The sequence below is a fragment of the Candoia aspera genome, chromosome 3, assembly GCF_035149785.1.
Source record: "Candoia aspera isolate rCanAsp1 chromosome 3, rCanAsp1.hap2, whole genome shotgun sequence".
In the NCBI taxonomy this organism is placed as follows: Eukaryota; Metazoa; Chordata; class Lepidosauria; order Squamata; family Boidae; genus Candoia; species Candoia aspera.
Window position 1 is genome coordinate 118,479,352 of NC_086155.1, and position 144,179 is coordinate 118,623,530.

General features: G+C 39.5%; 1 protein-coding gene across 1 annotated transcript; it reads right to left on the reverse strand.

Moving 5' to 3' along the window:
- Positions 1 to 22,182: 22,182 nt before the first annotated feature.
- On the reverse strand, positions 22,183 to 107,970 carry ADAMTS16 (ADAM metallopeptidase with thrombospondin type 1 motif 16). The gene is made up of 23 exons (XM_063299929.1): positions 107,911 to 107,970; positions 107,545 to 107,632; positions 99,363 to 99,688; positions 89,337 to 89,610; positions 87,866 to 88,065; positions 86,797 to 86,880; positions 81,712 to 81,871; positions 80,882 to 80,987; positions 79,705 to 79,842; positions 78,452 to 78,605; positions 77,534 to 77,629; positions 69,390 to 69,538; positions 66,802 to 66,974; positions 65,510 to 65,640; positions 62,779 to 62,902; positions 60,048 to 60,292; positions 56,233 to 56,371; positions 42,270 to 42,396; positions 35,240 to 35,441; positions 33,773 to 33,967; positions 32,244 to 32,462; positions 25,102 to 25,249; positions 22,183 to 23,909 (listed from the first exon to the last, which is right to left on the reverse strand). The coding sequence occupies exons 1-23, from the start codon at positions 107,968 to 107,970 to the stop codon at positions 23,794 to 23,796; spliced, it is 3,654 nt and encodes a 1,217-aa protein (XP_063155999.1). The 3' UTR covers positions 22,183 to 23,793.
- Positions 107,971 to 144,179: the final 36,209 nt, after the last annotated feature.

Consider the following 144,179-nt stretch of genomic DNA (forward strand, 5'->3'; position numbering starts at 1 on the left):
TTCCCATCTGGACAAAATGAGAGTTTTGTCCATTCTACTTGCATTAAAAATCCCAGTCCATGAAATATCCTTGTTTCCAAGTCCTTGTTTAATGTCCACTTGTTCAGTAACCATTCAAAGTTACAACAGTGCTGAACAAGGTCTTAGTAGTTGTGGCCATCATGGCATCCCCACGGTTATGTGATCCCAATTTAGGTGTTTGGCAACCAGCTCGCAATTACAATGGTTACAGTCACATGATCACCATTTGTGACTTTCACTACTGGCTTCTGACAAGCAAAGACAATAGAGAAGCTGGGAGGAGGTGACGTGATTACGGGATGCTGTGATCACGGATTCTCCTAACGATGGCAACTGGGACTGCTGCAACTGCGTTGTAAGTTGGTGTGGTCATGTGATGTGCCTTGCAACCACATTGCTTAGCGATGGAATTCTTGGTCCTAATTACCATCAGTAAGTGTGAGGTTTGAGTCTGACCTGGACTCTGAAAATGAAACTTATCTTGAGCCAGAAGGGGAAAACGAAACTTATCGGGAAAGAGCTGGGGAAATAGAAACTAGTAATGACTCAGCGAAGCGGGAGAATTTGGAGATGCGGATTGGGCAGAATCTGGAGGAAGGTTTGAATCCTCCAATTAGTGCATGAGATAGGAGAGTGGAGAAGTGAGCAAAGCAAAAGGCAGCCTGATTGGCTACAGAAGAAAGATGGCGCAAAAAGGATTGCATAAAAAGGCACCAGAGCCAGGAGCAAACTGCCGGAGACAACCCTTCTCCTGCGCTTACAGCTTCTACCGGAGAATCCTCACCAGGAAACAGAGCCTTGCCTGTAGCTGACACAGAATCTGTGCCAGCTACCTCCACCAATGCGGACCTACCTCCATCGCACCTGGATCCAGTCAAGCCCAGCCTCGCATCCAGTTCAGCATCTCGCCTTGCCGCTCCAGCCGAGCCCAGCCTCGCATCCAGTTCAGCGTCTCGCCTTGCCGCTCCAGCCGAGCCCAGCCTCGCATCCAGTTCGGCGTCTCGCCTTGCCGCTCCAGCCGAGCCCAGCCTCGCATCCAGTTCGGCGTCTCGCCTTGCCGCTCCAGCCGAGCCCAGCCTCGCATCCAGTTCGGCGTCTCGCCTTGCCGCTCCAGCCGAGCCCAGCCTCGCATCCAGTTCGGCGTCTCGCCTTGCCGCTCCAGCCGAGCCCAGCCTCGCATCCAGTTCGGCGTCTCGCCTTGCCGCTCCAGCCGAGCCCAGCCTCGCATCCAGTTCGGCGTCTCGCCTTGCCGCTCCAGCCGAGCCCAGCCTCGCATCCAGTTCGGCGTCTCGCCTTGCCGCTCCAGCCGAGCCCAGCCTCGCATCCAGTTCGGCGTCTCGCCTTGCCGCTCCAGCCGAGCCCAGCCTCGCATCCAGTTCGGCGTCTCGCCTTGCCGCTCCAGCCGAGCCCAGCCTCGCATCCAGTTCGGCGTCTCGCCTTGCCGCTCCAGCCGAGCCCAGCCTCGCATCCAGTTCGGCGTCTCGCCTTGCCGCTCCAGCCGAGCCCAGCCTCGCATCCAGTTCGGCGTCTCGCCTTGCCGCTCCAGCCGAGCCCAGCCTCGCATCCAGTTCGGCGTCTCGCCTTGCCGCTCCAGCCGAGCCCAGCCTCGCATCCAGTTCGGCGTCTCGCCTTGCCGCTCCAGCCGAGCCCAGCCTCGCATCCAGTTCGGCGTCTCGCCTTGCCGCTCCAGCCGAGCCCAGCCTCGCATCCAGTTCGGCGTCTCGCCTTGCCGCTCCAGCCGAGCCCAGCCTCGCATCCAGTTCGGCGTCTCGCCTTGCCGCTCCAGCCGAGCCCAGCCTCGCATCCAGTTCGGCGTCTCGCCTTGCCGCTCCAGCCGAGCCCAGCCTCGCATCCAGTTCGGCGTCTCGCCTTGCCGCTCCAGCCGAGCCCAGCCTCGCATCCAGTTCGGCGTCTCGCCTTGCCGCTCCAGCCGAGCCCAGCCTCGCATCCAGTTCGGCGTCTCGCCTTGCCGCTCCAGCCGAGCCCAGCCTCGCATCCAGTTCGGCGTCTCGCCTTGCCGCTCCAGCCGAGCCCAGCCTCGCATCCAGTTTGGCGTCTCGCCTTGCCGCTCCAGCCAGGTCTAGCCTTGCTTCCAGTTCCACACCTCGCCTTCCAGATCCAGCCAAGTCTAGCCTTGCTTCCAGTTCCACACCTCGCCTTCCAGATCCAGCCAAGTCTAGCCTTGCTTCCAGTTCCACACCTCGCCTTCCAGATCCAGCCAGGTCTAGCCTTGCTTCCAGTTCCACACCTCGCCTTCCAGATCCAGCCAGGTCTAGCCTTGCTTCCAGTTCCACACCTCGCCTTCCAGATCCAGCCAAGTCTAGCCTTGCTTCCAGTTCCACACCTCGCCTTCCAGATCCAGCCAAGTCTAGCCTTGCTTCCAGTTCCACACCTCGCCTTCCAGATCCAGCCAAGTCTAGCCTTGCTTCCAGTTCCACACCTCGCCTTCCAGATCCAGCCAGGTCTAGCCTTGCTTCCAGTTCCACACCTCGCCTTCCAGATCCAGCCAAGTCTAGCCTTGCTTCCAGTTCCACACCTCGCCTTCCAGATCCAGCCAGGTCTAGCCTTGCTTCCAGTTCCACACCTCGCCTTCCAGATCCAGCCAGGTCTAGCCTTGCTTCCAGTTCCACACCTCGCCTTCCAGATCCAGCCAAGTCTAGCCTTGCTTCCAGTTCCACACCTCGCCTTCCAGATCCAGCCAGGTCTAGCCTTGCTTCCAGTTCCACACCTCGCCTTCCAGATCCAGCCAAGTCTAGCCTTGCTTCCAGTTCCACACCTCGCCTTCCAGATCCAGCCAAGTCTAGCCTTGCTTCCAGTTCCACACCTCGCCTTCCAGATCCAGCCAGGTCTAGCCTTGCTTCCAGTTCCACACCTCGCCTTCCAGATCCAGCCAGGTCTAGCCTTGCTTTCAGTTCCACACCTCACCTTCCAGATCCAGCCAAGTCTAGCCTTGCTTCCAGTTCCACACCTCGCCTTCCAGATCCAGCCAGGTCTAGCCTTGCTTTCAGTTCCACACCTTGCCTTCCAGATCCAGCGAAGTCTGGCCTTGCTTCCATCTCCAAGCCTTGTCTTGCCAATCTAGCAGAGTTCAGCCTTGTCTCCAGATCCAAGCCTTTTCTTTCCAGCAGAGTCTTGCCTAGCTTCCGTGGTCAAGCCTAGCCTCGCCTCCATGCTGCGTCCTGCAGTCAGACCTCAAGCTACCTCCTTGCCACGCATTCTAGCCATGCCTGGTCTTGCTGATTCATTGAGGCAGCCAAGTTGGAATTGATTGAATTATATTGCTGATTAATAAAGACTGTTCTCTGTTGTAAATAGTTGGTTGTAAATAAAGATTTCATTTTATACTCGTGTGTGGCCGTCTCATAGTCTGAACAGGACAGTAAGTGAGGACTACCTGTATATGTTAATCAAAACAAATTATCAGTTTTTTCTGGAATGACAAAATATTAATTTTCAATAAATTAAAACATAACAAACAAATGGATCATTGAACAAATACAACCCAGTATTCTAGCTCAAGGCACAAATGACCAGGCTGAAATTACCCTACTTTGGACACATTATGCAACTAGCTCTCTAGAGAAGGCTCTACTGCTGGAAAAGGTAGAAGAAAAGAGGAGAAGACAAGAACCAGCAGCAAGGTGGATGGACTCAATTACAGTGGTGATATATGCACCGTTGGAAGACCTGAAAGGTTAGGGACAGATCATCATGGAGAAAATCTATCTTTGTGGTTGCTAAGAGTCAACACTAACTTGATGGCACATAATCAATCAAAGATCAATTATGATATAAACAGATATGAAAGAATAAAAACATACTTTTTGAAATATTATGTCATATAAATAATAATGTAAAGGACACAGTGCTGTTGGCAGTTCATAGAACTCTTGTGCCTTGGTTAAAAAAAAGGGAAGCAGATGGAAAACCAATTCATAAGCTTAATAATACCCAACAGTATGAACTGAAGTCCCCTCGTTGAGGCAATATTTTTCTTTTTTAATGTCACGTCTGTCTTAAGTTACTAGTGACTACTAGTGATAATGACTTACAATTTGAGAATCCCTGGCTTAGTGTGTCTAGGCATTCAGGCTTGTATGATATGTTCTTAATGCCATGAAAGGGACAGAGGGAACCCCATTTCCCACAGCCTTTTAGAAGGTGTGTTTTAAGTGGAAATTCATAGTCTAATAAGTTGCTATTGACATGTCCATTAGATCAATCTTTTGCAAACTCTGTTCTGCAGAAGTCTAATCTTTGGAGAATAGCCAAGTGCCAAACACACACCTCAAGCAGCACCCTTCAGTCCCTCTTTATCTGTTTGTTGTGTCCTTTAAATCTACCTGGGAGTTGTAACATACGACAGCAAGAAGAACAGCATCAGGACTGTGCCTCTGCTCAGCACTTCTCCAATCTAATCTAGGGCCCCAACCTGTGGTTGCTATCTACAGAAGTCCATTGCAGGCAGGGGACACACTTTGCATCTGGGTTCCAACAGAGTGTGGCAGTGCAGTGGCACTATGGGCAAGAGCTGAAGTTGTGTTGTTGATATTAATACAGATATCAAATATCTGTAAAACTGCAGTGGGGATATTAGGAAGATTAAATCCCTAAAGACATAGACAGTGGCTATACTTTTAACTTTCATGTGTGGTTTGGGTCACCTGCCAGGGAAAGATGTTTCTACAGGTGAAAGCTATCTAGTATCTTATTACAGCTCAGGGGCCTTGACAAATGATAACTTAGTCATATTATTTTTCCATTATTGTTACGTTATATTAAAACATCAATCTGGTGTTGACAGTAAAATGTTACATGCTCAGGATGCTTATTAAAATACGTTTAAATGTAAATAACAGTATTAAAATATGCTTTATTTCAATTACTCCTTTTTCACTTTTTAAAAGTAATAGGGCTGTGGTATAGAATATCCAAATTATAGTAAGCATATAGAGATGTATCATGTGGCATGGCTTTTAATAGCAGGTTTTTTTTTAAAAAATGTTCATTCATGTCCGATTCTCAGACGCTGCCTGGACAAGCCCCTGCAGTTTTCCTGGCAAGGTTTTTCAGAAGTGATCTGCCATTGCCTGCTTCCTAGGCCTGAGAGCAAGTGACTGGCCACCCAGCTGGCTTCATGCCTAAGGAGGGACTAGAACTCAGTCTCCCAGTTTTCTAGCCTGGTGCCTTAACCACTACATCAAATTGGCTCTTCTAGTAGCAGTGAAAAAAAAAGGGGAAAGGTCCCCTGTGCAAGAGTCATGTCTGACCCTTTGGGAGGATGCCACCTTTGTGACGTTTTCTTGGCAGACTGTAGCGGGGTGGTTTGCCATTGTCTTCCCCAGTTGTTGCCTTCCCTAGCAAGCTGGGTGCTCATTAGTACCCAGTACTTAGTAGCAGTACTGTAGTGTAAATGCATAACCTAACACCCAGTGCTGAGACCCTGGAGTGGAGATGGTTAGTAGGACCCAGACACTTGCCCTTACACTCCTAGATTTAGGAAATAGGAGAATGCCAATAAACACCACTGTTTATAGTACATGTTGATACCATCAGGAAGGATACTACAAGTGTGAAAAATAGCAGTAAGGGCAATTGAATAGCTTATCAAAGCATCCCGGAGGAAAGGCACTGGGTGATTACATTACCCCCTTTTTATCTTTCTGTTATCTGTCTGTTACAGTGTTATTGCCAACATATATAATGTGGGTTGTGGGCTCGCTCGGAGCTCTTTCCTGCAGTCTGCGGACAGGGAACCCAGTGAGTCACTGTAAGTATCTCCAATAAAGTGTACTTTGTTATTTCTATCTCCAAATGCTTTGGTTTTACTTATGGTGAGTGTTTTCCTCATAACAATAATCATGAGATTTCCATATTAAAAATGTTTGGTGACTTATGGTCTTCAATAAGCAATGCACTAGACTTTCATTAGCTGGGGATGATCTTCTCAAATAAAAGGCAGTGTTGTCAGTCACCAACTGAGGCATCTACCTATGAGTATTTATTTATTATAAAAATACGTTATAAATAGAAGGGATATTTTAGAAACAGAAGGAAAAATATTGTATAAACAGAAGGAATGCCATTATTTTGCTAGATATCAGTCAAAATTCATATTAAAGTCAGAATGTTCAGAAGATGAATAAACTATTTTGTGAAAAATTCACTCTATTTCCATGAAAGAGATTCCCCTTTATTTCTTTCAAAATATCCCTCCCTTCTGGCCAGTTTATATATGAATGTTTATCATTCCAGTAATGATTTGGGACATTTCCACACTAGCCATTTGTTCATGATGATTTCTGGGTATTTTGTTTTTGCTGTTATTATTTCAATGCCTGATTTACTATATTTTTCTTTTATTAATGTAATGTACCCTGCAACTGACACCCGGTCTATTTGGGGATGAACTGGCAGAAGTGCCAGTCTCATTCATCAGAGGCTGGAGGGATGATCATTACATGAGGAATGTGTGTGATCCCAACTCAATAGCCCCAGCAAAATCTCCCATCTTTGGCTGCTGATTGAATGATAGAAGATAACTGACCTAGCTTTTCCAGCACAACATTAGTACAGTCTCATTTGAATCCAGTTTGACTCATGGTTGCTTCATGGACACACACATGTAGTTTTCTTGGCAACAAAATGAAAGTGATTTGTCATTGCCTTCTTCTGGATTTTTGTTTAATAACCCAATCTAGTCTACAGTCCTGGGATTTCCTTGTGATATTAATAAGGTCAGGTCTTGCTTCTTTCTTTTTCTCCAGGCAGACTAGCTTTTCATTAGTATAAGGACTCAACTATCTAACAAATATGTGGAAAGAAATTATGAGTTTTATACGTCTAGCCATTGAAGAGGTCTAATTTTGATGATGATGCCTTCTCTTTTGAAGAATTTTACTTCTTCAAATTAAAATTTGAATTTAAAAAAGTTTTCTTCTAAGAAAGGAGTAAGTAATGCTTAGTCTGGCTCCCTGTCAGTAATGCCAGGGAGCTTCTTACGCAGTTTAGACCAAAAGCATAGAGCAGGTGTAATGTAGAAGGATACCTGTGCTTCAAGCAACTAAGCCAAGATACACCCAGCAGAAAGCAAGAAATGCTACTTTTGTTGCATGCTAATGAGAATTCTGTAGGACTAAATATTACTGTTTCATTTGCCTTCATTTCATTTCATTTGCAGTCCATTGTATGCTGAACATCAGTCATCTATTGTCTTATCAAAAGTTCCCAAGCCCAGAGGTGGGGTCAATAAATTTTGACCATACAAACGAAAGAACCATATTATATTGACACTTATTATCAAGGGTTCAGCAAGAGAAGTAGAGCAACCTTCCCTTCCAGGCCAAATCTGACCCTGCATGGAGGATGTCACTGAATCAACAACTCATGTTCTGCTAAGCTGCCCATTGATCCATTCATGGTGCTCTGAATTAATATTACCCTGTTGGAATTATCAGGGGTCAACTCAGCATTGTCTCATAAGCATAAGGGGGTGGCTCTAGTAAACGCGTCTCTATTGTGCTTGTGGGATGTCACATGGGTCACCTGATTTCCACTTCCTCCTCCTCCTTGAGTTTGGGGATTAACAGTCTCCATTACCCTTCTGGCAGACCTGCAAGCAGGGGTGCTTCAGGAATGCAGTCCTCCTGCTACCATCTCGCTTGCACACAGACTTTCTATTCCACATAGAAAGTGTCTACCAAGAACCAGTGATGATTAAGTGCTTTATACTATCAACCTACCTGTATCCAGATCTACCGAATAAAAGTAAGCTATCTCTATTTTTCTTCATCTAACTACAGTGTGAAGACTGAATTTATTTCTGAACATAATTAAGCTTAATGTGCAAGTTCCCTTTTCTTGGTCCACGCTTCTACTCTGCAAGATTGCTGTTAGCTGCTTGGAGTTCTTTTACCTAACCTTTAAAAACTCCATCATACCCCTCCTTGTAAATTGATATAGCTGTTCTATGGAAAAGAATAGATTTACCTGCCAGAGAAAGGAAATGAAATCATGACTCGTGTTCTGAAAAACATCTGGAAGGTGTACTCCCTTCTCCACTATGCAGCTGTCCACACATTATCAGAAAGAATAGCACTAAGAAGCAGTTGGTTCATAGTTTAGCTCCTATAGCAACATAGTACGTGAAGTTAACCTAACAAAAGATATGCCTGGTCATATACAGATGATGAGGTTCTACATTAATTCACTCTTCTCTAGTCTTCCTCAACCAGTTTTACAAAATGTGAAAGTTTATGCCACTCAGAATTTATGGTGTCACGTGATTTTGCTTTATGTTCATGCTTTCTGTCTTCCTTGTTACCCAACCTTTCTCAACCTGGTGCACTCCAGATGTGTTCATTGTCTGTTCTAGCAAAGGACTAAGGATGTCCTGGCTTGGAAATTATAGATGAAGTCCAAGACATCTGGAAGGCCCTAGATTGGGGAAGCCAGAGCCTGCATTACTGTCTTGCTTTCACAGAGTCTATTCTAGTGCTTAAAAGATTTATGATATTTGAAAATGCATGATCATATAGTTTTTATTAAATATCTTGAATTAGCTTTTAAGAACCCACAGTATTTTACTCCTGCTGAGAAACGGAATGCCTACCACTGAATTTATGAGTCTGACTTTATGATAAAAGGCCTCAATTGAAATAAATTACAGGACATTGCATTTATTGCTAGGCAAAGAATAACATCAGAATGCTGGGTCTGAAAGTTTATTCTCTCTTCATGGCCAAAGCTCAAAAGTTAAGAGGTGATAGATGCAAGTCATATATATAATTCTGCTGAAATAAGAGGGGGTTCTTTCCCTATGAAGCAGAGTATGTTGTAATAAAAATAAAACCATGTCCTATCCAAAAGAAATAGAAAACTGGCAATAGCTTAATTTTTGTATGAATGGTTTTTGCAGCAAAGCCAGTATCCTTCTAATGGATATGCAGTGTATCAGTTTATGCAGAGAAAGTATGTCTTTTGGACAACGTATTTCAATGGTTTAAGGCACAGTGTTTTTGTTTTATCATTTATAATGTTTTAAGATTGTTTTATAGTTATAGTTATAGACTATCTAACCTGTAAGGGAAGAAGGAGAAGCTCTCTCCAGTCAACAGAAACTGATTGCAGCCCTGATCACATCACAAACTTTATCTTGCAAAATTAAAATTGAAATGAAAGTAAACAAATAAGATCATCAGGTCAACAAGACACAACCTCAGCAATATTCTGTATGATTATATGGGGAAGGTAAAGTATAGATTTAATAAAGAGAATGCCTGAAACACTTTGGGCTGAAATTCCTGAAACCATTAAAAACAAAGCAAACAAAAATACTTTGAAAGAAAAACAGCAAAACAAGGTGAAATGGCTGCTTCACGATACCCAGAAAATAGCTGAAGAAAGGCAGAAATTAAAAGGCAACACAGAAAAAATTGCAGGTAGGCCCTCTCTTATCCAGATATTTGCAGCCTGTGCCTAAATAAAAAGAACAGTTGAAAACACTGGGTAACGATGAATGGTCTCTTTCTCTTAAATTGATGGGGAAACTGTATTTAAAAAGTTTAGAATTCTTAAAGTATTGAATATACTTTCTTATAGAAAATACACTTAAAAAAGGCTTCTAAACATTTATTCCACTCATCAGTTTTGAAAAACAATTTCATCTTACAGAATGATTAGAAGCAGCTAACAGAGAGAGAGCAGCTCCTATGAGAAGGATCTAAAAATACTACTGCAACCCTGAAGGTATGTCTTGCTTTAAGGTTTGTTGGGAAACAGAAAAATGACTCAGGATTCATTTTATTTTTCCAGTAAGGTACATTATGAATTTATACAGATTTATGTGGTCAAACTAGAAAGATATCAAGAAGGCAAAATAATGCTTATGAAGAATTCCAAAATTATGCTGGCCAAATAAAAACCATAAAACATGAGAGATTATATGGCACATTAGTGTCTTCCTTTGTTCTCATGGATGAATAGATCCATGGTAGTTCAACAAGCCATATTAAGAGACTTCTCATCCATTTCTTCAGACTTGGTGCCCATTCTACTTCCCCTTAATTCTATATTACTGCTTTTGTAGAGCATCTCTTAATGATCTAAATAAATATCACACTTTTAATCAGTTGATAAAATTTGGGATTTATAGTATCGGAGTTTTGTTTTGTTTTGTTTTAATAAGGAGAGGCTGCTTTCTATTTAATAGTTGAATGAACAACAAGGATCCAGACAAGTATGTGGCTTCAAACAACAGGGATACCTGTTTTTGCCCAAAGGATCCATCAGGATCAAATTTTACAGAGTACGGTCTATCTTAAAAGCTCCCTGCCTGCCTGCCTACCTGCCAAAGCCCAGGCATCTGCATGGTAAAAATGGATGCCTGAAATTTAGTATGTTAGAAATGGATGCCTGAAACTTAGTATACTACTAAGTATACTTAGTAGTATATTAAAAGTGAAAACAGCATGGGAGATGAATTTTAAGATCTGAATTTTGTTTTGAACCCAGGAGAGTTTATAATCCCCTCCTGTTATAAATCCAAATCTACAAATATGAAAGAACCTAAATCAAATGATTTATTAATGGTATTAAAATCTGATGACACCTTTTGAGTCATTGTCAAAGAAGCTACAGCAAAAAAAGACTTATATTCATGACTGTGCTGGCATAAAATGTGGCAATTGTAAGTTCAGGGCACTGCAGCATTATTTAAACTTTGATAGAGTTAATGATGCAGGAACATGCAGGGACTTGGTAAATCCATGTAAGCAGCAGCACACATGGGGACTGCAGGGCTGGAAACAGGATATGAATCTTGCAGTTAGGAGCTGGACTGAGCAAATGCGGCATATCACGTTAACTGCAAAACTGACAGCTCCGTTCAATAAAACTAAAACTCCAAAGAAACAGTACATGGTACTTATTTTATGTAATGAAATAGAACATTTATTAGTACAATTGGTGGGGTAACATTTTGGAAATACACCTGAAATGTTCCTAGACTTGCTTTGAGATAGCTGGTGATGAGCTACAGGGATGGATGGAGCCTTAGACTGGTATCTATATGAAGTATAAAATTGCCTGCATAGGATAACTGATGACTCTGTGGTTTATTGTTTTAAGGACATGTTATGTTTTAGATATGGAAATAGAAGCAAACAAATATGAACTTTTAAAAGAGTAAACCCTGCCCCATCTATTACATTTAAATGAATGCAGTTATGATAGAATAGTTACAGATACGGGGGGGAGGAGAGGGGGGACTCCTGCATCTTCTACTGTTGTACAGGAGGAGATATTTCAACTCCTACCCCTTTGCTGATAATATACATTTGCAGAGATCCTAATTTTGTACAGGTATTAAATACCTAGTTTCTATTTCCTCCTTGGTGTGTGTATGTGTATGTGTGTATATCTCTCTATCTCTGTCTCTATGAGGTACAGACTGTGCAGAGAGGCCTCAGAGACTTTCCAACACATAGTGGCATGGTAAAAGATGCAGGCAGGAGCAGCATACACTGAATGGCACAACCAAGTAGCTGGCATTGTGTACAGGAACACCTGCACAGTGTATGGGCTAGACCCTCCCAAGTCCAGATGGGAGATTCCACAGAAGGTTGCAGAGAATGACAGGGCTAAGATCCTGTGGGACTTCCAGATGGACAGGCAGATGCTGGCCAATCAACCAGCCATCATGGTCATAGACAAGGACCAGAAGACAGCGGTGGTGATAGATGTAGCGGTACCAAGTGACAGCAACATCAGGGACAGAAGGAGTATGAGAAGCTAGAGAAGTACCAGGGCGTGAAGGAGGAGCTAGAGCTGCCCTTGAAGAGCATTGGGAAGCTTCAGCTGGTACAGAATGCAGCTGCCTGGGTTGTAAATAGTGTCGGCTACTCGGCACACGTAACACCACTGCTTTGGGAGCAGCACTGGTTACCGGTGTGTTTCCGGGTACAATTCAAGGTGCTGGTTGTCACCTTTAAAGCCCTTCACAGCTTGGGGCCGAGTTACCTGTGGGATCATCTTTTCCCAGTTTTTCTACCTGTCCAATCTGGTCCGGCAGGATGGGCATGCTCTGGGTCCCGTCAGGCAAGGAATGTCAGCTGGCGGGGACCAGGAAGTGTGCCTTTTCTGCTGTGGCTCCTGCCCTCTGGAAAATCCTCCCTCCTGAGATTAGGAGGGCCCCAACCCTTTTGGCTTTTTGGAAGGCTTGAAGACCTGGCTTTGTGCCCGGGCCTGGGGCCCCGAGTGTGTGAAGGGCCCCATTTCATGATTGTGCTGACACCAATGGTTTTTAAGATCTCTTGGCTGTATTTATATTTAATTTTCTGTATTGTTTTAATTGTTTGATTTTTTAAAAAATATTGTTAGCCACCCAGAGTCACTGGTCTGAGATGGGCAGCTAAATAAATTGAATGAATGAATGAATGAATGAATGAATGAATGAATGAATGAATGAATGAGGATGTGGAAAGTAAAGGCCAAAATGGTCCCAGTGGTGGGAGGAGCACTTGGGGCTGTGACCCCCAAGCTGGGAGAGCGGCTCCAACAGATCCCAGGAACAACATCAGAGCTCTCTGTCCATAAGAGCGCAGTGTAGGAACAGCTAAGATACTGCGCAGAACCCTCAAACTCCCAGGCCTCTGGTAGAGAAAGACACATACCACCCATGGGGGTGAGAAGGGATTTTTTTTTTTACGAAAAAGCTATTTGGGATGAGAAAGTATGCATTAGATTCAGGATCCCTTGTGTTGGCCTATGTTGTGCTTTAGTCCGTTCTTCCTTTTCAAGGAATCACATCAAAGGTCACCTTAACACCACTATTTTTTTTGGTCACAATATACATACTTCCTTTAATTCAATATTGGTTTGGAAGGATGATCGCTGTTGCCATGTAGGATTTATTTATGAGATTTATGATGTCCCTGAGAGCCTTGTGTGGTGCAGAGTGGTAGGCGGCAGTATTGCAACCAAAATTCTCCCCATGACTCGAGTTTGATCCCAGCAGAAGCTGGATTCTCTCTAGGGTAGCCGGCTCAGGTCGACTCAGCCTTCCATCCTTCCGAGGCCGGTAAAATGAGTACCCAGCTTGCTGGGGAAGGTGAGCACTGGGGAAGGCAATGGCAAACCACCCCGCTATAGTCTGCCAAGAAAATGTCACAAAAGCGGTGTCCCCCCAAAGGGTCAGTCATGACTCGGTGCTTGCACAGGGGACCTTTCACCTTTCATATTTTTTTCATGATGTCCCTAGACATGGCACAGAATTTTTCCATGCATTTCCATGCAAAGTCCTGTAAGGAAAACAAAGAATTCAGCAGTAGGATATCCTTTGAATGCCTAAAATTCCTCAGTATCTTCTACACATTTTTATTTATTTATTTATTAAATTTATGTCACTGCCCATCTCCCCCAATGGGGGACTCTGGGTGGTTTACACATAGGAGATTAGGGGCTCATCCTCACTTCCCACTTACCACAGCACCCAGACACGTTTTTAACAACTCTTAAATGTTAAATTATCATCATGTCCTTGTGATGGTGCCTCCCTTCCATCCCCAGCCTGTTGTGTGGGTTGTCTTTAGTTGTTCCAGTGTGAATGTGGCATTTTCCTTCTTTTCATCACAAACATCTTTCCGTACAGATAGTCTTGGTGATGCTGCTAGCAATAACACAGTCAGACACAGGGATCTGCCCAATTATGGCTAGCTACTTAAGGCTGTTAAGGACTTATGGGAACCAGTGGGTATGGGTACACTAATCCAGAGTCAGTGAAATTTTAAAAGCACATCATGGTGCCAATACTCACTTCAATCACTCACTTCAATCATGACCTTAAATGAAGATTTTAATAGGATTTGATCACAGGTTTCTGAAGAGGAAAGAGGATTAAGAGCTCCCAGCCAGGTCCTAGAGATGACCAATTTGGCCCCACTTTACCAATCTGTCCAAGTTGTTCTGTTCCTGGTTTGCTCTTTTGTGCACTGCCCACTGTCAGTAGTATAATTTTTTTTTCAACAAGGGGATAGTAAGGTTGATGCAGCACATCAAGGATCATACTTCCAAAGTGGGTAAGGCCAAAATCCATCTTGAGGATATGGGGCAAATTTGGGAGCGACACTGGTGTCTAAAGCCTCAGCAAAGATCAAGCTTCTCATCCTTCTAATTATCCCAAAATGCCTATTATCTGGCTGCACTGTTCTAGGAGGCTCTGGGGGCTGCAAAAGGGATTCAGGCAGGGAGGATGCAGCTTTTAGCAGATCTGTGTATAAGCCAGTGTGTAGATCAGACCCACAAGGTCATTTTCTTCAGAAGGACATGACAGCAGGTTGAGTTGCAATGTTCTGTTCCGGGTCAGAAAAGCTGTTTCTTCCACATCATGCCCACTTCCTTTTCCTCCTTTTCCTCCATCTTGTTTTGCAAGAATCCATCTGCAGTGATAATCTAGGCCATGTGTGGGGTTTGTGGGGGTGTGGTTGTGCATGTGTGCAAGACTGCTATTGAATTGAGCCCTTCAGTTCATTAAGCAGGCCTTGCCCCTAGGCTGCACTTTATGCTACTCTGCACCAGAACCAACCCTTGACACTTTGCTGAACTATTAAGGTAATTCTTTCTACTGTCATTTCTATACCTTGTCCCTAATGGAGTTAGTTGGAAGGTCTGCATGGAAGGGCTGTCTCTAATTTCAAAGCTTGCTAAAAGTTACCTCTGGAACTCAAAACTAGTTTCTGTGTGTGTCCTGACTACTGCAAAATATTTTCATTCTTCAAATGCAAGCAAGTTTTAAATTCTTAGTAATAGATATTTATCTGCATTTGGAGAGAAGTGGAAACATTTATTCAGTGCAGACAATGGGATGAGTAAATCTATGCTTTCCACTTTCCCCTCCTGACCCCAGCCATCATTTAGCTATTGCAGGATTCCAACATTTCCAAAAGAGAATAACTAGGGACAGGACCTGAAATGACCACAAAATGATGAGAACAGCAGAATTCCTCAACTACAGAAAAGTATTCACTGCCAAGTCCTACACTTGGGGTGGATGAGTCAGATGTTTACATAGGAATGGATTCAGAATCATGAAGACGCCTGACTCTTCAGCTAGCTGGATGTCAGCTAGCCTGGATTAAGACTACTTTTCGTTCAACTTGAACATCATAAATACTCTAAAAATGTACTACTGCTGCAGCTGTCGCTGTGTCTGACATGTTCAACAGGCAATGTTCCTTGCATCCCAAAGGACACTAGGGGATGCGAATTCTGTTAAGCTTGGCTTAAATGGTTTGCTCAAAAATCAACAGAAGGGAACCCAATGGTACAGGAATTAGTACTTATTTAAAAAGCAGAAATTGTAAAAGCAAAAATGATTTCCTCTTAGCGACATATATTCTTGGCAGTTGTTTGGCAGTCCTGTAATTGCTCTCTAGCTACTGCCATTTCCCTATAACTATAACAAATTTAAACTCATGATCACTGCTGAACAAAGATGAGAACCTAATATGCATGAAGTAGGGGCTAGTAACTGATGGATTAGTGTGGTAAGGGACAAAGTTGTCATGGATTTACTACTGAAGGAGTAAAACAAATACCTGAACCAAGATCTGCAAACTACCAAGGCCCCTGAACTCAAGTTAGCCTCTCTAATAGCTTGCTCAGGCGTTTATAGAGGCTAGCTCATGACTTATTTCAAAACAGCATTTGTATTTTTTGATAGGAAAATAGAAGTAACTAATCATAAAAGCTGACTCTTGCAGACCTTTGCTTCACTAACTGTGCATTCTCCCTGTAAGCATAAAATCTAACACTTGCCATCAAAAATTAAGATGATTGACATATCAACATATATTACTAGTCAGCATTTATTATTCTCCTGTATAAAGGTTGTTTGTACCTTCCTTAAGTGGGCAGAACCTTGTGGTCTGTCCATTGCATAGTTCAATGAACTTGGTTCAAATAGATCATGTAGTCTCCACTTGTCAATAGGGCCATGGGGAATTTTCCCCTTCACTACCTATTGGGCAATGTTGGGCATCAGGGTTTTCTGACGTCTCACTGGCAACTAAGGCACCAGGCTAGAAACCAGGAGTCTGTGACTTCTAGTCCCGCCTTAGGCATGAAAATCGCTGCGTGACCTTCGGCCAGTCACTCTCTCTCAGCCAAACTCACCTGACAGGGTTGTTGTCTCACCGGCAACTAAGGTACCAAGCTAGAAACCAGGAGTCTGTGACTTCTAGTTCCGCCTTAGGCCTGAAAGTCGCTGCGTGACCTTCGGCCAGTCACTCTCTCTCAGCCAAACTCACCTGACAGGGTTGTTGTTGTGGGGAAAATAGGAGGAAGAAGGAGTATTAGGTATGTTCGCCGCCTTATTTATAAAACTAATAAAGGCGGGATAGAAAATAAAAAATATATATATTGTGGCTGGCATCTTCAGAGGCAAGGTGATCTGTGTACCACAGGCAACTGAGCAGGTATGACCTGGAGATCATACTGTATATGCCAACAAAATACTAGCTTGTAGGCACTCACCAAAGAGGGATTCAATCTTCCCAGATCATCTTCAGGTTGTGACTGGAGATACCCTCCATGGCAACAATTTTGTGAGGGTGCCCATATTATGTTCTGAAAATTCAAATGGCCCCCACTGGCTCAAAGGGGCTGGTGTCCCCTTTTGTAAAACAAAGATCTGGGTGAAACAGGAGGAGGGGGATGATATGGATGTATTGCAGATCACTGGGGAAAGATGCCTGAAACATAGGGAGAGGAGATGAGAGATTTTCCTACCTGGAGTTAAGTTGCTGCAAAAGGAAGTGAATGGCATTTCAGGGTGTGGGAATGAGTTTGAACTATTAGTTTTTCACACAAGAAATAGCAAAGAATCCCAGGAGGGAGTGATGGACACTTCCTTAGTTTGATGAAGATTCAGAAAAGACAAGAGCTGAGGATAGGCTTTTGCCACCAGAAGTAATGGGCTTTAACTTAAAAGATTCCCTGGATGTATTCAAGTAATTGGAGTAGGCGAACTAAAAAAGTACCCTAAGAAGCACACTTGTGGCAATGTAAATGTGTTTTATCAAGGTACAGTAAACTATATTTGCTGGCAGGGAGTCAGAGAAAGTATATGTGTATATATGTATGTACGTGTGTGTGTATGTGTGTTTATGTATACACAAAAATACACACACATACTTTTTAAAGTGAAGATGGAGACCTTTCATCTGGCTGGGAACCCCATTTTTTCTTTCTTGAAGGACTGTGGGGTGGTGATGGTGGTAGTGATCCCTTTGGAAAGCCAGATCTACATTTTTCATCTTTAGGACATTGTTTTTGATTCAAAAGAGATGCATGACACCTCCCCCAAAGATAATCTGTTTTGAAGGTTTATTCGGTTTTACAAAAAAATGAAATTCATGCTGCCAATTTGTCCTGAAGTTCAGTGTATGCTCTTGAGATGCCAAAAGGGGGGTTGAGATCATGTATAGTCCATAAGCTATGGGTTCTCTCCTTTAGAGTAAAGCAGGCAAGGGCACTTTGGCTTTGATTTAGAGAAGCAAGATCAAGGCAGTGTCTTAGCCCTTTTCCCAGATCCATGTAACCCTCCTCTAATAGGCTACTGGCTTCATAGTATGGAAAAATTAAGAAATCTGGATTCTGTCTGTAATGTTTATGCCAACGTGACTTTACAGTAACTTCAGGGTACAAGCACATGCCTATGTGGTATAGTTTTGGAAAAACACTATGGCTGGAAAAGAATTAAGTGTTCTTTCCCACACTGTATTGTTTATCTAATAAAAACTGAAGCCCCTTCTCATGGCTGGGTAGCTTAGCATGAATAAGGGATATTACATAATAGAGTTTCAGAAGTGTGAAATGTTGAGCAGTAGAAAACTTCCAGCAAATAATGCTAGGAGACAGTTGCTAGGCGGAATAGAATAGACTGGGACAGGGAATTAGAACAGAGGGCAGAGAAAGGAAAGGGAAAAACTTGGGAGAGGAAAATATAGGACTTCTTCTGACACCAAAGGGGAATTATAATCTCAGTTGAAAAATTTGTCATGAGATAAATGAGAAGACTGGGTGGCCTCCTACATGGAAAAGCATAACAGCAAATAGCTGCAAGCAAATACCAGTTTCCACCATGCAGAAACATGGGGCAGGTACAGCAGCATAAATTAAGAACAATAAAGAAGAAACAAAATGGGTGATACATTTATTAAAGAAATGGGAAGTGGGAACTTTCTTCTTAGCATCTGAAAAATATAAAGCTGTTATAAACCTCTCTTTCTTGTTATAAAGCTGCTATATAAAAAATATACTATGAATGGGGTCTCTTAGCCCGTCTCAGATATCCAATTATATGAATCATGGTTCCCATCTGCTATGGATCTTTTACAATAGAAAAAGTTGTTTTGTTTTAACATTATTCCTGCATTGCCTCTGTTCTATCCTTCCTATTGATCAAGAACAGGAATGGCCTCTGAATCAATGATGGAAAACCTGGCTGAATTTGGGTAGTGTGTTTTTTCACTAAGAAGCAATAAAACAAGAATGGCAATATGATTGTAATTTAGCAATTCAGATATACCATGGACTGAATAACTATCTGCAGAGGTAACCTTGCTTGCATATGAAAATTACTGAATGTTTTATTATGTGTTAGATTTGATTAATTATACTGGATTTCTGGTCAATGGCTGTAATATAGTCTTAATGGATGGATGGAAATATGATTCCTGTACCTTCCATTGTTTAATAGACTTACTGCCACATTTTGCATCTATGTGCCACCGAAAGCCAAATTCATTGTTATATTCAGCTGAATGTAACTTTAGTATTCATAATCCTACTTATGAATAGTATATGAATTATGCATTCTCTATTTGTTAGGTTCATCAGTTTTGTCTGCTTTTTCTGGCTGCTTCACATGATTTATTCTGTTTCAGAGGAAAAGCAAGGTGCTGAAACGTAACCTAACTGGGGTATGGGCAACCCAAGTTCTCTCTGCAGCCTTCTAAATCTCCTCTGGTCATGTTTACTGAAAGTTTCCTATCTTTTGAGGCTGGATATTGATGAAAACTGAAATGCCTTAAAGTAGGCATATCATAGTTAAAAAGCAACAATGACAAGATACCTTGCCAAATTGCTTGCAGATTCCACCTCTCCTATGGCCCCATCCACTCTGAGGTCCTTAGCCCATTGACAAGTATTACGTTTGCCTCTGAAAATCTTCAGCAGCTCTGTGGCCTCTGAATATCTTTGCAACTGTAAGGGCTAGAATTTTCTCAGTTGAAAAGGAAGCTCGAGATTCTCAGCTACTTTTATAAAATTTTATTACGTTTCAAGACAAAGATAAAAACTCTAAAAAAAAACCCCAAAACCCTACAACCCCCCACCCCCAAATGGTGTGAAAACACAAGAGAAGTTATTTTTTTCAAAATTACAAAAAGATGTGGCTTCCAACTTTTAACAGCAAGGATATACAAAAATTTCCATAATCAATCTCTTACTCTATATTAAACCATCTATAATTCATTCCATTTTAGCACATAATAAAAATCTTAAGTACAGTTACTCCTCCCCCTTATATTAAAAAAAGTCATATAGACCTCCTAAACAACTCCCCCCCAAAAGATAACACATACTTAATTATTCCCTTCTTGTGACTATTCTATACATTTCTGTCTACTATAATAAGAATCAAATTGAAAAGCACATAAATTGTGTGCCATTATACTTAATAGTCAACATCAGTCAAACCCTTAAAGCAAACCAGATAAACATTCTTTAAACCTTTAAACTGTATCCCACTTCAAAATAAACCAGAGCATTTACATATCCCCACAATGTGCACAAAGCTTTTCTCTTGGAAAAATCAAACAGCCCAACTGCCCCACTCAAAAATTCCAGCTTCTTTTCATGGCATTCCACCAGAAAGTCAATTTCACTTGTAGCTTGCAGATCTCTCCCTTAAATTTCTCCAACTCCACTATCCAATTTTCATCCAGCAATATAGATGATAGATGAAGATTCAATGGAAATCCCAATCTCACTCTTAAAAGAAACATTTCTATCAGTGTTGAATTCCTCAGTTCATCCACCACATCCCCAACCTGATGGCACATTTTAAATCTCATGTTTTCCATGATGTCCTGAACATCTTGCATAAAAGCTTGGTAGAAGTCAGAAGAAATCTGTTTAAAATCTTGGTGGAAGTCAGAAAGACTCTGTCTGAAATCCTCCCTGTCTCACACAGTAGATTATGGCGCCCTCTAGGAGCTTAACTAGGGAAAGTCGAAGATATGGAAGAGTTCTGAAATGTATTTACACAAGCGAAAGTGAGATAAGCAGACAGTTCCCAGGGGAACGTAGAAACAGAAACCTGAAGGTTCAAATAAGCTGATTCAACGTGTAGGAAAATGCTAATATCTTCTAATTTAATACAAAAGCAATAACAGGAAGACAATTGTTACTCTCAATCCTTTTATATTTGGAAGGAAAACAGAGTCCAAAACTTAAAAAAGAATTTTTAAAAAGTAATCCCAAAAATAACGATAAGCACCAAGAGAGCCAGCTTCTCCTCGCTGTAGGGTGCATATATTATATACTGTGTGTGTGTTTGTGTGTGATTGTGTGTGTGTGTGTGATTTAGAAATGGGGTGGCCGGTCTTAGTGTCCCTTTAAGGCTACAGCGTAGCTTGGAAAATTATGATGCCCCGTCTCCCAGCTAAAAGCTCTTACCAATCAAATGAGAAACGCTGTTTGCGATCTTCTGGCTACAAGCAGCCATCAGGAAGACAAATGGGATGATTCCAGGTGTTCTCCTTTATCTGGGGAATGTTTCTGGGCTTCAGGAAAACCTGCTTGAGCCCAGAAAAAGTTGCCATGTTGTCAGCTCTGCCCGCTTAGCCCACGGGCACAGCTGTTCAGTCTGCCATTCCCCGTCGGAAGCCCCTGAGATTCTCAGCTACACTGTGTTGCTTTACTACTTCATTCTTTTAACTTTAAGCAAAAGATGCTGGAAGCAGCTGCAAATCCTGCTCATTAAAAAGAAACCTAAACCAAACCCTCAGCAAAAAAGCTTCTATAATATGGATAAAGTAAAAAAATAAATGAACTGCAGTATATATACACATTCCAGTCTCTGTCCAAACCCTTGCCACATATTTGATGTAATATGTAGTAATGCTCAGGAGATAGATGAGTTTTAATATAGATTTTCACATACCTTCTTTAAATGCTTGGCAAGCTTTTTCATATATGTATGTTGTTCCAGATGGCGGTGATCCCACAACATTGACTCAAATACTCTCAGTATTTGAGAGTTAGGCTGATTTATTTCTGTCTCAGTTGCAGTATATTTGAAACCAGAATAAAGCTAATATTAGTTTTTCCTAAGGCTGAGGCAAATCTGTTTCTTCATTTGCTGTAATTTCTAATTCAACATGTCCTGGGGGTCCTGGACTTCAGGTCTTTCAAGTGGAAGGGTGGCCTGAGGTCTTTACAGCAATTCCTCACAGGAAGCACTAGGATTTTATGGCATAACAAGACAAATGAACACAATATGAAGTAAATGTGTGGATGGGCTGGGAAGCTACAAGTAATTTATTTTAGCTCCCTTTTGTGTGGGGTTCAGGGTAAGGGATATTTGTTCTCCTAACATGTATCAATTTGAGTGGGATGGTGCTTCTTCCTGGATTGCAGTGCACAACATCCAAGACAGCAGATAGTCTTCAAACCACTTTTGAGGAACTGGGAGTAGAAACAGTGAATTTTTTAGGAGCAAATGTATTCATATACTGTATACTTATTAAAGAAAATGAGTCTATATGAATTTACACCTACCTACATACATAGTTGCCATTAGGTGTAGGATAAACATTCCCTATGACTTCAGTTTATTTTGCCCCATGATATTTACTGAGCAACATGTTTCAATTTGCCTCTATGTCTGAATAATTCTGCCATGGATTCTGAAAGTAGGACTGTGTTATGTAAATATCCAATATTCTGATGGGATTTGGTGTTCAGATGTACTATATGTGGCAAGAAAATGAATACAATAATGCAGCAATAATATCAGAAATCAAATGATTAGATATATACTTCCAAATGAATCTTTCAATATGATCAATGAAATAAGTAATGAGATAATACAGAAATATTTTTTATTAAATATCAGGTAATACATATTTTCAAATTCCCATTTTCATTGGCAGCACCAAAAAGAAAAAAGAAAAAAAGAAAGCAGATCTGAGGACAGCACCCATGCCATATCTGCAGTGTATATTTTAGTTAGGACTAGAGCTTCAGAAAACAATAATTCTGGACAAAGAAAAATTAATTTTGCCTATGTTATTGTAAATAGTCCACATTTGTATTTTATTCAGCTTTTGCTAATTTCTGTAACAGTGTGGAACTAAAGGCACATTTTATTCAATCCTACCAGCAATTGCTCAGGTGCCTGAGACTGCAAATGGATTGCACACATGCATTTGAATATTTCTTTGCAGTCATGAGGACTAGAAACTTGCTTTGTTTAATGAAAACTAAAGTTCTTAGTAACTAGTATTCTGTCTGTTTGTTTTTTTCTTTCAAGCTGCAAGACACCTGCTTCTAATGTTAACATTCTGTGCAGCTTCCAAATTTGCAAATACTTTCCAGTTATCCTGAACAGCTATTACAATCAGAAAAGAAAAGAGAAAAAAAACATTTCATGGGTTTATTATGCTACTCTGGTGCTGAAATCTAACATGACAGTACCTTGTGTTTAAATACAAACAACATACTTTTGGTATAATCAGCCATTTAAGTAACACTGATAGCAGAACACTCTTTTTATACTTAAGAGTGAAGCATAAAATAAGGACATTTAAATATGATTGCTCATTTGAAAGTGACGAATATAAAAGATCTTATTATCCAACACACACTGAAAAAGTTAAAGGAATCCTTAGCCTTTCCCCCCTTTCCCTCTGCATCTTGCATATTCATCAAAAGCTTCAGATCTCTTTAAATCAGTTAACTTCTATTTATTGGCAATAGTGCCTCAAGTATGTTTTAATTGCTGTGATCTGTTACTGTATTTACTCTCCTAGGGTCTTTGCAAGCAGGAACCTGCAGGTGAACAATGCCACCCACCCCTAATACCTCATTCACAAGGTTCCAATGAAATGGCTGGGAGAGAAACAAGGTCACTAACTTCAGGGGCTTCTGTGAGATCCCACAGATGTGCTCCCATACAAGAGCGTAGTTGAACAGCTCTTGCTAATTTCAACAGGACTCATGTCAGAAAACTTCCTGGTGGATGGTGCACCAAGTATTTATTTAGCAGGAGAAACTGAGGCATAAAGAAACCTCAACCCTCAGTCTCTACCAATAGCTCTGTTGCTGGTTCACAGATGTTCTTCTTTCATCAGCTTCTCAAAATATAGGCTATTTCTGCAAGGATCAACTTCCTTCCTGTAATATTCAGACTTGGGGGGAATAAACTGTGCCCTCTTTACATTAAAAGCCCCTTCTTTCTGTTTGTCTTGAGAACAAGGTACCCACTCGAGTCACATCAGAATACTGAAAAGGATTTGGGATATGACCTCCTCCATCCATGTCCTTCTTGGCTATACTTTTTTACTTGGAGTCGTTGCTTACTGAGAAGGATGCTTCAGAGCAAGTTCCAGTCACTCTTGAGATTCTTTGTTTATTCAGCTCAGATCCAGATAAGAGGTGAATCTCATTTTGCATTCAGAGCTATGCCTTATATTTTACAGTCAATGCTCACAAATTGGAATTGATACAAGACCTGCAGCATTGCTTCCCATAGAAACTATGACTACAAACACCATGTTGGGGAACCAAGTGGCACCAGTTAAAATAATCCTTACAGAAGACATCTAGAAATATGAAAAAATGATTAAAAGACAGTTGAAAGACAGAAAGCAAATGTAGTCAAATACATTTAATGAAGAGTTGGCTGCTATCTATAGCCCTTTTTCCCTTTAAAGTCTTTCACTATATACTGAATAAATGTAAATGCAGGATTTAAAATGAAAAGGACCTGATTTACTTGAAGCACGGAAGACTGGACATTTTAATTCACTGACCAGTGCATTATTAAATGGGCTATGAAGGTAAGAAAGCAGAAGGATAATCCTGATGTGCATGTATGCCCATATACACTCATACAACATTACTGAAATAGTTGAGCTGTTGCTAGAGAACTGTTGGAAAAGGAAAAAGTGTACATTTAGACAACAGTTCGTAAGATCACTCAGCTTCATGGCCTGTGGTATAGTTGAAGGAGTAGTCATGTATAACTCACAGCATGTATTTGTGGGTATTTATGTATGTGTGTATATGTGAGTATTTATATATGTACTGTATAAGTCTGTGTGTGTGTGTGTGCATGTATGCTCCAGTTCACATGATACTTGTCCATCTGTTGATGGGAAAGGATTAAACCATTCACACACATGAATCTCTCTCTCTCTCTCTCTCTCTTTCCCCCCCACCCCTTACCCCGTATGCTTCGGATCCTACTGCTTTGTTCTGTGCAAAAGCTTGTCCATTTGACAAATGTAATATCTAAACTGACCTTCAGAGTTTGAAATACGTTCTTGAAGAAAGGAGGATTTCCTAATTTTTTTCCTTTCAGGAGCTCATCTCAAAATCATCTCCATCTTTCTTCAAATAATAGTTGAAAGATGCTCTCCAGTTCCCTCTGAACCATTCTGAATTAAATAGTTCTGCAGCTGATTATGTATATATCTACTCTCTCCAAGTTTTTTCCCCCATACAAGATATTTCTGGTTTGGGATTTGCACTTGAAGGTTATGATTGTACCTGAAGTCTCTAAATGCTCTTTGCCAAGCAGTCCTGGTTGGATACTCACAAATCTTTAATCTTGGTTCAGCAAGATCTCTAAAGCCCAAATTTAAAGCAGCCCTCCTCAATCTGATGCTTTTTAAATGTGTTGGGATTGCACATCTCAGGATTCCCAGACAGCATCCAGAGGATGTCATGTTGAAGAAGGGCTTCTTTAAAGACAAAAATGGAAGTCTAGAAGAGAAAACAGTTTGAATATACCTTTTGTTTCCAGAAGAGGACAGAAGTTTATATTACAGACTTGTGATGCAATGGGCTTCTGATGCAAGAGGCATCCAGTAGCTGATCTCCCATTTGCTAGGCACTGAACGGACCTCACTTGCATGCCACCTCCACAGGTCGCTGTGCACTGGGGGATAAAATGGAGTTAATCAATGTGGCTAACTGCAATTGGAACAGAAAGTCTTTTGAAAATCTCCATATGTAAGTGGAACAACCAGTACAAGACCATACAGTAAATTTCTGCTGACTTCAACAATGCATTTTCAGTAAGACATCCTATGCACTAGTCAACTGTTTATTCTCACAATAAAACATTTTCATAGGAAGCCCAACTGTATGTTATCACAGAGATAGACTTTAATCTCAGGTCCTATGTACGCAACTGCTGGTTGAACTGCCGGCTGTCTTTCTTCATAAATACCTATGAGGTTTAATTTCAGATATTAATATTTATAAACCTATTAAGCTGTCACTTAATAAAACAAATATTGAACAACTAATCAAATGGGTTTTAATCAATTAAATCTCCACAAATTAGCACATGATAAAGAATCCTTCTGAAGGAAAAAAATAATGCTGGCTGAAACAAATACATCCACCTTAGAAAAAGCACTCCTTGTTGTGTTAAAAGAAAAAGATGCCTCTTCTAGAATCTCTAACTTGTCAATCAATGACAACTGTGTAAAAGTGTATTTACATGGGAATATATGACTAAACTCAGCAGAACCTCCTTCCTTCCAAGTTAACATTAAATTGCTTTTTCTTGATATTACTCTTAGTTAAGGTAATGCTACTTTTCTTTCATATGCTTACCTATCATGTCCTTCCAAGCAAATATTTCATGGAACCTCAACATGTACACTGCAGGGATCCTAAGAAATTGAATCTCCTTTCTCCTGTGAAATCTGAGTGGTTGAGATTGAGAGAAACATGGTTTTCCTGTAACTATCCTACCCCTCCACACAATAACCACAAGCACAGTGCTCTGCTTTACACAGGTGCTTCCTCTTCTTCTAGTACTACCAATCCAGCTATTCCATCTCTTCCTCCTGCTGTATCACAGTATTATTTTACCACATGCACACACACACGCACACACACAAGATGTAGGACACAATGGGAAAACATGGGAAGGATACAACAGTGCCTGAACCTCTTGTGAAATTCTGTACTGAATCAGGAACATTGCACAATAAATGTCTAGTCTGGAATCACCATCTTCATGGGAATAAATGAGAAGAGAATAATGCATTGGCAGAAAGTGAGAGAGAGAAGTCAGGAGTGTTTTTAAGTTATATCAGTTGCACAGATGTTGCCCTCCCCAAACAGATACAAACTGACTCATGTATTTCCACACGAGGACCTTCAATTCTGCTTAATTCCATTGTTTTTCTTTAATCAGTGGAAGTGAAATGAAAATGGGGAATCTGCACAGCATTTAATAGAGTGTTAAATTAACCTGTATGCTCTTCTCCATGGCAGGATTATTTTGTAATGCCTACTCATGTAAATTCATTCCTGGGCAATAAAAGTGTAGTGTTTGCATCCTCAGCCAGATTTATGGTTTCCTACTGATCCAGTCTAGAGGAACAGTAATTTCTATGTGAACAGTATCTGGGAGAGTTCTTTAGACCAGATAAGCTTTTATTTCACAGAGAAGGGGAATTATTTAATTTTAACTTTGCTCATTCCATAACAACAACTTTCAAGGTAACATGCAGTAAAAGCATGGAGTACGTGGATTCCTCTGAGTCTTGAATAACAAGACAAAAGTCAGCAGTTTGGAGCCAACCCTGTCATTGTATGAGGTGAGGCCGAATCTCATATCAGCCCAAAATCAAGAGGTTGGGGAATGATTCAGTTCTTCAGAAAGCCATATGTTGAGTAGATAAACAGCCAACTGTTTTTTTAAAAAATAACTTTAAGGTTGAGAAGTGAAGGAAAGGAGAAAGATAGAATCAGATGATTGGCAGGTCTTATTTTTTAATAATGGAAAGTTGTTCAACAGGCGCTTTCCAATTAGAGTTCTTTAAATGAATCAATTGCTAAAAAGAACACTAGATACATTATCTCCTAATTAATGGCCATACAGAATTGCTGGAAGATTTAGGAACCATGTCTAAATCCAAAGGCTCACCATAGGTAATCCACCCTCCCAGCAATTCTGCTTCATCCACATTCCTTTCAGGGATCCTAAGCAAGATGACTCCAGGAAGAAACAATTTTTTATCTCTACTTCCAGTGACTCTCAATTGAAGAATCCAGTGTTTTTTGGTATAGTCCCTGAAATGGGGTGAGAATTCTGTCTGTCTCCTCTCTCTAATCCATCAATAGTACCCACTTACAGTAAGTAAGGAAATGTGACGGTTCTTTCATTCTGAAATCTATGAAATTTTCCTTTGCATAATGTCTCCTCAATTTATCTGCTCAAAATGTTGTAAGGTTTAATAATACTAGAGACAACTACAACTGTAAATGCCATATAATTCTGGACAAAATTACCAATGTTGCAGACATAAACAAAACAAAACATATAACCAAAACATAATTAAAAAGAATCTGGTTTTAATATTGCTGCACCTATTGCCCTGATATCCCTGCCCTTTATCCTTCAGAATTTTCTATAGTTCCTACAAATGTGATCCTATTCTATGGCCCCTCCCAAAGATTAGAATAATTTGTGGTTGTCTCAGACTGAGCTTTAATTGAAGTAATTACCTTAATTCAGTCCTAGTTAAAGTGGGTTATTTTCCAAAGTGCAAATGAATCCCAAACTGAATCTCGGAATCTGAACTTACTCCTAAAACAAAGCTAAGAACAACAAAACAAATGTAACTAACTTCTGCTCATTGTTCTTAATTTTTCTTTTAAGGAATACTGCAATAAAACTCAGGATTCTTTAAGACGTGGCAGATATCTCACAGATATGACTAGGCTACACAAGTACCTTTATTGCAAACAAGAATGAAGCCAAAAGAAACAGTTTGCCTATTGAGACAAAGGTAAGGTTGCAATCTCCCTCTTATATTCCACAGTAGTCTGAACATTTGAGCATCCTTTCTATGAATGAAATGACTCTTTCCTTGATGCTTGGCGGCTTTGAAGCCCAACAATTTAAATGACCGCCAATTTTAGCTTGAAAGTAGGTAACTCTTGCCTTAACTTACAAAGATAAATGTTATAGATCATAATGTTGAGGGAAAAAAATCTGATTTGGGCTAATAGATTTGGAAACTATTCAAAGAAAAATTATTCACTAATCCCATAATGAGATCCATGCAAAATAACGAAACTAGCTGAACTGCCAAGAGGAAAAGTTTCATTGAAAAGCACAAGATACCCCAGAAGCCTTAACAGCATTTTGCCTACACCGGAAAGGAAAGGGTTGCTATTGCATCTTATTCCATCTCACATAAAAAAAAACCCACATCTGGAAAAAAAAAGGGAATGAAAGTGATGACAGTTCTAGAGGAAAGAGGCATTTATCAGAGTTTGATCTCCACTCCAGCACTGAAGGTCTGTGGCTGAACGGATTAGAATGAGCTCCCTCCAGTGGACAACAGCCATCACCAGCCTATGCCTTCCTCTCCATGCCCACCTGCCCCTCAGGCAGCCTGAAGCTAAATCAAAGGGATCCAGCAGGAAAGTGGTGTTAGAAAACACAATGCAACCTCCTACACAAACACTGTGATTTGCATGGAGGAACCCGAGGTAGGTTGGTGACTGGCACGGTTCCAATTGGCTTGTGGGAGGACTGCCCCATCCATCTGCCCAGGGGCCATTTCTGGTTGGGCTGCTGGAGATAACAAAATCTCCCCAGAAACTACCCCACTCCCACTTTTAGGCCCAAGTAGTGATTGTAGCCTCCTGGAATACCAGTTGCTATTTCTACCAGTAACCTCTTTTGCTTAGTTTTCCTCCTCACCACTAGGCAGGGAGAAAAGTCTAGGGCAGTGTTTCTCAATCTTGACAACATTAAGTTGTGTGGACTTCAACTCCCAGAATTCCCCAGCCAGCAGTGTGACCAGTCCAAACAAAGAGTGCTTCCCCTCATTCTCCTGAAGAGATTGAGACTGCCCACCCATGGGAAAGAGAAAAGAAAATAGAAAGTAGAATGGATGTGTGTATTTTGATAGAGAAAACCAATTACTCTTGTCTCCCAAGTTTACAAAGAAGAAAGATGCAGTATGTAGGGCATCTATTTCTTATTGGATAAATCAGGCAAAAACCAACAGACAGTCCACGAAGGATTGGAATTCATATGGATTGGGGCAGCCTATAAATACCATTAACAAATAAAAATATCCCAGAAGCATTATTAGGTTGCACTGCAGTAGGGCTCTAAGCAGCTACTAGTATCTCAATCATAGCCTGCTCATCACACAATGTGTCTGGATGCAGAATTACATTTAAATGCAGTTGCATGTAGAGTTGCTGATGAAAATGCACTGGCTGACTAAACTGCTGGATGGGCTGTGTTGCGGATGGGAGATTTTTTTTCTTCCTAGCATTTTTCCATGGGTGCAGGGTCTGCTTTTCAGATCCACCAAATGTTGATTCATTGGTCATGACAGGAATTGACTGATCGGCTTGTTGCCCAAGCCTGACGTCGTGGGCTGAGAGAGAGAGACTGGCCCAAGGCCACCCAGCTGGCTTTCATGCCTAAGGCAGGACTACAACTCACACTCTCCTGGTTTCTAGCCTGGCGCCTGAACCACTAAGCCAAACTGGCTCTCCAAATGTGACCTCTTTTTTGCATCATTTTTTCTCTCCCTAATGTCTGTCCTGACCTCAGAGGATCAGGAGATATTTGGACAGATAATTTGCTGGGATAACTGGAGTGAATCCAGTCTGGGCAAATTTCAGGGTTTTTTTTTAAGCCTGTTTCTTCTCTATACATACCCCCTATAGTTCAGTGAGAAAGGAGATGCTACACATAACATAATTAACGATATCTTTACAACAGCATTGTTATACATTGGACTCCAATGTTTTATGTTTAAGATAATTCTTCAAATAAGAGTGATAAATTTATGCTGCTAGCCTGGATTAGATGGTCAAGTCTTGCATAAATCCAGGAATAAACCTATTCAAGCATCATGCCACTGTATTTCAAATGGCGTGGCTCATGTCATGAAAATGCTTGCAAATGACTGAATGCTAACCACACATTAGTATGTAATCTAAAACTGTGTCAAGTGCAGGGAACTTGTTGATTGCTGTGTCAAGAACTCAAAGAAGCTTCTCAGATACTTGCTGGGTGCTGAATGATCTGCAACCATATTTCCACAAGAAAAGGACTGGGTCATGTTAACATGAATAAAGGTTTCTTCTTCCTTTTTTTTCTCCTGGAAACTTCACTAAATCTCTAAATAACTCAATAAACTATTGAGCAAAAAGACCTCAAGAATTGTTCATAAAATAAATAACAAACAGAAGTGCTTTAAACACCATTTTGCAAATGCTTCCTATATCATCATCATCATCATCATCATCTTTCAACTCTGGGCTTCATGCTGTCCACATAAGAATATAATGTTCATATTTAATAGCAATTATTCAAAACTTTTCTTATACATATCAGCAATCCTTACTGCAAGTGAGTTCATGTCAGAAGAGAAATTTGAGGCAGGGAGTTGTAGGATAAATTTTATGAATCAGAGCTAGGGATCCATTAAATAAATGTAATTCTCAGAGTTCCCCAGGTGGGTGGTACTGAAAGGTTTTGTATTTTTTTTCAGCATTCGGGGTGTTTAAGGAGCAAAACAGGTCTCTTCCAGAAGCTTAAGAGAGCTCTTTCATCACTCAAAACTAAGGTATTCTTCTGGGTAGTTCCATGAAATCAGAGATGGAGCATACTGTATGCTTAATTGGAAAAAGCAACAGTCTTTCTCAAATATAGCAGCAGGACAGAATTGCCTAACAGCACCCAAACTAGAGGCCTATATGTTCCCTCTTCAACTATTTTTTCTGCAGGGCATTTGGAACATACACTGAAATCCAAGTTTCTCTGCAAGGAAATAGCAAGTAGCTAATTCAGTTAGACTGCCTATATTGATTTTATTTGGAATTCTGTTTGTATGATTGTTGCTTTACTGTATTTTTATTATATGCCCTCTTTCTCAGTAATCCCTTTTATACAGGTTGATTTGGTTGAAGAGGAAAATTCTAACGAAAAAATTCCCCACAAATTTCCCCACATGCAAAACTGCCTAAGTTTAACATTAAATCTTGTGTTTCAGGAATAGCACAAGATTTCTTCAGTTTGTTACTTCTCACACACCTCCCTTTTTCTAGGACTGGGCTGAAGAGAGAAATCCTTCACAGAAGGGCAAAGAATTCTGCAGCCAGGCAAGTGTACTGTATGTCAGAAGGTTTAGTCTGATGGGACAGCCTCCCATAAATATCTTAGAACGGTGTTTCTCAACCTTGGCAACTTTAGCTCATGCTGGCTGGAGAATTCTGGGAGTTGAAGTCCACACATCTTAAAGTTGCCAGGATGAGAAACACTGCCTTAGAAGAATCCTTGCCAGTGAGATTTCAAGTCAACCCTTCCAGTTCTTTTCTCTATTCTCTCTGGTAACATATTGAGACATCAGCATGCCCCTTGAGCCTTGCAGCAGGGCTTGCCTCCAGCAGTCTCCAGGCTGAAAAAGCTCACCTGTTTATGTACCATATCATCCTGACCAGGGATGGTAGAAGCTGTAATCCAATTCAGCTGAAAGGTAACAGGTTGAAGAAAATATCTCCTGCTCCCCAAATGGTCAACCAGATGTCTTATGGCATTAGTCATATTTACAGGGAGCAGCCTTAACCTATATTAAATCTCTATTCTCTCGTATTCAAACTAGAATCTGAATTTGGAAATTATACAGTGTTACCATAGCCAATGGTTTTTAGTACACTTCTACTTCATGAATTGTAGAGGTTGTGGCCTTCTGCCTACTTCTGCATAGTCCATAATCCAATTAGTTTCATTTGAACTATAGTGTTATATGAAGGAACTAAAACATTCCAGCTCAGAGCCTCACTTAATGTATTTGCACTACTGATATAAATTCAGGACAATACCATTGAAGGAAAAAAATGATAGATATTTCAGAGTTACCTATGCCCTTTACCTGAGACCAAGAGGAGGAAAACCAGCTGCCTTGATTTATTGATAAATATGCAGAGTGCTTGTAACAAGGATGTAGGATGCAACCTTTTTCCGTCTCTATGTTTGGTTTCTGTAGATGGGAACATTTTTTAGGGGCAAGTTCTCGATACTTTCCTGAAAGATATTTTTCAGCACAGTTCAGTGTTCTCTTCTGTATTCCCTTCCCACAAGTCACAGAGCACTGAAAAGAGAATTTAATAACAATAATTAGTGCAAAGCAAGGCAGTCCCATTCAATTTGAAGTCTTTTATCTTTTCTAGTCAATATAAATTTGGCTTAATTTTGATTTTGATCAGACATGTGGGCACTGTCAGAGTGATTCCAAACTCAATAGCTCACATTTCACTTCACTTAACAGGAGTTCCATGTTCCAAGTAGCACATCCTCTTCTAATATACTCCATTCCAGCTGTTCATCCATTTTTCTTTTCAAATGGATACCCAAACATTCCACAACCATTATGTGTGGCTCATAGATACTGGCACTTATTGTTTCCTATTTAGAAGAGGGGACTCAGAGTCAATGTATCTCTGCATATTATTTTCCAAATGGAGAAGGGCAATAGGCATTCAACAAGGAATACAGAGCAAGGTTCTTAAAGCTTTTGACTGTATTGTTTCCAGAGTTGTTTAACTCTTTTTAGAGGGAGAGTTGTGCTCCATATAACAGGAGGCTCAGCACTTGGCAGCAGCTGGAAGCAAACTATTGCTATTACATCTGCTGAAACTTATCATAGTATTTGAAGACTTCTGGACATGGATTGAATGGTCACAGGCTTAATATCTTCATGCAGTGGGCAACTGAAAATAGATTCCCAAGTATTTAAATAGCTTAGTCTGTTCCATTTACATGCCATTGATGTTCCACTTATAATGGCAGTTTGCATGATGCTTGGTATGTAGGACAGGAATGGTTTGGAATATTGATTTTCTGTTTTTCATCGCAACAAATGTTGCAATGGCAAGCAAGCTTCACTGAAAGTTAATCTAGCTTAATGAAAACATTCCAGCAATATTGGCACATAGTGAGATCGAAATAGGGCTGTTGCCTAGCACTGATGGGTAAAACTCTCCCTTGGACAGGGTTTTATGATGCAAATCTTAAACAGATATGGGACAAAAATGCATTCTTGTTCCAATAGACAAGAATATACATAGGGTTGAACTGTGGAGTCCTTGGTGCTCTCTGAGCTTGGTTATTTGCTTGCAGATGTTTCATTACCCAGCTAGTACTGACTTGCACCAACGATGATTTCCTTACTGATTCACACTGATGATGTTACGTAATTGGGTAATGAAACGTCTGCAAGCAAACAACCAAGCTCAGAGAGCACCAAGGACTCCATACTTTCTTGTGTAATACCCTTCAGGGTAGGAATTGGGTCAGAGAGCCCTCCAGGAGCAGCACATCTTACCTGCAATGGTATCTTCTCATGAATGGAAGAGCTTGCATATTTAGTAGCGTACACATTAAAAAAACCTGTTTTCTCACCTCGGTCCATGTGGACACAAACCACTGAAGTTTCTTATTTTTATAACATCGTTTCAGGAGGCAGATTTCTTGCATCTTTGGTTTCAGTTCTGCAGCACAGGCAGCATCGGACAGAATTCGAGCCCAGGGAGAGGAAGAGAAGCTTTTGCACAGAACAGTTCTTTTCCTCCAGCCTTTCCCACATGTTCGAGAGCACTGGGAGTGTAGAATGGACAACCAACATGATAGCAAAATGTTTCTCAAAAATAAGAGAAAAGAATTTGAAGTAAATAAAATACGTAGCAGTTAGGTGTGTTTTGTATACTTTGCTTTTCCAGCAGAATATTCTTACATCCTCATAATATTCAGAATAGAATTTAAGAAGAGTCAAATGCCCATTTAGTCCAGCATCCTACGGTCAGGGAAGTGTACAAACATGGCATCAGGACAACTGTCCTTTCCACATTATTTTGACCTTACCTTAATTGTAATGGAGAGGTGTATTGCCTTAATATGCAAATAGATTATAGCACATAAATGCATAGGGTACTAATTCTTGCTGATGAGTCCGATTTCTTTTAAATTGAAAAATGCTTAGTTTAAAAAGAGAATTCTAAAAGCAAAACTGGAAATAAATCCACTCTACTGATTATAGGAGTGTAAGGATGCATTGCCATCTAAAGTTTATACTGTAATTGCTCTTAAAAGTTACAGGTGGCTTACAGGTAGTCCTCGCTTAGTGACCACAATTGGGACCAGAATTTCAGTTGCTAAGTGAAGGGGTCATTAAGCAAATCTGCCCCAATTTTATGACTTTTTTGCTGCAGTCGTTAAGCGGATCACCATGGTCATTAAGTGAACCACATGGTTGTTAAGTGAATCACGCGGTTCCCCATTAGTTTTGCTTGCCAGAAGCCACCCAGGAAGGTCAAAAATGGTGATCACATGAGCGTGGGATGCTGCAATGGTCATAAATATGAATGGGTTGCCAAGAGCCCAAATCATGATCTGCGGGGATGCTGCAATGGTCTTAAGTGTGAGGACTGGTTGTAAGTCATTTTTTTCAGCACCATCTTAAGTCTGAACCATCACCAAACAAATGGTTGTTAAGTGATGACTACCTATATATCTATGTAATAACTGACAACAAACTACATGTTCAGAAATGATTTGTGAGGTAACTTTTCCTGAACTGTATCACTCACACTGGAGGGGAAAAAAAATCCTCTTTACCCATTTCCAGTAGACTAGTATTCAACTCTATCAAAGTGTGACAGATTATCCATTATGACAAAATGAATTTCAGAATGTCTACAGCAAATTTCATCCAAGAAGTCACAGTTACCCTGAGGTACCTGTCGATGTTTATTCATCTGTTGGACATACTTCTGTGGAGACAGTTTCTAAGTGAAATGTCAAAACCTGTTGGTAGCAAGTCTGGTTTTTTGGCTAAAAGGGTTGAAGTGTACAAGTGTGAATCTGATGTACCTCAGACCATGGCCCGGTGCTCCATGTAGGTGGACATCTTTGGGGGTTACATAGCTCCCTGGTGACTGGGGCAGGAATTTGGCAAAGGGTGTCTGATACCCATTCTGGCTCATGCTGAATTCTCTGCGTGCAGTGAGCCTCCCGAAACCGCTCTCCTCCTCCACAAGTCAAGCTGCACCCACTCCAGTTCCCAACGGACCAGCTAGAAAAAGATAAAAAAAAAAAAAAGTTCACACTTGCAGATCTGACTATCTCGTCTGACCCAAGGTAAGGAGAATCTGATTTATTTGTGGGGATCCCATCTGTAGCACAGCTTTTCTCCAAACGTTTAAGAGCTGCCTTGTTTTCTCGTTACGATAAGAGAGTAGGCAAAAGACACCAACTTGTAGTACATCCCACGGGTTCATGAAATCTGAAACCTGAGATGCAGTTTCCGATTCTTTTTAAAGTTCCACTGTCTAACACTCACTCATAGGTCATGGAGAGTGGGGAAAAAGAAGAAAAGAAAGTGCAGCACAAATAGATGATTACTCTTTAATGATGGAAATATATCATTTTCCTATACATTAATAATTCTGACATTCTGAAGTGTATTTTTTAAATTAAGATTTGACAATGGATTCTATACGTTTAACATAGACACAGTGAAATCAATAGAATTTGATTTAAGTCACGGCTCATTTATTTTGTCCCTACCCATTTTCTGATTTAGACTTTTTGGACTAGCGGGGAAATTGTGACAATAATTATAGCACAATTGTGATCACAGTCGGCTCAGAGACTTTACCACAGTGCATGATAGCGTGCACACAATCAAGAGCCTGAGCTAAGAACCAGACATCCCTGAGTCAGTTTCTTCTTATATATGAACTCACTGGATGACTATATGCAATCCAGTGCTGCAGGTGGCAGCATATGGCTAACGTTGCCTGGTTTGAAAGCTAAGCTGGTTCGGACCTGGTAAGCATGTGAGTGGAAGGCTACCAGGAAATGCAAGGGCTGTAGGTTACACTGGGAGTCTGAAAATGCAGTTCCAGAAAAAGGCAATAGCAAAGCCCCTCCTGTATTGTTTCCAGGAAAACCAGAAGAACCTGTCCATAAAGTCATCCAGAGTCAGGCTTGACTTGAAGGAGATTGCACTTCTTAACTGAAAGAACCAAGGCATTCCTTTTCCCCATATGTATAATATTCCTTAAAAATATGAGATGTTGTTGCTTTTCCATTAGACATTTCAAATACAAGCACAGAAATCAAATATAGGTTGCATTGTTTATGCCTCATCCTAATCTTGCTACAGGAAAAATAATTCAGTGTTGACAGGGCTTTCAATTAATCCTTCATCACATATTGGTAAGTAGACTTACCAGGGCTTAGATTTGTTTTGCTGCCTATAATAGTCTCATCCATATTCTGCTTCTGCTGCTGTAATAAAGGAATGAATATGGAATTGCAGAAAAAAAATTGAAGATATACTTCTGTCACAATTTCCCCAGTTCTTCTGTTTGAGCAGATGTTCAACTTACTGACCTTAGTGGCTGGTTTCAGGCTCCCCCAGGGATCTGCTTATGCTTTTTTCTCTTTTCCCAAGTTACTGCCCAAGATCAAACCTTGGCATGGAAAAGACGGGGGGATGATGACAGGTGATTGGCAAAGAGCATGGAAAGACAGAATCCTGGAACAGTAACCCAAGCCCTCAGCTAGTGATCTAAAACATTCCCGTCAACAATTCTGGATTCTTCACAGTTCCTTTTTAGTTTTAGCTTGCAACAGTTTATGAATATACTAAAGTGAAATCAAAATATTAGCATCAGCTATCAGAAGCATTGTAATAACATTCAGTTACATACAGATTGCTATTCAAGCTATCAGACACCTGCATAGAGAAAAAAAGGCACACTATCTAACAGATTTTAGGATCTATATTAATAAGACCTCAGTTTCAGAAAATTATACTGTGCTTTAAGCTAAGGCTAAATCCATATGCATATTTACAAAAAAATAATTGAAATTAATAGGATCTACATAATTTTGTTTTTTAATGAAATCCTAAGATTAGCCTGGGGATAGATCTACATGGTGGAAGAAATATGGAGCAGTCAGGAAAAAGGTACCATGCGGTGTCTGTGCCTGTAGAATGCAATGGAACGCTTATGGACGTTCCTTCCTTCTATGCGGTCACGGTATCAATAAGTTACGAAATTATGTTTATTTTGGCTTAGAGCCAAACAAGCTGATAAATCAGATGTCTTTAGAAAATCTCTGTGTTTGTGTGTGTGTATATGTTCTGAAAAGCACAATAATAGATATTTAGCTAGTATACAACAGGAAAGATATTACAGTACTAAGTTCAAGAGAGACATCAGCTTCAAGGAAATGATTAGAGAAAAGCTCCTCCATAGTTGTACAAAAGAAATGCAAGGTTACAATAAGGGATGCAGAAAAAGGGCTCTGAAATACATATGCTAATACCATTTTAAGACCAGAGATTAAAAAAAAAAATTCTAATTAACAAAATTACAGAATGAAGAAAGTGGCTGAATTACTAGATGATAAAGCAGGCAAAGGATAAGGACATTGAAGAGAAGCTGAGAAAATTATTTGCACCTTTTTTCTAAATCAGATGAGTTGATTGTTGGGGCTCCACCAGTGTCTAGATTTAGTAATGGTCTAAATTTAGACAATAAATGAAGGTTGAATCCTGACAAAAGTTGTCTGAATGAGAGATTCTTATATCTAGATTTGGACTTCAGCCTATTCTAGATGGAGATGCATTTTCCCGGAATTCCTTGGGGATCTTCCTTGACTTAGTCTTGCCATTTGAGACCTGGGTGGCCTTGGTGGCTAGGAGTACCTTCCTAGCTTAGTCTGCTAAAGAAGTGATATAGCTGGACCACAATTACTTATGATCTCACAACATTCTAATTGTATTACTCATTAGCTAGAGTTGAACACATATGCATAGTACCTCTTCTCAATGAAGAGCAGTGGCCTCTTCACTTCTGAGCCCAATTCAAGGATTCAATTCAATGACTTAAATAGCTTGGGTTCCACGTTTCTGAAGGAACACTTCTCTTTCAGCCTGCCTTGGATTTAAAATAATCAGGGAAAGCTTTTCTCCAAAGATGAGAGAACACTAGGACAGCAGGATAGACTAAACTGGGTATGCCAAACACCCTAGAAGGTACAACGGCAAACCACCACCACCACCAAGAAATCAGAACAGGCATGTCTTTGAATTTACCAGGAATCAAGCTCACCCAACAGTACCAGCTAGGGGTGGAGGGTGGGCAAAAGAGGCAAAATGGTGGTTGTGGCATTGTGATTAAAGCCTGCCACTTTGATGCAGCGATACAGCGTCTGATGCCAATGCACATACAGTAAGGGTAAAGTTTTGATTGCAAACTGTGATTGCCATCTTGCCTTTCTTTCTTTTTCTTTTTGCACTCGCTCCCTGTACCATCATGGACACTGCTGAGCTCAATTCACAGGAGACTTACGTTTTGTTAAAGGAGATCACTTACTGTTTGTGACACTCCAATCATGGAACATCCTTTCTGGGGTACAACTAGCACTGACATTTTATTGCTTTTTGGGGGGTTGGAGCTTCAACTATTTGTTGGCCTAAGCATTTGAAAAGCCTTAATTATCAAAGTATTTATATTTGCCTTTTATTGGTGCATCTTAATATGGATTTATTAGGTTTATTTTTTATACATTTTTAAATCAATTTAACATTTTAATTTTCTCCTGATATGAGATGAAGAGCAATATGAAAATGTTTTCTAAAAGATTAACAATATATTATGATGCATGCATTCAGAACAAGGTTTTCCCATCCTTTTCTACTACAATCCCTCATGTAATAGAAATGGAGGAGTTCCTCAACTGAAGCCAGGTCCAGTTATGACAATGATGTCAGGATCTAGGTTCCTCTTCCTCTGATGGCCTCTGTGTTGATAATTGTCGGTGAGATAGGAAAGGAGTTCTCAGGAAGAATTAGGCATGATGAAATGTTGCCTCAACCTGTAGAGTAGGGTGCAGGAGAAAGTGGAGCTTTTTAAGCAAACATAGTTAAAATTAGGCTACAAAATTGTATACTGGGCAACAAAGAATGACTGAAGAAAGCTCTTTCTTTTCTTTTTTAGAATATTAGACACATGTGAAATGAAGGCATGTTTTTGGAGCTGTCAATCATGCAGCAGCAGCAGCAGTAATGGATTTAACTGGAACTCTATCTTCAGCTTGTCGTATTATATGAGGAGGACATAGCATAAATGTTTATGGTAGACATTTTTGGGACATGCTCAACAACTAAATAACTAGCTTAAGCCTAGCTAGTGTAAATCTAATATTTATAAATTTAATGTGCTAGCTCAGTTAGTTTAAATGCTCAAAACTGGGATAACAGCCAACTTTTTTTGGAGCTTGTGGCCATGAACTCTAAAATATCTCATGTACAACAGAGAAATGATGTCTGGAGGTTCCAGACAGTATAGCAATGTCTTTTTTAACTTGACAGAGGGCATATTAATGAGGTAACTCACTATATCTGCATAAGGAGCCATAAAATAACCGCTTGTGCATTTTTAGTATATGCTGCAACTCAATAGCTATTTTACTATGGTGATTCAGGTTCAATGAAATTGGAAGGGTCTTCACAAGTACGCTTAAGCATCCGAGTGCTTAAAAGGGCACATCTTGCTTAAACAGGAGCTCTAATAGCTCTGAGTAGAAATTGTTTCAGTCATTTATTTATTTCCCTGGGGTTATATGCTGCTCCTATCATTGAGCAGATTACATACTTGTCATCTGCAAATGAGGTTAAAACAATAAAATAAAAATAATAAGCAAGAATAAAATAGCAATTCTTCTTATGCACCAAGGACTTCATTAAACAAGCACCCCACTACCAGAGGGAACAGTCTCATAATATATCAGCTCCGAAGGTTAAACCAGGTTTTAATAGCTTCCCTTAATCCCAGCACTGTTGGAGCTAAGTCGTATCTCAGAGAAAATGCTATACCAAAGCATTTAACCTTGACTATGCTGTTTTTCTTACAGGAGCTCATATTATAACTTGTCATGTATGTTATAAAGGTAAAGTCCCCTTAAAGTTGTGTTGCTTTTTTGCAAACAGTACTAATATAGCTTGCCTTTGCCTTCTTTCTGGATTATTTTTCTTTCAATTTCCCAATCTAGTCTACACCCCTAGAATTTCTGGATGGATCCTCCATTCATGGTTCAACTTCCCTTTTTTTTTTTCTGGTGATCCGCAAAAACTGGCTAGGAATTGCCATTTGCTGTGTCTTGGTAAATAACAAAAAACTTGAATGTGTGCATTTATAATTATATATGTCTCAATACCCAGCAGGCAACATTTTCTTTCTCTCCACCTCACTCTAACAAAGATCCTTGTTTCAGGTGAAATTTGACCAGATCTAAGTCCTGGAGTACCAACTGACTCTACTGTTGTCCTCACCACCACCCATGGATTGCTACTATTGTGGTACAGCCAAGATACAGCCAAGGACGGAAGGCTGCTGATGCACCAAACCTGGTGTCAGTCCTAATTACTATTATAAATATTATTTCCTTATTCTAGGTAGCACCTTGGAGAGAAGGATAAGGCTTAGAAAAAATAGCTTTATAGATTTCTCAGCAAAATGCCAAGATTAACACGAGTTTTGAACTGGGGACTCCACAGATGTCAGTTCATTGGCTGGAATTCTATGGCATCTCTTGGTTTACACAGAGTTTATGTGGGAGACAATTCTTATAAGAGGAGAAGAAAACAACCTACACCCAGACTAGTCCATTTCCAAAGGAAGGGACAAGTGGAAACCATCCCTCCTGCTCAAAAGAGAGTGGTTTCAAACTTATCACACCGTATGGGCAGGAGAATTATGCACAAGACGTTAATCTTTGATTTCACTGAAAACAGTATTTGCATTTGATACGTAGCACTTACTGGAATTCTTCCATAAAACATTCATCTGCTTCTCTGAAATACACCTTTCTAAGTAGTATGTCCCTGAATGCCCCAGGACCTGCTTCCAGCCTAGTGTTGTCAAGAGAAGTCTGCCAGTTTATGATGTGACTGGGGTCAATTATACCTAGATTTAGTCTACTCAGATTATAGGTAGACAGCATTAACTGAAAACATATACATTAATCAGTACAATAAATATCAAACTCAAATTGCAATGCAAAGCCATAATAAACCATACCAATAAAGGAGTTAAAAGAGCTAAATGAAACTTAAAATGGGGTGAACCTCATTTGTTATCTACAGCATGGCTAAATGCCAACAGTGAGGGCAAATGGGGCTTCTAGGGAAGGGGTGACCTAAGTTATCGCTCACAGTTTGGGTGACATAAGTGAAAAGGTTCTGTCCTATGTCCAGACAATCAGCTGATTGACGGTGAGAAGAAGATGGAGAACCAGAAGCTGAACTGGGGGTCAGAGCCAAGGGACAAACTGTTAAGTGTCAAGGAACAAGCAGTAGTCAGAACCAAAGTAATGGAAGATGGAACTACAGAACAAGCAGGAGGAAGACAGAAAGAACACACAGCACCACAGCAGAATCAGGAACAATTTGTTCTTCAGAAAAGGTTCCAGCCTAAGCAGGAAGCCTTTCATGGTCCAGGAAAGCAAATGGCCAGCTTTGGCATGAAGGTCCAGTCCAGAGACTTAGGGAGTATTTGGCTGTTGGAAATATCTTCCAGCCTAGAATTCCAAAGGCTTACCACACCAAGAAGTGCATATATTCCTTCATTTGTGAAAGCCGTATAAGTAATGACCGGGACTTGAACCATGCCTGGAAACAAACTGGAAATCAATGCATATTACAAATACATTCCAATGTATTTGTATCCAGTGAACACTGAAGTGAACACTGAAGATGTTGCCTAGTCTGCCAATGAAACATCTGCAAGAAAACAACAAGGCTCAGGGAGCACCAGGGACTCCACAATACATGCAATGCCACGTAAATTTGAGGAAACATACACTTAGCCATGCATTTTATTACCTGGGAGGGCAAGCTGGCATTTTGCAGGGAATGGCTCCAGTAGCTGGTCGACTCTTGGGGTCACATAAAGAAGTATCCACTTGTACTTGAAAATCTTTGTAGCAGCTTTCTTTTGTCACCATTTGACCTGCACACAACACAGTACAGATGGCAAACACAAATTCATGAACCACTGTTTACATTTGAAACTCCATCACTTGATTATCTAAAGCTACTTTGTCCATCTTAGATAACCCTATGCAAACAGTAAGCACATTTATCTGATTACCTCCTGTGGTTTGGCTCCTCGGGTCAAAGGCATGAAGATCTTTTTCCTTAAGTATTAACTAAGTGCATGACTAATTGATAAGCAATTCTGGGAACTATGATATACCATTTGCCCCTAATTGCTGCTCCACAGTTGTCTTTTCTTTTGCAGTCTTTCCTTGTTTCCATCCATGACTCTTCACTAAAATACATGTGAACCCAGTTGTGACTACACAAGCTAGTTTGTTGTTGGATCTGTGTTAGCAGAGGGGAGATATTCACCAAATACACTTTTCCTTTTCAGTCACAGGGATGTGTAAGTGTGTCAAATTTCTTCAGAAAAAGAAAGCAAGGTTCTCCCAATTCAAATGTATTCCTGGAGTTTTGATTGTATTTCTGGATTATCCCTTATTAATCCTGTATTCTATTTTTAAATTTTATTTTCAGACAACGTGTACAGTTTGTTACAACTCTCAGTTTACATCTGTCACCCTATCCTTATGCATCAATATATAGGACTACATACAAGCACCGATTAAATCATAGCACAAAGCAATATTTTATTATGTGATAATGCCTGATGTTCTATCTATGATTCTAGTAACTATAAAGGAAAAAAATGAACTGAAAACTGTGATAAACTGAGCATATACCAGTCTTCAAATATATCAGGAGGTAACGACAAAGGATGAAAAGGCAAACAAACTCACAAAAAGGCAATAAAATGAAACAGCATTGTCTTTGTCATAAATCAATTCACTATCAAAAAATGTAGGATGCAGAGTTCAAGAACACCTATATAGGTCTTATATCATGAGAACAGTTTTGTCAACTATATTTGGATTAGATAAAGTTTAGACTATCTGATTTGAAGGTTTGCAAAAAGGGATTATCTATTTTATTCCTTTTGGACTCAAATAGACCAAATTTTGCATTGTTTTAATTCAGACAGATTGTGCATTTAGCTCAGTGGGGGCAACTGTTTTATTTTTCTGCATAACTGTGATTCCAATTAAGAGTTTGTTCTTTGCAAATCTGTGTACATTTTTATGCCAACTAAACTCTTTAGAATACATGGGGAGGTTACATAGTCATCAACCCTCATAAAACTTGTAAAAGCAAAATGCAGTTTGGCCTGACACACACTGCTGGTCTAAAGGAATGTCTGACCCATTTTATTTAATGTGTTTAAACTTACATCCTGCTATATATAGTTAGACAAGACTTATGTAAACAGCCTCAGGGTGAGATAGATGATGGTGGGCAGAATATGTACCACTCTACTTCCCCATCTTATACAGCTCCTACAGCTCAAACTTGTCTTTAGTCTCCCAAGGATTCCTACTGCAAGGAATTATCAGTATGGCTTTACAGTTACAGAATCTGTACATTTGCTCTATGAAAAAGAAAGGAAGGATGGGATGGAGCAGGCCTCAACCTACATTGACCTCAGCTGGAAGAAACACAGTTGTCATATTCAGTGTCTTCTCCACAGAGTTCAGGTCCTCTCTAAACAAGAGCACTCACAGTGTCCCCTTTTTTATCCTTCAGATATAAGCCTCCAAACCTGCCTCGATCTTACAAAGGCCTTTAGAAGATGGCTACTAGGGAGGCTTTGCCTGAAGGGAACCATCTCAGACTACCAGGGTGGGTATGGAGACCCATGTGGCAGGCTTACTCTTTCCTCAGTTATTCTCTTTAGCCCTTATCCTCTGCCTTTTCTCCTGCTATCATGGATTCTCTATTTCTTCAATGACTGTCTTCATTTCTTCTTCTATACAAGCTCTTTTCCTAGTATAAGTTTATTTTCTCCTTTACAGGTTTCTTTCTATGTATACTTTTATTGCTTCATACCACTTTGCATGATTTCTCCTGACTGGTGTGAATTTATATCAAGCTACTAATACAAAGTAGTGTGTGAGGGCAATGATGGTTATTTAACATTCAGAGATGGAAGGAGTCTATTCTACAATTTATTCCTATTCTCTTTGCCCTCTTTGCCCATGTAGTCTGCCCATGCAGACTCTGCTATTTTTGATAGTTACACAACGTATGGCTTGCCAGATGTCCAGACGAGTTGGTCATGCATTTTATTGACCTGCCCATCACATGCTGTCTGTGCAATGACTAACAAGAAGCTCAGAAAATAGCTGGCAACACATGATCTTTCCTGCAAGGTGAGTGACTCTGAATTGCCTTGAGAAGCAAGCATTTGGGAAGAAGGCAACAGCAGCCTTTTAGCTTGTCAAATAAATCAGACCTCAGCTCACATTGGCTGTACCCATTAGTCTTCCAGGATGAGAAGGCAAATAACATATTTAACATTAATATAAATAACTGCTGCTATTCAAAGAGTTTCCAATAATTATTTTTATTTATCTTATAGCAGCTCTGTGAAACTTAGCAGTAGTCTAGTGCTTTGCCAGTGTCTCTGTACTTTATTGTACTTCATTGCTTCATAACTGACAGTTCCTCACTAATAACAACAATAGCTGCATACAGAACACAAGCATGTTAGATTTATTGCAGGTAGGGATGCATCACAGAGTTATGCTGTTAATTACTACATAAAGTAACTGTTCAAATGTTACTGAAGATGACCAGATACAAAAGAGGATAGTTGAATAGGGGGCAGAATTTCAGCACAGGTGAATTCAACGTATCTATTAAAGGTACCTGAGTTCTTAACTCTTTGGCATTAAGGTGTAAAGAGAAGTCAAAAAAGGTTTGATTAAATGAGAGAAATGTCTCGGGAGGGGGAGCTGCTGTCCCATTTTATGTCTGATCTATGATTGTAATGAAAGTATTTGATTTAATGTCTTCTCAGCTGTCTGATTTTTAGCTGCAATGGTAAAATTATTTAAAATATGGCTGGTATGTTAAAACCACAATTTTGCTTTCCCATAGCTACAACGAAGCCCCCTAATATTTAGAATTATTTTTGGAAGCTGGTAAGTGATACATTTTGCAATTAAAAAACAACAACACCTCCTTTGATTTAGTCTGGGGTGGCACTGCCAGGTTAGTTACACATTTCTTTTAAGGTCGCATTTAAGTGGCAATTCTCCACAGTGGTTCAAATCACACAGGATGGAGAAACGGAAGGAAATAACACTGTGAGGAAACCTTGGGGTTTCTGCTTCTCACTTTCTTGTTCCCTCTCCATGGTGGTTTTAATTATACCTCCTTTTCTCTTTCACCCCTTTCATTCAGAATGTATGTACAAACATTCAGGGGAAGAAAAAGCTGACTTGCTCCTGAAATCATAAAAAACGGATCATCAACGTTAAAATGTGATATAGGAGAAGAGTATGTTCAAATGAAGCTCCATATCATGGGTGGTAACTCATTAGTGCATCTGGACCCTAGAGCTGTTTCCATGACTACTTTTAAATCCAGTGGAGTAATTATCAGGCCATTGTGTGACCTGTAACTTTTCCTCCTTAAAGTTACATGCAAGGCTTGTTTAGGTACATCAGAGACACTGTTTTGATTCTGAATGATTCTTAGATTTGTAAAAAAAGTTCTGCATAATTGCCCGGTCTTTTGGGCATCTTGTGTCCACCCAATGTGTCACTGAAGCCATCAACTGGGAAAACAGGTAATCCTTGGCCAGGGAAGCAGCATTAAGTGTGGCCCTCAGACAGCAAAAGGTTATCCATCTCTGTTCTATCTGAGGTGTTGACCAAAACACCATACAATTGCTGAGATGAACAAACAATCTAAAAATGATTAGGACTGAGTTATGCATATCACTGCAATTTAGAAAGGTCAGAATTGCATAAACGAACCTACATTTTATTGAAATGAGTAGAGCTCTGGAAACTAAAATGGACAGAGAAGAAACAAACTGATAAACACTTGGAACAATAAACAATCCAGCTGCTAGTGTGTCCAGCTGTGCTTCTTCACTGAAGAAGTGTGTGTGTGTGTGTGTGTGTGTGTTTAACTCATCCCATTCCATTGTTTGTCTACTGCAACTTCCTTCTTTCGTGGTGGTGGGGGGAAAGGGATGTTTATTACATCCAAAAACAAATTGGGCTCAGGGTTAAGGAACACCCTTTGTTGTTTCCTTTTTGCCATTCATTTTCCTTTTTATCCTTGCAGTAGGAGAGGACCTAACCCATTTTCTGCAAGAATGCTGCCTACTAAGCATCTAATTCCAGCCTTAGCAATATGTAATTTAATAATGGGTAAGTAATAAATCCATCCAGGTGATACTAACATATACATATAAATAAAAAGTTAAAACAAGATTAAAGGAAAGATTGAGGAAGGGCAAAGGATCACTGTAAAATCCTGCTGCAGTTTGACAAGCATAACCCTCTTAGATCAAAGGCAGAAGTATCTGTATTAAAGTGGCTGAGACAAGGATCAGCTTCAGTTTTTAAGGATCAGTCATTCTGACCTTTACCTTTTATATGACATCAACTCTTATTTCCCCAGGTGGCAGATGTTTACGGAGAACAAGCAATAGGGGATTATCACCCCATAAACAGACTGCTCAGGTGCAGATTCTGGCCTCTTACAATGTACGTTTCATCTTGTCAATCCTTGGTAGCTACCTAGACTAGTTTAGGTGACAGCATCGCAAATGCATAAAGTAGGTATGTGTCTTCCTGGGGTCCTCTTACAGCAGCTTTCCCCACCCTGTTTTCAGGTTAAGTTGAACTTTAACTCCCATCATCTCAGTCAACCAAGCAGATAAAAAGAGTTGTAAACTAATACACCTGAAAGGCACTAGTTTGGGGAAGATTACTCTGGAACAGAGGAAAGCAGCTAAGTATTTCAGGGCTCATTTGGATCCTCTGGTTTTACCATCTGGTTCTTAGCCTGGTCCAAGCACCTCTCCTCTTGCATTATTATATACCTTAAACAGAACAGAGTCTCTTAATCTCCTTCTTCTGTAGCATAAAACAATGCCAAAAAAGCAAATTACTGTCTTTTGAAGAATAACAAAGGTCTAGTTTTGGGCCTGAATCCAAGAATTAAAATTTTGCTCCAATTAGATAGATCTATAGGTAAACAGAGGCACTTTCACTTGCATAGGAAGCATTTCAGAGTATTGTCATCCCTAGACTGACTAGACTGGCTCTTTGAAATCTCTCGGGACAAGGAGAGGACGTGAGATCACCCACTAGTGCTCCAGATAGCTGTCTCAGCAGGTTTAGAGCTCTGGGAGATGAGGGAATAGCTATCTTGCTCAAACCGCAGTTGGTGCCTTTGAAAGGACACTAAGTTCATGTACTTACAAAAATTGCTTGTTACAGGAAACTCCTTATGGACTTTTTGTGTGAAGCATAAAAAAATGAACATATGTTTTATGGTTTTGATGATTAGACAGGATAGATTATAGAAAGAAGAGAGTCATGAAGAAACTTTAGAGAAAGAGATAAGTTTATTGTACTTATAACTGCTATAAAGAAGATCAGAAGCCACTTTTTAATCTTTTTTCCTTTTCTATTTTTCTTTTACTTTCCCCCCCTTTCTTGCACTTCTGGCTTTCTCCCTCCCTCCCTCCCTCCCTCCCTTCCTATTAGTTTGTATTAGTTTTTATCTTCATTTTAAAAACTTTTAATTTTATATATACACACACACACTATGTGTATATGTGTGTGTATGTGTGTGTGTGTATGTGTGTATATATATATACGCACACACACACACACACACACACAGTATATATATGGAAATTGCTTGTTAACTGCTTTTCAGCTATTAGAAACCTTTGGATTAACAAGTTTGACAGTACCAGGTCAGTTTCCTTCAATCTAGCAAAAGAAAGTTTCAACTACAAGTTTAAGAACTTAAAAAAAATTTTTTTTTGAATAAACATCAAAAGGGTGATTAAAACTGATTTTAGAAAGGTACTAATGGACTAAGGGTCCAGATAAACTTGAAGTAAGATTTTGGAATTAATTATAAAGAATCCTTCCTGTGGGAAATGCTTTTGTTTTGAATAATAAAAAAAAAACCATAATAAGATTTTAAAAATTGAACACTAGAGGGAACTAAAGATTACAGTAAAGGAGAAGAACACATAATCTCAATTTACAATTACAGAATGAAACAAAATAATGGGGATATTTTTGAAAAAATGGACTCAAAAATTAATTTTATTAGTGTCAACAGAGACATCTGCCTCTATGGAGAGCCTGTGTCTAAAAGATGTAATGGAAGGGGAATGAGTTTTACCTGACAAGATCGAGACTGAATTGAAAGTGGATTTACTCCTCACTCAATTCCATCGGTGGTTCCAGTGCCTTGTCTCTTCAGGCCAGCGCGGTTGCAGCCGCTCCTTTGCACTTGGTGGGAGGGGTTTTGGTGGGCTTCCATTCCTCCATGGGGACACTCAACCCTTGAAATAGTCTATCTTGGTGGTCTCAGACCAATCTATGACTTTGGTGGGAGGGGTTTTGGTGGTCTCAGACCAATCTATGATTTTGGTGGGAGGGGTTTTGGTGGGCTTCCATTCCTCCATGGGGACACTCATCCCTTGAAATAGTCTATCTTGGTGGTCTCAGACCAATCTATGACTTTGGTGGGAGGGGTTTTGGTGGGCTTCCATTCCTCCATGGGGACACTCACCCCTTGAAATAGTCTATCTTGGTGGTCTCAGACCAATCTATGACTTTGGTGGGAGGGGTTTTGGTGGGCGGGGTTTTGGTGGGCTTGGTGGGAGGGGTTTTGGTGGGCGGGGTTTTGGTGGGCTTGGTGGGAGGGGTTTTGGTGGGCTTCCATTCCTCCATGGGGACACTCACCCCTTGAAATAGTCTATCTTGGTGGTCTCAGATCAATCTATGACTTTGGTGGGAGGGGTTTTGGTCGGCTTGGTGGGAGGGGTTTTGGTGGACCTCCATTCCTCCATGGGGACACTCTGCCGCCTGATGGGAGTCTTTGCCGCATTTGAAACTCCCACCTCTCTTCCAGGTTCTGTCCTTGGTTTCCTCCCTTTTTCAGAACAGCCTCCATTGGGCGAACAGGAACTGACCCATTGGCTCCAGTGTTTCTTCCTGCAGCTTGCACTCTCAGTTGCCTCTGGAACTGGTACTGGGTGTTTTCGACCTCCCCTGCCACGCAGATCCACTCTTTTAATGTGGGGGGGGGTCTCCTCTGCAGAGTGCCCATCTTTGGATCTCTGGTTGCAATCCCCCCTTGAAATAGTCTATCTTGGTGGTCTCAGGCCAGTCTATGACTTTTCCTGCCAGGGCTTTAAACTCCACAGCGTACTCAGCCATGCTCTTTCCCCCTTGCCTGAGTTTCTGGATGGCTGATTTAGCCCTCATCTTGTCTAAAGGGTCTTTGAACCTCTCCCTCAGGGCTTTCAAGAATTCTTTTCAGTTGTTCAGCTCAGGAGCCATAGCATCGTGTAGTTGTACATACCAATCGGCTGCGGCTCCCCAAAGCCTCACCCTGACCTGGCTCACCGTCTTGTATTCCGTAGGAAAGCAAGTCCCAAACTCACATATAAATGGACATGTTGGTTAAGAAAAAGGCCACCGTTAAACTTGACTTGTATCTCTTTTGGGGTCCCCATGTGCGCTGCCTCTGCTGTGGGAGCCACTGTCGATACATCTTGGCTCTCCGCGTGGCCACTGCTCCTCCATCGCCGGGTAGGGGAGTTGAACCCCTCGACAGGCACCACAGTGAGGTGGCGACTGCATCGATCAGGCAAGGCCCCTCTGGAAAGCTGGGTTGAGAGCTCACCTGGCGGGTACACAAGTGTATTGATAGCTTCCAACATGTGCTGCATCATCACCTCCATGGCTGACATCCTTGCTTCCAGCCCTCGGATCGCTTGCGGGGTCCCATCCACCTCTGATGCTGTTCCATGGGACCCCGGGCTCAGCACTCGTACTTGGGCTTCCATGGGTTGGGGGGCTCTCCCGTCCACCCCCTTCATGCTTGATGTCGATGGACCCATCTGTTGGTCCCTCACTCTCACATCTGGGCTTTGGGGGTCTACCACAAAATTGAGGGAGAGGAGTGCACTCTCCAGTTCTGTTGTGCTCAGCCTGGGTTCAGCTTCTCCATCACTTTCCCCACTTCCGGAGCTCTCCACTGACTCTATCCTTTCTTCTTCCACTTTGGCAAACAGCACGGTCTGGTCCATGTTGGATGAGGGCGATGGGTCCTTTGCCTTGGATTTTCCATGTTTCGGCATTTTTTGTTAACTCTCAACTGGTTAGGATACCCAGGAAGAGTTACTGAAACTTGCAGCTTAATGTAAGCACTGGCACATTCAAGTGTTCACACAATAACAGTCTAGAGTCCAAGCTCCTTTTACTATTTTAATGAAGTGAAATGACCAGCACAAGAGCAAAGCTGCGAATGGAAAGTTCCCATGCAAACCTACATAATTACTTTTCCCCCCACTTCCCATTAAAGTATGTCACCCCCCTCCTTCTCAACCCAGGTGGCTCTCTGGTGTATCTCCTCTCTCTGGCCTTGATGTGTGAACACCATAAATTCCTAGCCATAATAATCCACTTCACACTCCAATTCAGTGCCCCCTTCCATCTGGCGACACGGAGTCTGTTCCCAGTGATAAGAGACCAAAGGAAGATGCTCCAATAAGGGCTTCTGTGAACCTTTTCATCAGAGGGATCTGACAGACTGGCTACAAGAATGACATGGAAAAAGATGCTACACTTGAGATAAAAAAGAAACCAGCTGATGTTTTAATAATTAAAAGGGATATACAAACAATAAACTAAGAGAGTGACCTGGATAATTTTCCTATATTGGATTTACAAAAAAGATTTATTAAAATTTTGAAGAATCTTTTGAGAAGGGACAAAGAAAAATGAAAAGAAATCAAGTTCTAAGGCATTATTTGAATGGGCTAAAGATTAAGATTGTTAGAAATAAAAGGAAGGAATATAAAGTTGGTTTATTTGATCAAGGTTAAAATAGATATGTTGTTATTTCTGGTGACTCTTAATGGATTTTGCTGACACCAGGACTGAAATGATGATAATTTATGAATTTGTTTATAGATAAGAGATGGGATATGAGAAGAAGAGATCATCTGTTGTATTTTAAGAGGAGATGATAAGTTACTAAAATAGTGTTTATTGTTGTGATGGAGGGAAATCACTTATTTATATATTTCTTTTCTTTTTCTTTACTGTATTCTTCCTTTCCTTTCCTTTCCTTTCCTTTCCTTTCTCTTTATCATTTTTCCTTTATTTTCTGTACCTTCTACACTTTATTTTTACTCTTTTATCTTTGTTTAGTTTGGATTCATTTTTACTGTTGTAATTATTATTATTATTTTAATCCATTCAATCATGTCTGATTCTTGGAGACTGCCTGGACAAATCCCTGCAGTTTTCTTGGTTTTTCAGAAGTGGTTTGCCATTGCCTCCTTCCTAGGGCTAAGAGAAAGTGACTGGCCGAAAGTCACCCCACTGACTCTGTGCCTAAGGTGGAACTAGAACTCACAGTCTCCTGGTTTCTAGCCTGATGCCTTAACCACTACATCAATCTGCCTCTTGTTGTAATTATAATTTTTAAATATATGTATATGTATATATGTGTATGTATGTATGTGTGTGTGTGTGTGTGTGTGTATGTATGTATGTGTATATAGATAGATAGATAGATAGATAGATAGATAGATAGATAGATAGATGATAGATAGATAGATAGATAGATAGATAGATAGATAGATAGATAGATAGATAGATAGGCTGGATAGCGTAGTGGTTAGAACGCTGCCTTTGGAGCGGGAGACCGGGATTCAAATCCCAGCTGTACCTACCTTACCAGTAGGGGTCCTTGGGCAAAGACGCCCTAACACTTCACCTGCCTTCCTCAAATATGAGAGTGACACAAACTAAGAGTCATGCTGGCTCGGACATCGCCCGGATTAACAAGGTCCGCATCAGATGTTGGGCAACCAGGACAATCTGACAATAAGTGGGCTACTGGAACAAACCATACATGGATGAGACAAGAGAACTTGGAATTGATGGAATGCTACTGCAACAGCAGACCTAATGACAGGGGATATATGAAACTCATGAGGGAACTACGTATGGGCAGAAGACCTGCATCCACAGTAAATGAGAAACAGCTAGTTACCCAATGCTTCAACATAGTGAAGAGGAAGCTGCTCTCACAACTTGCGATTGACCAACTACACATTATATCCCAGACTCAAGAAGACCCAGAAGAACAACTGGAGGTGCAGCCAATACCTGAAGCTGGAATGTCACTGCCACCCCCTCCATTACAGACCACAGCAGCTGATATGAGGCAAAAGATCATGGATAAACTAGCTACAGTCAACTCTCGAGACCGATTACCAAGGCTCAGTGGAGAAGTACCATCAGATAGTATGCTAGAAGATGCCAATAGAGCCCTCGTGACTATCCCTACTACCACCATAACTCAAACCAATGAACCAGTATATGCTACAGCTGTTGTAATCCTGGAGATGCTTGGCTACATGATCAAGAAGAACAGCAGTACATACCCCCCCCCCCCCCCGGAAAATGAGGTTGGAGGCAACCTCAAGGCAACTCAGAGAGAAGTTAGCCAGCTGGTAGAACTACAGAAGGGTGTGGAGATTAAGGATAAGACTCGGCTACTGAAAAAATACAAGGGCCTGACTCCACCTGAAGCCCTAGACACTGCTAAACAAAGGCTCACAGCACTGGCTACCAGGCTAAGGAGATACATTAGAGAAGCAGAGGCCAAGAAGATAAATGCCCTGTTCGCCAAAGAACCATCCAAGGTGTACTCCCAACTGCAGTGCAACAACACAGTAACAGCAGAGCCACCAACAGCAGAAACTGAACAGTACTGGAAGAACATATGGGAGAAAGAGAAGACACATAACACCAGTGCAAAGTGGCTGCAGGACCTGAGAACAGACTACAGAAATCTCCCAGAGCAGGAACCAGTCACCACCACAGTAGCAGACATCCAACAGCGAGTCAAGAACATGAATTGCTGGACAGTACCTGGCCCGGACATGATCCACACCTACTGGCTGAAGAAACTGACAGCAGTGCATGAACGCCTAGCAGCACAGATGAACCAGGTGTTAGCAGCAGGCTCCCACCCAGACTGGCTAACACAAGGTAGGACAGTGCTGATCACAAAAGATTCCAACAAGGGAACAACACCATCCAACTACCGGCCAATATCCTGCCTCCCCACAACATGGAAAGTCCTATCAGGCATCATAGCCACCAAGCTGCAGGACCAATAGGCCAGTACACGATCACAGCTTAGAAGGGCATTGGGAACAACACCAGAGACTCCAAACACCAGTTGCTCATAGATAGAGCAGTCGCCCGAGACTCAAGACAGACTAATCTGAGCATGGCCTGGATTGACTATAGGAAAGCCTATGACTCAATGCCACATACATGGATCTGTGAATGCCTGGCACTATACAAAGTCAACAGGACATTCAGGACCTTCCTCAAGAACTCAATGGGACTGTGGAAGACAACACTGGCAGTCAACTCAAGGCAACTTGCACAAGTGGCCATCAAGTGTGGCATATACCCAGGTGATGCACTGTCCCCACTGCTATTCTACATGGGCTAGAACCCCCTCAGCCAGATTATGACAAGAAGTGGATATGGATACAAGTTCAAGAGTGGAACTACTATCAGCCACCTCCTCTAGATGGATGACATCAAGCTGTATGCTAAGACTGAACAAGACATCAACTCACTGATCCACCTGCCGTGGATCTACAGTGAGGACATTGGGATGTCATTCGGACTGGAGAAGTGTGGCTGGATGTTAGTAAAGAGAGGGAAGGTAGTTAAGACTGATGGGGTGGGACTACCAGCAGGCCAACTAGCAGACATACAGACCAGCTACAAGTACCTTGGTATCCCACAGTCACATGGGAACCACAGTGAGGAGGCAAGGAAGACAGCAACAACCAAGTACCACCAAAGGATAAGCCAGGTCCTAAAGAGCCAGCTCAATGGGAAGAACAAGATCCACACCATCAACATGTATGCCCTGCCAGTCATCAGATACCCTGCCGGTATAGTGAGCTGGTCAAAGGAGGACATGGAGGCTGCTGATGTGAAGACCCGGAAGCTCCTCACAATGTACGGAGACTTCCACCCCAAGTCCAACACCCAGAGACTGCATACCAGGCAGAAAGAGGGAGGGCGGGGTCTGGTGAGTGTCCAAGCCACTGTCCTGGATGAGACTCAGAGCATCCAGGAGTACATCAGTAAGATGACACCTAAAGATGAGCTGTTGAGAGAATGCCTGAGGCAGCAGCAGACATGGAAGGAAGATCAAACAGAGGAAATGCCATGGCAAGACAAGACCCTGTATGGGATGTACCATCAACAGATAGTTGAGGTGGCTGACACTGGGAAATTGCTGACATTTAGTCCAGCCCTTTCCATTGGCTGGAAAGGGCTGGACTAAAAGACAGCACCGAGGCACTGATCATAGCAGCACAAGAACAGGCACTAAGCACCGGATCCATAGAAGCAGGGGTCTACCACACTGGACAGGACCCGAGGTGCAGACTGTGCAGAGAGGCCTCAGAGACAGTCCAACACCTAGTGGCAAGGTGTAAGGCAGGAACAGCATACACTGAACGGCAGAACCAAGTAGGTGGCATCACGTACAGGAACATCTGCACAGTGTATGGGCTAGACCCTCCCAAGTCCAGATGGGAGATTCCACAGAAGGTTGTGGAGAATGACAGGGCTAAGATCCTGTGGGACTTCCAGATCCAGACAGACAGGTAGGTACTGGCCAATCAACCGGACATCATAGTAATAGACAAGGACCAGAAGACAGCGGTGGTGATAGATGTAGCAGTGCCAAGTGACAGCAACATCAGGGACAGAAGGAGTATGAGAAGCTGGAGAAGTACCAGGGCCTGAAGGAGGAACTAGAGAAGATGTGGAAAGTGAAGGCCAAAGTAGTCCCAGTGGTGGTAAGGGCACTTGGGGCTGTGACTCCCAAGCTGGGAGAGTGGCTCCAACAAATCCCAGGAACAACATCAGAGCTCTCTGTCCAGAAGAGGGCAGTGCTGGGAACAGCTAAGATACTGCGCAGAACCCTCAAACTCCCAGGCCTCTGGTAGAGGACCCGAGGTTAAGGAAGACACATACCACCCATAGGGGTGAGAAGGGAATTTTTTTACACACACACACACACACATATGAAGTACTCTTTAATTTTGTCATTTTTATATCAGACTTTATTAAAGTTTCAAAATACAGATAAAATACAGAGTATAGAAAAGCTCGAAGAAAGAACTAAAAGAAAAAAGACGAACTAAAAAAGTGCAGAAATGCTGAGAAATACAAAGAAAGAAAGTGACTTCTGACCTTCAACACAACTAAACCTTATTAAACATTATTTCTATAAACGATAACAGCTTAATCATCAAAACCCAAAATCAAAACTTCATTTTTTTCAGATACAAACAAATAGTTCAGAAGCAGTTAGAAGCATGGTTCATTGGTATTATCTTTTTGGCTGGTTAACACAAAAGTGATCAGCATAACAAAATACCAGGTCTCTTCCCCTATGCCTCTAATATTTAAGATAAAACTTCTGAGGTAGCTTAAATATACCGTATAGCCCAATAAGAAGATTTCTATCCACTTCAGAACTGATTGAATGTTCCTAGGCGGTCTGATTTTTGGTCAGGGAACATGTAGTTTGCAATAAAACTATATTTTAAAACATTTCAGATATACCTTACCTCCTCCACATGAGACGGAGCATTTAGAATGGATGATGGCCCATGTATAGTTATGTTTTAATATATTTGTTCTTTCGGTTGCTCCTTTAGGAAGAGAATATTCCCACGCAATTCCTAGATTTTTACCTTGTGAGAGAAGCTAGTAAAAGGAAACAAAAGAAGTTATCAGTGCATGCTCAGTACTTGCTAAAATAAAAAACCTTCCAGAATTAGGAATTCCTGGCCAAACAAACAAACACAACATGTAATTATGCTTTGAAAGATATGCCTTTCATAATCTGAAAGGACACAGCTAGAGTTATCCAAAGCAAAATCTGAGGGGAATCTAGAGAATTACAATATTGCAGTGGGTACAAATAGCATACATCTCTAGAATAGGTCCCAATTTTGCCTCCTGTCATTCTTTAAGAAAAATAGATTTACTTAGCAAAGGAGGGCAAGTGTGTCTCAGTGACTAGATCTGGTCCATCAACACAAACTAGTAAATAAATCCCATTGAGATCAACAGATCTTATACTTAAGTATGTGTTTGTAAAATTAAACCACTTTATCATCCTCTGGCTAATCAGAAAAGTTGTGGAAGATCCATAAATGCTGTTTTCTGTGCTCTTGGGAGGATGGAACAATTTAAATTGGCACCAATATTCTGGGGAAGAGGGGCTGATTATGGTGTGGTGGAGGACGGAAGTCTAACACATCAGGTTGGAGAAAGTACAGCTTATTAGCCAATAAATGCTTGTTAGGACTTGAGACCACTGGCTGATCCAAAGGATATTAAGCAGAAATTTAGGTTCCACACCAGCTGGCCCTGACATTTCTATTCCTCTGGCAGCAACCCTTGGCTTAGATCACACCATGATATGGACAATGACTTGAGCTGCTGCATTAGTATGATGCCTCCATGATAGTCTTGGAAGGGTGCTGGCCATCTGGTTATTCCCATTAAATTCCCCAGAAAGTGATGGGCACATTAAAACAGGTTTAAATATCAGAACATGTAAAAAAAATTGAAACAGCTAGAACAGTGTTTCTCAACCTTGGCAGCTTGAAGATGTGTGGACCTTCACTCCCAGAATTCCCCAGCCAGCATGGCTGGCTGGGGAATTCTGGGAGTTGAAGTCCACACATCTTCAAGTTGCCAAGGCTGAGAAACACTGAGAGAGTTAAGATCTATATATTTTTAACTACTTTCTTTTTACAAATAAAATCTTATGTCATTGGAATCTGGTCCTGTCTGTTCACAACTTTAGATATGACTAATGATGAAGACAGTCATGAAATCTTTGCTTCTATTACAGTTCCTCAGTTCATGGAAACACATTGAATATCCATTCGGCGGTGCCTGAATGAGGGCTTTCCCCACAAGGACAGCTTGCTGAGTAACTCCCAGTTCTTCAGCAGTGAACAAGAAGTGGAGGGAACTGGTATGCAGATTAATTTTAGAGGCCCTGTTTTAGGAATGAGGTAAATGTATGGTCTGCCATTCCAATAAAGGCTATGACAAGTTAATTTTGATATTTAGTTTTAAAGCAGTATGGACAACGAAAGTAAATAAGCCAGTTTGGTCTAGTGGTTAAGGTGCTGGGCTAGAAACCAGGAGTCTGTGAGTTCTAGTCCTGCCTTAGGCATGAAAGCCAGCTGGGTGACCATGGGCCAGTCACTCTCTCTCAGCCCAACTCACCTCACAGGGTTGTTGTTGTGGGGAAAATAGGAGGAGGAAGGAGTATTTGGTATGTTCGCTGCCTTAAGTTATTTGTAAAAATAATAAAGGGATAGAAAATAATAAATAAATAAAAAATAAAAATAAAATAAGTTAACAGCAACCACCTTCCAAATATTTGTAGTCTTTAATGAACGCAAGCTATGTGGGAATTAGATCGATGCAGGCTGTTGAAGACATGCAAGTTCCAGGGTGACTCAGGACCATTGAAGAGGACTTGGTATGGGGGTTGCTATACCAGGAAGACAACATGATATGGAATTTGTGGATCCTGCACAAATATCCAGAGGGAGGATCCAAAAACACAAGGAAGAAGGCCTGCGTTTTGCTAGCTGTGAGAGCTTCCCAGCTAAGTTTTATCTACAGCCCTTGATTCACTGGTTAGGGAATCTAATAGAAGTTACATTATAAGATAGGCACATGGTCAATTTAGCAGAAGGAATACTCTGCTGGCAGAGAGACAGCTGATCTCTGAATTGTAGAGCAGTTACTGTAGGTCATAAATGAATGAAGGTGGATACAGGAGCAAGGGAGAATTGTTCATGTACCCCCCCCCAAATAAAAACTGTTTACAAGAAAGACCTAACCACTCCTGAAAATTCATGATACAGAATTTAACAGTCTATTTCATTAATTACTGCAAAAGGAAATGTACTCTGCCATTTTTATGGGGTATGTTTTATTTTGCATTTTTTCTATATAAGCCGCTGGGAATAATGTTGATTATGGTAGCATAGAAATATGTTTAATAAATAAACACATTTGCAGCAGAAACAATTGTGTGGACATCCTAGCCCCCATATTGCATTCTCCATAGTTATCTAAGCTTATTGCTATTCAAAGGCACAGCAGGAAGAAATCTGCAACCCCTCACCAACTCTGAAGGTATAGAAAATTGGATAATTTTGTTGTTGCTGTTGTTTGGAGGGTGAGAAAAAAATAATCCCAAAATTTTACTCAGAAATGTGGTTTGGAAAATTACAGCCCTGCTCTGCTTCAATGTCCTTTGTTCCCTTGGAATAATCTAAGCTGTCCCCTGCTTTGGAGGATTTCAGGGTAATCTGTTTGTATGTCTGTCTTTCCCTCCCTCCCTCCCTCCCTCTTTCCATATTTTACTTGAACGCACTGGTTTTAATTTGGTTTTTGTTTGTTTTGAGATTTTGTCCACAGATACCCCAGTCCTTTCATGTCAAGCTAATGATGTAAATATATCCTATACTACTAATTGAAACTGAAACTGAAGTTCCCAAAGCAGGGGACAACTTAGATCATTCCAAGATTAATTACCACTCATTAATTGTACCCCAACAACATGTAAAGGTGTACAAAGCAATCAGATTCATTTTCTATTCCCTGTGATCTCATTCTGTCCACTCACTGAGATTTGGTCTAGCAACAGCAGGAAAGGAAGAAAGCAGTTAAGTTCTTCTCTAGGTCTATATAAAATCTCTCCTCATATTTATAAGAGAACATTAGGAGTTGCTGAAGTTTGTATTTTGACTACAGTGCAGATTCATAGACAAAGTAATAATGTCAGTGGTAAGATAAGATCAACTTTTATTGTCATTTCACTATACACCAAAGTGTACATTAAAATGAAATTTCACTGCATTGGCTCAAGCAATAAAGTAAGAATACCATAATTACTACAATATGTAATATACCTTCTTTACCAATTCCACTGCTCTAATCTTTATCCTAATATCAGTCCTATACCCAGCATGTGTTCCCATGGAGTGAGAAGGGATTATTAAGAGTTCAGGAGTCTAAATATCACATGGCTTGCGATACTAACAGGTTAAACTGCAATAGGTCCTCATTTCAGGAAGATGGAACAGAGTTATAAATCCCAATAAAATTATGTTCCTTATTCAATATGTTCTGTTCCTCTATTGAATTATGGCTGTTCCAGGATGAATTACAATGGAGAGGCTATCAACAAAGCTCAGGTTTTCTTGACCTGTGTTCTCCATATATTGGACTTCAGCTCCCAAAATTCTCAGTCAACATGGTCAAATAATATGACTCCTTCCAAAATCAGGACTCCTACTTACTTTTTTACAGTGAACTCATATTCCATGACAATATCACCTACCTCTATTACCACACTTTCATTTGTAGGCCCAGAAGCACTTAATATCTCTGGTTGGTTATATGGTCTTTGATAGTCAAACACAGAGCCAGCAAATTTGTATTTCCCAGGCCAGTCAACAATCCAATAGCCATTGAGGTGGTATTTTTTGCTGGAAGTGCGAACAGCAATATAGGAGTTGGATACATTCATCTCATACACATTAATGCTTCTTGCTCCAGCAGGGATTGTGACTAATGTGTAGTACTCTAGATGAAGGAGGAAGAGGAATACTCTGTAATGTAATAACCAGGCCCAGAGGTAGCTGTGGACTTTAAGAAATAAGTAAATAAACATCTACTACCTCCAATTTAGCTTTCTGCTAGGAATTTAGGGGCTTAAAGTAGAGACATCATGATGCCATTATTCTTTTATATTAAATTCTATACTCACTGAGAGATATACCCTCAGAATTGCAGCTTTAGGCATGCAGAGAGCCAACAGTATTGACCTTGGAGAAACTATGTTATGACAGTTACAAAAACAAGGTTTAAGATGGTCACTATAGCCTATATCGATAAAGTAGAATTATTCTTTGCCTTACCTCAAAGAGCTAACATCTGTATCTTTAAAGTCTCCTTGTTTTCCCTTCCCTCTCTCTTATATCCCAAGGACTTAGGGCAGAGCCAGTTTGAATTTCTTTCTAAGGCTTTCTTCATTTCTCAGTCTTGAAGCAGTTTTGTAACTGTCGCTGCATAGCTTCTCCAAAGTCATCTCTGTGGCTCTCTACAAGGGAGCTACCTCAAACTGTATAAATCCAGACTTCAAAGACATCTTCAGGCATAGAACATTGACTCTTGTGACTAATGGTCACAGTCTCCCCCCAGATAAGTCCCTTTCCAAGGAGATGCACAGCCTGCCTGAGGATAAAGAATCCAATGAAATCAATCCTGAGAAGTCAAAGTCTAGCTCTGAGGTCTTGGCCAAATTTCCTTTCACCCTGATCCTGCCATCCTGAAGTCAGGCTGTGAAACAAGGACATAGACGTATTTATTAAATCATCTTTTTTTCTGAGTTAAGCACCAGAAAACAGAGCTAGACGAGTGCCATATTTCTGGGAAGAGTATCTTGTAAGCCTACTTGAAAACAGGCTGTTACTCCCAAGTAGACAAGCAATGATAATGGAATATAAGCCACACCAATTATGCTCTAGTAGGATAAAAGCCTTTCTTTTGGTTCCTTCAACACTGAAACATAGTCGATGCTTGCCTGACCTAGATTGCTCTGTGCTTTGAAACTGTGATATTCTGAGCGGGATAATACACCATCTATCCCCAAAGTTTCAAACAGAAGTAGACTCACCAGCTTGCTGGGCACATAAACTAACAGATGCAACATTGGGAAGAATTTCTGTATTGTTTCTATGCCTGAAGGATGCAGCCTTTTTCAAAAGTGCTGAGTCTTGGACATACTTGAAAAATAACATTTTTTCCTACTATCTTTGAGACTGAAACCAACAAATATAACCTCATAGTCCACTTTCACCTAAGAAGTAGAATGACACCAAGCAATGATTTTGGGCCTTGAACATAGTGTTACATCAAACATGTTCTTGCCTCTCGTCCTGCAGGGAAGAGGAATAAGATTATGATAACAAATATACATTTAACTGACTACTGAGGGCACTATCATGTCATCTGAACATGAATTATCTGGGAATAAAGGGAATTTGGAGGCAAGATGGGAAATACAGAAGGGAGATCACAGCCTCATCTGGGGGGTCCACAACCTCTTAGAGTGGTGGATTCATTTAATATTTTTGAAAGCACATTGTGGAATCTCAGAGAAAATGGCTGCACCATTCATAAATCGGCTCCCACAGGGGTGTGATCAGTAACAGACCAATTTACAAGGAAGTAATCTGAAAAAGTTGTGCCCCATCATCTCTACTCCTCAGTAGACTCATTATCTACCCCAGCTTGTCTTTATCCAGTTGGGCAGTGGGCAGATGAACACATTTACAAACAAAACATTTATAGATTTATATGGCATCCAAGAGCATTCTGGCAAGAAAGATTAATCCGGACTCAACGTTGCATTATAGTATGTCTGCTCTTTTAAATTTTTTAAAATTGAAATGTTATTTTAAAATATCCTCTGATCTGCCCGCTCCTTTTCCCTCTTGCACTTCATTTCTTTCCTCTTCATTTTCACCAGCCACCCCATATCTCCGACCTCTGCCTTCACGCCTGAGAGCTCTTGATTTTAGTTCATTGGAGAATTTTCCCTCAACTCCTGATTCCCATTATAACAATTTTTTATAACTACGTAACGAGTCAAATTCTCCTGCCCTGCCCTGCCTACTCTCTGAGGACTGTGTAGGTGTGTGAATACCAGGCAGGGAAGGGAAATATGAAAATACAAAAAATGTATGTTCCTCTGCTGAGATCTTTTACAGTCATTACTTCAGTCACACACACCGCATTTAACGTAGTTTTCTAGTACTCCCAGAGCAAACGTGCCTTCAGAGAACAGAGGCCAAAAATGTTTAGAAAGCAGCTTTATTGTCAGGTGTATGCAAGTCAGTCATATTTGGTGGGTCTTCATAAAACTGCTCATTTAATTTGTTTTCACCATTTAAGTAGACACATATGCCTTTTTCTGTAAATAAGCATGGGAATATTTTTCCTCTAATAATTGCCCACAGGGAATTTTTTAATGACTTATTGTACTGAAAACATTTTAAAACGCTTACGATTTGCAGAGTGTTGTTTTGTGTACTGCCCTTTAAAAATTCTGCAGCTTGAGTTATCTCCTTTGCATACTCCACAAGCATCTTCTACAGCACTGGAGCCTAAGACCTGATCACAGCCAACCACCTGCAGAAGAAGGACTTCCTTAATGTATCTAAATTTAGGTAACATACAGTAGTTTAATCCAAAGGTTTCCAAGTAAGAATCAAACCATTTCATTTTGCTGGACATTTTGGTGCATAAGAAGCCTGACGGAGGAAAAAATCCTGCATCTTTGGTTTACATATAATTGAACATCTGTATGTTTATGCATTGTACCCATTGTTTACATATTTGTTTATATTTTAATACAAAACTATTTTCATTTGTGTCAAATCTAAAACCCTGCTTCTCCCTCTTGCATACATTCTGATTCTTTTCAAATTGTTTACCTGCCCCTTCTTGCCACTTTAGGCTTTCCAAATGGGAAGGAAAAATGGAAATTATAACACAGTGCACAGCATTTTATTGTTGGTTTAATAGAGAAATAGCTAATATCTTAACTGTTCTTTGCTCATCCCCAAAGACCTTCCACTACATGAAACTTTTCCCTTGAGTGTTTTTTCTCCTAAGCTTAATTCATATCTAAACTGGAGAAAAATATTTGAGGAAAAGGGTTTGCAGAGATGATATTGACAGAAGGAACAGAGGCTTCACACTTGCATTTCTGATTTTTATCCTCTTTTCTATGTAATTGTTTGGAGCAATATCACTGTTCAGACACAGTCCCTTGACATTATTGCATCTAGCTTAAATCCATTTAAGCAAAGTATATGCAATGCTTGTAAACATTTTGGACATTTAGGAAAGAGCTTAGCTACTTCCTAAATAGCCCCTAGTATTACAAATTTGGTAGTTTGATGGTTGACTGTTGACTGTTTCTATGTAGCATTTTATGTTATGGTAGGTGTTCTGAAATTCTTTGAAATGAATTACTTGTACATGCTGCAGTTTTTGTAAAATAAATAGGAATAACCATTAATTTGAAAGAGTGAGGTGATGAATTCTTTGTTCATGGAACTGTAGAGTTGGCTTTTTACATGCCCAGAGAATCATAGCGCTGAAAAGGCTCATTTAAATCCAACCCCCTGCCAATGCAGGAATCCATTTTTAATTGTTTTAAAATTATGCTAAACTAATTAACAACAACAAAAATATAAATACGCATAGCAGCATTAAAGGATCAACACAACTTTAAAATGGATAAACAAAGCAATTAAAAACTAGATAAATAAAAAAGCTTGGAAATTAAATCCAATTAAAGCATCCCAGACAGATGGCTGTCTAGATTTTCCTTGAACTCCTTGAATCCAGTGAAGGAAAACTCATCAGCGCTCTGTTAATTGGTTCAACAATTGAACGGCTCTTGCTGTTAAGAAATGTTTCCTAACATTCAATTGCAATTTGCTTTCATGTACCTCAAATCCATTATTCTGAGTCCTGCACACTGAATGAGAGAGAATAGGCCTCTGTGACATCTTTTCAGGTATTTGAAGAGTGCTATTATATGTCCTTGGCCATCTCTCTATATACCCTGCTCCTTCAATCTTTCTTCACAGGACTTAGTTCACAGACCCCTGAGTATCATTGTTGCCCTTCTCTGAGCCTGTTCCCATGTGTTAGACTTGTTCTTGAGTTGTGGTGCCCAAAACTCAAAGCAGAATAAAGTGGAATGGTTACTTCTCAGGAACTGAAAATTAGAATTCTGTTGATGCAACCTAAAATTGCATTTGCCTTTTCTGCACCATATCACACTACTGGCTCATATTCTCTTTGCAGTCAATTACTATTCCAAGAACTTTTTCCTAAGCATCCCCCATGTATTTGATTTTGTTTTTTAACTGAAAAACTTCACCTGATCATGGAGATATAAACTTTTTCAAAGTAAAAATATATTGCCTGACCATATTTCTATCCATCTTAAGCTTCACTCTGGCTCTTTCATCCTGCTCTTCCCAATTTCCTGCTGGAAGACATACTTTCTTCTTGGACACAACTGAACCACAATAGAAGGTGAGGAACTTTGCCTTTTCTGGGTAATCAGTTAGCATTTTGTCTTCTTCGCTAAGCAGCTGGTATACTGATTCTTGCCTTTTCCTTTTATTTTGAATATATCTACGGAAACCATTTTTGTTATTCTCAGTGTCCTTCACTAACTTCAGTTCGTTTTGAGTTTTTGCTTTCCTGGTTCCAGCTTTACAGTTCTGGGCTCCCTGTTTCCTTTGTGACTAGGGTCTATTTCTGTTTTGTAATGTTATACTTAGAACCTGAGAGAGACTTCAGGCCAGGAAGGAGGCAACGGCAAACCACTTTGGAAAATGTATCCCAGAAAACTTCATGGACTTGTTCAGGCAGTCACCAGGAGTTGAATGAGTGTGTGTGTGTGTGCATATACTAACTGTGTATGTGTCTTCAAGTCAGTGTTGACTCCTGGTGACTGCCTGGACAAGTCCCTGCTATTTTCTTGGCAATGTTTTCAGAAGTGGTTTGCCATTGCCTCCTTCCTGGGGTTGAGGGAGGGTACCTGGACCAAGGTCACCCAGCTGGCTTTGTGCCTAAGGCAGGACTAGAACTCATGGTCTCTCAGTTTCTAGCCTGGTGCCAAACCACTACACCAAACTGGCTCTCTCTATACTAATTAGAGATATTACATGCAGATTAACAGCAAAGAAAAGTACCTGATTTCATCATTACCTCACAAATACCATCAATACAAACATTGCGGCTATCCTCCGAACAGGGTGTCCCATCTTTTACTTTGTTTGATAAGGAAAAAAAGAAATCAAAGCCTTCTGCAATACAGTATAGCTTGCACAAATATTGATCTGAAATGCAAAGAGAACAAGAGGGCTTTTATTTTTTCTACTTTGCTAGAGCTGGAGTTAGAATAAGATGACCCCAAAGTCACCTTAAGTCTTCAAGTGGTCCAAGGGGGCAATTTTCATGAGACTTTTATTTATTAGAAATTGTAAACCTGGTAACTGAAATAAATTGTATACAGTATGTCTGCTTTATTGTTTACATTTGTGATTTTTAATAATTAAAATATAACACTAAACATAAGAAAATGTATAAATCAGTCCTGATGCAATTAAACTGAGTGTTTATTAGTTTAAAAGAGAGAGATTTTACCACATGCAAATTCTCCGAATGAAATAAGTTTGCTAAAGAAATGCTTACATTTGGGTGGATTAAGTCCTATATGAATGAATAAATGCTTTTATCTTGCTTTGAGTGCTATTTAAATGGAATAATTAAACATATTAAAATAAATACATTTAAATAAGTATGCATTGAAGTGTTGATTTTTAAACTGATCTGTAATTTTAAAGCTGTTGAGAAAAGGGCAACCCATTACAATGGCAATAACTAGGAAAATTATGCAAATTTGTACCATGTGCTTTCCAGGGAAGAATTAAAGCATGTTTTTCATTTATGCTTTCTTTTACTCTTTTTCTTTTCTCCCTGTGTTATTGTTCTATTCTTTTTCACTTTGTTCTCTTTTAGTAAATAAATAAAGCAGTTAAAAAATGAAAGAGAGAGAGAGAACATGTGCAAATGCACATATACTTCCCCTGTTGAAATTCCTGGAACACAATTTTAACTCCCCTAGGTTGTGATCTCCCTTCTATGGTGTATCCCTAGCCATCCAAAGCACCCTGTACTGTATATAGCAGGGTTCCTCAACCTGCAAAGCTGGCTGGGGAATTCTGGGAGTTGAAGTCTGCACAGCTTAGAGTTGCCGAGGTTGAGGAACCCTGCTATACAGGGTGCTTAATATTAGAGGCCTTCTTTATATAATACATTCTCTTTGTGTCTAACATTTACATTTGCAAAATGAACCATTTCACCACTTAAAGCAGAGATGTGTACAATCTGAAGCCCCATGGCTGAATGCAGCTGGCCTGATTTCTTGAGGGAGGTGGCCTGTCCTGTCACACATGCAATTTCATTCTTCTCACACTTTCAAACATATTTAAATTCACCTTCTACTTGAGTGTATGGTTTCCACTTATAGTGCCATCCTCTGAACCGCTTGCTGTTGAATTCTGCACACTGAGCAGCTCTAAAACTAATGCTGTTTCGGGGGCACTTCTGACTGTTACAAAGTTTCAACATCCGAGAGGAACCTTCACAGAATTTCCCTCGATGGGAAGGTCTACAATATTAATGGAAGAACTACTTCAAATCAGTTGTTAATTAAAAAAGAAAGAACATATATTTAAATAACCCAATAAGCAGGGGAAAACACATGAGGCATTCACACAGAACAAGCTTGTGACTGAAATGCCCAAATCCCATTACCCTAATAGACATATAATTATGATAAAAATAGGTATTACAAAGTTATTGCTATCTGCATAAAAGCTACGAGTTTCATTGTTGAAGAGAGATATGGGGCAGTTCTCCATTTATTCTCATTCTGCTCACTGTTTTCCTTATGAGCATGCTGAATCTAGAAATAGGCCGAAACAATTGCCCCTAATTTGTCACCCAATTCACAGGCTGCTGACAGTTGGGAAATTAGCACCTTCAAGTGGTGCAATGGCAGAATTCTTGCTACCATCATTTTTCCTTGCCAGAAAACCTCTGAGAAGGACAGTCCTGCATTTTATTAAAACATAATGGTAATCTTTCAAGTGACAAATATTCATTTTTTTAAAAAAGAAAACTGTCAGTATTTTTTTTTTGGAGAGGTGATGATGGTGTTGCACTATATTGAGAATTTCATTCTTCACTCTCCAGAAAGGCTTGTTATCATGAATAACAAGAGAGTTGATCTTTTCCATGGAATGAAGAGCCATAAAATGCATATTTGGCAAGCTATATGCAAAATTCTATTCCTGAACTTTGATTGTGACATTAACTCATCTATTTCCACTCCAGCAAGCTCTACTATCCCCACAGCATTTTTACTAAAGTGTGTAATGCTCTCTTGGAAACCTGGAAAGCCCTGAAACATTATTTTTGAAGTTAAGACTATGTATAATCTCCAGCTAAATATGTGTCATGATGTGATGGAGAACGTGCTAAATATTCTTCAACTATTGCTCCTTGTGCCAAGGAAAGTCAACTGATAAGCTTGGGGAAGTGGATTACATATACCTAAGCTCACCTCCTTCAACTCTAATGCAAGCACTTTCCCCTTCCTATTATCAAGCATATCCTTAGCACTATCACTTCACCTTGGTGAAACTGGTCAAAGGATGTTGAGAAAAATACCCTTTCATGACAGTCAGATGGAGAATGTAATAGTAATATAACTTTATTGATTAGTCAATTGACCATATCAAAACAGATGGAGAATGTGGACAAAGATCTGCCAGTTTCAGTACATCTACCCTTTTCAAAACTGACTGACCTGATCTGAGAATGTGGAGATAGGAGATTGAGGTGGCAGAATCCTTCTACCCAAGGGATGCTCAACTAAATAAAAGCAATATTGCTAAATCTGCCAAACAGATCAAAAGAAATGAAGTTGTCACTGAACCTCTGAATTGCACATATCTGAAGTGCAATTCACTTGACTTTAAAAATATTATTTTTAATGATGCATAGTATCATTAAATTAAACAAAGCAGAATCCTGAAATGATGGATTGGAATGCATCCTTTCCAAATGCAGGTAGAAATGCATGTTTTTTCACAACTGCTGCATAGGGAACATCCTCTGTAAGTTAAAGAATTATCATTTCAGAGATCGTTTGGAGCCTATCTCTATTAATTCTGAATATGCTTGAGTGCCTTTTTATTTGACATACATCTCTGAATCTAATCCTTGTTCATGGTAACAATTAATGCATGTGCAGAACAATAGGTAGTGCTGGACACATAACTAAGGAGAGGTTGATTAACTGGCCTAGTCATTGTTCTACTTCACAAACTATCAGTAAAAATAAAAGGGGAAGCTGTTATGCTCCCCTGGAGAATAGAGATGGGCAAATCTCAGGACTGCAGTGGGATCTAGTTTCTTACTGGAACCTCAAGCTCCATCCCAAAGGAAGGTACAAAAATAGTAGCTCAGAAGCTGGGGTGAGGGATGGGTGGAGAAACTTATATTTAAAATTAAGGAACAAGGATGCTTTTGAATAAATTTTCAACTCAAGAATTTAATTGCAAGCACCAAAAATGAATTCATATCCTGTCACACAAAATGCATTTATTTTTCTCCTGTCCAATCGTTGTCCCATCTTACAGTAACAGGGAGATTAGTGGGCAGATGACTTGCATGCCCGTTTAGTCTATTTCCCAGATGCTAACTTCAAGACCCTCAGTTTCCCCTACTGCTTTTTATTTTTAAACAAAACAGGCCTCCTTCAAATTAAAGATTCTCCCCTTACAAGCCTTCAAATAGGACACTCTCTTCTGTACAGTGGGATCCATGGCCACCTGAATAAGCTATTAGTCCAGACAAGGAACTAGATCCAGTGCATCATTTGAAAGTCCAGCATTGTGTCCTAATCCTGGGCCACTTTTAAAATAATTGTTCATAACCATAAGTACTTATGATTAGCTTTAACAATTTATATTGCATCTCAAATGCTTAGACCTGAAAGAAGGAAATTCTCAGTCACCTTGGATTAGTACAGTTTCGTTCTCGATGAGATATACCTCCTCCACAGGTTCTAGAACATGACGACCAGCTGGACCACTCAGACCAATGTCCGTGGATTGGTTTGGGTCCTTCATCACCATACTTCACACACTGGCCACCACGGCACCACTGTAACATGCAACATGTTCGTTCATACGAGAACAAGCAATTACTAGTTTACTTTGAGTTCAAACAATATAGGGCTTTCCGGTGCTTTGCATTATCTTGGAATAATGGGAGCCTCTGAGACTGAACAGTAATGGAATAATAACATACATGCTGTAAGCACCTGACAGCAGACTAGTTACCACATTCAGGAGTAACTGCAGATTTTGGACATTTTTTTGAGGTGGTCCTACTTATAGCACATTATATTTGTCAATTTTAGTAGTTTTGGCTATGTAATACACTCTATGTAATAGTGCAAACACCACAATAAACCCAGTTTACTACCAATGTTACAATCATCAGGTAGAAGCATCCAGCCAACTTTATTTGGACTCAGAAGCTAAGCAAGGTTGGGTCTGGTGAGTTCTGCCAGGAAGTCTTAGGGCTGTAAGGCTAGATTGGCAAATAACTTCCAGACTCCTACCAAGAATATCAATGAACATGTCCATGAAATTATCAGGAGCTAAGCTTGACTTGAGGAAGACTTTACTTTTAAGTTACAATCAACATGCAAGTAGGGTAATCCCACATCTCTAATGAACATACAGATAGGATGCACTTGTTTTCATATATAATTTCCCCACTCATTGGATTTTTGTGATAAGGTAGGCCTTTCAAAGAACAAAGGTCTTAAAAGTAAATCAATCAATCTTATTTGGATACTCAAGCTTTGATTAAGTCTAATCTAGGCTGGTTTCACAGCATTTGGGTTGCTAATATTATCTGTGTACAGTCATAAACCAACCCACCCCCCACCCCCCATTAAAATACAAAGCATCCAACATTAAAAACAGCAACAGTTCAGAGCAAAAACAAAGCATAACTTGATTTTGTTTAGATCCAAGCAATTGCTATAGTACAAAATTTGACTCTTTTCTACAAATTTTGGACTACTGATAATTTAGTAAGAACTAAATGAGTTTATGGAGATATCACAGTTAGAGGGGATATGAGCTCTGATCTCCAAGAATATGCAGCATTCAAGAGTATAAGTGCTACTAATTCAATTTCAATATCTGAAGTTATAAATAAACAACCTTGGCAGGGGATATTATTAAAATTCCCCGGCCAGTAATCAAGTATTGATTACTCCTGAGGGCAAAGCATCAATGTATGCCAGTGTAAGCACCCTTCTATGTGAGGGCACACAAATGTGGTAAAATAATTTGGGGGTGTTAAGGGACAGATACATGAACTCATTATAGCAAATAGAATATTAGCTCTATCCCTATGCATATCACAATCTAAAGTTCTGTGCTCTATGACTGTTCTTCCCTTCATGAATTTGTGAAAGAACATGAAAGAAGACTTCTATGTAAATACAAGAAATAGCAAATATTAATACAATGCAATTAATACAAAATATTAATGTTGGCTGCTAAAATGGAGTCCTAACATATGTATTGTGCTTGGTGATATGTGTGTGTTGGGAAAGTCGATTTTTTCTAATCGACATTCAAAAAAATTAAAAGTTCTATACCCAATTTCTAATTTTAAAAGTTTAAAAGGCTAGAGTTCATTTAGACTGATTTATTACAATTCAGAATTCCTGCTACAGCTGAGCTATAACTAAAAACATGAGATGCTTGGGGTTTAGTTGAGTTCATTTTTGTGAGAAGATTTATGTTTTCCTCTGAGACACCTGGTCTTTGTGATAAACTACAGCATGTCCAAGGTCACACAGCTTGTCCAGGAGACAAAACAATTAAAATTTCATTTCTTTTCACTATATCCCCACCTTCATTTGAGATGTTACTGCAATTCTCTCAACTTTTGTCATGTTTGGTATAAAAATGGAAGATGACTACAGTGGTGAATGTTGATTTTAATTTCTATATGCTTTATTGTTATTCCTAAACTTAGTGCCCAGAATGTCAATGCTGATTGGGAAGTGAGAACTGAGAAGTAATACACCTCTATATTTTACTAGTACTGAAATGAAACCACTGTTGGTGCACATTATTTTCCTTGAAGACAAATACCTTGGCATGTGGCAAATGCACACCTAAACTACTTCACCTTACTGCATATTATCTATCTTTACCATATGCTGGGAATAATATGAAAAGATGAACATTTTTGAAAAGGCAATAAATGCATCAAAAGAAGGAAAACAACAACAAAAACAACTGGGAAAACACTCCAAATGTACATTCATTTTTCTTTATTGGTCTTTGCCTGTTCAGTGCTTTTGTTAGCTATTTGAAGAGTTATTTCAGTTAAAATATTTCAGGCTTTAGATCATTGTCTAAAAAAGGATTGATATGTTGATATCTATACTTCATTTTCCTTTTAGAAAGAAAGCTTAGTCAGCAATGATAAATGAGAGTTAAATCTTAGGAATTATGTATGTCTTCTACAGCTGGTTGGGAATTTGGGGAGTTAAAGACTCAACACATCTGGAGATTACCAGATGGGAAAGGCTGGATTAGTCCATTCCAGTCAGATGTTGACTGCAGTTGATTGCCATTCAACTAGTACTTAATTTGCCTTGCCACCTGCAACTTTGTCACATTAATGAATGAATGCTTAGTTCATTAAGATGTTATCTTGAATTATATGGTTCCTACCATCCTATGGCTTCTCTCATGCTGTTTCTTGAAGCTTCTAGCACATGTAAACTTTTGTAACATACTGGCAGGGCAAACACTGCAATATGCATAAGTATGTAATCCAATTAATAATGTGACAGAAAAATCTGGGACTATTGCTGGAACAATCCTAGCTTAACTGTAAACCTAATTCAAACAAATGTAAAAAGAGGACCTGATCATCAGTGGACACGATGAGATAACTACTAAGATGTGGAACAGGTGAAGATAGCTATAACCTGATTTGGATTTGGATTTGGGGAAAACATCCAAAAGGCAAGCTGCTTTCACTAATAATTTATTACAATATTTATTCATATTTTATCAAGTTATATTGAAAAAATACATATGACTTTCATATGTTTAGCTAGAAACACATTACTAATTTATCTCTCTCTAATTCTTGCAAGATATATCACAAGATATTTATTTATTTAATTTTTTTTCAAATTTTGCCACCACCTATGTCCCCCAGAAGAGGGACTCTTCAGCACCTCATAATCCATTCATCAATCTGTGACAGGTGGTAGATCCCAATATCTTTATTGTTCAGTCATAGCTATCCATGCTTGAAGTCACTTCTTCAGTCCGATCCCCTGATATTATCAGGATGAGTAAAAAGTAACACTGAGGCTACAACCCTTTTATATTGGGGACCCCCAAGATTTTTTACTCTTTTTTTTGGTGTGAGGTTAATTCAGAATAGGTATATTAAATCTACCAAAGGCATAGTGCTCCTATTTTAGACTTATTTTGAAAAACAGAACATGAAAAATCATGGTGATGAAAATATGTGATTTACTACAAATTTCAACAATGCCGTTCTGGGGAGTTCCCCGGCCTACAAAAATTAACCCAGAATAAGTCTCACTGAATTCAATAAATTCTGCATATTTATATACAGAACTTTTCTATAAGAGATCTACAGACAATTCACATAGCAGTATTCTATGAATAGTTTCATTCCAAAATTATACAGAAGCCTTGGTAGATATTAGACCAAAGGCCCATATAATCCAGCATTCTGTTGTTCATGGAGATTAACTAGATGCACCTGGAAAGACCACAAGCTAGACTTGATGACAATAGCCCACTCTGGTTATTATTTCCCAGCACGTGGAATTCATATCTGATCCTAGAAGTGATATGCTGCTAATAAAACTAATTGTTATTGATGTTCTTATTTTCCATGAATGTACCTAACCATCTAAGCTAGTGGGCATCACCCAAGGCATATATTACTATAGAGACCTGCATTGGATTTCTTTTCAAATGAAATGCTATGATCTACAAAATAGAATTCACTGCATCAGGGAAAGTCATATAATTCAGAGACCGTTAGTGGCACTGTTGAAATATTTATTCCCTCAAGAATTGTATAGAAAAATAGAGTACATTTTAAAAAGTTGTGTATAAAAAAAGAACATACACTTAGGAAAGGGTATATAAAATTGTGTACTTTTGTAATAATATGTATATTTGGAATATAAAATATCAGGGAAATTTTCTTTACAGTAACAATTGCTGGATAATGTTCTGTCTCTTGACATGTAACTCACATTGATATTGATGGATTATATTGATACAACCGCCTAAACCAGATTTGGACCAACCCATGTGTTTGTATCTTCATCCATTACTTGTAGTAATAATTCATAGGCACTGAATAATATCATAGATCTGTTATCTCCAGATGTACAGTGGGTGTGGACTGCATGATTTCTGCCTCTCATCCATGAAACAAAGTAGGTTATATGGGAAATGAAAAATGGCTGTCCCTTAAAAGTCACAAAAGGAAAGAGAGAATATGAACAAGCCCACCTACTGCCTTATACTGTATATGTTGATAGCTTTAGAAAGGCAAGGTGTTAAACTTCCACTAGAAATTAATGGTTTATCTGCTGAGAGTGTTTCACATTTCTTAGCCATTCACTTTGACTTCCATTTGAAGCTCGCTATCAAGCACTTAGGCCTGAAGCATCTCCATATCTCAAATTCTATCCGATAAGCTTTACAGTACAAGTCTGAGATTTTTCCATGCTTCAGACAAAGTGGATTACATCAACACACATCAGCTAAATCAGGAGGGTTTTTTTTATACGCTTAGGCATCAGACAATGTACATATATATGAGATAATTTAACAGGGGAAGGAGGTGGAGGTGGACCATGAGTCTGTTTTATTCACTTTGCGTGAAAAAGCTCTTTTCATACACAAAAATAAGTCATTTAATTTACTCTGTATTTTTAATTTTTAAAATACAGTATTAACCGTTGTTAGGAATATTTCTGATGAATCTTTCATCCTGAAGAGAGATCACAAACCATGCAGAGAAGCAGGATTTTGCATATGTATCAGAATGAATTTGAAACGGATGCTCACTGGAAGGGGTGCTGTTTCTTACTTTCAATGTGTGTTTTATTACACATTCGAAAGGGATGCCTTCCGAAAGGAATATAGTTCTGAGAGGGAACTTCTGTACTTGGGTGTGCATTTAGGTGCAGGGAGCAGCTTGCTTCCATATTAGACTCCTGGCTTTTTTTTTCCTGGACCAGGGGACTGTGTTTAGAATCTTATATTTCAAAGAGACTATCTACAGTCATCTTGTCAGATTTTATGTTATTATTCTAGATTGTATCCCCTTATATTTACGAGAATGATTTATGGCAAGCGACATGTTAAAAATAGTAAATGTGCACATAGTAAAGAAAGCAAAGAGATTGTGCATGCTATCTGATTTATAAATGAAGTCATTTGTTTGGGATTAATTGTTCCTGTCTGTTATTCTTGGACAAACATACACACTCACACACTCACTTCTCTTGGGACTGTCAGTCAGGATTACACCCCATTTAACCTAAAAGCACACACTGGCTTTGATGTGAAAGCTTAAACTGCGTCTGTCTGCATTCATCTTGACATGTGCCTTGTTTATGATATATCCTTGAAATCTTGTCTGGAGTCAAATGACTCCATAGTTTGGTTTGGAAAAAGAGCACGATATGATATTTCTTTTTCTAAGAACTGAAGCTAAAAATAATCCTAATGAAAGTGATTGGCTGCTTTGAGATAGGCAACCTGTTATTCTCCATATGATAATGAACTACAGCTTGTATTGCTGCTGCTCATTGACCATGCTAGCTGCAGTTGATGGTACTGGAATCCAACAACATCTGGAGGGCAAAAGATCTCCTATCCCACTATTTGTAGCAACATTTATGCCTCACAAATTTAATTTTTTTCTCTGTGCATTCAGAGAGGTGATAAGAGTTGGTGGCAGTGTTTGCAGCTTCTTGCAGTTACACAAGCATGGTTCTGCCTATCTTTGAGGCTCCGACTCAATATTATTTAATTCACACAAATAATAATTCTGCAAATGGTTTTATAACTGCCATGATGGGAAGGAGTTTTTAATTCTTTGTTCTCTGCTGTAATCTTGGTACAGATCAACTCCCCACACTTGCTACTTGTATTAGAAAGAAAAATTCCATGCATGCAAACAGAAGCTTCTTCTGGAATAAACTGAAGGTTTAAAACTCCCCCAACCCCCTGCCACATCTCCTTATCAGGGTCAGATCTGGGTTGGAATACTTACATCTGAGATTCGATGCTGAATCACTGAGAATTACTGGGATAATGATAATTTTGTGTGCACTTATTCCTAAATTTAATTAGGGCTAGAAGAAGCAGTTTGAGATAGCCACCCAGAAAGAAAGAAAGAAAGAAAGAAAGAAAGAAAGAAAGAAAGAAAGAAAGAAAGAAAGAAAGAAAGAAAGAAAAAGAAAGAAAGAAAGAAAGAAAGAAATAAAATAAAAGAAAGAAGGAAGAAAATGGGAAGATCTGAGAGATGGGATTTCAGAGGGGTCTCTGTGCTAAAGCAACAGCAGGAGGGTGTGGAGTTTGTGGGATATGGGGTTCTGTGAAACAGAAGGAGGACATGGGGTGCAAAAAGAGATGCAAGATGAAAAGGTAGGGTGAATTAATAGCTAAATAACTTCAGCAAGACCTGTAATGGTGCAAAAAAAAGCCAAAACATGTTAAATAAAATGTAGAGGAAAAGGTATATGTGGAGTTGAAGGACTGGGTATTAATAATGAATGGACTAAAGAGAGGGGAGTTCCATTATTAAATGGAAAGCAAAATACCTTTTCACCGATATAATTGTGACATAACCCTCTTGAATAGGCAAAATATAAAAAAGGGTCTTCAGTGATCTGATTTGAACAGAAAAGTTCAACAGGAATCTTTTTGTAAATAAACGTGGGGATAGAAGGAAAGTAAGGCAGCAGAAATAATGACAACAGAAACAGGACATAGCAAGGAAGTAAAGAAAATGAGTCCAATATAACCATAAGAAAAAATTGTGGCCAATTGCTGCATTCATGTATACAGTAGATCACACACAGACAGGTGAAAGCTGTTTCAGCAGCATTACTTTTCCACTGCAGGTGCTATGCTGGTTGCTAGCAAGTACAACTCAAAGTACTGGTTTTGACCTCATTGACCCATGAGTCTTGGGTCTCTGTTATCTACAGAATGGTCTTCTCCATCTAGTGCCTGCCCACCCTTGCAATCGGCTAGGAAGCCATTTATAATTCTGTGTGAACCACCTGAAGCCTGTTGGACTGGGCAGGATATAATATGTATAAATAAAAACAAATGTTTATCACTTGATCATTCAAGACTTCTTCTCATGCAGCTTCTCTGTGAAAAACTATTCTTTGAGCCACAAGGCCTGGGATTAATCAGTGATATGGCATTCATAGGTACGCCTTTCCTGGTACAGCTGTCACCAAAAATGGCAGGAGCCCAACTAGACTTTATGGGGTTAAGAGGATATTTAAACTTTCTTCTGACTCTCAAGAAAGATCACATGGGGACACTCAGCACCACAACCTGATCCCAAGGGTGCAGTGATGCTAATAAAATGATTTCCCACACAACCTAATGTACCCTTTGGGGAAAACCAAACTTTCTAACAGCTGTGGGAAAGCCTGACTAGCATCTTCCATTTTTAATGGTGGCAACACTGAGGAAGGAGGATTTCAATGTTGAACAATCCTTGAGTTATGAACATGCAAGTCTGACTCTTAAATACATCAAATCATCAAAAGAATGCTTACTATTCATATGAAAATATGAAATGCTCTCAGTAAAGAATGAACAAACCTATCAAATTCAAATTATTTAGATGTATTAAAAGTGACTAAGAGGTATTGAATGCTATTTTCTTTCTTAAAATTTATTTTGATGAAATTAAAATAGAGATGCAATGCATTTTATTTCCCATTTCAACTCACTTTCTTCATCGGCCCCACTTGTACCCCGCCACTTATATAATAACATCTATCAAATATTTTCTTACCATATCATAACCACAGATTGTACCTTCTGCAGCTGGCATAAATTTGGTTTCACATTTTCTGCCAACTCGATGGCACCACAATGCTTTACAGATATCCTGATTGAGTGAAAGGGTGGATGAAGAAACAGCAACAAAATGAAGTGCAGCATTAAGAAAGGTTTATTTCCAAATGTATCTATAGTTAGAACAGAACATGGCTTATAGAAGGAAAGCAAATTCATGTTCTTAGTATGTAGGTACCATACTACATCTACATACAGAGTTGGCTTTTCTCCTTGTCTATCTTAAAACAAAGAAGAATCACACTGAGGGTCAACAATGGCAGTAACAGGACTTCAGCATGTATAGGTTCCATGGAATTGTACTTTCCAGATGACAAGAAATTTTACTGAAATGATTGGGTTTTCTGTCCAAATATTGTATTTAGGATCAATACAAATCAAGAGATTCTTTTCTGGATTTCTATCCCACAAGGCTATCAGGAAAGGGGTTCCCTCAGGGATGACAACCCAACTTTAGACTGCTCTTCCCAGGACACTGCTCATTCCAAGGTCTTTTCCAACAGAAATGAAGACTTTAAAAAAATTCAGGCTATTAGCTAGCTTTTATTTTATCTATCAGCCCTTTTATTACACTATACTACACTGTTCTGATAACTAGTTTGAATGGGGAAGTCATATGAAAATAAATATAAGAAAATAAGAAAGTAAGTAAGCAAGTAATTTCAATCAAAAGCAGTTTATTAACTTCTAGTCTAGACGGAATAGTAGTTCATGAGAATTAGGAGATTCACTATTTTCAAACTAATGCATCTCACACTTTTTGTGGGAATAAACTGAGGAAGAAGATGGAATAATTCATGTACATTATTCTAAGCTCCTTGATTAAGACTAGATTAAATAAAATATTTTTTCTAACCTTCTTAAAGTCCATCATGCACAGCTTGGCTTTCTCTCCAAACTGCCATTTGCACTGAATAGTTGCATCGTATAGCTCCCCTGGAAGCTTCTCTGGATACTTGTATTCATTCACAGGCTTAGGTTGATCAGCAAGACACAAGGACTGAGGAGAGCTAGAAGAGATCCAAACAAGACATCTTTGGTTATATCAAATTCAGATGTAAAAGTGACCTTTACTATGGCTAGTCATTTCTGAAAGAGGACAGCTTTAGTTCACAATCCTCACACAAGTTCTGCATAACATGATATCAGCCTTCCAAGGTAGACCAGACTAGGAAACTAATGCCATATAGGTCAGTACTACTTTTATTGTAAAACTAGAATATTGCAAGTCTGAGTGTGCTTTTCCCTCCCACTCTTTATCTTCATGAGAACCAGGGAGGGGCTTGTCTGAGACATTTACTCATGTTACTTTCTTGGCCTGGGCTCAAGCCCCTCTTATCTGACCATTGCCTTGGTAGTGGTTCTTCCTCCGGTCCTTCAAGGCCATTCCCTCTTCCCTCTACATATGTACATTAAAATTAAAGAAAGCAGGAATATGAGGCAACTAAGTTTGGAAGAGGCACATATAGTAGGCATATGTTTTTCTGCTGACCCAGATCAATGATGGGATTTTCCAGGTTGGAGAAAGAGAAGTTAGACTTCTGGTTTAGACTTCTTAGTTGTTTTGTAATTAATACAAAACTAGTATTTATAGTTGCCGCTACCATGCAGCTAAAAATATCTTTATTTATACATAACATAACATAACATAACATAACATAACATAACATAACATAACATAACATAACATAACATAACATACTGTATATCAGTCTTCCATATCTGTAAAGGACTACAATTCCCATGTTAGGTGACTGAGGACAATTATACTTGTAATTCAACTCATTTGAAGGATTCCAGGGACAGATTGGTTGTGTGCAGTCTCCTCTCTCATATGTTTCTTGAACACATTAACCAAATTCCTGTAGTAAGCTCTTTTCTCCCAAAACATGAACTGAGGAAATTTGATCCATCAACAGCTATTTTATGGACCACATAGAACCATACCTAGATTTACCACCATGTGTAATCTGGTACGTTGAGTCTCACTGCATGTACACTGGTACATGCAGCTTTAAATAATGAGACTTTACTATTTTTAGGGACAAAAGCAACTTTCTCAGAGCTTATGCTTTTTCCTCAGTAGAATCACTAACTTAACACATGTACCTTAGAAATGTGTAGAGATATTGACGACTACAAGCTGACCAGGAGAAGACTCCATTGTGTCCTGCTAGTGTGGGTGACATAATGTTACCTTCAGACTTTTTGCAAATATTTCCTTCTCCATCATGGACCATGCCAAAGCTGTAAGAGGCAAAATGTTAATTTTATGATACCTTTACAAATACTTTCTCATAATGCCAGGACTCTAAATTGGGCAGAAGAAGAATCTCAACTATTGTTTTCACTTTTGTGCACAATCTTAATCTGGATATGCTTTTGAAACACAATTGATTTTCCAATACATTTCAAGGGGCTCTTTAAACATTCCATCTAAATAATGTTATTCAACATAGAGTTAGAGTAACTTATATATGATTATCAGCGTGTGTGGTTTTGCATAGGCTGTAAATAATTTTAGGCAGGAAAGATTTTACGAAGACATTCAGATTGATAAGAACAAATTTGCTTCTATGCAGCTGCAACCTGCATCAAACTGGGCTGGCCGAATTTGTTTAACAATATGTATCTGGTCATAAAACTTGCTAACCTATGGTGTGTTTAACCAGGGTTAACTGTTTGTAATCACAAAACACATTAAGCCACAATCAAACAGACCAGATTTTGGCTTAATGCAAAGTATGAACACTTTCCATAAGTTAGCACAAATACCTTGGCACAGGAATTGTGCATACAATTATACATTGCCATACTTTTTTAAAGTGTTGTGCAATATATCTGTGGGTGTAAGAGAGAGACAGATTTTACATAGTAATACAAGAATAGAATGAAATACATATTTTTTTAAAAATTCAGAATACATTTTCAAGATATGTTACCAAGGTGGTTATAACAGATGTCACTGGCAAATTATAACCAGCCAGAAACTAGAGTTTAAATGTGATTTTTAACATTCCTATTATTATAGCCACTGCTACCACTCCAAAGGACAACCCCTAGAGCTCAAATGCTAAGAAGATGGAACATGGGGCAGGCCAGCAGCCGCAGTTATGTTTCCCATTATACTTGAAGGTCAAAATGTGATAAAACTGTAACCAGTAACCACAGTTAGTAGAAATCATAGCTTGATCTGATATCTAAAAGAACCATGCATCAGTCATTTTTTGGCAGGAAGGATTTTGAGATTAAAATTCTTTTTCCAAAGACAGGCTGACAAACTTACTTATGTCCAGACTCATGAGCAATAGTAAAAGCAAGTCCAAGCCCAGTATCTTCATTAATAGTACAGCTGCGGTATTTACTGCACATGCCACTTATTGGTGCAAATCCTGGGAAGTTTAAGTGAAAGAAGAAGATAAATAGCATACCTTAGGAAAAAAGAATGGGATTAGACCAGTGTTTCTCAACCTTGGCAACTTTTAGATGTGTGGACGTCAACTCCCAGAATTCCCCAGCCAGCCATGGTTGGCTGGGGAATTCTGGGAGTTGACGTCCACACATCTAAAAGTTGCCAAGGTTGAGAAACACTGGATTAGACAATCAAAATAAGGTAGGACGGGAAGTCTTTTTTTTTAAGCACAAAAAAGTGGTAAAATTTGATAGCATATAGCTGTTGTGTTTGATTCACGTATTTATTTCCTGCTGTCCCTAGAAGCTCCAATTGAGATATATTAGGAGTCCCTGTGATGCATTAGATACAGGATTAATCTTTGAGGAGGAAGATGCTGGCACAGAATATTCCTGTTCATTAATAAGATTGCTGTCCTTCCCGGTCAGATGTCGCTACTCCAAGTAGCATTAGAAGGAGAAAATGGAGAAATCTCTATGTACTTGATATATTTAGTCTCTCTTTGGAACTGCAACCACCAGATTGTTGTCATGATTCAAAGCTATAAAAATATTTTAAATAATGGGACTATTGCTTTTTTTTCCCCACCATCTGAGTATCAGGACAGAAGCTGGATTGCAGATATTTCGCACCTGCAGTTTAAGACGTTAGTTCTGCCAAAGGCTCCTTGGTGCATTCATGCTGCAGTGCAAGCAAGCACTTACCTAAGGTATCACAAGGCTCATTCTTCCAGGAACAGATGTCAAAGCCAGTCAGTAAAATTGCATGGTCGTGGCGGCTGCCATCCTTTCCCATCAGCCCAGACTGCCACTGACAAAAGCTACTCAGGGTATGGTCAGCATGGTGATTAATCACAAGGCCTGGCTGCAGACAAGTCAAACAAAGGAGCACCTCCCCTCAGTTTTTTATTGGCAAGTAAAAATGAGCAGGGATTTTTAAAAAAAATATACAGTTCGCAACTGAATAAAAACAGACCAGCAATTTGGGGCAAGATTGAGAAACAACAGAACACCAATATTTTTCTTCTACATAAGTAGAGATGAAAACAGCTTAGACAAAATAAATTGATGTCCCATGCTTTGGCCTACTTTGCAGAATCAACTTGACATTTTTTAGGAACTTCAAAGACCTATTGGTAAAGTAAACTTGTTAGAAAGGCTTTTATTGCCTAACGCAACTCACCAGCCAAGCCTAGGCCTTCCATCAGGGCCTTGATATAGGAGTTCTTCCTAGGACTGGAAAACCAATATATTTGTCAAGCACTTAGCAGAGTACCAGACTTGGCTAATACAAGTATTTGGCTTGGATGGACCCATATTTGTAGGCCTGGCTTGCATCCTGCCAAGTGGTCAGTGAATAATAAGCATTGATTATTACTGCACAAACTGTCTTCAGTTTATTCATTCACTCTCTCTTGTAGCTTTATCAAATGTGTTGATATGGCATCTTGGAACACAGAATACTGTATTCGATATTTTCTCTCTCTGAAATTGCAGTTTGCAACTGTGCTCCCACTGGAACCAGTGAGACAAGGGTATAGAGCAATGGTTTTTAAATCACAGCCATTTGCTTCACCAAATAATGTAGTGCTAAAAAAAGGTTATGGAAAATATAATAACAAGAGATACTAGAGATGGAGGAATTCTAGAATCTTTATTATTTTTTACAAGATTGGTGGCACATCTTTACTTTCCTCAGTAAAAAAAAATAGTTTCCCCATTTTCAGATATTTTTTAAAAACTTCCTCCAGAATACATCTTGACTTTCAAAAGTTATAATTTCATCCTTAGTGTTACCAGATTCCTGCAGACTCTAATTCTTCCAGTGATCTTTAGCAAGTGTGCATGCACCAGTGAGGTTTACGATAGTTACAGTTTACCTGGATCACAATGGACTACTTGCTGTGTCCTTGGAAACCTAAGTAATACATTTTTGATAAATAAGGTAATTCACCTATAACTTTTATAGTAGCGAACTAGGGACCATACTACAGAAGTAGAGTATCTCAATGTCCTGGGTATAGCTGGGTGGCATGGAAATGTTGAGATTAGGACTGCCAGACAGGGCTGTGCTAATTCCTCCATGCTTGCTTGTACTCATGGCTGGGCTTTGTGAAATAGTTCTCAAAAGCAAAGCTAAGAAATCAGGTACCTCCATTTCTTTAGGACACCACCCTTCACAGCTGATGATTGACTATGATAACTAAAGCTATTCTAGATTTAGTCCAAAAAATCTGGAGGGCAAACATACTGGGTTGAATATTGTCTCCTCTCCTCTACCTTCTCTGCTCTTCTGTATGCTGAAATATCTGATAAGGAGAGAAGAGTATTAAATGCAGAGAGGATATATGAAGCCATCTTCAAAGCCCCTCTTCCCTGATACCGAAGCAAGATGAGTGGCTAAGTGGAGAAGAAGTGAAGTGAACCTTCTTTCATCTAGGGATTTTGTTCAAATATTTTGGAAAGCATTATTGCATAAATGGGGTTAATGTCTTCACTTATGAGTAAGTAAGACTTTAGGAAGAATTAATTAACCTTAAAGGCTAGAATTTCAATAAGACAGATTGTCATGTCTGAGCAGTTTATTGAGATTTTTGTACCCATTCAAACCCTTGATACTTATCAGATAAGCCTTTTGAGGAACATGAGTATATATATCTATATCAGTCACCATGAGCTTCTAACAAGTTGGCCACAACTACAGCTGGATCTGGTCCACAATATTGGCATATTGTAATTTAAAAGGTAAAATCAGTTGCTTCTCAGATGTGTCAACCACCAAAGCATCAAGCCCAAAATGTATGGTTTATGAGCATTAGCTTTAAGCATGGACAGTGAATAATGAATTAATCCAGAAGATACACTCCACTTTAACAAAAGAATACCAGAAAATAACATGATTAAGTTGTCTTCATAGGGAGGGAGGGAGGGAGGGAGATAGACAAATCAACAGAATCTCTGAAGAGATTAATATATTATGTCTGTCCAATATTTCTTTCTCTGGCCTTGGAATAAAGCATAGGGAGAAAAATTAAGGAAAAACAATGAGAAAGGTCTGCCTTTTCTTTCAACAGAGTTTACATTTCATTAAAATTATTAGAGAAGCCATACAAAGGCATTTTCCTATGTACAACTCCAAGTGATTAATCAATTCAAAGCTGCAGCTGTAGAATATAGTTGGCGTTAAACTGTAGGTTTTTCCCATTTGCTAGCTAATTAATTTTTTTTTTAGCTCCCTCTGCTCTGTTTATATGATCAATAGCACACATGTATTGTTATGGGTAGACTCAAAAGCAACAGAACAGCAAGCAAAAGATTTAGAGGAGTAGCACTTCCAAGCCAGAGATATAAAGGAAAATTATGTCACAGGTGTAAGATCAAAAGATTATTCTTCCTACTCTTTTCAGGTTGGACATGGGCCAAGCATGAAAAGCTAAACATTCAGTGTAATTAAGCTGTCACATCAGGAGCCCTGATCGCTCAGCACATAAAATGAAGCATTACATTGCTAGCAGAGTTTTCTACTGCACAGGAGTTTGGAGTCAATTCAAAAGCAAAAAAAGGAAGGAGGGAAATAAATGATGGGAAAATAGACTTTAATGTACCATCAACATAGTTGTAACAGCTGGAGTGATGATAATCTGGAGTTTTTCTTTCGTGGCTTAACAGGGAAAGGATGATACCTCAAACCACCACGTTTAAGTGCCTTCAAGTATTTCATTGGATACTCCAGAAATGTGCTCAGAATAAAAATGTGCCTGTTAGCACCCTGTTCATTAAAGACAATGGAAGAAGATAAAAAGTTCTGGCTTTTCTTTTACCATAAAACATATCTCCTGGTGGGGCTATGCATATATAATTCTTCAATCACAGTTAAGCGATAGACATAGACTTCTTCTTTCCTCAATGATACGCAGATTTTCCCCTCATGTTTGTGATGTTACTATGGTTAATCATGTTTCATGACAACTATGAAACATGGTTAACAATTCTGGCTCAAACCTGTCCAGAAGTGGCAAACTCTCTCAGTCATAACTGAGAATGAGAGGGGCCAGAATGGTACTTGAAATGAGGAGGAACTATGAGGGGAACTGAGCTAGAATCATGCAGCATTTCTTCCAGATGGCCCATCAGTCTGAACTACTCTGTCAACCAATTCTAAATCATACAACCTCCACAATATTCCAGCCTAAATATGCATCTTTTTGGTCTCACCAAAGAAACAGTCTTACCTGGTTAAATGCACATTCCCTTTCTCCAGACTGTCACTCCCTTTGGAACTTGACCCCTGCCCTGGCATCTTCTGCTTCCCTCTAGCTATGTTGAATTTCAGTTGCAGCTTTTGACACTTGATACCTTGCTTGCCTGTTATTGCTTACACAAATTAACTCTTCTTGCTGCTGTGGGCTGCCCTATTCACCTCTGGCTTCACTGGACTGAATCTAGTTTCCTTTGAACTTTGGCTACATAGAATCTGACCTTGGTTAACCCCTGGGAGAATGGCTCTTCATACAAGACACAAAACCATGCTGAGGTTTGTTTGCTTTTAGCTTTACTGGATGTGCAAATATCACACATTGTAGCTTAGCCAGAGGTGTCAATCAGTCCATAATTATTTGTTGACCTGTGGTTAGAAATATTCTGGCTAAACATTACAGTGAAGCTGCCAATATGTGATGTTGTGGTCTGGCCCAGATCCTTTGAACACCACTGAGCAATTGTGCTTACAGATGTGGACTGCTATGAGAGAAAAGCCAAGCAGCTCCATTTGATCTGTCATAATGGCACTCTCTTGCCCTCAAGGCACTTAAAAATTACTTTTCCACAGCCCTGACAAGCATAGTGCTCCAGGATTCAGGCCCCTTCCTTCCCAGTTGTCCATCACTCAGAGGAATGATCTAGTGTAGCCAAGGCGATGGGAGCTCTGCCCCACCAGGCCTCTGATCAGAGAAGAAGATTAAGTTCAGCATCAAGAGGGACAGAGGATGAGGGATAGAGCTTGCAGTTTCTCTGAGAACTGGGGCCAGGTTTCAGTACCAAATGCTCAGGATGGGCATTTGTAAAAAAACAAGGCAAGTTATTATGTTGGGAATGAGTGATTGAAACATAAAGCAAATTTAAAAAAACAATAATTGGGGAATTAAAATCCCACTATAGATGCCATGTAGGCAAAACAAAAATGCATGGATGAAATGGATGAATTGGAGTGGGAGGGAGGGGCATGATTACACCTGTGGACTGGTCTTCACTCTAATGCCCACATGTGATTTTCTCCACTTATGCATGTAAGTGTGTGTGTGTGTATGTGTGTGTGTGGGTATGTGTGTGTATATATATACAAACACACACACACACACACACAAATGCTGTCCTAGTGTACCCAAGGATAGCTTATTTACATATACAGTACACACACACACACACACACACACACACTGTACAGAAGTGCTCATCGCACTGGGTCTGCACACAAAACCAACAAGCACAATCCTGAACATTCCATTTCATATGTTTATTCCCTTTAAACTTACATTTGCATAAAAATAGAGGAATACAAGATTGTATGAATACCGTTAAGATAAAAGGTAGTTTCTCTGAAGCTGCCTTATGGCATGCATTTCTAGAAATTGTGATTCAACGCACCTGGCAGGCATCAAGCTAGTGAAAGACTGGTCTGGCCTTATAATGCTACTAAGATGCTTCTGCACTGAGATGTCAGAAACTGAACCCAAGATCAACTTTAAAAACCAAGTTTAATTATTCTACTTTAAAATGCTGAATATACTATACCTGCTCTTCTTCCAAAAGTATCAAGCCAACAACCGCAATGTTGATATTACCTCCAATTGTTCCATCTCTGAACAAAGCAGAAACCTGAAACACATTTTTAAGAAATCATCAAGCTATTAGAGTTTGTTAGATCAGTGCCATCAGTGAACTATAATGAGAATACAACCTCTGATCTCATCCATAGCTATGCTGCAGTCTCCTATCTTTGCCTTTATTTATTTAAACAGCACAGAAAAAGAAATAGAAACAAGAAAAAAGTTATGTGTGTGTGTGTATTGTATGTTATTATTTGCTTCTCATTCATGTATTCACATAAAGTTTTACATAGCAGTTTCAATGAAAGATGACCCTATTTCATGGCAATTGTCTATACATAATCTATATTGGTGTGCAACTTGTTCATTCATCATTCATTGAAAGATACTTCAAAATATGCCTGCATGTACATGTGCTTGTGTCCATACATATATACCTACAAATATACAGGCATACAGATGGATACCTACAGAGAAGCACATGTGCACTGAGGTCAGCAATGGGAAACAAGATGTGCCTTTCCAGCTGCATGATAGCAAGAGATGAAAAACCTGAGTTCCTTCCTCCCTTTTTCTGATAGTCATTCCTACCCATTAATGTTATGAAGGTCCTGAAGAATCACCACTTTAGGACACCAGTAGTGCGACTGTCTTCTTTTGGTCAAGGTGGCCCTGCAGGTTCTGCTTCAAGGACTTCCAGTGGTTTGAAGTGGCAAGTGACTATGCTCATCCCTTGCTTTTCTCAAAGGGAAAAGTAGGAGGACAGCCGAGGTGATACCTTTAAGATGTGGTATGTTAACATACTTGCTAAATGTCACTCATATCCAAGAAGAAGTGAAGGTTGCTGTACACCAGGGATGAGCAACTGACTCCTATTAAAGGCAGCATGGAAATTAAATGTTCTCAGTATCACAACACAAAGAATCCTTTGGCTGGGGGCAAGGGGAGGCACCTTCTTGTTTGAGGAGGCTTAGAAAATTATAATACGTATTCTGTATAAATGTTCAGTAACCAACTTAAAGGAACATCCGTACCATATTAAGTATAGTTAGAACATAAGTAGTAATATTGTCATAGCCGTGGTATTGCATCATCTTTTTGTCAACTACCACCAAAGTCTCAACATTGAACTCTTTGGTCTTATGAGCTTTCAGAAGAGATCGCTTGTTTCTTAGCAGAGGTTTATATTCATCTGGTAAGATATAGGTGTCTCCACCTGGAGGCTGAGGCATATCTGCAAGAAACAAGGCAAAGAATGTTCAGATAACACTCAGAGTTATGTAGGTTCATGTGAATGACAAAATCAAACCAAACCAACAAGCTGCCCATATAAGCAAGAATACAACTAAAGGATATGATACATTTCCAGGATCACAATATGGAGATCTACATGTACTCCCAAGTCCATGGCTGAACTACCTTATAATTTTTAACGTGATAACTTCCTCCCACTAAACCTTGTTTCCAGTGCTTTATATACTAAGTATACAGAAAATCACAGAGTGTTCCAATATATCCTGAATAATATGGCAAGGAAGCTATGGGAAAAAAATCACAACATTCTATAATATAAGAATGAGTCCTATGGTGTATGGTGTATTCTTAAGAATGGTGTATTCTTAAGTTATGTGCATAGGGACTGGTTTGAGCATTTGCAATCCCTCTGACTTTGTAGAGTTGTGAAAAAAAGTTTGCAAACAGTGATAGAAATTGTAAAGTAAATTAATATACTGAATCCCCCCCATTAAAAATATGAAATGAGTGAAAACAAAACACAATCCAGGCAAAAGTAAAGTATTTTCATACTTTATGGATCAGTTGAACTTAAACATTATTAATATAATCCAACCAAAGTTTAGCATATTACAATGCCATTGATTTAAATAGTGCATAAATTTCCCCTGGTTAAATCAATGATGCTTAAGAATGCTTCATTTTGACTGGGTTGGGCCAAAGATGCTTAGACAGAGCATGAGTTGGCAGCCTGATTTTTCTAAGGTGATTTGAACTGTATCTTCTGTCCCACTGGCTGGGGGCTGATGGGATTTGAAACCCAAAACACGATACCAGGTTATTTACTCCTGAGATTAAAAATGGGGAAATATGCAGATGTACTCAAAAGCCAATTTAATTTTTAGAGCCCTAATAATAGTGGAAAATATAGGAGAAAGCATTAGATGCAACACATCACTGATTGTTCACAGTTAAGGAGTACCAGCTTTAGGAAAAGAGGCTTTTGACCAGTGAAGTCCAAACATGACAACAAGTTTACACTACAAACACATGAATTGGCTCGTACAGTTGATATGGAATTACATTAGAGCAAACACCTCCCACATCACATTGTGCAAAGCAGTAGCAAATGTTCGGTTTAACTTCATTTCTAGATCACATCTTATCTGCGAAGACATTTGTTTACTGGAAAAAGCAGAACTGAATGTCAGATTGGCAATCTTAAGATACATAGATCAAATCATAAACAGAGGAAGAGACATTTTTACATACATTTTTTACGCCTTCCACAAAAGTGCTGTTTTTGGCGCCACTCAGAATTGCGAGATTGTTGGTTATCTTGGAAAGCATGATTGTGAGCCTCTTGCTGACTCTCATCAGTCCCAATTACCTCATTATTATTAATTACCAGTTTAGGTTCAGTCGATCTCTTATACAGTACATGAGAATGGTGACCACCAGGAGCAGAAATGTTATGTTTAAGTGCAATATTTGGAGGTAGTGGTTTTAAAAAGTAATCAGCTTCCTGCGTCCTGATCAAGCCTGACTAGAAAAAGAAAAGACAGTTAAGAACAAGGCCAGTGCTTCCAATCTTCCATGAAAAAGTTTCTTTCAGTTCTCTTCCCATGCTCAGCTTTCAGTTGCCCCTTTTACAACATGCCTAAACTTAAGGTTGGCTCTAGGCAAGCCAAGTTTTTCAAAGCAGAAATTAGCCCAGGAATGAATTTTGCCTCCTCTCTAAGCTAATTTTTCCCATTATCTTGTCACTTGTAACAATGACCTAGTATCTTTATTCCATTGCTAACCACAATTAACACCAGCTCAGGTTTCAGTAGCTCTGTACAGGTGTTATAATTGAACAAAGTATACCAGTGCATGTGCAATATCTGGGGCATCATTTGTAGCCCCAAATTTCAGCTCAGCCACTGATCTTCCCACTTTGAGGAAACGGATCTGGAGAGAACTCTATCTGCATTCACTTGAATAATTCTTGAATAATCCATGGGAGAGGAAGCCCAACTTGTACCAAACAAATGTAAGCATTCTTCAGGCCATCTCTTTGAATAAGTGAAGATCAGAGACAAAGAGGGCAGGGATGGCAATGGGAGTGAGACAAATATGCATAGCCTCTCATCCCTTACCTGCAATAATGTACCTTATTCAGGCTATAAGAGGCAAGCATGAAACAAGCCAAGGGGTAACTTAAGAGAAAATGTTAGAAGTCTGCAGAGAAAAGATAGAATTTCACTATGGTTGTAACTGCAATAAGGACAAGACCAGGGTGTAGTCTGTGCTCAGACTGATTTGTTTTATTGTTATAACTATAGGTCATAATGATGCAAAATAGCATAAAACACAATAAAGCAACATAAGAATGGAATGGAATGGAATGGAATGAATAAAAGAGTGTTACACACAAAGAGGTCAAAACAAGATAAAGCCAGGGCTAAGATTACAAACTTAAAAAATATTTCTGAGTTTAAATGATGACAGGCAAAAGTAGCAACCATACTACAATAAGTTGGAAATAGATCTGCAAGAAGATTATTCAACTGTTTGAGGTTCTGTATTCACCTACCGTGAATAATTTGGACCTAATCTTAATGTAAACGGGGCAGAAGAGGTGGTGAATTGTGTCTTCCACTTGACTGGCACCACAGGGACACAGACACTATTCATCAGGGCACTTACAAAATCTCCCTTCAAGGCATGCTGAAGACTTGGTCAGATACTGGGAGAAACTTCCATGTTTTTTAAAGTGATAAAACCAAGGTGAAGTTTTATTGTAGTAGCATCTTTACTGGTTGTTGTTGTTTATTCGTTTAGTCGCTTCCGACTCTTCGTGACTTCATGGACCAGCCCACGCCAGAACTTCCTGTCGGTCGTCAACACCCCCAGCTCCCCCAGGGACGAGTCCGTCACCTCTAGAATATCATCCATCCATCTTGCCCTTGGTCGGCCCCTCTTCCTTTTGCCTTCCACTCTCCCTAGCATCAGCATCTTCTCCAGGGTGTCCTGTCTTCTCATTATGTGGCCAAAGTATTTCAGTTTTGCCTTTAATATCATTCCCTCAAGTGAGCAGTCTGGCTTGATTTCCTGGAGGATGGACTGGTTTGATCTTCTTGCAGCCCAAGGCACTCTCAGAATTTTCCTCCAACACCACAGTTCAAAAGCATCGATCTTCCTTCGCTCAGCCTTCCTTATGGTCCAGCTCTCGCAGCCATATGTTACTACAGGGAACACCATTGCTTTCACTATGCGGGCCTTTGTTGTCAGTGTGATGTCTCTGCTCTTAACTATTTTATCGAGATTTGTCATTGCTCTTCTTCCAAGGATTAAGCGTCTTCTGATTTCCTGACTGCAGTCAGCATCTGCAGTAATCTTTGCACCTAGGAATACAAAGTCTTTCACTGCTTCTACATTTTCTCCCTCTATTTGCCAGTTATCAATCAAGCTGGTTGCCATAATCTTGGTTTTTTTGAGGGTTAGCTGCAAACCAGCTTTTGCACTTCCTTCTTTCACCTTCATCATAAGGCTCCTCAGTTCCTCTTCGCTTTCAGCCATCAAAGTGGTATCATCTGCATATCTGAGATTGTTAATGTTTCTTCCAGAAATTTTAACTCCAGCCTTGGATTCCTCAAGGCCAGCTTGTCACATGATGTGTTCTGCATACAAGTTGAATAGGTAGGGTGAGAGTATACAGCCCTGCCGTACTCCTTTCCCAATCTTAAACCAGTCCGTTGTTCCGTGGTCTGTTCTTACTGTTGCTACTTGGTCGTTATACAGATTCTTCAGGAGGCATACAAGATGACTTGGTATCCCCATACCACTAAGAACTTGCCACAATTTGTTATGGTCCACACAGTCAAAGGCTTTAGAATAGTCAATAAAACAGAAATAGATGTTTTTCTGAAACTCCCTGGCTTTTTCCATTATCCAGCGGATATTGGCAATTTGGTCTCTAGTTCCTCTGCCTTTTCTAAACCCAGCTTGTACATCTGGCAATTCTCGCTCCATGAACTGCTGAAGTCTACCTTGCAGGATCTTGAGCATTACCTTACTGGCGTGTGAAATGAGTGCCACTGTTCGATAGTTTGAACATTCTTTAGTGTTTCCCTTTTTTGGTATGGGGATATAAGTTGATTTTTTCCAATCCGATGGCCATTCTTGTGTTTTCCAAATTTGCTGGCATATAGCATGCATTACCTTGACAGCATCATCTTGCAAGATTTTGAACAGTTCAGCTGGGATGCCGTCGTCTCCTGCTGCCTTGTTATTAGCAATGCTTCTTAAGGCCCACTCAACCTCACTCTTCAGGATGTCTGGTTCTAGCTCACTGACCACACCGTCAAAGCTATCCCCGATATTGTTATCCTTCCTATACAGGTATATTCTTGCCACCTTTTCTTGATCTCTTCTTCTTCTGTTAGGTCCTTGCCATCTTTGTTTTTGATCATACCCATTTTGGCCTGGAATTTACCTCCAATGTTTCTAATTTTCTGGAAGAGGTCTCTTGTCCTTCCTATTCTATTGTCTTCTTCCACTTCCACGCATTGCTTGTTTAAAAATAATTCCTTATCTCTTCTGGCTAACCTCTGGGATTTTGCATTTAATTGGGCATATCTCCCCCTATCACTGTTGCCTTTTGCTTTCCTTCTTTCTTGGGCTACTTCTGGTGTCTCAGCAGACAGCCATTTTGCCTTCTTGGTTTTCTCTTTCTTTGGGATGTATTTTGTTGCCGCCTCATGAACAATGCTGCCAACTTCTGTCCAGAGTTCTTCCGGGACCCTATCTACTAAGTCCAGTCCCTTAAATCTATTCTTCACCTCCACTGCATATTCCTTAGGAATATTAGTGAGCTCATATCTAGCTGATCTGTGGGTCTTCCCTAATCTCTTTAGTCTGATCCTAAATTGTGCAAGAAGAAGTTCGTGATCTGAACTACAGTCAGCTCCAGGCCTTGTTTTTACCGACTGTACAGATGTCCGCCACCTTTGGCTGCAAAGGATGTAATCAATCTGATTTCGGTGTTGTCCATCTGGTGAAGTCCATGTATAAAGGTTGTTGGAATCTTTACTGGTATCACTTTCAAAAAGCTTATCTCTGATATGTTCTGTTCCAAGGGCTAAGTTCCTCTATGGGGGGGGGGGGATATATTTATAGGATAGGTGACAAAAGTCTGGTCCATTAATTTCCAGCTGTGGAAGAAAAGTTTGGCAAGGTGGAATTCTTGAAGGCTTTCTAGTTTCTTATAGTGTATCAGAAATGCAAGATGTTCTCTGACGGTGATGGAAGGTAACCCTACCTCCATCCCCAGCTAAGCAGCGGGAGTGCCCTGGTGGAGGCCCAAGACTATCTCCCAGCACCTATACTCCTGCTGCAGTGTGGCACACTAGATTGCAAAGGAACTGAAATGCAGCTTCAGAAATTGTAGAGGGGAAGGAGAAAACATCCCTATAGCAAGTACAGGGAAAGGCCATAAATATATTTTTATGAATTTGTTAGAAGAGTGGGAAAGAGCATATGTTTAGGACCAAAGTGTAGGTATGGTACAGCAAGAGCTGATTGATTAATGGTGCCTAAGTATAATCATGTCTGTTCTCATTGTGTCCTGATTTGTGAAAATATCACAAAATCTGAGAACAACCAGAGCAGTATTTCCTGGGTTTCAACCTGAAATCAGAACAGTTTCAGGACAAAAGCCTCATTGTATAGAACTAACCAATTGTTACATATTGACAAGGACTATAAAATTCTCTCCATAATTATGAGTTTTCTCTATCTTCACTCCATATCAGTGCCTGTTGCTAGTGGGGAAGAAGGAACACTAATCATAGCATTCAGGCATGGGTTCAGTTCATACTTACATTAACAAGCCCAGGAGAGCAACATAGTTTTAGTCAGGTCTGTGTCACCTGGGGCAAACATGGATTCCGCACCCATTTTGGCACCCCCTGAGCACTCATTTTGGTGCGCCCCCAGCGCGGCACCTGGAGCACATACCCCACTTGCCCCCCCCCAGTTGCAGCCCTGGTTTTAGTGACATATCTGTGCTCCTCTTAAATCACAGGAAGAGGTAACATTTACTCCAAAATGTTACTTAATTTTTCCAAAAACTGTAATGGCAGGAATGCTTCCTAATATTATGTAGGCACCCACCTATCTAATGTTAGGGCTATGCAGCCACTCAGATTTGACTGCCAAGAAGCCCTTCAGAATGAGTGGAGGCCCAAATGTACCACCTGTCTGTAACTCTTAAAAGCAGCCATGCACTGCCACATGGTCCAGAAAAAAAAATGCAGCTGCTTTAAAGCACAGCGGACAAATGCTATGGTTCTGCCCCTGTACATTGCAAAGGATTGTTTAGGAATCAAATCAGAAGCACTGCACAGGGCTATTTAATACTAAACACTGGAAAAAGTGTAGAAACCTAGCCATTTGGAGTTTCCAAGATGGCATTGGTCACAGCATTAGGAACCTAACAAAGGAAAATCTGGCAAATAAAGAGACTGAATGAGCTAATAGGTCTTTTGTACCACTGACCACTATGAATTTATATTCCATAATAAGAAGGTCAAGTGTTCTTTTGTCTTCTGGGTCAAACCTGTAGCAGTTTTTGGAGTTTCCAAGCTCTGTCAGGAAAGATGCCTACTTGTTATTGTGTTGCCATATCAACTTACAAAACACACTATCATGGATCTCAATATGCTGCATTATTAGTATATACCTGATGATGGTGTGGGAAAATCAAGTGAAAGTTCTATATCCAGGGAAACATATGATTAGGGAGAAAAAGAAGATTGAACCCAAAATCCAGATTCCAGTTAGGACAAAATTTCTTTCAGATTGAACCAAAGACCATTTGGCTTTCAAGGAGTACTGGACTAGTTCTGGCAATAAGATATGAGCTATCTGGGATATTCCTATGCTGAAATAGTCATCCTCAGCTTATATGCCATATACATAAATACATGCCCAAAATTTGAGGAATTCACTTTTAATAGCATCAAAAGTAATAATGACAAGATGGGACTGTATGTATGTATGTCTATAAATCTGTAGTAAATTAACCCAGGAACAAGATTCCCTGGACACAGGATTGGTTCATGTGAATCATAGATATAGTTTGTTTTTTTAGTACAAAAAGGTGCCACATTTACCAAGGAATTTATATTCTGATAGTGCTAGAGAAGATCCAAATAATTTTGAGGCAGATTCATTGCTTCTTTGCTACAATCAGTCTTTTTTTGTAAAACACAAATGGTTAGTCTTGAAAGCAGGTCCTTCATGCCCTTTTCTCTTCTTCCTCCTGTTTTTGTTCATTGCTCATCTTAAGGAAGAAGAGTTCTATGGAACTCAGAAGCTTTTTCTGCTGTATGATATTTTTCAGTTGGTCCTGATAATGACATGATGTTACAGTCATTGTTTAGTTGTTTTTTCACTTTAATTGATGTACTTTTCTATCTATATTTTTGATACACTGCAAAATACTTAACTAAAATACTAATTACTACCTTCCTTATGTGGATGTTTCTTACATAGATTTTTCTCCTACCCATAATGGAGAAACTCATTTACTGAGTTGTGAAAGGATGTGCAACTAAGTATAAGTCAGTTTTCTAATTAATACAATTTGAGATGTCATAAGTAGTCAAACTGAGAATATAATCTGAGAATATAAACCCTCTAAGCAAGAAATTCTTTTGCTGTTTTATAGTCACCAGAGAATTCGAAACACTTGTCAAACAAATCTTCTCCAAGAGTATGCAGGGATGTTGGTTAATTAACTGATTTGCGTCTTTGTGTCATCAGTACTTTTATAGTACGAAAGTGGAAAAAGCCCCAAATCACCTTGAAAGTTACTTCTGATTAAACCCAATGTTTCAATAAGTAATCAGATGAAACTTAAACCCTTCTGAATGTAAAGCAAACTTTCTTTCCTGGGTGGAACCTAGTATGGGTGGGAGTAAGGGATTTTGGTCAAACAAATAACATAATCCTGGCATTCTAATAGATAAACATCATGTTATCCCATGACAAAATATATTTGTAATTAAGTGAAGTCATCTCTCTATAGAGAATTAAAGCCAGCTTCACAAGTTTTCAATATTAATATACAGATACTTACTGAAGTTCATTAATACACTTCCCATATGAAGAAACAATGAATGTGTGTTTATAACAGCATGAATATTTACACTGTTGTACAGCCAATAATAGCTTTCTAGTTTGCCTATCTGATGAATAGGTCCACAGAAATTTAACTTACCAAATGGAATATATATGATTGGATAGAGACTAACACTCTTCCAGTAATCTTGGCTCTACCCAGTTTTGTCCATTTGCATAAGGGAAATATCAAAAGAAATCATTCCCAAATTTTCATTTAAAGCTTGGGAGGGTTAGTTTTTTACATAATGTGGGTATTGTCAGAATCTCTTCTCATCTATGCTTCTTACACTGCCATTTTATGATGCCATTCCTTCAGCATTCCAAAAGTAAGATGACTTAACAAAGAAGAAAATGTTTAATGTTTAAAAAGGAACTTTTTTAATTAAAAAAAAAGAGAGGTAAATTTCAGAGCACCAACTTGCTTCCTAGACTGCCATGGGGTCAGTTGATACTATATTTTCCACCAGAATTCCAAGAAACTCATGCAGTGCAAGGAGACTGAAAGGGCACAAAATTTCTGGTTTTAAAATTAACTCATAACTTATTATAATATAAATTATTAAGGAACATGCACATTTTCCCAACCCACATATTTTTTCTGAAATTTTCCCATCTCCACAGAAGAATGTGAATATTACATTTATGAAAGTAAAGCATTTCAATTACATTTCAAATAGGTTGAAAAACGCATTAACAGAAGCACACCAATGCCCCAATAAGCTTCTTGTATTTGCTGGCAACTTGTACTTTTTTTAAAAAAAAAAAGTGATTGAAGCACCTGGCAGGCCATATTACAAGGCTGGATGTCTGCATTCAATTCATTGGTTACACATAAGTAGTGCAATCCTGGTATACACAGTGTAAAAATGTATGTACACAAATGCTTTAGCCAGCATCTTCAATCACCATACTGTATATCAAAGTGTCGAATAAAATATAAACACAATATACAAAACATTAAATCATCCACTTCATTTCTCATGACTTGCTGGTGAAATATATGAGCTGAGTCCCCAGTAAGATGCATTATTTACTTAGTCTATGATATTTCATCATATATGTTTGATGCTCTAGTTATCATCTGCATCTGAGAGCCTTTTCATGGAATTTTCTTGGCAAAATTTTTTACAAGGTAGGTTGCCAAGTCTTTCCTTAACCAAAATATAAAGCAACTGAAAGAAGCCATACAAGATCGGAAATCATGGAGAGAGCTGGCTTATGGAATCGCCAAGGGTCGGATACGACTGAATGGATAATTCGATTTGATTCATCATCTGCATGGGAGCTCAAAAAAGACAGGATGGTGGTCATGACTGCATGTTCAAAAACCCACCCCTTTTTATGCTTTTGAGGCTTCAGGAATTAGCTCCATTAAGGATCAGTCTACTGAGATCAAGAATGTAGCCATGATCTCCAATCAGAATATCAGTATATAGAATATCAGATGCTATGAGGAAAAAAGCAAAAGAAGAGCTTTTGCATTCATGGCTTATAGGAACCTCTTAGCATACTAGTCATTATAGGACTTCATCTAAGTGTATGCAATGACTAACAAATCTATACTGTGGGCCAGTTCTGGCCCAGCTCATGCTAGAGATATTCCAATCTATAACTCAGTACTTGATACAGAGTGGGAGCTAGAAAAATTAAGCGTTGTTTCCTCATAGTCTAGCATTGGAAAAGCCCACCACAATGCCTCTATTGACCCCACCTTTTTGAGGGGGGCAAACATTAGGGACCCCCCCCACCCCGATTTCTTCCCCTTTTTTCACCAGCTTAAACAGATCCATTGCCAGCATAGCAGCACCCTCTGCATACTTAAATGGGAATAGGGGCCACTGAAGTCAATATACTTACCACAGAGTAAGCATACATGAGAGCCAGTTTGGTGTAGTGGTTAAGGCATCAGGCTAGAAACTGGGAGACTGTGAGTTCTAGTCCCACCTTGGGCACAAAGCCAGCTGGCTGACCTTGGGCCATTCACTTACTATCAGCCCTAGGAAGGAGGTAATGGCAGAGCACTTCTGAAAAACCTTGCCAAAAACTGCAGGGACTTGTCCAGGCAGTCTCCGAGAATTGAATACAATTGAATCTTAACTGATAGTCATTAATACAATTCATAGTAATTTAATCTTCAAACTGCCCCTATGGTTTGGGGAGCACAGGTTCTGGCAAGTACATATGTATACATAGGCATAGCTCAATACAAGTATGTCACATGCACACATTAATTGGAGGAATAAGATCAGCAACACACAATGGCTCAGGATGGGAGACTGGGTTACAGTAAGATGGAATAACTGGTAAAACTGAGGACTTCTTTCAGCCTCCATGATCTCTGTTCTCATTCCCACATAAGATGTTGTGATTGAGGCAACTGATGGTGGCCTGATCACAAGGAATACTCTGATCCAAGTCACCACTGAGCACCAACTTCAATACTCTCCCTTCTTCTACTTCCTAGTATGGTATTATACCTAACTAAAGGCCCCCTGCCCCCAATGTTTTGGCATGGTTACCACAGGGCCATTCTTACAGCATGACAGAGCTCTTGTGAGTTACTTCTCACAATGTCAGTAAAAGCAAGATATGAACAAATCTGATTATTGTCAAAACACAGGTCAAATGGAAATAAGCTGGCCTGCTCAAAAGAGGGGACCAAGTAGTCCACTAGTTAGAATGGGCAACTACCTATAAGAAGGTTTGAAACATGACTTTATAAATAGAGTTAATCTTCAATTGATATTCAATTGATCAATTCTTGAATTTTTTATTTTTTGGGGCGGGGTGAGCTTATCTAAGTGGTTCCAGTCTTGCTTCCAGCTGAAGCCTGAGAACTCTGAAGAGGAGAGCTTCATGGAGTTTTCATTACCATTCCTGGTAAATGAAGGTCTATTCAAAATTACCCCATTCCATGTCATGATCTGAATCCAGGCTTTGTCCAAGCAGATGCACACCCATATTAGACAGCAGAGTTCTTAATTTATCACAAATAAATGGTTACTTGTGTGACTTGCTACTGAAATTCTCACAAGTATTTTACCTAAACAGGATTTTTTTCTATCCAATTTGAATTTCCACAATATACATACCTTAAATTGCAGCATTTGCCACATCTTTACTTACCAAGCCTCCGCATGTTGAAAGTGCTACAGATGAGTTTTTGTGCAATCGCAAAATGCCTTGATAAAAACAAAAGTCTTCAGATGGGAATGTCTGTATTGACTTGGTTCTCCCCTTGCCCAGTGTTTGTATTGTAAATCCAGGTGCCACAAGAAAGTTGGAAGTCTTAAGATCAAGTTGGAAGTCATGGCCAAATCCTTGGAGATGGAGATGTAATGAGTCAGTTGTTCCCCCTGAAGCTGATCGCTTCCTTCTTTCATGGTGTGCAATTGCATGGCTGACATAATCCCCATTTTGGTCTACTTCATATGCTGTCACAATATCATATTCTGTAATCAGTCAAGACAAAGAATCAGAATGTAAATGGCAGGCACGGAATGCAGGCACAGTTCCAAGCATCCACAAATATATTTCAATTTGCAACTTAGCTACTTAAACAATGTTAGCTAAATTAAGATTCCAGTTAACTATCATCGATATATCAATGAAAAGACAGAGGTAGTGAGAGGTGAGGGCTAAAGATGGAAGAGTGACTTGTTTAAGGCTGTGATGCCAACCTGAACTGAGAACTTCAGGCAACTCTATCATTCAGCTGCAGTCAGCGATGCAGGTTTTCAAGAAAATTTTCATTTGCAATGTACCATACCTTTGTCATGAACACTGATGGTGAGCAGGCGGGGGCCCCTATCCAGGGGGGAAAACACATGCGTAGTAGTGAGGAGTTGAGCAGCCATTCAAAGAGACACAGAACAGACCCGCCTTGACTTTTGGGTTTATCTGTCTGGGTTTTTCCCACGCTTCTTCAGTTTGTTAGGATTTTCTATCTAATGTAGCAGTAATAAAACACTAGAGACCTATTCCTTGTCTCAGCGTGGTTCCTGGCTGTTAGGACACATTGCAGAATATAGGATAAAAAAAAATGAAAGCATAACAAGTAGGTTTAAATAATGTTACATTCTGTAGATATTTTACTGTGAATATTTAAAGGCAATAGGATCTTGCTTTATATTACTTAAATCAAAAAACACCCTCCCCAAACCAAGAGATACTAAAATAATTCATATACTAATCTTAGGTTTCAAAAGAACAGTGTATGGTAGAGTATACTGACAACAATTTTTCACTGAGGGTACATAAGGGTAACTTCAGGTTCACTACTTATTGATTCCGTTTTACACGGAGATAATTCTAATTCAGGACTCCTAGAATTGTATTCCTTTTTCTAATCTGCGCTAATCTGCTAAAATCCAGTCTGAAATCAAGATCTGGAGGTGGCAAGATTCTATGCAAATTGGTGATTCAAGATTCGAAGCCAAAAATATTTAATTTAAATTTTTTTGAGATTCACTAAAAGATGCAACCAGAGCTTATAATGGAGAGAATAGGCAATCATCTAAACTTGAGCCAGTTTTGGCAGAGTTGGATGAAAATTTTGGATGGTACACTCTTTAGAGAATATACACTTTGCCAAGTTTTAGCTGGAGTGATTTAAGGGGTTCACTGCAATATATATACATATACATATACAGTGTATATGTGTGTGTGTATATAGTGTGTGTGTATACACACACACACATATATATACACACACTATATATTTATATATTATATAAATATCTACACACACAGTATATATATATATATATATACACACACACACGCACACACATACAGTATATATATATATACATATAGTGTGTCTATGTATACACATACTATATGTATATATATATATATATATATACTGTCAGAAGTAGTATTGTATGTGTGTGTATACACACACTGTATATATATATGAAATATTCCCCCTGCATTTCTTTTAAAGACAGAGATCACCAGCATGAGAAAAGTGTAAGACAGCACCCCCTCCCAACTGTCATAAAAGTCTATAGAAAAGTTGTATTGAATTGGTGCAGAACATACCCAATTTAAATGTAACAATGCTCAAAAATCATTTTAAAAGTTTCTAAATGTTGAAGAATTCATCACCAACTGACTACTTGTTTTTCTGGGCTGCAGGCTTGTTGGTATTACCATAGTCTCTTTTGGGAATAACAGATTATATGTTGCTTGTGTGACTTTTCCTTAAGTCTGAGAAATTGGGTGTAATCGCTGTTGATGGCAGTGAAATAGTTGAGTCAATCACCTGGGATAGATTCACAGATTCAGCTGAAGATTTCATGGGGCAGTGGTGAGTCAGTCAACTCTTTGAAGCAAAGAAACCATTCAAAGCTTTGCTATATACAACATAGCCCATGTATTTACTAATGGACTTATGAAATGACTTTTTTTTTCCTGCATAAAGGACTAGAACAGTTTCTACCTTATGTTACTATATACAACATATTGTGTGAAAGAACATGGAAAAAAAAATATCTTGCTATAGTTCGACAAAAATCCCTGAATCTCAGAATGATGGTGGAAGAGTGGAAGAGATATTAGAGATCATTTCATTCAAACTCCTGCCCGGTTAAATTATGACTTAGTAATTGAAAGCAATTTATTGACTAGTCAAATGCCTCTTGACCCAAAGATTAAATTCACTTCATTCACTTCTCCACCTCTGATAAAATGATATTCTACCAAATAGACAATACTACTTCTGATAGGCTATTTTAGTATCTGAAGTAATTTAGGCTTCCATGAACTGAAATAAAATCCGACCAATCAGTACAATGCTGTAACCAAAAAAAAAAGTCAGACAAAAGAGGCAAAGATCTCGCTAACATAGATAATAGAAGAATAACATAGATAATAGAAGAATAACATAGATAACAGAAGAAAAACTATGCACGTTTCTACAGTAAGTATGTTTAGGCTGCCATCTTAGAGAGCTTTATGTTAGAGGAAGCCTCAATGAATTCCACAGGACTTACTTCTCAACACACATGTACACTGTTGTTTATTCAATCATTATTCTATCCTCTTTCAAAACAGTTCAGGAGGGTGTATTTGGCTCTTATTAATTGACTCAAGGAGATGTGCGCATAAGAACCAGTACATGAAAGAATTTGCCCAAACAAATGTTTTTTGATGTACTGAGGCAGGAGAAGACAACTAGGTATCACTGCAGATAGGGATCAAGAACACATCCATTCTCCTTAGCCCAACTTTTCTTTTACAACACTAGAATTTGGGTTAGGACATTTGGGACAGCTCCTCTGAACTGCAAAAAATTGGATATCTACTAGATGGCAGCAAAGACACACAGAAAAAAATAATTCTGGGGTGCCACGTAGTGTATGCCCAGATTTTTGCAGCCCAGATGCAAAAGAAAATTGTCAGCCCTCCCAGGTAAACCAGACAGGAAACACGACCAGATGAGCTACCTCTAGTTTATTGTTAGGCTACATTAACAGAATCTTGCCAGTCTGAAAGTACAAACCTCCCACCCTCCCTATTTACCACCTAACCAGTAAAGGGTGGGTCCTTTCTAAGTTTCTTTCTCTGCCCATTACTCAGTTGTGGACTTCTCCCTCTATTATCAAATTGGTCCCAAGGCAGCATCTCTTACCCCCATCTTCCAAGGTCACCTTCACATTCCATTACAAAAATGCTGTAGGAAAAAGTATTTTGCCACAAAATTAATTATCCCACTGGTGTTATTTGCTGCCTCAAAATAGGGCTATGCTTGCTTAAAAAATGATTCAGAGGAAGCGCTTTGAACCTCATGTGAGAGAAGCACCTCTCTGCTATGCAAATCATTTAAAGCAGCACATCTTTAACGTGATTTTTTTCCAGATTCTTACATGAGTCGGATATGTTCTCATACAACAGCTGTACTGACTGGGGATTCTAGAAGTTGTGAAAGGTGAAAGGTCCCCTGTGCAAGCACCGAGTCGTGACTGACCCTTTGGGGGGACGCCGCTTTCACAATGTTTTCTTGGCAGACTATAGCGGGGTGGTTTGCCATTGTCTTCCCCAGTCGTCACCTTCCCCAGCAATTTTACCCACCGCGGAAGGACAGAAGGCTGAGTCGACCTGAGCCAGCTACCCGAGAATCCAGCTTCCGCTGGGATTGAACTTGGGTCATAGATACATCTAAATGGTGCCTTATTGGGAAAGGCTGTTTTAGAGTATATCATATAAAGCTCCTGATAAAATTAATGAGAAATATTCTAATGCAAATCAAAGGCAACTGAATGATTTAGAATAGCAATGTTCACATTTAGCACCCTCTAGTGTTCATTTCTACTCCATGTGTACATACAGTATATTCTTTTAATACACCCTAGTAAATTATCACCTAAATATTACTGAACTGCAAACTTTTTTCACTGTCCTGCATTTTACTCTTAACAGGGACCTCATCCTTGTTTTCTAGACACTTTTATAAAACAGCAGCAGACAAGCAAATTGTTTTTTCAGAAAAGAAAACAAGTATTCTTGCCTCTTTTGCCAGCCCACTTGTTTTTCATGCCAAGCACACAGGAAGAGTAAAGGTGCAGAAGACATTATCCTGTCATCGTTTCTTTGAAGAAATGGAAAAGGTTTTCACTTGCTGTGTATCAGTGTTTCTCAACCTCAGCATGTTTAAGATGTATGGATTTCAACTCCCAACCCATGCTGGCTGGGGAATTCTGGGAGTCCACACCTCTTAAAGTTGTTGAAGTTGAGAAACACTGCTTTATATATAACATAAAAGTGGAGCAGATTGGTAGCCAAGCAAAAGAGACATTTCCTCTTGGAGCCTTTTCACACTAGGGACCCTCAATTCTTGCTATGTTGACATAACATTCTGATGGCATAATGATTCATGGTTCTGGTCTTCCCCTCTGTCCTAGATTTTTTAAAGCTGATGCCCTCAAGGTATTTTCATGTACTGTCTGCCCACCTCTTCCCAAATAGGGGAATTTATAATTACCATAGCACCAGTAGGCACTGTGGGTAGCTTAATGAGGAAGGATCAGATGTTTGGTGGTTCCCAAAACAGAAGGACAAGAGTGCCTAAATTATAGCCAGGGAATAAGACAGTTTGGAGTAGTGGATAAGGCAGTTGCCAAGAGTCAGCACTGTCTGGTAGGCACAGAATGAATGAATGAATGAATGAATGAAATGAAGACAAGCTTGGCTGAAGACAGAATCACTCATATTCATTCTTAGTTAGATGGCTCATGGACAGAATCTAATATGATACATGGGGCAATGACTTGCACTGTCACATGAGACTTGTTTGACCTTGTGGAGACTGAGAAGTGGATAGGACCATCTGCAGCATGAATAGCACAACATGTCTTTCGAACCACATCTTCCTGGCTCTTCAGGCATCTGGAAGGCATGCATGTCTGAATTCAAGGGGTGATTTATGATTTTTGGAGGAAGGATGTGATGTCATCAGCCTTGAAAAACGTGGTAGTGTTCTCTCAAAAAAGTCATATCTCCATACATCTCCTGTCTTCAACACCCCCTTTGATGAAGGTTGCTGAAAAGGTTATGGTGGGGCCTAGCATTGGAGGACCCTAGATGAAAATGATTATTTGGGTCTTTGGCAGGTTTCAGTCCAGGACAGAAACAGCACTGGTTACTCTTGTGGATGTTTGCCAGGATCTTGATGATGTGAGTATGACCCATTTTGTCCTGTTAGATCTCTCAGTGGCTTTTGTTACCATTGACCATGCTATCTTACTGGATTGCCTACTGGGGTTGGAGATGCTACGTTGTGGTGGTTCTGTATCTTAGTGAGTGGTTCCATTTGAGGAGAAAAGCAGTTGAGCCAGTGAGTGTTCTAATGGGGTACTACAGGCTTGACATTCTCTGTACTACTTTTTAAAATGGAGCTCTTAGGGAAGATCTTCCACCAGCTCCAGTTGAGGTATTATCGGTTTGCTGAGGTGCACAGGCTGTAGATATGGCTGTAGGCCAGGCTGTAGATACGATGACAGTCCTAACCCTGTCTGGAAGTGGTGAGGATCTGGATCGGTAGAAACAAGCTCAGACCGAATCCGACAAGATGTGGTGGCTGTTGATCTAGAGCAGTTTCTCAACCTTGGCAAGGCTAGCTGGGGAATTCTGGGAGTTGAAGTCCACCTGTCTTAAAGTGGCCAAGCTTGAGAAACACTGATCTAGAGACACCCCAATTCAGAACAATTCCATTGTTAGCTCTGGGTGAGGCAGGGAGGGGCTGCTGAGGGTTCCATCCCTGCATGAATACTAAGACATGTGGGCCTCAAAGCAATCCCTCTCTGTGGTTGCCCTCACACCCTTGAACTCCTCACCTCCAGAGACCTGCCTGGCTCCTCCTTTATTAACCTTCTGCAAGCAGTTCATGGAATGGGTGAAGTTTTTTTTTTTTTGAAGCATTGTTTCATTGCCAGTTTTAATGCTTACCCATATTGTGTACCATCAGGACTTTAACTGCGTAGGTCATTATAAAAATACAGTAAAATAAATAAATAATATTGGAGACATTATGTACTGTTAAGAAATAAATGCTCTTAGTAGAAGGGAAAATGAAGTTTCCACCCTCCTCTGTCTGCTATAAAGATGCCTTGGGCTGCTGGAGGAGGGTTGAGTATCCCATCACTTTCTATACCAGAGAAGGAAGGAAGACACAGTTCTTCTGCATATTCAGCAGAGGGGGGCCCAAGCACCCCGTCTCCCCTTTGCAAGTGTGTTCCCTCCCTTGGGTGATATTCCTTGGTGCTTAAAGTGACCAGATTAGCAGCCAAAACATTACTACTCATTAATGTTAATATTAATAATTTTTTAAAGATTTTTTCTATCCCTCCTTTATTATTTTTATAAATAACTCAAGACAGTGAACATACCTAATACTAATACTCCTATTTTCCCCACAACAACCACCCTGTGAGGTGAGCTGGGCTGAGAGCGAGTGACTGGCCCAAGGTCACCCAGCTGGCTTTCCTGCCTAAGGTGGGACTATAACTCTCAGCCTCCCGGTTTCTAGCCTGGAGGCTTATCCACTAGACTATTCACTTAGTATTCAAAAACATGAATATTTGTTATTTACTTTCATTTCTGGGATAGTTTTTTTTTAACTGGGTTTTATTTGCTTGGTTGTTTTATGATTTTAATAAAAGCTGCACTTCCTCCTATCATGGTTGTGAGAAAAGGGCACATGTGTATGTGTTCTCACACAGGATAGTTACTTGGACTTATTCTGAAATATTTGCAGGGCAAACATAGAGCAAGTCACTGATTGGCTTTATGAGGTTCCTATTGCTATGTGATAAGACCTCACTGAGAGCAACAGTTATTCATTAGCTTGAATGTGTGTGGGTGTTATTTCCTCATCCATTAAGTTATTATTGTTAGGTTTTAAGTTGCAGGGCAGCAACTCTGGACTGGAAGAAAGCCAGTAACAAATATATCAGTTTAATTTAAGAAAGTCATGTTCAATCCTTTGACACAGAGCAAGGAAACACATCAAATATAGCCCACATTTCACAATTATTATTATGCCAAATAAAAGCAGATAAATCCAATAATTCAGTCTTACTAATAAAACCCAGAACTTGGCACGTATAAAAAACAGCAAGATTTTAAAATAGCCCCTTAATAAGCATATTATTTGGAATTAGTCTCAGAATTCAGTATCATTTACTCCCATGGGGATTTACAACTGGATAAATTAGATTTAACAGATTAATTGTTTATCCTTTAAATGTTTATCTTATTCTTATCTGAATCCCCACAGAATTATACAGCCAATATTATGCAAGTTTAATTGACAGCAAGTCCCATTATGTTGGTGGGGCTAAATTCCAAGAAAGTGTTCTTCCCTCACTGATTACAGTGAAATATATTTCCAAACATGCTTAAGATTAAATGATGTAAACAACCCCAGTTTTACAATTCCCCTAGCCCTGAAACAGGAGCTTTTGGACTGCTCATTGGATCGTATTAGTGTGACAAAATCTCAGTTAACTTCTCTGAAAGTTCATACAACATAATACAGCACATTAAAAATGCACTCCTATAACCACACTACTAAAACCTATGGAATTCATTTCCAAGTAAACATGCACAGGCATTTATACTCTTGAAATACTACCAGTGAAGAGTTGGTGCATTTGCAAAGGATTATAAAGGAAGTCAAAAGATTATTTTCAGGTATCAGTCACTTTACAGACAGGACTGCTATCCCTTGTCATATAACTTGATCAGTCAGACAATTAATAAAATTTAGATGCAACGACAAACATTGCGAGTTCTGTTGACTTACCACTATTATCTGTGAAGTACAGCAACTCTGAATGCAAAGAGGAAAAGAGGAGATGCTGGCTCCCAACTGCTGTTTGACCCACACATCCCTACGAAATAAAAGGATGTAAGAAACGCAAGCAAATTTGAAACAGAAGAAGAGGCAAAGAGCAACAATCTTTTTTTCTTCTCCAATATCTTGCAAAGACTCAGTGAATGCAGTTAAATTTTACAAACAAGCAAAAAACTTTTAACGTTTAGGAGAACACCCCTGAGACGGAGATATTCCCTTTGACGTCATTAATGCGGTTGTAAGGGAGTCGGGTCGGGTGGGGTGAGAAAAAGCGGGAGGCGACGGCTCCAGTACGGTTGCCCTGAGCGGACGTACCTTCAGCTGTATTTCAAAGAAAAGCCAAAGCCACAGCCCCGCTATGCTGCTGGAAGGCATCCTCCCGAAAAGTGATGAATTGCAAGCAGTGGGATAAATCGGACGGAGGGAGGCTGGCTCCTGATTTGGAAAGGGAAGTGGAGCCCTCTTCCAGGGTGGCAAAGACCTGCATCTGCGGGGGGTTCTGCAGAGAGGCAGCCTAAAGCGACTTTATGACAGGAATGAACAGATCTCTCTCCCGTTGGCGGCGGCGGCGGCGGCTGCTGCGCGGCGAGGAGAACGCCCAGTGGCTGCTAAAGGGTGCCTGACCAAAAGTGGCGGGGCTGATGGTGGCGGCGGCGGCGGCGGCGGCGAGAGCAGCGGGCGTGGAAGGGGCAGGCGGATCGAGGCTCCGTGGAGCGCCAGGTGTAGCTCCCCACACCCGCCGCCCCATGCGAGCTCCTGCAAGGACCTCCGCTTGCGGCGCGGGTGGGGGGAGCCAGCCGGCTCCGGCTGAATGACAGTCACTTCGGCCCCGCCCCTCCCGCACCTGCAGCTGCCGCGAAGAACGCGCCGCTGGGATGGAGAGTGGGAGGTGGGCGGGGCTTTGCTGTCGCCGTCCGTCTTGCTCGCCTTTGTCCTGGCGAGCGAGCCAAAGAGGCAGGCAGGTATGCGAAGAGTCCGGCGAGAGAGGAGTTTCGGGACCCCAGGGCTCGCTAGCAGCCAGCCCTTATAAATGCAAGCGCTTTCGAACAGGTGCAGAGTGCATACTGTATGTCTTCTATCCCTTGGAAAGGGCTGGTCTTCACCCGAAGCAGAGAGAGGTGACAGATTCATAAACCTGAACTCTGCCGTCGCTGGATGCACGTGTGTTGGGGTGGGTGGCTGGGGGGGACGAAATACATTTTTTTTTTAAATTCCCCTGGTAAAAAATAGTAAAACTAACACAGGAGAAAGCACGCCAGGGTGAAGTGATTCTTACTTTTATACTTGAAGGGAAGTCCTTGCACTTGATGTTTTCATTGAGCAGAAGTATTCAGGAGTGCTTCAATCTATCACCTCAAAACTTTTTTTAATCTCTTCTTGATCCATGGAAAAGATAAAATCTCAGTCATTGAGAGTCGGGCAACATACAAGTTTAATTAATTAATAATAATCATAGAGCTTAATTCCTTACTGGTAAATTTATGTAGGACCTCATCCTGGCAGACATTGTAATGTGCTTTCCTCCCATTGAGGAAGCATTAAAATATGCCAGTATAATTTGCTCTGTCATGACAGCTAAACTCTAGTCTGCCTCACAGTAATGTGTGTGTATGAAAATGAGTAAGATGGCAGAAGTGGCATCATGATGCAGGCCTCAGCCTTTCTGTGTGTGTGTGTTGATGCTGCATGCATGTTCAAAAGGGGCATGACTTGCATCACAACAATGGCTGCCATCTAACCCCCTACCTCCCAGATGCCACTGCTCCCTCAGGAGCAAGGCAGTAGAATGCTGCAACATTAATGTAGGCCACGTTAAGAAAAGCAATTGCTGGATTTCCTGACAGTAGGAAAAAGTTCCACCAATCTTTCTACCTAACATGTGGAGGTGCTGGTGTAAAATATGAGTTTTGACAGAAGGCTAGACCCATGGGTCTCTCCTGTTTTGCCAGGAAGCCCATCACTCATCCCTGCTGGCTGGGGAATTCTGGGAGTTGAAGTCCACATATCTTAAAGTTGCTGAGGTTGAGAAACACTGCTGTAGATTATCTGCAAATTACCTCTCTTACTTGATATCTCTCTCGATCTCTGTTTCCTGCTTGGTCAGTCTTGATTGCTCTCCTGTGCACTTTCTCATTGGCTTATTCTTGCTCATTCTCTCAAAAATGGCTGATGGGGGGACTCTTGTTAGGCACTGGAGGGTAGACTCCCTGCTTCTTCTGCCATCTCCCCAGCGCCATCATTGCAATTTGTCCTTTCCGCCATCCCTGCTGCCGGAAGAGTGACCAGCAGCAGCATTCAATTTACAAAAGGGTTTTGAAAAGTGGGAAAGTTTGGGTTATTCTAGGTTCACGTGTGTAGCCTATAACTAGCAAGCTTTTTGACAGAAGCATTTAACAAATGTGAAGAGATAATTTTGTACAGGGCACGATTCAGCCCTTCAAAAGATTAAACCCCACAGGCTGGGGCTGAAAAGGGTGAGTGTCTGTGCTGCGGCTGAAAGCAGCCACAGAAGCTGGGCAGATCCCAGTCCATGACTGCATCATCACCATGGTCACCACCAAAGCACTGGAAAGTGAGCATACAGCAAAGCTTGTGTCTAGATAGAAAATGCCACTTTGACTTTTGACCAGCTATGTATAGAATTAGGCAGTGTCATCTATTGGCTGGATATGAGACAAAGACAACATCATGAACACATGTCCTTAAAGAATGGTTAGCAACACATGTTTGTGCTACAGCGAGGGAATGTGTGTTTCAAGACCAGCAAAGATTTGTTAAGTGCTGCCACTTTCTCTGACCACCGGTTCCATCCATCCATCCATCCATCCATCCATCCATCCATCCATCCATCTATATAACAATACAGTTTAAAAATGGCCTTCAGTTATAGGCATCTCTGTGTATAAAAATGAATTCAAATTTTGTAATTTATGAATTTATACCCCCCCATGCACACATTTATGCTGATGTGGAGATCCTTGTCTGCATGCAAACTGTGGCTCTGCAAGTAGAAGTTGTAGACCTGTGGACTAAAGTAGCAAACACAGTGTGCTCCTGAAAATAACAGAAGAGAATCTCTCTGAATATATCCCTCTTCCTAGAACCAGACACTAGGAAATATGGACAACAAGACTTCCTCCCAGTTTGTCCATGGAAGAGGTCTCTCTATAAGTGGCCATTCTTTTTCCCCAGGACCTTCTCTGTGTCTGAAGTCTCCAGACATGGAGATTAACTTTCTCATACACAGTGCACGCAATGCATTGAGATAAGGTGTGTGGGGGGGGGACTGTACAATAAAGTGCATTAAAAGACTTGGAAAGGAATACACCAATGCTTTGCAATGGATTTGTGGGGTCAGTCTGATTTACTATGACCCAGATTTGAGAATTTATTGTAATTGCAGCAGGTAATGGAATTGCATCTAGCTTTGCCACCTGTCCTATCTGACTTCAGAGTCCTAAGTGGGGCTTATTTCCAAGTGTACATTAAAGAATCAGCGTAACATTCGCCCGCAACATTTGCTCCAGTAAGTGGCATATGAATACTGCCTGTTTGGGGCTTTCTTCCCTCCTGTTTTCTTTTCTTTTTAAAGAAGTTTTTGAAGATTTAAAAACAAACCTAATTCAGCCACCTGTTAATTCTCTAGACAGTAGTAAAAAAAATGTTTAGATATAAGAGAAACCTTGATGCTAACTTGCTACTACATACTATGAAACTCCCTGTTTGCTAGCTGGCTAAACCAAAAATATGAGAATAAAAAATTGGCAACCTGAAGAGCATGACACAGTTTTCAGTGCTGTGACAAATTGCATGGAATTAGGCTGCTTCTCGGAGTGAGAGCTCACTCAGGAGAGGGAGCTGGGAACTGTACAAACGCATATAGTTGACTCAGCATCGGAATTGCTCTTCAGTAGCCTGCCTTCCCCAAAATCATACTAAAGCATCAAACTCCTTTTTTACACTTACAGCTACAGAACTATTTATTTTCTCCCTGGCTTCAGTACAGGTAGTCCTTGCTTAACAATCACATTTGGGACTGGAATTTTGGTTGGTAAGTGAAGCTGTCATTATTTATTCAAATTCAAATTTTGTTACCACCCATCTCCCCCAAAAGAGGGACAGATTAAGTGAATCTGACCCGATTTTACGATTTTTTTGCGGCAGTCATTAAACAAATCACCACAGTCATCAATAAACCATGTAGTCGTTAAACAAATCATGTGGCTCCCCATTGATTTTGCTTGCTGGAAGATGGCTGGGAAGGTTGAAAATGATGATCACGTGACCATGGGATGCTGTGATGGTCATAAATGTGAACTGGTTGCCAAGCATTGGAATTGTGATCACGTGACCGGGGGGACACTGTGATGATTGTAAGTGTGTGGATGGACTGTAAGTCAGGTTTTTCAGCACCATCGTAACTCTGACTGCTGCTAAATGAATGGTTGTTAAGCGAGGACTACCTGTACAGAAAATGCAAACTGATGTAATCAAACTGTCATATAATTCTAAGGCTGGAAACCAAATGAAAACCAGGAAAACATTATCCTTCCCTGGGTTACATCACAACTTTTCGATTGCAATTTGCATTTGGAAGATTTGATTGCTACAAAATGTGGCAGCTACGTTTGTAACCATTGCACATATTGTGATTGTATCATGTGCTTATTCAAAGTTCTGCATGAATTATCACTTGCTTTCTGGCTCTGTTCAATACCTGAAGACCTAAACCAGGAGTAAGCAATTCTTGAAATTAATTCCCAATTTGTGGAATTTTATAGAAATTATATTCTGTAAATATACAGTAGATATGATCTTATTGAACAGATGGATGTTTTTCTAAAAATAGAATACATCTTTCAGCAATCTTGGTTGCCCATTTTAGGGATTTTGCTTGCACCTTTAACTTTACAGGAAATATTTCACTGAATTAAAAGAATGGAATCTAGAAAGCCTGCTGTTCCCCTTTCCCCCCAATCTAGATGGGATACTTAAAGTGGTACAAAAAATCAAGATGATCTTGGCTCCTATTTTGTTAGAGATTTAAAATAGATCATTTGAAAAATTGTTATTTTGGAAGTGAGAAAGAACCCTATGAATTGTGCAGGTTATTGTCCAATATCTTTGTTAGACGTTGATGCTGAGAGTTAAACAGCCACTTTGTCATGAAGGCTGCATAAGCTATTACATTCAGTCATCCATCCATCCACAATCTGGTTTTATGATAGGATGTCAAGCTTCTAATAATAATTAGCATTGTGTGCTGATAAAAATAAAATGGCTAGTCTGGCATAATTCAGTGTGAAAAAAGCATCTGATGTGGTGCAAGTTGAATGAAAATGGATTTTCTCTACTATTTATTTCTTGGATAAAAGTTTGCCCTTTCAATTCCTCTTCTGGGTAGTTATTAATGGGATTATCTCCTCTGTAATCAAAATGAGACAGGGAATGTGTCAAAGATGACCTTTAATACTTAATTTGGAGAGTTTGGCAAGTTTAATAAGGCTATCTAGTGATTCAGGGAGTACCTGTTTAGTGGAAATTATTATTTCAAACTGTATTACCTTAATAAAAGGGGTATCAAGTGATGGATGAAAATACCATGAGTTTGTGAGGAAGAATAAATATGGTGAAAATATGGCTTCAAAACTGATCCATTATTTTGAGAACTGTACCTATATTGGTTCCCCTTAAATATTTTAAGCAAATTTATAAGCTAATTGTATTTTTTTAAAATTGAAAGTAACAAATACCTTGAATTTTTCATTTAAATCAACAGCTTTCATGTAATAATAGTAGTGTAGGTTTTCCTGATTTTAAAGTATACCATCGCACAATGCTTTTAACTTCAATAACATATGGGAATGACAATGATATTAACTATATACTTCTGTGGGTCTAACTTGAGAGTTACATTTGACATCATTGAAACACTGGCAAGTGCTTGGTTCCAATGATAATAAGAATTCCAGGGATTTTCCAGCATTTAAGGTAGTTTGACATATTTGGGCTTTATTGAAAAAGACATTTAAATTTGATATTAATTCTCATGAGAAAATGGTACCTTGGAATAATTTAAAAACAGAAATAAACTTTTTTTAAACAAAAACAAAACAAAACATGGGTTGAAAATGAGATAATTGCTCTTAATTAATAAGTACTGAGACTACTAAAACCTTTGAAAGATTGCAAAAGGAGTATAATTTTGGGGGGAGATGGGCAGTGATAGAAATGTGAAAAGTAAACAAACAAACAAACCAATAAATAAATAATTTTCTAAAAAATGCTGAATAGCAATAAATCAGGGGTGAGGCAGGGTGGTGGTTGAGCCCCTGTGACATGTTTGTTACAGAGAATTTTCCTTCTGTATGCATCTGATCTGTTTCTTTTATTGTTCCTGCTTTTTCTGTTTGTTCCTCTGTTTTTTCTCATTTAAAAGTTTTTACTGTTTAGCTTTTTTCCCCCTCCAAATATTTGGTTTTTGTATGGTTAGAATGAAATGTATACCTTTTGTATTAAATTGCTATTATTTGTATTGTTGAAGAAAATTTATTATAAAAAAGGAGCAAGCAGTTTTGAGGGGGATCAGAAGGCACACTTGGGATGTTGAGAGGATGTCATGGGTGCTCTTACAGAATGGCTGCAATAGGGAAGATCCTCCCTGGGCTACCATATGTGGACTGAAAAAATCTAGACCATTACATGGCAGCAAAGGGTTAGAGTTTTCTTTGCTGCCATCTAGTGGTCTCTTAGCATCATAGAGCTCCTTCATTACAAGTGCCTACGTGGATCTCTGATTTCAAATTAAATCCTTGTACTAATTAGACTGGATTGCAAAACCGGGTAGCAATTTTTCTTTCACAAAAACTGCTAAGCAGTAACTGCATCTTGTAAGCCAGTAGCTTCATTTCTCTCATCACACATTGCTGTTCCTAATCCACTAACCTTATAATACCAGCCTCCTGGAAAATACCCAGAGACAGCGAAGATGTGTAGCATTCGCAATTACATGTTGGTTAGAGAAGCGTGAGATTTCAGGATGCATAAATGGTTAAGAAAGTGGGCTTGGGGAAGTGTAGGGTGCTTGTGCTAGAGGCACCATGAGTAATAATCTTCAACAGACTGTTCCTCCACTGATTTGGCTTATACCTGTTTGAGGCCAGTGAAGCCAGTAATCTTGACTATATTTTGAAGTAAGGCTATGCCTATTCTGAAAATATATATTTTTTTAAAAAGTGTTTCACCCTTCATGTAAGCATAGCACCTCTCAGTTATTCATTAAAGTATGGACAACTTTTTTTCTGGCTTCAGTGCCCGAAGAAGGTTTTTTAGAAAAATAATTTGATGAGGAACAGTCACCATTTTTCATCACACAGCTATGCACAAATGTCTAGAACCAATGTGCCAATTTCTGATCTCAGTTACACATTTGCTCCACTGAACTCATCTTGCAGCTGCTTCATTTCTCAGATGTGAATACTGCCCCCACCCCCATTCCTTGCGCTGTGGACAGATTATTCTATTCATTAGATAAGAAACAAGCTATACCAATATCAGCCAACATCAGCAAAACAGATCACTATCTCCCAGGATTTCTGCAAAGGCCAGGTGTAACAGACTGGTTGTGATAGCCATGGGAACTTTATAATCTTATCATTATGTGTAACTGATCTCACCACTCCCAACTCTCTGTGTGGTCTTATACTTAAATCAGGGAGTGAAGACAGGGAGTTCTCCATTTATCTTTAAGGAAAGTCTGAACACTGGGTAACATCTGCAGCTGATATATGGTTACTCAAGCAGCTTGCTCTGTGAAGGGAATTGTTCAGTATTGGTAGGCTGAATTCAGAAGCGAAAATGAGTTTTTTTAAACTTTCCTATTCCCTATGAAAGGAAAAGCTATAACCATTTCTCACATAGTTATTTTTATTGCTAGAAGGGGACTCGGCTTATGACCCCTGCAATTTTATAATGTAGTGTAGTCTCCAAGCTGATGCCCTCCAGATGTGTTGCGCTATAACTCCACACATTCCCTTTGACTGTCCTGCTTTTGTGGCATGGACATATAATTCCTTTTGTCCGTCACAGCAAGTCTAAAATAAAGTGCAAATCTACAGTGTTCCAGTGTCACAGAGAGGCTTTGTTGAGGTGGAGCCTCAATGTTTTGGCATGACTGATGGTGTGATAGCATGATGAGATATTATGTTATGGTAATTCCCAAGGTTACATTGGCAAACCAAGGAGTGTTATCAGTGTGAGCATGCATAACCATGAAAAGCTGAACTTGCCTACTCTCTTGGTGTCATGTTCACCGTTCCAATGTTACTGTTACATCGTAACAGCATTTGTCAACTATCAGCAGGATAATTGGGTTGATCTGCTACCTTTTGCTGAGGTGGCTTATAACAACGCCGTCCATCAGAGCACAGGACACACCCCTTTCCATATTGTTTTTGGACGGGATTTTGTTCCCATTCCTGAGTTGCCTCAACCCCCCGCGTAGCCCTGCTCTGCTTCTGATTGGGCTGCTCAACTGGCAGATTCGTGGCCAGTGATTCAGCAGGCGTTGGCTGATGCCCAATCTGCCTATAAACTGCATGCTGATAAGCGATGAGCCCTTCAACCTGCTTTTAAAGTTGGTGATAAGGTCTACCTTTCCACCAAGTTCATTAAGTCCCCTCAGCCCTCAAAGAAGTTGGCTCCTAAGTTTGTTGAACCTTTTCCCATTGTGGGAGTTGTGAACCCTGTCATGTTTAAACTGGATTTGCCACACAATCTGAAACGTTTACATCCTGTTTTTCATTGCAATTTGCTCAAGCCTGTCAACCACTCTGATCATTGGCATCCGCAACCCCCACCTCCTCCTCCGATCATGATTGATGGACAGCAACATTTTGAGGTGAAGGAGGTCCTTGATTCTTGCCGACTTCGTGGCACCCTGTAGTACCTCATTCGGTGGAAACACTTTCCCCACCCTGAGTGGGTGTATGCCCATGATGTTCACTCTCCTGTTTTAGTTAGACACTTTCATCTAGCTTATCCTCTGAAACCTGCTCCTTAGTGTTTTTTGGGGGGGGGGCGGTATGTCATGTTCACCGTTCCAATGTTACTGTTACATCGTAACATTTCGCATGTCATTTGGCTGATGCGTGTTTCATCTGGGAGGGGAGGAGGATTCCATCTCGTGGGATTGTTATATGTTGGCAGCTGGATTGGAATGTGTTTGGGTTATCTCATGTGTTCAAGGTTCCTTTCCCAGGACATCAGCAGAAACGGTTACCAGCACCTGGGGGGGGGGGAGTTTGCAATGGCAGGGCGAGGGGAGGGATTATGTTTGAGCCGAGGGTTTTTAGTTTGTATTTGGCGCGCTTTTGCTCATTCTCAGCTTTCTCTGTATTTGCATACTATTCTTTAATAAATCAGATATCATTAAGTTCCTGCTTGTGAGTCTGAGTCTATTAGGGTAGGCAATCCTTACACTTGGTTAGATACATTACAGGCCAGCTGTATGTAAAGGTAGGCATGCCTAAACTGAGTGAAATAAACAGGTTTCCAGATAAGGCCATTTTATAGCCATGTACCCTTACAAATTGATCACACGTTTCAGGATCGTTCTAGATGTCTTTTCTTGCCCAATGATGGCGCTTAAGATCAGGGTCTTCCTGCAGGCTTTAAGTTAGATTCATGTGTGGTCCCACTGCTCACCAGTAATGCTGCAATGCATCTGATTTGTTCCTCCTAGCATGGTTGCTTTTGATGTGTGTTTTCAACAAATTCTTTAACCCCCTATAAGCCACCCAGAGTTGCTGATGCATGCGCAGCCAGTGAGAGGGAAGTCATATGTTTTTGCGTTTATACATGAACAATATAATAAATACTGAGTCACTTTTGTGAGATAAGCAGCCATATGAATCATTTAAATAAAAATAAATCAATAAGTAGGAATTCGTGCTATAGGTTTGGATCTTTCCATATAAACAAAGTGCTACAATACTCACATTCCTTCTCCTGTTAAAAGAAACTTGGTTAGCCGATTCGTTGTTACTATTTCATCAAATGTGAAAAAGCATTTAAGAGCCATTCATCGAAGTTGCATTCTTTGAAAGAAAACTCCCAGCCCCATCTCTCCTCTATTCAGGGTAGAACACACTGAAAACCATCCTGTTTGGAACCCAATAGCCATATCTACATTTTAAAAATTTGCTTATGACAATCATAAAAAGAAGCTCTCTTTTTCCACTGATAGCAAGTGAATTTACAAGTTACATGTTAGGGTTCCTCTTGTAATAAACTCTTTATCAAGCAGTGTAATGATTATTGCTTTACTTTTGCTCTCCGCAGCTTACATTTGGACTGGAGGCACCAGTTCCTATTGTGATTATTCCTCAGGAGTATGAATATTTCTGACAGTACATTTACTATATAATCTTTCCCAGGCTTGTTTCTCTTGAAGAAATTAATGGTAGGTAGGACAGCAAAGTCGATTAGAGCTGTGGTTTGTAGGAGTAAGGTTTATGACCCTCTTCTGACTTATTTTCTGTATGAAAATTGTCTACCAAGCTCTTTTTTCACTTCAGTGTGCTTTTGTTTTGTTTTGTTTTATTAGCATGCTTGAGGCAAAGACAAAAATTTCAGGCAGTAATTTTTGGTAGGAAATGGCAGTGGAAAGCCTCCTTATCTGATACTAAATTCCTGAACTCTGCAGAGAATTCTAAGGCAGGACCTAGGACACACACATATTTATCCCCACATAGATGGAGATTGTGTTCACACAAATGCCTAATCAAGTCGTTGTTTGGGTTTGCAAAAAATACAGGATCATAACCAAACCAAATTGGCTGGTTTCATGCATGTTAAGACACACATACACAACACCCTAACTAAAGGATAACACTCATTACATTTAGGATGTTGGGTGACGTCTGCTGCCTGTGCTGATCAAGCCCAGTGTGTGAGCACACTTTGAGTGTATGTACACTCCAATGTATCCACCCTGCAACCTATGCAGAGAAAAAAAATGTTGGCAGTGAGCAAGCTGTATATCAAGGACATTTATTCTCCACACCTGACCTTTTCACTGAACGTTCTCTAATCAGTTTTTAAGGAACTTCCCTTTGCAGTTTTTAGCTGCTTTTGAAAGAAAACAAAACAAATATAAAAGAACACTAATTGGTGGGTCCTCATGTTTTCCACTTACTCTGTAACACAATTTATTCACAATAAAACATGATTTGTCAACCACCATGGGAATACTTATGTTCCCACTGCAATCACACTTTTCAGGGCCAAAGTACTAAGCCTAATATTTATGTCACATAAATTTCTGCCTATAAAGTTGTAAAAAATTGGAAGTAATTCAATCCAAGTTTTAAGAGGTATGTTTCATGTCCCTTGCTGCATTTCAAATGCAAGCTTAAGGCTGGAGCTACATTGTGTATCAATAGAAGCCTGAATGGGGATTTTCCAATTGAAGTGCTAGCTAAAATTATTTATTTGGGATTGGTCTCTATCCCAGTTAATTCTTGTCTATGAATTTGACTCATGAAAGAAAAAAAAAAAGCATAGCTTCATACTTGACCTATTGTAGGTTTTCAATTTAATCACTGGTAACATTAGAGTTTGAGAGGGTCTTACAAGAGATTAAGCAATGTATCTTGGATATAGACTTACAGAAGAACAGGAACAGAATTTCTAACTACTGTATATTGGAACAGGCCTTTATTTATTCTTAAGTATTTATATAACATTATCTCCATTCCTAACAGAAGAGCTTATACAGTTGCCAGGCTTAATGCTTTGCCATTGAGGGACGAGAAGAAAGATATAGCAACATTCCCTTCCAGACACAAATCTGTTCTTGGGTGGAGGGTGGGATTGAATCAGCATCACATATTCTGCTGAGCTGTCCATTGTACCATTCATGGTGCTCTGAATTTTTATCACCCTTATATCCCGTAAATTTCTCCAAAAGTACCATGAAAGTGAATACATTTTTTTCTGTTGGTTCACAAACCTTCAAAAATCTAAAAAAAGGTGATTGGTTGCTTGATTATGTACCATCAAGTCATTGTCAATTGTTAGTGACCACATCAATAGATTTTCTCCATGACAATCTGTCCCTAATCTGGTCTTCCCTAATCTTCCAATGGTGTACTTACCACCATTGTAACTGAATCCATCCAGCTTGCTGCTGGCCATCTTCTTCTCCTCTTTCCTTCTACCTTTCCCACCATTAGAGCCTTCTCCAGAGAGCTGGGTCTTTGCATAATATGTCCGAAGTAATTTGAGCCTGGTCATTTGTGCCTCCAGTGAGAACTCTGGGTTGATTTGTTCGATGATCCATTTGTTTGTTTTCCTGGCTGTCTACAGTATTCTCAGGAGTCTTCTCCAACACCAAAGTTTGAAAGCATCAATACTCTTCCTATCCTACTTCTTCAAGTCCAATATTATTCAGTCACAATTGCTTGTAGGGAAATTCGGGGTATAATTAAATTCTGATTCTTCCATGTCAAAAGACAGCTACATTTTCCCTTAATATTTTAGTCTATTACATATTTGTTGTTTGATGTTTTGCACAAAATTTTGGTCCATGTGACCATGAATAAAATTTGATCCTTGATCTGTACACCTCTGTAACTAACCTGTGCAGCAGAAAAAATGGCAGCGTGTGATGGCTATATTTCAAAGACATTTATTGTCCACAACTGACCTTTTCACTGAGAGTTCTCTAATCAGTTTTTAAGGAACTGTCCTTTGAAGTGTCTAGCTGATTTTTTAAAGAAGCCAAAACAGAATTAAAAGAACACTAACTGGTAGTTCCTCATATTTTATACTTACCGTCTGAGATAACTTATCCAAAACAAACCCTGAGAAACAAGCTTTGGAGTGGTGGAAAAGACAGACATTGGAATTGTGAAAAGACAGGGCATTTGCAGACTATTTCCAAAAGACTGGTTATAAGAAGAGGCTGGATTCCACCTATGTGGAAAGTTCTCCTTCCAGTTCAAATCCTGGTGACTAGATGCAGATATCTTGGTTTGCCATTAACTTCTTCCATGGTGTTTTTTTTTTCCAACTTCCCAATCTAGTCTGTGTTACTCTGATATTTTCTGGTGGTCTCCCATCTTGTCCTCTTCTGATGCTGCTACAAGTATTGGGTTATTGGCGTAGCCCGCAGAGTTAAAATGCACTACACTGGGTCACCCAACATCTTCAAAGGATTGGCCTTCTCTCTTTTACTCCACTCCAAGTTACTTCTTTTGAATAGTATGTCACTTATGTGCCTATATATAGCAGTGGTGCTAGATTTTGGGCATCAGTCCAGGGCTCCCAAATACAGGGTCATACTTTAAAAAAAAACAAAACCCAAAATAACAGAACTCCTGTTTTGTTCTCAGTGGCATCCATAACAAGGCACTATCATTTCAAAAGAAAAATGCATGTATCATGCCATTATCATGCAAATGGAACAATTGTGTAATTACATCATGACATTGGACACATGTACATGAGTCACATCATTTGCCCCCCTTGCCCCTCAACAGATGTCAATGCTTGTTCCTTCCCCAAGACACCCTTTGGAGAAATGAAGGTGCTGTGTAGCACCACCCCATCACCAGCCCCATTTTAAAACAGTTGTAAGAAACAGGAAGAAATGAGCTTCTGCCACTTCCTAGTGAGGCAGGAAGGGAGGAAAAGCTGAGAGGTAGAATGAGCAGTAGGGGGGAGAAGGAGAAAAAGCAAGAAGAGTAAGGAATGACAGAGGGAGAAATGGAGGGTGTGGAGTCCCCAGAAGGGTATGTGAACCACCAAAAAGACATCTAAACCAGACCTTCTGACCACATCCACATACTCATGCCTGAGTATTTCCGCTTCCATTTATTTATTTATTTATATAATTTTTATTGAAAGTTTTAAACAAGATAAAAACTAACACAAATGAATATAAAGTAGTGGGAAAAAAGAAAAAGAAAGAAATCAAAGAAAAAGCAAAAAGTGCAAGAAAAAAAAATGAAGAAAAATGGAAAAGTAAGAAAAAAGTTGTAAAGAAGTGGCTTCCAATATTCTTCACAGCAGTTATAAGTAATATATATATATATATTATTTGCTTATTTTTATTTATTTATTTATCAGATTTTTATCACTGCCCATCTCCCCCCAAAGGAGGGATTCTGGGTGGTTTAACCTCTCTCTCTCTAAAGTTACATCATATTACTCTTCTTTCTATAATCTATCCTATCTAATCATCAAAACCATAAATCACAAGTTCTTTTTTTTTTCATTTTTACACCAAAAGTCCATAAGAGGTTTCCAGTCATCAATAAATGTGATCCACCAATGTGGATCCACCATTATAAAAAATATCTTTAATCAAAGAAGTTAATTTATCCATTCAGCAAAATCTGTCAACTTCACCAACCATTCATCCATAGTAGGTAGTGTCAAATCTTTCCCTCTCTGTGCATATAGCAATCTCGCCATCATAATCATATATTGAAATAATTTTCCATGGTTTTTTTTCTAACTGTTTATCCATTAGGAAAAGTTCTGGCTTCAATTGAATACTGATCATTAAAATCCTCTGTATCAAAGCATTTATTTGAATCCAATTTTGTTTAGCTTTTTTACCTGTCCACCAAGCATGACAAAATGTCCCTTCATGTTGTTCACATTTCCAACATACATTTGAAGTGCACTTATACATTCTAGATAATTTCTCTGGTGTCATGTATCAACAGTACATCATTTTACAAAAATTCTTTTTGAGATCATTCTTTTTTTAATCTGTTCAATCATCTCCGATTCCCTGCAGTTTTCTTGGCAAGGTTTTTCAGAAGTTGTTTGCCATTGCCTTCTTCCTAGGGCTGACAGAGAGTGACTTGCCCAAAGTCACCCAGCCAGCTTTCATGCCTAAGGCAGGACTAAAACTCATGGTCTCCATTTCTAGCCTGATGCCTTAACCACTAGACCAAACCGGCTCTTTTGAGATCATAACACAGTGTAAATTTCAACCCTATTAACTACATATTTTCCCACTGAGCCATCTGTATATTATAACGAACATTCTTAGCCCACTTTATCATACATTCATACATTCTTTAACCTGTTCTTCCTGTTTCAAATCTCAACACAAGTTGTACGTTTTAGCAATTACGTGTTCTTCATCAGTACACAATTGTACTTCAAATTCTGTCTTAGTGACCACTTCCTTTAGACAGAAGAGAAGGTGGACAACCTGCCTTTTACCCCTGTTCACCTGGAAATATGTAATGAAACATGTAATGACACTTTGGTCAAGTCCAGTATTTTCCCAAGGGAACCAGTAACTCTTCTGGGAGAAATTCATAATGACACTGCATGGGCTTATTTTATATAATTCTGTTGGACTTTGTAAGGCACATGTTAGAATTGACACACATAAGTGTCAGTAAGTTAGCAAGCAACAGGTACCACCCTGGCAGATGGTGAAACTGCTCTAGAAATTGTACAGCTATGCATCTCCACTCCACTAGGACACTGAAAGGTGTCATTACTTAGCTGCCTACCAATAAACATTCTTGGGGAGCCATATAAAACAAAAGGAACAGCAGAGAAAAGCAAAGATAAAGAATACTAATGACATTTAATTAATATTTCACAAGGAACTCTCATACGGAACTTGTATTCTTTTCCCTGGATAAGATTACTAAAATCCAGAAAGATCAGATTAAATGCTGAGGGTTTAGCTTATTTCTTTTCCTTTTTTCCCCAAGATGATTTCTTTAGTCATGTAGTGTCATTACATGTATGGGAGTAATCTGATTTTTTTTTTTTAACATTTCAGTCGCACTATGAATATTCTACATTTTAAATTGAATTGAGTAATCTACAGTTCTTCCATTGACACAAATGACTATTAAAAACCACAACATTTCCTTGGGGACTTGTTTCCCAGGCTTCAGTTTACAACTTTTTCAGACTAACTAAACATTCTATTTGAAGCATTTTTTCTCAGAATAAAATAATGAATTTAACAGGGAACCTATGCAACTATGCTGTGCTGTACAAATCACTGGGATAATTTTTATGTCTTTTGTTTTCCTACTTACTCAGAACTTATTTTTAGCATACTTCCAGTGCTTTTTTCTTTGCAAAAAATAAAACAACAGGAAATGCCTTAAATAATAAATGTGTATATTCATTGTTAGGGGTTCAGTGCCATCAAAACTGAATATATTTAGGGTCAGTTGATTTAAATTGAAGAGTTTAGCACATGCCTGAAGGGATCATATTTAAATCAGTTTGACTGCATCATTGTCTATCCTTTTCTGCAATCAGGATATATAAATGTTTAACCTTGACAATAATATTGTTATTTATATCATTATGATACATTGTTACAATAGTCCCATTACAATCTGTCTTAAATAAGTTTATTCTAATTACTTTTAAATTTATTACTTCGTTAAAATGCTTTTAATAGGTAAATAAAAGAGGAAACAGACTAAAATATCACTAAATATCTAACATCCATCTGTCTGTCTGTCTATTTCTCTTTCATATACATGGATTACGGAGATGTTCAGCAGGAAGGCTTTCTGTAGATCTGTAGCATATGGTATCTGCTTGGCACTTTAGATAAGAATCCATCGGGTTCTAAAAAATGTAATATCATGGGAAATACTTGGAATAAGAAATCCTATGGTAGCAGGACAGCCCACAGGGACAATGTATGATGGGAGGGATGTCCTTGTTGCTTCCATACAATGGAGAGCATCTGCGATTCCTGGCTCTGTTCTGGGAATGAAAGGCAGTAGGTCCAATCAGTATGAATGCAATTGAGGGACTAGACTTGGGAAATGTGACCATCTATATGATGAGGACGAATGCTTGAATAGGGCTAAAGTAAAGAAAATTATATCCCTATTGGGTAGGTTGGCAGACAAAACACTTCCTCTCCTATTTCAGATGAATGATGTACCCTATATTTCTCACAAGCCCTGGAACATACAAAAGAAGTAGTAAAATGTGGTAACATTCTCTGGTTGACTTATGCCTCTGCTTTGAATTCCTGAAGCCGCTGTTCTTTCATTACAGTATAGGTCTCCAGCTATTCAAGTTGGACCTAAAACTAGTCTTATATCAGTCAGGTGCCTTTATAATGGAATCTGCCAACATTCATAATGAAATAAATGTTTTTGGTAGCTGTACAGAGTCTGTTTTGGAAGATATAGATAACATACTTAGCAAAACAAAGAATGTCAGAGAAAAAGTAAGCAATGTTTCATATTGTGCTTTCATTACAAATAGAAAACTGCCTTCTGCTAGTAAACTGGAGCTAGACATTTGCTTGCTGCCAAGGAGTTGCATTATGTAGTTTTCCAATAGAAACATAAGGTTAAAAATGATGTTTTACCTATAAAATGATATTTGGTGTTAAAGAATCAACAAACCTATCTGAACCTTGATTTTCTTAAAAATATTTCTTTAGTTATCAAAGGATAATCATGAATAACAACTGTGACATTGAAATAATATACTTAGAGCAAGTCTTGCCAAGTTTTAATTGTTCAGGAATTTTTTCCCCCTAGACTGGCCGTGTTTGCCTATGACAGATAGTTTGCTGTTATTATTCTGTTGTTTTAGAGCTAGTGTAGGATAAGAAGATAGGATGATTTTTTTCCTGAAATAAAGTTCAGTTTGGAAATTTCTTGGCTATCTTTGACCAATCACTATAAGTTTGTTGAGATAATAAAATGTGTGGCTGCAGTGTACTCCTTAGAGGAAAATACATACTTAAATATCATATTAATGCTATATGGCAAGTTTACAGTCTGATTACCTAGTAGTCAGTAGACGGAGTGTTCATTTTGGAAAGTTAGACCCAAACATTCTTTATCTCATGATTTTGATATAGTTCCAAAATAAATGCCAGATTGATAACTTTATGACAAAAGGGCAAGAAAAAAAATAGATATTATTCCATCTTTCCATTGTAGCCTATGTAAGTTGCACATATTACTATTCTATTTATTTATTTAATTTTTTTATCCCGCCTTTATTATTTTTATAAATAACTCAAGGCAGCGAACATACCTAATACTCCTTCCTCCTCCTATTTTCCCCACAACAGCAACCCTGTGAGGTGAGCTGGGCTGAGAGAGAGTGACTGGCCCAAGGCCACCCAGCCGGCTTTCATGCCTCAGGTGGGACTAAAACTCACAGACTCCTGGTTTCTAGCCTGTTGCCTTAACCACTAGACCAAACTGGCTCTTAAAATGTCTATGGAGTGTCCAAAAATTGTAAAAGGCATTGCTTCCAGCAAAGATGGGCATCCAAAGGAAATGAAACCTCTTTGGCTCTCCATGAAATGTCTCTCTACACAAAGAACACACAGTGGTATTCTGAATCATTCCATGTTGCTGCTGCTACTGCTGCTGTGCTAACACAGGGAAGACATGAGCTGGGTTTTGATCCCTGTTTTGTGGTAGCTTGGGAATAAAGTATCTGTAAATTGGTAAGAGTCTACACTTCCAAAGAACTGATGGATTCTTGGGTGACTTCCAGTTCTGACACTAAGACTACTTGATGGCTGGCACTGGGAGATTTGTCAAGATCTGGCTGGTCAGTAGTGATTTTTTGCCAAGTGTAACAAAATTATGAGTTCACATTAATATATGGAAATAAGTCTTTACAAGACAAAGTCTTTCAAAATGCAGTGTGTGGCATTCTGAAAAAGGCTATCCACTGAAGTGTCCAAAAACATGTCACTGTTAGGTAGCCTACTGCCAGGCATCCTTGAAAAGCAGCTCTGAAAACCAACAATATTGGTGTCCCCCAAATCAACACTGTTTGCTCTCTAAGGCAGTTTTAGCAGGCTGGGTTTGTGAACAACAGCCCAATTCATGCATCTACCCAGAGCCAATTATCTCATTATCTCATTTGTGTGTATGATGTAGAAAAATGTCTATACACACTAAGCCTCTCTGTTTTGCCCACAATGTAGTATAAGGGAAGGACAGCCCATGTAGAAGGTGGCGATATAGACTTGAAGCACAGTTTGCATGATTCTTCTCCCTCAAAAAAAGGGAGGGCTATGCAAATTTGGCTTTTGTATATGTGTGGTGGGATGGACCACTTGCTTCATATATTGTTATTTGTGGTGAAGAAAAGCATATAAAGCCAATGTAAATTAGCACCAGAGCCACCCAAAAATTCATAGTAAGGTTCACAAAAGCTTAGCTGGGAGCAGCAGAAAGCAAGCTGAAAGGTAGATTCTACTTCATCAGCTTTCATGGGGGACCAGCCCCATCAATCATCTCCTCTTTGTAAGTTTTTAATGTTGAATTTGCTTGGTTTTTTTTTCTCTTTTTATCCCAGTTTCCTCCCTCTCCCCTTCTTTTTTTGGAAAGACTTTTTTGTGGTCATTAACCAGGACAAAGGAAATCAATATGCAAATATCCAAAGCTGAATTGACAATATCAGAATAGTTAGAAGAAATGCATACAAAGAATTTTGACTAAAAACAATATTTAAAACAGAGAATGATAAAATGTTGCTCCAATATGCTGTGAAAGAGGAAAGGGATTAAGATTAACAATCAACATAGTATAAACTTTAAAATGGTAGCATAAAATTCAAGTATATACTGATAAATAAAGCAATAAAATCATCCAGAAAGATTTGGAGGATTATAAACTTCATTTATAGTCCCCTGTCCAACCTGAGAAGAAGGCAGTAACTGAGATGGCAGGTGACACCCCAAGACATAAACACCTTCAAGGGGTTAATAAGTAGCCAAGAGTTAATGCTGAGACTGGGCCATTTCTGGCTCTCCATCCTTAGACAACTTCAGCTGCTCTTAGTTATCCTTTGCCTGATTTTGCATGCTGCCACCTGGCTACCTGGCTACCCTTTTTGGTACCTGGCTACCCTGGCTACAACCTGGTTACCCTTTTTTGCTATGTCTTGAATTGTAATCCTTCAGACAGGGATCATCATCATGGATCTTCTGAAAGCTGCTCTTGTAGCCATTTTGGCTCAAGGGTGTGATTTTTAAAGCAGCTTGTAAACAAACAATACCTTCATAATTTCCCAGCTCTCACAGTTCATTGTCTCTCATTCATAATAACCCAACTTCATATTAAATTAAATCGAAGCCATTTTTGCTCAGTGCATTTTGGGATTGTTTGTGAAAGCACTGGAAAGGAGCACATGATAAAAGAAAATCCTTGTTGCCATTCTTATGGAAATACTTTTGTTTGGAAACATTGGTATCATACCTAGGAGCTGAAGGTTGGTAGGTCTGGGATTTATTTCCTAGACTCCCTAATATCCCATTGCTTGTGCTATTTGAGTAGTGCCAATCCCTTAGGGTTTTTTTGAAAAGCATCTTCTATCTAGGGTGATAATCTGTTCTAGTTCTGAAAGTACACTTACCCTGAAAATCTGGCATTTGTTTCATGCAGACACCCAGCTTGCCTTCCTAGGGCGAAAGTTCATCGTGATTATCACTGATCTTCCTTGGGTTATCCCTGCTCATATTTTCAAGCATTCATGCCATTGTCAGTATTATAACAAAGATCCTATAAACACACAATCTTGTCTTTTGCTAAATCTCTTTAGTTGGAGTGCAAAGAACTTAACCTCATTTCTGGGCTCCATCTAAGGAAAGAAGGGCAGTGTAAAACCATTCGTATGAATCCCTAAATTAGCCCGATCCTTCAGAGGCACAAGATAAGATAACTATTATCAGCTTTACACTTCCCAGGACTCCTTCCTTCCTAATACAGATCCTATCTGTCCCTCCAGAGATCTAATCCTTAATCTCGCTGTTTTCTCCTCTTGCTAATACTTGATCGGATGCCCTTCCTTCTCCATATCCAGAAGTACACTGAAGGAAAAAAAAAGAAAGACAATTTCTGTTCTGAAAATGCTAGGGAAATGTTTGCATGCAGTTAAATAACAGAATTGTTCTTTACAACAGTACCGTTATTGAAGTTAAAACTGCCATCTAAAAGTGTCAAGAAGCAAAAACACCAAACTATGTCATCAGAGAGAAATATAGCAAGGAATTTCTTTGCATAAAAAGGAGGTGCATATGTTAAAGAATACTGCAGTCTTTTTCAGTAAACTAACAGTTACCCTATCAAACACTGACACTCTATAGATATTTATCCAGAAGTGAAGCCCACAGAGTACAGCAGGGAGGATAAAAGGAAAATGGGCCTAGGACTCTCACTGCAAGTTTCTTGCATCTTAGTGTTGTCCCAAACTGAGTTTGAATACAAATACAAACTTCTTGCATTTTTCTTAGCAAAGAAGTCTCTTTGAAAGGAGTGATTTGGAGCCAGAGATATGTGTTTGTGTGCATGTGCGTGTATGAGTGTGTCTATGTGTGTGTGGATTGGCAAATACTTTCCCAAGCCCTAATCTGATTTGCATAATTACTAATTTGCATAATGTGCACATAGGACTGCCCAGACTGGAAGAACTAAAATAAGCTAACCATATCTCTCTGCCTCCTTAGCTGGTTCCCAGGGGATGGAAATGCCTTATGGTGTCTGAACTTGGTTGAAATGAGATTCTATCACCCAATGGAAAACATCTTCAAACCACTGGGGGCATCTTCAGTTTCAGATGGATTTTTGGAGCTCAAATTTCTTTAGCATTTGTAGATGAGAACTTTGCAGCATGCCTGCCCTATTCCATAGCTCTCCAGGCCAAGTGTCCATTCCATCACTCCTGGCGGTATTTGGTGTGTGTGCACAACAGTGCTAGTAAAGAACTAACTACTAATTCTTCCTTATCAACACTTATCACTAATCTCATTGTTAACGCGTGCTGGGTAACCAACAGTGGGTGGACTGATGGGGGAGATACAGAGATTTAGTACATGAAGATATGTTTTGTGTTTTTCCTTCTGTTAGATTGCACATTGTTCTAAGATGCTACCCATGCCAAGCATGATCACCCTGCAATGAGACTGAGCAAATGCCAGAGTGAAACAGGCCATGTGGCTTTCTTATATTGGCTGAATGCCATCCAGAAACTATCAGGTCCTGAAAATCCTGGGCAGCTAATTAAAAGGGACCACTCTGGAAAAGCTGCTTGGCTCAGGACAGAAGCTCAATTGTGCGTTGCATCATTCTGGCGGCCAGACTTAACCCCAGCTTGGCCCTTCACTGTATTATATAAAATGCTGTGTTGAAGAGAGGAGCTGGAGGAGACTGGAAACCCCATTTGTAGCAATGCGTCTAAGTTTTTATTCTCTGTGAAGTCATAAGTTACAGACAGGGCTATTCTTCAACTCTTATCATAGGTGATATTTTACATTAGTGTGTTTTTCGCATAAACTTGGGTTTTCCTCTTGTCAGCTTGATTATTTTCTTCTTTTCAATTTCAGGTAGTACTGAGACTGTTCCTTACAATGCCAGTTTATGATTTTTCCCTCCCTCCCAGGGCTTGTAGTAGTATTTTGGCAACAGCTTTACCCAAAATGCTGTTCTGACTCGGGTTTTTGTTTGTGGATACATCAGATGGGTGTATTTCTTTGTCTGTGGATACATAAGATAGGTATATTTCTCTCACTGAATATTGAAGCTGCTTGGAATTGGTGGATTCAGTCTGCCAATCTTCTGCCTGTCTGTCCTACATAGTGGCTATTATAGTCCTTACATTGTATGTTGTAGAAAAAAGACCAGGAGAAAAAAGCTATCAAAAGTTCTGAAAGATGCAAATTTGGTGGCATAAAATATTGAAATGAAGACATCAAATGTAACCAATATGCCAATTTATTGCACAGCTGCAGTGAGAACATCAGACCTGCGATATCATACTGTATAAAACAAAAGTGACAAAAGCAGTCACTAACATGGAAAATTTGATTGAAAAGAAAGATTAATAAATAACAAGGTGATATCAGCAAAATAAGATCAAGGTAAATTATAGAAAATACACAATCTTGGCACTAAGACAATTAAAGAAGTTTCAGAATTAAAATGAGTCATGGCTGTTTCAAAGAAAATTAATGATATGCATATAGAATGAATTTAGACAAAATCAATAGTTTTGAACAAACCAGCATTTGTTTTTTGAAGCATTACTGGGAAATACTACAAATATAGAAGCTTGCCCTGATAAAGATGGAACATTAAAATTTTGGACATCTGGGGTAATCCAAAAGAACATAAAGGTGCAACATGGATATAAGAAATTGGGAAGAACAGTGGCTTGGTCAAATATGGATGATGCAGTCATAACTTTAGAAATGATTTAAAAACAAGCAGAGAATTTAAAGAGTACACCAGGAAAAGATGATATACATGCATTTTGGCTTAAACATCTTATCATTCTCCATGAAAGCATGACTGCCCAATTTAATGAAATATTAAAATTGGAAAAGTTGAAGAATGGATGTCAATTAGTAGAACAAGCAATTACAGGCCAATTACTTCCTTGCCAACTATGTTCAAATTGGTAATTAGTATATTCAAATTTAAAAATTCATTGTCCACTTGAACAAAAAGGTAACTGCTGAAATCCATGAGAAACAAAAAATCAATTAATGATTGATAAAATAATATTTAAAAACTCTGATGAAAAACCAACTTACAAATGGTTTAGATTAATTATTAAAAGGTGTTTGATTCTCTTCCCCATAGCTGTATACAGAAATGTTTGGAAAGATATGTCATTAGTGCTAACATCTGGAATGTTGTAAAAGCAGCTATTAAAAAAAATTGAAAACAACTTTGATGGTAAATGATGAAGAATTTGAAAATGTAAACATTGGGAGAGAAATTTTTTAAGGAGACTCATTTGTCTTTATTGCTTTTTAACCATCTCAGTGATAAGCTTCACTTATATCTTGAATAAAACAAAACTCAGATATGAATTGTTGAAGCAAAATGGAAAAAAAATCTCACCAGTTATACATGGATGATTTGAAGCTATACAAAAAGTCAAAACATGAAACTGAATCCTTAATACTGTAAAGAGATACAGTGAGGATATCCAGTCAAATCTGGATTTGACAAATGTGTGATGCTCAACATACAGAAAGGAAAAAAATGAACAAAATGAAGGGATATAACCTGAAAATGGGAATGTCAGGTTCCCAAAATCTTTCCTAATAGAAGAAAGCTATCAGGTAACATCTTGCATAGTGAGGTTAAGAAGAAAACCAGTTCAGAATATTTAGAAGGAGTGCAATAAATTCTAAATTCAAAGTTAAATGATGGAAACAGAATCAAAGCCATAAACGAATGGGCACACCAGTAATCAGAAACATTTGATCAAATGATTATATCAAGGCAAGCAAAGAGAAAAAGCTAATCAGAATTTGCAAACAAAACCCCAAACCTTGAAAGTAGCAGAAACAAAAAATGAAACGAACTGTTGGAAAATAATTTAGAAAATTGAAGAAATAAGCCATTGCATGGCCAATACATAAAAAATCCAGAAAGTAGCATGCACAAGACCAGGAATTGGCAATGATTACAATTTGGCACCATCAAGAAAGAAATAGAAGGATTAATTTTTGCAGCTCAAGAACAAGCATTATAAACAAACATTATAAAACCAAGGATTCAATATGTATGAGCAGCAAATGCAAGCTTTGTAAAGAAGGAGATGAAACTGTGGATTATGTAATTAGTGGATGATCAGACTGATGATAATCATCATGACAGAGTAGCCTCTATGATCTATTGGCATCTCTCTCTCTCTCTCTCTCACTCTGTGTATTCTTAGTTTCTCAAATGTGGTGTGATCACAACATTGAGAGAGTTATTGAAATTATGTTATGTTAAAACTATGAGTTATGTCAAAATTGCATGAGATTTTTTGCATACAAACTGATCCCTACTTAGAACACAGCACAGCAGTTATAATGATAATTGAAAAGGAAGTAATATTTTTTGTAGATGTGGCAATACCTGGGGAGAGCAGTATTGGAGGAAGTTATAGAGATCAGTTGTTCAAAATAGTTTATTGGCATATTAGGTGGAATAAAAAACAGATTAAACAAATTTTTAACAAGAACTAATATTTTGGCTAAATCAGCTGTGGATTTGCAAAAAAAATAAAAATAAAAAAGCCCACTTTCCTGTGCACATGTTCAATTATCAGTTAAGACATTACTTGGGTAATTCCTGGGTTGCTGGCTGGCACTCGAATTTCCAAAGAACAGTTGTCAAAGATGTGATGCCTTTTGTTTGTTCTTAGTATTATGTTATTCCTTGATGAAAATAATGAATAATAACAACAACAACAACACAGTAATCAATGTTTGCATAGCAGTTGCTATGTTTCATTTCATATGCATCATCTAGTTGCTCATCAATCTTATATGACATGCTAGTGTTATTATCCCTCATACTTGTAGATGGTTGAGAGTGTCCACCGCCCCATCATCTCTGTCTCAACTTTCATGCTTCAGAGAAAAGTCTAAGGAGGCTCCCAGGCACATTTTGCTCCAGTGGGTGGAGAATCCTTTAATATTACCCACTCTAAGAAAATCAGAATTGGATGGGGAAAGGTTATCTTGCATAGGAATGTTAGGTGGGGAGAAGTGGAGGAAAACATCTGCACAGAAGTAATCTGAAAGCTGTTTAGAAGCAGCATAAACTAAAGAGGCATAAAAAGGGGTCTTAAAGAAGTGTCCCATCAATAGTGAGCACTTTACCACACAACTATGCAGCCACACAGGCCAACTGCACACCATATTCTCCACTGCAAGAAAGTGTGGTTTGAAATTTTCATCTCTACATGTAAACATTTTAGGCAAATATTTTTATATTATATATGTTTTTTATGGCAACACAAAATAATCCATTGAGCCCATTGTCTTTTTTTTAAAAAACAATTTCTGAGCCGCACTGATGTCAGATTTACTATTTCTTGGGAAGTGTCCAAGGACCCTGTTACCTCTGCACTGCATCCATTCCTTGCCATCAGTTTCTGATAGCTCCTACCAGTGGTACATCAATTTTTTAAAAACTTGTCAGATTCTCCTTTCTACCCTGGTCCCTGCCAAGACCCATTTCTCTACAGATTCTCTCCCCAGATATAATATAAATAGCATTTTAAAACATCTTTGTTAGTACATGAAAGGTTTTTAAACCCTTATTTGATTTTAATTTGTTTTTGGAATACTCTGTTTTAGGTGGAATGTCTTTGGATCTTTGTGGACCAGGAAATACTAAACACAACATGCACATCTGTCTTATTTTCTGTGATTGATCATAATAATCTAGTTCTCTAGTATTCTGGTGAAGCAAATATAGTCTACAAGTGAAATTATATACAGTATGTATGTGTATGTGTGTGTGTGTGTGTATGTATGTGTGTGTGTATGTATGTATGTGGGTGTGTATGTATGTATGTGTGTGTATGTATGTATGTATGTGTGTGTGCGTATGTATGTATGTATGTGTATGTATGTATGTATATATATATATATATATATATATATATATATATGACAGTTGACCTTTTTTCTTCTTCCAAGACTCTGTTTTGATAATGTTTGGAATTTTAAGAAAATTTTAGTTGTTTCATATTGTGACTTTGACCCTTGTTTAAGCCCTAAGCTCTCATAAAACATATTTCATATAAACAAAACCTGCCTTTTTCTTTCATTGCAGGAGTGTAACAGTTCAATTTTTTAATCCTGGCAGTTATAATATTTTAATTCAAGAACTTAGCATATACTCACTGAATCTTAAATTGATATTGTCTACATCAGGGTTTCTCAACCAGGGTTCTGTGGAACCCTAGGATTCCATGAGAAGTCACCAGGGATTCCCTGGGAGATCATGATTAATTTAAACAATTATTTCAAATTTGGGCAACTACATATTAAAGAGGTAAGTTTCATTCTTTATTTTTAGTTTAAGAACACTGTTAATGCATATATACAGGCGTACACATGAAACAAATATAATCATTTTGTAACTTCTGGCCTATACATTTGAGCCTGAATGTGCAGGGGTTCCCTGAGGCCTGAAAAATATTTTAAGGGTTCCTCCAATGTGAAAAGGTTGAGAAAGGCTGGTCTATACTATATTCTTGCTGAATTTCTAATTGTTCTAGGAATGTTAAATTTGACATAGATGCTTCAAGCTTTTAAGGAAACACGGCCTTCAGACAAACTAGAATGCCAGTTCCTGACATTTCAAATTTGCTTTCCCACAGCTTAACCTTTCTTTTAACACCAAAGAATTACAATTGCAGAGCATCTCAAATCAAACCTTCCTTATCTGTCAGGTATTTAAATGAACCCACACAAGGAAAATGGAGGAGAAGGAGAAAGAGAAGAAGGAGGAGGAGAAGGAGAAGGAGAAGGAGAAGGAGGGGAAGGGCTTGAAGGAAGGGGAGGAGGGCAACAGCAAATCGGTTTTTAAAAGCTCATTTAAAAAAGATGTTCAAGAGGGCAGCCTGGCATGTGTGGCAGCTGCCATTTATACATATTTGCTAGACAAATGCACATCTGGATAGAAACCTTTTAGCCTATCATGAAATATATGATTCCCCTTGAACTAGTGGCATAAGTCTTTTGAAATGACACTGGTTCAGCCTTAAGCACAGACCTCACGAAACTTCATAGCCCTCACCAAGGTGGCATCTTGTTATCTTTCATCTAGGAGTGTGTTCCAGTTGGATGTCTATGAGAGAAGATGTCTTACTGTTTTTCACTGCTTATTTATTCTCCTTAGCAGGAGATAGCAGGGTCCTATCTGGAGATTGTCACTGGAGCGAAGGATACACATACCTTCCAGCAGCTATTTTTCTGTTGGCTATTAAGCAAGACAGGAAGGGAATGAGGGTTCTCCTTTGACTGTTAAAAGATTGATACCTATCCCCATTGTTGGAGGAGTGCCATAAAGGATTTACCCTCTGGTTTTTAAATCTAGCTTTCCTCCTCAGGTGAAAACAGCTATTCACCTTTTGTAATAAACCTAAAAACAAAGCAAAACTTTATTTTTGTGATCATTTCTCCAGTGATGAATAGGACTGGAAACAATTTAATCTGAAAGTAATCCACAGGGCTTTAGATTAAAAATCCATAATGCCACTGAACATCTTTGGAACAAGGGGAAAGAGTGGGAAAGGTCTGTCTTTCCCAGGACCTAGGCCTGCAGAGAATGGGCAGTGCTAGCATCTCTTGGTTTCCTGGGGAAATTTTAAGCATGCCAATTGCAGCCTCTTCTCACTGGCCCCTGCTGCCTGCTGAAAATTTCCCAGGGAAGCTGCTTCGCACTCATTTGAGAAAGGCATAAGGGCTCTTAGCTTCAGCCGTCTCCCACTTCAAGCATAGTTGGAATTGAAGCCAATAACATATTTGGAACTGAAGCCATTAGTATCCTATTGATATCAGCAGGATAAAACTTGGATTAATAATCACTCTGCTTGTCAACAGGTGATTACATTTGTAGCTGTGCACCTCAGTGCAACATCTATGTTTTTTTTTTTCCTCTCTTCCCTACCCTGCATTAGATGTTCAGTTCATAGGGGCTAGTTTTTGTTTTGGTTATAGAAAGATTACTGACCTTGGAAAGATTACCTAAAATCTTTCTTAGGTAATCTTAAAGATTAAGAACAATGGGAATCAGTGTATCTTACTTCTGAGTAAATACGTATATAACTGCAGTGTCAGCTTACTAATAACGATGAAGGTCAAGATTAAACTAGAATATGGTTTGCTTCACTTTGGCTAAGCATATTGTATGAACACAGTACATTTTGATGTATTCAATAAACTGTGGTTAAACATTTTTTAGCATGATGTGCATCTGCTTTGCAAGGTTTCAGGAAATACATTTACCTACAAAAATGTAACTATTAATTGAAGCTGGAACCCATTGCATGCAAAGATGCATTAGCAAGAACTAAAACTAAACTCCCCCTTCCCAGTGTCTTCCAGGTGTGTTGACAGTTCTGTTCTGAAGTCCAACACAGCTGGAAAATACTAGCTTATGCCCTAGACATTGTAATAGATTTTAAATGAGAGAGAGAGAGAGAGAGAGAGAGAAAGGTAGAGAGAGAGAGAGGGCAAGAAAAGCTCTTTCATTGTCTCAGACTTTCACCCCTGGAGCTTTGCAAAGTCTTTTGATTCAAGGCTGTTCCCAGGTCTTTTAGTTACATGAGTCTGAAGGAAAACCACAAAGGTCAAGTCTTTCAATTTGATATGCCCCTCCACTCTTTGCCTGCATCCTCAAGCTCTGTTTGAAGTTTTTGTAACTCTTATCCTAAACTTTTCACACTGGCCTATGGTGTCTTTGTTGTCTTCAGGATATCCTAGCAGGCTTTTGACTTTCTGAGTTGAAGAATTGGGTTAGTCATACTAACCTTACCTCCCATTTTGAGCAATGGGTGATGAATTTTTTTTTGTTTATTCATTCAGTATTAAATCCTGAAAGAGAAAAACCTTGTGTTGGATGCCAGAGACTTGCAATAGGATCAAGCAATGAGGACACAGCTGCAGACTGATGTAGGAATCTTTCCTTACCCCTTTGGCTACTTGGTAATGGAAAATTCTTTTTTTCTTCCTGAGTTATTTCCCCCCCTGTATTAATTAGCAATGATAATTCTACTTAGTCAATAACCATTTGGCTTAGTCTTCCATACAATAGTGACATTAGGTTGACTTGTGTTATTATTCAGGTAAGCAGCCCTATTGATGTGTTTGGGTGAACATGTGTGGGCTTAACATGAGGAAATCAGAAATGTGCATATAAGCTGCACTCCTAACATCTGCATGATCATTAGTGTCACCTTTCATGAACTGTGTGAAATGGGACATTAACCCAGCTCAGCTGATAAAATTTTCCCCTCAGCTTGGGAATCCTGAGCATTCCAGAAATTTCCCAAATGTATTCCTCCTTCAGATCTTCACAATGAAAATGTTAAGGGTGAAAGTTGAGCTGGCTATGGAGGGATGCTGAGGTGGGGTTTGTGTATGTCTGTCTCTGCCTTCTCAAGTTTACACACTTTCAGCTGGATATATAAATGGGAACTCAACTTTTCCTCACAAAAGCATGCTTTGGTTGCTTGGCTTTGGAGACCCTGACTGCTAAGATTATCACTAGAATATTTGCTGAAAGCCCATCCCCAAGGATAAAAATGGTGAAGCAATTGCAATGTTAAGAAATCTATTCCAGGGTATGTATGTGTATACAATAATACATTTGTGTCATTAATTGACCACTGCAACTGCCTGGACAAGTCCCTGCAGCTTTCTTGGCAAGATTTTTAGAAGTGGTGTGTGGTTGCCTCCTTCCTAGGGCTGAGAGAGAGAGAGACTGGCCCAAGGTCACTCAGTTGGTTTTGTGCTTAAAGCAGAACTAGAACTCACGGCCTTCTAGTTTCTAGTTGGATGCCTTAACTACTACAGCAAACATTATAATCTCAGTGGTTCCAGGACAAGCTCTTCTTTCTACCTATGTACACTAGATCTGATCAAGCTCCTGTGTAAGGCTATGATATCATCTTTATATCTGTTTATGCTAAAGAAAATATGTTGCTCTGAAGACTTCTCATTTTCCTAGGATGCTAAGGAATATTTTAGGAATGATACTAATTCTTCCAAATTAGTATTCCCACTTCCTTAAAGACCTACCTCAGACAGAAAGAATGTGAGGCTTCAAATGACAAATCTTCAACCTCAGACAAACATCCATTCTCCCCTTTTTCATTCCAACAAAATGTTTTTGATAGGTGACTTATCTAAGAAGGATCTACAACTGGAGCTTCGTTTGTTTCCAAGGCACTGTTTTGCTGTTTTTTCCCCCCTAAAATATAATTATTGCTTTGTGGGTTCTCTCTTCACTAGTGGTTGTCCAGATGTGTGGAGTCCAGTTGGTGTAACTCAACTGTATTAATGAATGCAAAGCAGTATCCTTTTTGTTTATAATCCAATCAAGTGCTATTTTGTTTATGTTATTTTTTACTTTTGTGAGCTGCCCAGAGTTGGTTGGAGTCAGGCAAGATCCAAATTGCATAAATAAAAAAGCAATAAAAAACTTCACCATTGTATTGTGTTACAATGCAAGCAAAGTAGGCAGAGCTGAACAGATCGTACGTATGCTATAATTTGTGTTGACAGCAGAAATTACCTACAGGATATCCTTTTGAGCTCTCTTGATGTCTAATGACTTTATTGTTAATTAATTATTGTTAGTCATCTCATGTACTTGTTTGAATAGGAAAAAAGAAGGTAAAAGTAAATCCAGCTTTGAGTCAAGCTGTCCTCCTGGAGCATTTCTTGGCAACAATATGGAAGGGATTTGCCATTGCCTTTTTCCAGATGTTTCTTCAACTAGTCTAGTCTACAGCCCTGTTTTTTTTTTCTGGTGCTCTTATACAGATACCAGCCAGGTCTGATTCTGCTAAGTTTTCAATAATCAACCACGTTTGGCTAGATGCTGCTACTTGAACAGAAAGGAAGATACAAATCTAATAAATCTGTCCATAGTTCAATTTTGTTTTGGTGCATTAGACTGCTATTTTATTTATTTTAAAGATTCTTAATGATGTGAAATGTGTCTCATGAGTTAGCAGAGAAAAACAGAATTTAAATTAAAATTTGTTTATGTGTACAACTTCCCATCTTTGGTCCTGCGTAGGCAGTTTTAAACAGAGGGCTTGGCTTTCTCTTCTAAACATTAAGGCTTAACCAGCTCTGAATGCACTGGCTAGAAAGGGGCAAAATGACAGCAGGACTGATGGAAAGCTGGCAGTAATATAAACCTTCAAGTAGATTATCCCCTAGTTTTCAACTTTGTTGAATTCTTCAGTCAAAAAGAAAGACATAAAGAAAAACATGATTTTACCAGTGTGATTTTTTGTTTGTTTGTTTGCCCTTTCATTCCTGCTTTCCAAAGCATCTCTTTTCAGAGTACAGAATGTAAACTGGGAGGACCAAGATTAACTGGGGTAGAGAAACAAAAATTAAATGCAACAGCACTTTTTGGTTCACTAACCCTGTCCTGAAATCCATAGAATAGAATATTGCAAATATGTGCTTAATTCATTATTGCCACTCTTAGGGTCTGTGGCTATTTACACCTGAAGCTATTTCTTTTTCGGAATGCATTTGATAATCTTAGAGAGTCAATTTTAGTGGTCTAGTGGTGAAGGCATCAGGCTATAAACCGGGAGACTGGGAGTTCTAGTTCAGTCTTAGGCCCAAAGGCAGCTAGCTGACCTTGGGCCAGTCACCTTCTCTCAGCCCTAGGAAGGAGGCAATGGCAAACCACTTCTGAAATCTTGCCAAGAAAACTTCAGGGACTTGTCCAGGCAGTTGCCAGGAGTCAAAACTGACCAAAAGTACTCCTCACCAATCTTACTGCATTTTTATGAGTCCATAATTGTTAGTTTGTATTATTTTGTATGAGGTCCTTGTATTATTAGATATTTAATGTATGTAAGCTACTTGGTATTAGATGATAAAGCCAGATGTAAATCAGATGAATGACTCATTATAATTCCCATTACTGCAATATCATCCAGCAGTTTCTCTCCCACCAAGTCTTGGCTAATTTTGAGTTTACAGAAATATAGCTTTAAATTAAACCACATGCAAAAAATATCAGTGCAGAGTATGTGACTACATGTCAAATATAGCTTAATTATCATGGCTACATCCAAAAAGCCCTGGGAATTAGAGTTCAGAGTGGGTGCTGAGAATTCAGTTAGCAATTCCTTGCCCACCCTCTTCTTAAAGTCTTTAATTTTCAGCATTCCCTGTGGAAATAAAATGAGAGTTAATAAGCCAGCTAAATTCAGTGTTAGATAATCATGGAAATAATCATTGCCTAATATATTCCATCTGTCATATTAACACATGCTGTAAGTCTAAAGCGTGTGTGTGCATGCATGCATGTGCTTGTTTCTGTCACAAAAAGGGGTTGATTATTCTGTGTTTCCTGCATGAGAAAAAAAAAAAAAGGATGCCAGAAGACTGAACACCAGCAATGCTCCCATAATCAGACTGGAAAGGAGAGGAGATCCAGAAAGTTAGATAGGAACATATTACCAACATACTTATACTAATTAATGTATAATAACTAATTAATTTATGATATAACTAATTACGAATACATACTAATTAAACATACTTTAATTAGGGAACACAAGATGGATTTCTTAAAAATAAATGCTGCTAGATGCATTTCATTTCTTAAAATCTGGGTTATTACTAGTGTTGCAGAATCTTGATTTCAGGAAATCCCTCCTTTTAGTACAGGAGTTAAATGCATGCTAGGTAGTAATATTGTCAGATGGATTCATGACAGCTATTACAAAGAATGGTTATCAATAGTGCCTCTTCAAACTGAAAGAATCTGTGGTGCTGCAGAGATTATTCTTGGTCTGGATATATTTAAGATTTTTCATCAGTGATTCAGGCGCCAGGCAACAGGGAGTTCTTTTTAAATGTGTGGATGACACAAAAGTGGGAGAGATAACTAGCTCTTTGGAAAATAGCTGATAATTCTCTAGCAATGACCTTGACAGAATGGACAACAGGGGTGAAACTAATAAAATGGTAGCAACATCTGTGGAAAGGATCTTGGGACTACCTGATCTTAAAAGGATGGGCAGAGATAATTGCAGAAAGGTGATCCCATAAAAAACAAGGTCTGGAACCACATAGGGCAGGGTTCCTCATCCTTGGCAACTCTAAGCTGTGTGGACTTCAACTCCCAGAATTCCCCACTTTGCTGGCTGGGGAATTCTGGGAGTTGAAGTCCACACAGCTTAGAGTTGCCAAGGTTGAGGAACCCTGACGTAGGGCTTTATAGATGACATTAGCACCTTGAATTCCACCTGGAACACTACCAATAACCACTGCAGCTTGCATAACAGAAGTGTTAGATGAGCATGCTGAAGCACACCCTTAATTGCTTGCAAGGCTGCATTTTGGAGCAGCTGTAGCTTCCAGAGTAGTCTTTAAGAGCTGTCCCAAGTACAGCATATAATAGTTCTGAAGACAAGAGGTGACCAAGGTATGAGTGACTGTGAACAGGGTCTGTTGGTCCAGAAAGGGAGCAATTGGTGCACAATATAATATATTAATTTGATATTATATACATGTGTGTCTGTGTGTGTGTGTCTTTTTGTCTGTCTGTATTATTATTACTGTTATAATATATTACAATTATTAAGGTTGCCCACTCAAAAAAACTTTGGATGGCTTACGACATCAAAATGTACAATTAAAGACTAAAAATCTAAAAGACAACCATAACAGTAGAAGCAAAACATGACAGGGGCTCCTCTTGGAACAGAGCCAGATCTTAAGGGCCTTCCAGAACCCCAGGAGAGTGGGTGCCTCATGTATCTCTGGGGAGATGCTGTTCCAGAGGGCAGGAGCAGTGACAGAGAAGGCATGCTTTCTCAGTTCCACAAGATGCCACATTTAATTGAGGGGACTTGGAGGACACATACTCTGCCCAAACATACCAAGTGGGCAGAAACAACTGGAGACAGGTGGTCCTGCAGATAATCAAGTCATATGCAATGAAGGGCTTTATAGGTGATGACCAGCACTTTGAATTGCACCCAGAAGCTGACTGGCAACTAACGCTGGCCCCATAGCAGCAATTTCACATGGACATAGAGGGAAGCACTTGTTACTGCTGACACTGCTGCATTTTGAACCAGCTGTAGCTTCTGGATTGTCTTCAAATGCAGGACCATGTACAGTGCATTGCAATGTCCAGTTGTGAGGTGACCAAAGTGACTGTCTGAAGGGCCTCCCAGTTAAGAAAAGGGTGTAGCTGGCACACAAGATGAACCTATGCAAAGGACCTCCTGGTCACATCTGCTGCCTACTCCTTGAGCAGTACCTGCAAATCCAGGAGGATGCCCAAATTGTGCACCAGTCTCAAATAGGGAAGAGCAACTGAATCCAAGACCAATGGTGAAAATGTCCCCAACCTGGGGGGAACAAAGCCACAGCCACTCAGTCTTGTCAGGATTGTGCCAAACTCTGTTCCTCCCCATCCAGACCCAAACAGCCTTCAGACACTGGGTCAGTACATTGACAGCTTCACCTGTGCAGCCTGGGTTGAGAAGGAGAGATGGGGACCATCAGAATACTGATGATGCTGAACCCTGAACCTCATCCAATGGTTTAATGCAAATGTTAAACAGAAGGGGGGAAAGCATTGAGCCCTGAGGTACCCCACAAGTGAGGGGCTGGGGGTGCGATCTCTCCCCTCCCATCGACACCAATTGGAAATAACCATGGAGGAAGGAGGTGTTTTTTTTTTTAATCATATGGCATAGCCATTGGGTGTTCATGCTGCTTTTTTTCTTGCTGGGAAATCCTTGTGAGGTCCAGCAGCCAGATGTGTAGACTATTTAGCCGTGACAAGTCACATTGCCCCAGGGTGCACCACGAGGTGGCTAGTCTACATTGCACCGAGTTGGGCTGAGAGAGAATGACTGGCCCAAGGTCACCCAGCCGGCTTTCATGCCTCAGGAGGGACTAGAACTCACAGACTCCTGGTTTCTAGCCCAGCACCTTAACCACTAGATCAATACAGTGCCTCCCGCTCCCAACAGCTGCAGCCACTCCAGAAGGATACTGTGGTCAGTGGTATCAAAAGCCACTGAGAGATCAAGGAGCACAAGGATGGATGCACCACCACCATCCCAGCTCCACCAAAGGTCATTGAGAAGTGCAACCTATGCTGTGTCTGTTCGATACCCTGGTCTGAAAGCTGAGTGAAATGGGTCAAGATAATCTGTTTCCTCCAAGATCCTCTGTCTGACCATCTTCTTCACAACCTTCCCTGTAAAGGGAAGATTGGAAACTGGATGGTGTATATATACAGTATGTGTGTTTTTGTGTGTGTGATATATACACACATATATACAAGCACACACATATCTCAGACCATAATGGATGATCTTGTACAGTATAGTAGATTATGAGTGAGCATTTTGAGAAACTTCTTAATGCTTACAATCAGCTGTGTAAAGAGCATACCACGTATTACACTTTGAATGGTATAAACTTCAGGTATAAGCTAAACAATCTTCTGTTGTGGAACTTCTAGCTCTACATTAAACAGTGGTTGCCATAGACAGCCTAAAAGACCACTCAAAGATTCAGAAAGTAAAATGCATTCCATATTCCTTAATTTTCATTCCCAAAGCTTGCAAAAGGTTTTAAAGTGGACAGATCAGAGCTCTCACCTTTGAATGCTGAAAACACCATGCAGTCAACCAACACTGGAGTGCAAAGCAAGGAATCCAGTCAGTGCAGAGAAGTAGCCAAGTTTTGATCTGCACTCTGATGTTAAAATCAGTTGAGGAGCAGTTGCAGGACAATGGGTGAAGGAATGAGGTAAGAGTCTTTCAGGTGCCCTCTTCCTACTGTGTTGCAACTGCAGAGGCCTGGTGCTGTCCATGTGAAAGTACCAGCATCACTGCAGAAGAAAAATGTGCCAATATATAAGCAGAGTTAATAGCATTCTCTAGAAAAGCGAGGCAATTCATTTAATTCCATGTACACAAATTAAAATAATCTCTATTTGTTCCAGTGAGGCATTTTAAGACAAATTTTCTAATTCACAGTAGCATCTGTTTCC

Bases quoted from the DNA above. Each gene is read 5' to 3' on its own strand.
- ADAMTS16 (XM_063299929.1), bottom strand. From the start codon at position 107,970: ATGCCTTCCAGCAGCATAGCGGGGCTGTGGCTTTGGCTTTTCTTTGAA. The intron at 32,463-33,772 runs GTGAGAAAACAG...TTCTCTTTTCAG, and splicing joins TTGTGTCCACATGGACCGAG to TGCTCTGTGACTTGTGGGAA. The intron at 23,910-25,101 runs GTATATTCAAAC...TCATATTTCTAG, and splicing joins TCCTCTTCTGGAAACAAAAG to ATGTCTTCTGTAAGGATTAT.